The sequence below is a fragment of the Spermophilus citellus genome (assembly GCF_964194105.1).
Source record: "Spermophilus citellus genome assembly, chromosome: 16".
Lineage (NCBI taxonomy): Eukaryota > Metazoa > Chordata > Mammalia > Rodentia > Sciuridae > Spermophilus > Spermophilus citellus.
In genome coordinates this window covers 17,704,145-17,848,323 of record NC_138196.1, presented here as the reverse complement: position 1 = coordinate 17,848,323, position 144,179 = coordinate 17,704,145, and positions in this window count along the sequence as shown.

The following is a 144,179-nucleotide window of genomic DNA, read 5'->3' as shown; positions in this document are numbered from 1 at the left end:
CCAAGTCACGTTAGTGTAATGATCATTACCTGAAAGGATCATTCAGATTGGGAGAAAAAATATTTGCTGAGATTTCTGGAGATTCGTAATTTTGGGAAGCCTGGCAACCCTTTCCATGAAAGTGTTTCTCGCCAGTCACTGCTTAGGGCTACATCAAGAGGAAACAAAACATAGAGATAGAACGTGAAACTACTTTATTGTGTCAAGTTACAAGAAGCTAGCAGAAACCGTGTTGGATTTAGAGTTCCAAATACATCTATCAATATAGGAGAAAACAGAGTGAAAACCTAAAAATTCAAACTGTTACTGGAAACGAACGCTTCAACATAGAAGAACGAAATTTGGGGAACCAAGTCACCTTAGTGTACTGATCATTACCTGAAAGTATCATCCTTTTTGGGTGAAAAAATATTTGCTGAGATTTCTGGAGATTCGTAATTTTGGGAAACTTGGCAACCCCTTTCCATGCAACTGTTTCTCGCCAGTCACTGCTTAGAGCTACATCAAGAGGAAACAAAACATAGAGATAGAACGTGAAACTACTTTATTGTGTCAAACTTCAAGAAGCTATCACAAACCGTGTTGGATTTAGAGTTCCAAATACATCTATCAATATAGGAGAAAACAGAGTGAAACCTAAAAATTCAATCTGTTACTGGAAACGAACGCTTCAACATAGAAGAACAAAATTTGGGGAACCAAGTCGCCTTAGTGTACTGATCAATACCTGAAAGTATCATCCAGTTTGAGTGAAAATATATTTGCTGATATTTCTGGAGATTCGTAATTTTGGGAAGCCTGGCAACCCCTTTCCATGAAAGTGTTTCTCGCCAGTCACTGCATAGGGCTACATCAAGAGGAAAGAAAACATAGAGATAGAACGTGAAACTACGTTATTGTGTCAAGTTTCAAGAAGCTAGCACAAACCTTGTTGGATTTAGAGTTCCAAATACGTCTATCAATATAGGAGAAAACAGAGTGAAAGCTAAAAATTCAAACTGTTACTGGAAAGGAACGCTTCAACATAGAAAAACGAAATATGGGGGAACCAAGTCGCCTTAGTGTACTGATCATTACCTGAAAGTATCATCCAGTTTGGGTGAAAAAATATTTGCTGTGATTTCTGGAGATTCGTAATTTTGGGAAGCCTGGCAACCCCTTTCCATGAAAGTGTTTCTCGCCAGTCACTGCTTAGGGCTACATCAAGAGGAAACAAAACATAGAGATAGAACGGGAAACTACTTTATTGTGTCAAGTTTCAAGAAGCTAGCACAAACCGTGTTGGATTTAGAGTTCCAAATACATCTATCAATATAGGAGAAAACAGAGTGAAACCTAAAAATTCAAACTGTTACTGGAAACGAACGCTTCAACATAGAAGAACGAAATTTGGGGAACCAAGTCACGTTAGTGTAATGATCATTACCTGAAAGGATCATTCAGATTGGGTGAAAATATATTTGCTGAGATTTCTGGAGATTCGTAATTTTGGGAAGCCTGGCAACCCCTTTCCATGAAAGTGTTTCTCGCCAGTCACTGCTTAGGGCTACATCAAGAGGAAACAAAACATAGAGATAGAACGTGAAACAACTTTATTGTGTCAAGATCAAAGAAGCTAGCAGAAACCGTGTTGGAATTAGAGTTCCAAATACATCTATCAATATAGGAGAAAACAGAGTGAAACCTAAAAATTCAAACTGTTACTGGAAACGAACGCTTCAACATAGAAGAATAAATTTGGGGAACCAAGTCACGTTAGTGTAATGATCATTAACTGAAAGTATCATCCAGATTGGGTGAAAAAATATTTGCTGAGATTTCTGGAGATTCGTAATTTTGGTAAGCCTGGCAACCACTTTCCATGAAAGTGTTTCTCGCCAGTCACTGCTTAGGGCTACATCAAGAGGAAAGAAAACATAGAGATAGAATGTGAAACTACTTTATTGTGTCAAGTTCAAAGAATCTAGCAGAAACCGTGTTGGATTTAGAGTTCCAAATACGTCTATCAATATAGGAGAAAACAGAGTGAAAGCTAAAAATTCAAACTGTTACTGGAAAGGAACGCTACAACATAGAAAAACGAAATTTGGGGAACCAAGTCGCCTTAGTGTACTGATCATTACCTGAAAGTATCATCCAGTTTGGGTGAAAAAAATATTTGCTGAGATTTCTGGAGATTCGTAATTTTGGGAAGCCTGGCAACCCCTTTCCATGAAAGTGTTTCTCGCCAGACACTGCTTAGGGCTACATCAAGAGGAAACAAAAAATAGAGATAGTACGGGAAAAGACTTTATTGTGTCAAGTTTCAAGAAGGTAGCACAAACCGTGTTGGATTTAGAGTTCCAAATACATCTATCAATATAGGAGAAAACAGAGTGAAACCTAAAAATTCAAACTGTTACTGGAAACGAACGCTTCAACATAGAAGAACGAAATTTGGGGAACCAAATCACGTTAGTGTAATGATCATTACCTGAAAGTATCATTCAGATTGGGTGAAAAAATATTTGCTGAGATTTCTTGAGATTCGTAATTTTGGGAAGCCTGGCAACCCCTTTCCATGAAAGTGTTTCTCGCCAGTCACTGCTTAGGGCTACATCAAGAGGAAACAAAACATAGAGATAGAACGTGAATCTACTTTATTGTGTCAAGTTACAAGAAGCTAGCACAAACCGTGTTGGATTTAGAGTTCCAAATACATCTATCAATATAGGAGAAAACAGAGTGAAACCTAAAAATTCAAACTGTTACTGGAAACGAACGCTTCAACATAGAAGAACGAAATTTGGGGAACCAAGTAGCCTTAGTGTACTGATCATTACCTGAAAGTATCATCCAGTTTGGGTGAAAAAATATTTGCTGAGATTTCTGGAGATTCGTAATTTTGGGAAGCCTGGCAACCCCTTTCCATGAAATTGTTTTTCGCCAGTCACTGCTTAGGGCTACATCAAGAGGAAACAAAACATAGAGAGAGAATGTGAAACTACTTTATTGTGTCAAGTTTCAAGAAGCTAGCACAAACCGTGTTGGATTTAGAGTTCCAAATACATCTATCAATATAGGAGAAAACAGAGTGAAAGCTAAAAATTCAAACTGTTACTGGAAACGAACGCTTCAACATAGAAGAACGAAATTTGGGGAACCAAGTCGCCATAGTGTACTGATCATTACCTGAAAGTATCATCCAGTTTGGGTGAAAAAATATTTGCTTAGATTTCTGGAGTTTCGTAATTTTTGGAAGCTTGGCAACCCCTTTTCATGAAAGTGTTTCTCGCCAGTCACTGCTTAGGGCTACATCAAGAGGAAACACAACAGAGATAGAACGTGAAACTACTTTATTGTGTCAAGTTCAAAGAAGCTAGCAGAAACCGTGTTGGATTTAGAGTTCCAAATACATCTATCAATATAGGAGAAAACAGAGTGAAACCTAAAAATTCAAACTGTTACTGCAAACGAACGCTTCAACATAGAAGAACGAAATTTGGGGAACCAAGTCGCCTTAGTGTACTGATCATTACCTGAAAGTATCAACCAGTTTGGGTGAAAAAATATTTGCTGAGATTTCTGGAGATTCGTAATTTTGGGAAGCCTGGCAACCCCTTTCCATGAAAGTGTTTCTCGCCAGACACTGCTTAGGGCTACATCAAGAGGAAACAAAACATAGAGATAGAACGGGAAACTACTTTATTGTGTCAAGTTTCAAGAAGCTAGCACAAACCGTGTTGGATTTAGAGTTCCTAATACATCTATCAATATAGGAGAAAACAGAGTGAAACCTAAAAATTCAAACTGTTACTGGAAACGAACGCTTCAACATAGAAGAAAGAAATTTGGGGAACCAAGTCACGTTATTGTAATGATCATTACCTGAAAGTATCATCCATTTTGGGTGAAAAAATATTTGCTGAGATTTCTGGAGATTCGTAATTTTGGGAATCCTGGCAACCCCTTTCCATGAAAGTGTTTCTCGCCAGACACTGCTTAGGGCTACATCAAGAGGAAACAAAACATAGAGATAGAACGGGAAACTACTTTATTGTGTCAAGTTTCAAGAAGCTAGCACAAACCATGTTGGATTTAGAGTTCCAAATACATCTATCAATATAGGAGAAAACAGAGTGAAACCTAAAAATTCAAACTGTTACTGCAAACGAACGCTTCAACATAGAAGAACGAAATTTGGGGAACCAAGTCAGGTTAGCTTACTGATCATTACTTGAAAGTATCATCCAGATTGGGTGAAAAAATATTTGCTGAGATTTCTGGAGATTCGTAATGTTGGGAAGCCTGGCAACCCCTTTCCATGAAAGTGTTTCTCGCCAGTCACTGCTTAGTGCTACTTCAAGAGGAAACAAAACATAGAGATAGAACGTGAAACTACTTTATTGTGTCAAGTTACAAGAAGCTAGCAGAAACCGTGTTGGATTTAGAGTTCCAAATACATCTATCAATATAGGAGAAAACAGAGTGAAACCTAAAAATTCAAACTGTTACTGGAAACGAACGCTTCTACATAGAAGAACGAAATTTGGGGAACCAAGTAGCCTTAGTGTACTGATCATTACCTGAAAGTATCATCCAGTTTGGGTGAAAAAATATTTGCTGAGATTTCTGGAGATTCGTAATTTTGGTAAGCCTGGCAACCACTTTCCATGAAAGTGTTTCTCGCCAGTCACTGCTTAGGGCTACATCAAGAGGAAAGAAAACATAGAGATAGAATGTGAAACTACTTTATTGTGTCAAGTTCAAAGAAGCTAGCAGAAACCGTGTTGGATTTAGAGTTCCAAATACGTCTATCAATATAGGAGAAAACAGAGTGAAAGCTAAAAATTCAAACTGTTACTGGAAAGGAACGCTACAACATAGAAAAACGAAATTTGGGGAACCAAGTCGCCTTAGTGTACTGATCATTACCTGAAAGTATCATCCAGTTTGGGTGAAAAAAATATTTGCTGAGATTTCTGGAGATTCGTAATTTTGGGAAGCCTGGCAACCCCTTTCCATGAAAGTGTTTCTCGCCAGACACTGCTTAGGGCTACATCAAGAGGAAACAAAAAATAGAGATAGAACGGGAAAAGACTTTATTGTGTCAAGTTTCAAGAAGGTAGCACAAACCGTGTTGGATTTAGAGTTCCAAATACATCTATCAATATAGGAGAAAACAGAGTGAAACCTAAAAATTCAAACTGTTACTGGAAACGAACGCTTCAACATAGAAGAACGAAATTTGGGGAACCAAATCACGTTAGTGTAATGATCATTACCTGAAAGTATCATTCAGATTGGGTGAAAAAATATTTGCTGAGATTTCTGGAGATTCGTAATTTTGGGAAGCCTGGCAACCCCTTTCCATGAAAGTGTTTCTCGCCAGTCACTGCTTAGGGCTACATCAAGAGGAAACAAAACATAGAGATAGAACGTGAATCTACTTTATTGTGTCAAGTTACAAGAAGCTAGCACAAACCGTGTTGGATTTAGAGTTCCAAATACATCTATCAATATAGGAGAAAACAGAGTGAAACCTAAAAATTCAAACTGTTACTGGAAACGAACGCTTCAACATAGAAGAACGAAATTTGGGGAACCAAGTAGCCTTAGTGTACTGATCATTACCTGAAAGTATCATCCAGTTTGGGTGAAAAAATATTTGCTGAGATTTCTGGAGATTCGTAATTTTGGGAAGCCTGGCAACCCCTTTCCATGAAATTGTTTTTCGCCAGTCACTGCTTAGGGCTACATCAAGAGGAAACAAAACATAGAGAGAGAATGTGAAACTACTTTATTGTGTCAAGTTTCAAGAAGCTAGCACAAACCGTGTTGGATTTAGAGTTCCAAATACATCTATCAATATAGGAGAAAACAGAGTGAAAGCTAAAAATTCAAACTGTTACTGGAAACGAACGCTTCAACATAGAAGAACGAAATTTGGGGAACCAAGTCGCCATAGTGTACTGATCATTACCTGAAAGTATCATCCAGTTTGGGTGAAAAAATATTTGCTTAGATTTCTGGAGTTTCGTAATTTTTGGAAGCTTGGCAACCCCTTTCCATGAAAGTGTTTCTCGCCAGTCACTGCTTAGGGCTACATCAAGAGGAAACACAACAGAGATAGAACGTGAAACTACTTTATTGTGTCAAGTTCAAAGAAGCTAGCAGAAACCGTGTTGGATTTAGAGTTCCAAATACATCTATCAATATAGGAGAAAACAGAGTGAAACCTAAAAATTCAAACTGTTACTGCAAACGAACGCTTCAACATAGAAGAACGAAATTTGGGGAACCAAGTCGCCTTAGTGTACTGATCATTACCTGAAAGTATCAACCAGTTTGGGTGAAAAAATATTTGCTGAGATTTCTGGAGATTCGTAATTTTGGGAAGCCTGGCAACCCCTTTCCATGAAAGTGTTTCTCGCCAGACACTGCTTAGGGCTACATCAAGAGGAAACAAAACATAGAGATAGAACGGGAAACTACTTTATTGTGTCAAGTTTCAAGAAGCTAGCACAAACCGTGTTGGATTTAGAGTTCCTAATACATCTATCAATATAGGAGAAAACAGAGTGAAACCTAAAAATTCAAACTGTTACTGCAAACGAACGCTTCAACATAGAAGAACGAAATTTGGGGAACCAAGTCAGGTTAGCTTACTGATCATTACTTGAAAGTATCATCCAGATTGGGTGAAAAAATATTTGCTGAGATTTCTGGAGATTCGTAATGTTGGGAAGCCTGGCAACCCCTTTCCATGAAAGTGTTTCTCGCCAGTCACTGCTTAGTGCTACATCAAGAGGAAACAAAACATAGAGATAGAACGTGAAACTACTTTATTGTGTCAAGTTACAAGAAGCTAGCAGAAACCGTGTTGGATTTAGAGTTCCAAATACATCTATCAATATAGGAGAAAACAGAGTGAAACCTAAAAATTCAAACTGTTACTGGAAACGAACGCTTCTACATAGAAGAACGAAATTTGGGGAACCAAGTAGCCTTAGTGTACTGATCATTACCTGAAAGTATCATCCAGTTTGGGTGAAAAAATATTTGCTGAGATTTCTGGAGATTCGTAATTTTGGGAAGCCTGGCAACCCCTTTCCATGAAAGTGTTTCTCGCGAGTCACTGCTTAGGGCTACATCAAGAGGAAACAAAACATAGAGATAGAACCTGAAACTACTTTATTGTGTCAAGTTTCAAGAAGCTAGCACAAACCGTGTTGGATTTAAAGTTCCAAATACTTCTATCAATATAGGAGAAAACAGAGTGAAAGCTAAAAATTCAAACTGTTAATGGAAAGGAACGCTTCAACATATAAGAACGAAATTTGGGGAACCAAGTCGCCTCAGTGTACTGATCATTACCTGAAAGTATCATCCAGTTTGGGTGAAAAAATATTTGCTGAGATTTCTGGAGATTCGTAATATTGGGAAACTTGGCAACCCCTTTCCATGAAAGTGTTTCTCGCCTGACACTGCTTAGGGCTACATCAAGAGGAAACAAAACATAGAGATAGAACGGGAAACTACTTTATTGTGTCAAGTTTCAAGAAGCTAGCTCAAACCGTGTTGGATTTCAGTTCCAAATACATCTATCATTATAGGAGAAAACAGAGTGAAACCTAAAAATTCAAACTGTTACTGGAAACCAACGCTTCAACATAGAAGAACAAAATTTGGGGAACCAAGTCACGTTAGTGTAATGATCATTAACTGAAAGTATCATCCAGATTGGGTGAAAAAATATTTGCTGTGATTTCTGGAGATTCGTAATTTTGGGAAGCCTGGCAACCCCTTTCCATGAAAGTGTTTCTCGCCAGTCACTGCTTAGAGCTACATCAAGAGGAAACAAAACACAGAGATAGAACATGAAACTACTTTATTGTGTCAAGTTCAAAGAAGCTAGCAGAAACCGTGTTGGATTTAGAGTTCCAAATACATCTATCAATATAGGAGAAAACAGAGTGAAACCTAAAAATTCAAACTGTTACTGGAAACGAACGCTTCAACGTAGAAGAACGAAATTTGGGGAACCAAGTCACCTTAGTGTACTGATCATTACCTGAAAGTATCATCCTTTTTGTGTGAAAAAATATTTGCTGAGATTTCTGGAGATTCGTAATTTTGGGAAACTTGGCAACCCCTTTCCATGCAAGTGTTTCTCGCCAGTCACTGCTTAGAGCTACATCAAGAGGAAACAAAACATAGAGATAGAACGTGAAACTACTTTATTGTGTCAAACTTCAAGAAGCTATCAAAAACCGTATTGGATTTAGAGTTCCAAATACATCTATCAATATAGGAGAAAACAGAGTGAAACCTAAAAATTCAAACTGTTACTGGAAACGAACGCTTCAACAAAGAAGAACGAAATTTTGGGAACCGAGTCACCTTAGTGTACTGATCATTAACTGAAAGTATCATCCAGATTGGGTGAAAAGATATTTGCTGAGATTTCTGGAGATTCGTAATTTTGGTAAGCCTGGCAACCACTTTCCATGAAAGTGTTTCTCGCCAATCACTGCTTAGGGCTACATCAAGAGGAAACAAAACATAGATATAGAATGTGAAACTACTTTATTGTGTCAAGTTTCAAAAAGCTAGCACAAACCGTGTTGGATTTAGAGTTCCAAATACATCTATCAATATAAGAGAAAACAGAGTGAAACCTAAAATTTCAAACTGTTACTGGAAACGAACGCTTCAACATAGAAGAACAAAATTTGGGGAACCAAGTCAGGTTAGTGTACTGATCATTACTTGAAAGTATCATCCAGATTGGGTGAAAAAATATTTGCTGAGATTTCTGGAGATTCGTAATTTTGGGAAGCCTTGCAACCACTTTCCATGAAAGTGTTTTTCGCCAGTCACTGCTTAGGGCTACATCAAGAGGAAACAAAACATAGAGATAGAATGTGAAACTACTTTATTGTGTCAAGTTCAAAGAAGCTAGCAGAAACCGTGTTGGATTTAGAGTTCCAAATATATCTATCAATACAGGAGAAAACAGAGTGAAACCTAAAAATTCAAACTGTTACTGGAAACGAATGCTTCAACATAGAAGAACGAAATTTGGGGAAACAAGTCACCTTAGTGTACTGATCATTACCTGAAAGTATCATCCAGTTTGGGTGAAAAAATATTTGCTGAGATTTCTGGAGATTCGTAATTTTGGGAAACTTGGCAACCCCTTTCCATGCAAGTGTTTCTCGCCAGTCACTGCTTAGAGCTACATCAAGAGGAAACAAAACATAGAGATAGAACGTGAAACTACTTTATTGTGTCAAACTTCAAGAAGCTATCACAAACCGTGTTGGATTTAGAGTTCCAAATACATCTATCAATATAGGAGAAAACAGAGTGAAACCTAAAAATTCAAACTGTTACTGGAAACGAACGCTTCAACATAGAAGAACGAAATTTGGGGAACCAAGTAGCCTTAGTGTACTGATCATTACCTGAAAGTATCATCCAGTTTGGGTGAAAAAATATTTGCTGAGATTTCTGGAGATTCGTAATTTTGGGAAGCCTGGCAACCCCTTTCCATGAAAGTGTTTCTCGCCAGTCACTGCTTAGGGCTACATCAAGAGGAAACAAAACATAGAGATAGAACGTGAAACTACTTTATTGTGTCAAGTTACAAGAAGCTAGCAGAAACCGTGTTGGATTTAGAGTTCCAAATACATCTATCAATATAGGAGAAAACAGAGTGAAACCTAAAAATTCAAACTGTTACTGGAAACGAACGCTTCAACATAGAAGAACGAAATTTGGGGAACCAAGTCACCTTAGTGTACTGATCATTACCTGAAAGTATCATCCTTTTTGGGTGAAAAAATATTTGCTGAGATTTCTGGAGATTCGTAATTTTGGGAAACTTGGCAACCCCTTTCCATGCAACTGTTTCTCGCCAGTCACTGCTTAGAGCTACATCAAGAGGAAACAAAACATAGAGATAGAACGTGAAACTACTTTATTGTGTCAAACTTCAAGAAGCTATCACAAACCGTGTTGGATTTAGAGTTCCAAATACATCTATCAATATAGGAGAAAACAGAGTGAAACCTAAAAATTCAATCTGTTACTGGAAACGAACGCTTCAACATAGAAGAACAAAATTTGGGGAACCAAGTCGCCTTAGTGTACTGATCATTACCTGAAAGTATCATCCAGTTTGAGTGAAAATATATTTGCTGATATTTCTGGAGATTCGTAATTTTGGGAAGCCTGGCAACCCCTTTCCATGAAAGTGTTTCTCGCCAGTCACTGCATAGGGCTACATCAAGAGGAAAGAAAACATAGAGATAGAACGTGAAACTACGTTATTGTGTCAAGTTTCAAGAAGCTAGCACAAACCGTGTTGGATTTAGAGTTCCAAATACGTCTATCAATATAGGAGAAAACAGAGTGAAAGCTAAAAATTCAAACTGTTACTGGAAAGGAACGCTTCAACATAGAAAAACGAAATTTGGGGAACCAAGTCGCCTTAGTGTACTGATCATTACCTGAAAGTATCATCCAGTTTGGGTGAAAAAATATTTGCTGTGATTTCTGGAGATTCGTAATTTTGGGAAGCCTGGCAACCCCTTTCCATGAAAGTGTTTCTCGCCAGTCACTGCTTAGGGCTACATCAAGAGGAAACAAAACATAGAGATAGAACGGGAAACTACTTTATTGTGTCAAGTTTCAAGAAGCTAGCACAAACCGTGTTGGATTTAGAGTTCCAAATACATCTATCAATATAGGAGAAAACAGAGTGAAACCTAAAAATTCAAACTGTTACTGGAAACGAACGCTTCAACATAGAAGAACGAAATTTGGGGAACCAAGTCACGTTAGTGTAATGATCATTACCTGAAAGGATCATTCAGATTGGGTGAAAATATATTTGCTGAGATTTCTGGAGATTCGTAATTTTGGGAAGCCTGGCAACCCCTTTCCATGAAAGTGTTTCTCGCCAGTCACTGCTTAGGGCTACATCAAGAGGAAACAAAACATAGAGATAGAACGTGAAACAACTTTATTGTGTCAAGATCAAAGAAGCTAGCAGAAACCGTGTTGGAATTAGAGTTCCAAATACATCTATCAATATAGGAGAAAACAGAGTGAAACCTAAAAATTCAAACTGTTACTGGAAACGAACGCTTCAACATAGAAGAACAAAATTTGGGGAACCAAGTCACGTTAGTGTAATGATCATTAACTGAAAGTATCATCCAGATTGGGTGAAAAAATATTTGCTGAGATTTCTGGAGATTCGTAATTTTGGTAAGCCTGGCAACCACTTTCCATGAAAGTGTTTCTCGCCAGTCACTGCTTAGGGCTACATCAAGAGGAAAGAAAACATAGAGATAGAATGTGAAACTACTTTATTGTGTCAAGTTCAAAGAATCTAGCAGAAACCGTGTTGGATTTAGAGTTCCAAATACGTCTATCAATATAGGAGAAAACAGAGTGAAAGCTAAAAATTCAAACTGTTACTGGAAAGGAACGCTACAACATAGAAAAACGAAATTTGGGGAACCAAGTCGCCTTAGTGTACTGATCATTACCTGAAAGTATCATCCAGTTTGGGTGAAAAAAATATTTGCTGAGATTTCTGGAGATTCGTAATTTTGGGAAGCCTGGCAACCCCTTTCCATGAAAGTGTTTCTCGCCAGACACTGCTTAGGGCTACATCAAGAGGAAACAAAAAATAGAGATAGAACGGGAAAAGACTTTATTGTGTCAAGTTTCAAGAAGGTAGCACAAACCGTGTTGGATTTAGAGTTCCAAATACATCTATCAATATAGGAGAAAACAGAGTGAAACCTAAAAATTCAAACTGTTACTGGAAACGAACGCTTCAACATAGAAGAACGAAATTTGGGGAACCAAATCACGTTAGTGTAATGATCATTACCTGAAAGTATCATTCAGATTGGGTGAAAAAATATTTGCTGAGATTTCTTGAGATTCGTAATTTTGGGAAGCCTGGCAACCCCTTTCCATGAAAGTGTTTCTCGCCAGTCACTGCTTAGGGCTACATCAAGAGGAAACAAAACATAGAGATAGAACGTGAATCTACTTTATTGTGTCAAGTTACAAGAAGCTAGCACAAACCGTGTTGGATTTAGAGTTCCAAATACATCTATCAATATAGGAGAAAACAGAGTGAAACCTAAAAATTCAAACTGTTACTGGAAACGAACGCTTCAACATAGAAGAACGAAATTTGGGGAACCAAGTAGCCTTAGTGTACTGATCATTACCTGAAAGTATCATCCAGTTTGGGTGAAAAAATATTTGCTGAGATTTCTGGAGATTCGTAATTTTGGGAAGCCTGGCAACCCCTTTCCATGAAATTGTTTTTCGCCAGTCACTGCTTAGGGCTACATCAAGAGGAAACAAAACATAGAGAGAGAATGTGAAACTACTTTATTGTGTCAAGTTTCAAGAAGCTAGCACAAACCGTGTTGGATTTAGAGTTCCAAATACATCTATCAATATAGGAGAAAACAGAGTGAAAGCTAAAAATTCAAACTGTTACTGGAAACGAACGCTTCAACATAGAAGAACGAAATTTGGGGAACCAAGTCGCCATAGTGTACTGATCATTACCTGAAAGTATCATCCAGTTTGGGTGAAAAAATATTTGCTTAGATTTCTGGAGTTTCGTAATTTTTGGAAGCTTGGCAACCCCTTTCCATGAAAGTGTTTCTCGCCAGTCACTGCTTAGGGCTACATCAAGAGGAAACACAACAGAGATAGAACGTGAAACTACTTTATTGTGTCAAGTTCAAAGAAGCTAGCAGAAACCGTGTTGGATTTAGAGTTCCAAATACATCTATCAATATAGGAGAAAACAGAGTGAAACCTAAAAATTCAAACTGTTACTGCAAACGAACGCTTCAACATAGAAGAACGAAATTTGGGGAACCAAGTCGCCTTAGTGTACTGATCATTACCTGAAAGTATCAACCAGTTTGGGTGAAAAAATATTTGCTGAGATTTCTGGAGATTCGTAATTTTGGGAAGCCTGGCAACCCCTTTCCATGAAAGTGTTTCTCGCCAGACACTGCTTAGGGCTACATCAAGAGGAAACAAAACATAGAGATAGAACGGGAAACTACTTTATTGTGTCAAGTTTCAAGAAGCTAGCACAAACCGTGTTGGATTTAGAGTTCCTAATACATCTATCAATATAGGAGAAAACAGAGTGAAACCTAAAAATTCAAACTGTTACTGGAAACGAACGCTTCAACATAGAAGAAAGAAATTTGGGGAACCAAGTCACGTTATTGTAATGATCATTACCTGAAAGTATCATCCATTTTGGGTGAAAAAATATTTGCTGAGATTTCTGGAGATTCGTAATTTTGGGAATCCTGGCAACCCCTTTCCATGAAAGTGTTTCTCGCCAGACACTGCTTAGGGCTACATCAAGAGGAAACAAAACATAGAGATAGAACGGGAAACTACTTTATTGTGTCAAGTTTCAAGAAGCTAGCACAAACCATGTTGGATTTAGAGTTCCAAATACATCTATCAATATAGGAGAAAACAGAGTGAAACCTAAAAATTCAAACTGTTACTGCAAACGAACGCTTCAACATAGAAGAACGAAATTTGGGGAACCAAGTCAGGTTAGCTTACTGATCATTACTTGAAAGTATCATCCAGATTGGGTGAAAAAATATTTGCTGAGATTTCTGGAGATTCGTAATGTTGGGAAGCCTGGCAACCCCTTTCCATGAAAGTGTTTCTCGCCAGTCACTGCTTAGTGCTACATCAAGAGGAAACAAAACATAGAGATAGAACGTGAAACTACTTTATTGTGTCAAGTTACAAGAAGCTAGCAGAAACCGTGTTGGATTTAGAGTTCCAAATACATCTATCAATATAGGAGAAAACAGAGTGAAACCTAAAAATTCAAACTGTTACTGGAAACGAACGCTTCTACATAGAAGAACGAAATTTGGGGAACCAAGTAGCCTTAGTGTACTGATCATTACCTGAAAGTATCATCCAGATTGGGTGAAAAAATATTTGCTGAGATTTCTGGAGATTCGTAATTTTGGTAAGCCTGGCAACCACTTTCCATGAAAGTGTTTCTCGCCAGTCACTGCTTAGGGCTACATCAAGAGGAAAGAAAACATAGAGATAGAATGTGAAACTACTTTATTGTGTCAAGTTCAAAGAAGCTAGCAGAAACCGTGTTGGATTTAGAGTTCCAAATACGTCTATCAATATAGGAGAAAACAGAGTGAAAGCTAAAAATTCAAACTGTTACTGGAAAGGAACGCTACAACATAGAAAAACGAAATTTGGGGAACCAAGTCGCCTTAGTGTACTGATCATTACCTGAAAGTATCATCCAGTTTGGGTGAAAAAAATATTTGCTGAGATTTCTGGAGATTCGTAATTTTGGGAAGCCTGGCAACCCCTTTCCATGAAAGTGTTTCTCGCCAGACACTGCTTAGGGCTACATCAAGAGGAAACAAAAAATAGAGATAGAACGGGAAAAGACTTTATTGTGTCAAGTTTCAAGAAGGTAGCACAAACCGTGTTGGATTTAGAGTTCCAAATACATCTATCAATATAGGAGAAAACAGAGTGAAACCTAAAAATTCAAACTGTTACTGGAAACGAACGCTTCAACATAGAAGAACGAAATTTGGGGAACCAAATCACGTTAGTGTAATGATCATTACCTGAAAGTATCATTCAGATTGGGTGAAAAAATATTTGCTGAGATTTCTGGAGATTCGTAATTTTGGGAAGCCTGGCAACCCCTTTCCATGAAAGTGTTTCTCGCCAGTCACTGCTTAGGGCTACATCAAGAGGAAACAAAACATAGAGATAGAACGTGAATCTACTTTATTGTGTCAAGTTACAAGAAGCTAGCACAAACCGTGTTGGATTTAGAGTTCCAAATACATCTATCAATATAGGAGAAAACAGAGTGAAACCTAAAAATTCAAACTGTTACTGGAAACGAACGCTTCAACATAGAAGAACGACATTTGGGGAACCAAGTCGCCTTAGTGTACTGATCATTACCTGAAAGTATCATCCAGTTTGGGTGAAAAAATATTTGCTGAGATTTCTGGAGATTCGTAATTTTGGGAAGCCTGGCAACCCCTTTCCATGAAATTGTTTTTCGCCAGTCACTGCTTAGGGCTACATCAAGAGGAAACAAAACATAGAGAGAGAATGTGAAACTACTTTATTGTGTCAAGTTTCAAGAAGCTAGCACAAACCGTGTTGGATTTAGAGTTCCAAATACATCTATCAATATAGGAGAAAACAGAGTGAAAGCTAAAAATTCAAACTGTTACTGGAAACGAACGCTTCAACATAGAAGAACGAAATTTGGGGAACCAAGTCGCCATAGTGTACTGATCATTACCTGAAAGTATCACCCAGTTTGGGTGAAAAAATATTTGCTTAGATTTCTGGAGTTTCGTAATTTTTGGAAGCTTGGCAACCCCTTTCCATGAAAGTGTTTCTCGCCAGTCACTGCTTAGGGCTACATCAAGAGGAAACACAACAGAGATAGAACGTGAAACTACTTTATTGTGTCAAGTTCAAAGAAGCTAGCAGAAACCGTGTTGGATTTAGAGTTCCAAATACATCTATCAATATAGGAGAAAACAGAGTGAAACCTAAAAATTCAAACTGTTACTGCAAACGAACGCTTCAACATAGAAGAACGAAATTTGGGGAACCAAGTCGCCTTAGTGTACTGATCATTACCTGAAAGTATCAACCAGTTTGGGTGAAAAAATATTTGCTGAGATTTCTGGAGATTCGTAATTTTGGGAAGCCTGGCAACCCCTTTCCATGAAAGTGTTTCTCGCCAGACACTGCTTAGGGCTACATCAAGAGGAAACAAAACATAGAGATAGAACGGGAAACTACTTTATTGTGTCAAGTTTCAAGAAGCTAGCACAAACCGTGTTGGATTTAGAGTTCCTAATACATCTATCAATATAGGAGAAAACAGAGTGAAACCTAAAAATTCAAACTGTTACTGCAAACGAACGCTTCAACATAGAAGAACGAAATTTGGGGAACCAAGTCAGGTTAGCTTACTGATCATTACTTGAAAGTATCATCCAGATTGGGTGAAAAAATATTTGCTGAGATTTCTGGAGATTCGTAATGTTGGGAAGCCTGGCAACCCCTTTCCATGAAAGTGTTTCTCGCCAGTCACTGCTTAGTGCTACATCAAGAGGAAACAAAACATAGAGATAGAACGTGAAACTACTTTATTGTGTCAAGTTACAAGAAGCTAGCAGAAACCGTGTTGGATTTAGAGTTCCAAATACATCTATCAATATAGGAGAAAACAGAGTGAAACCTAAAAATTCAAACTGTTACTGGAAACGAACGCTTCTACATAGAAGAACGAAATTTGGGGAACCAAGTAGCCTTAGTGTACTGATCATTACCTGAAAGTATCATCCAGTTTGGGTGAAAAAATATTTGCTGAGATTTCTGGAGATTCGTAATTTTGGGAAGCCTGGCAACCCCTTTCCATGAAAGTGTTTCTCGCGAGTCACTGCTTAGGGCTACATCAAGAGGAAACAAAACATAGAGATAGAACCTGAAACTACTTTATTGTGTCAAGTTTCAAGAAGCTAGCACAAACCGTGTTGGATTTAAAGTTCCAAATACTTCTATCAATATAGGAGAAAACAGAGTGAAAGCTAAAAATTCAAACTGTTAATGGAAAGGAACGCTTCAACATATAAGAACGAAATTTGGGGAACCAAGTCGCCTCAGTGTACTGATCATTACCTGAAAGTATCATCCAGTTTGGGTGAAAAAATATTTGCTGAGATTTCTGGAGATTCGTAATATTGGGAAACTTGGCAACCCCTTTCCATGAAAGTGTTTCTCGCCTGACACTGCTTAGGGCTACATCAAGAGGAAACAAAACATAGAGATAGAACGGGAAACTACTTTATTGTGTCAAGTTTCAAGAAGCTAGCTCAAACCGTGTTGGATTTCAGTTCCAAATACATCTATCATTATAGGAGAAAACAGAGTGAAACCTAAAAATTCAAACTGTTACTGGAAACCAACGCTTCAACATAGAAGAACAAAATTTGGGGAACCAAGTCACGTTAGTGTAATGATCATTAACTGAAAGTATCATCCAGATTGGGTGAAAAAATATTTGCTGTGATTTCTGGAGATTCGTAATTTTGGGAAGCCTGGCAACCCCTTTCCATGAAAGTGTTTCTCGCCAGTCACTGCTTAGAGCTACATCAAGAGGAAACAAAACACAGAGATAGAACATGAAACTACTTTATTGTGTCAAGTTCAAAGAAGCTAGCAGAAACCGTGTTGGATTTAGAGTTCCAAATACATCTATCAATATAGGAGAAAACAGAGTGAAACCTAAAAATTCAAACTGTTACTGGAAACGAACGCTTCAACGTAGAAGAACGAAATTTGGGGAACCAAGTCACCTTAGTGTACTGATCATTACCTGAAAGTATCATCCTTTTTGTGTGAAAAAATATTTGCTGAGATTTCTGGAGATTCGTAATTTTGGGAAACTTGGCAACCCCTTTCCATGCAAGTGTTTCTCGCCAGTCACTGCTTAGAGCTACATCAAGAGGAAACAAAACATAGAGATAGAACGTGAAACTACTTTATTGTGTCAAACTTCAAGAAGCTATCAAAAACCGTATTGGATTTAGAGTTCCAAATACATCTATCAATATAGGAGAAAACAGAGTGAAACCTAAAAATTCAAACTGTTACTGGAAACGAACGCTTCAACAAAGAAGAACGAAATTTTGGGAACCGAGTCACCTTAGTGTACTGATCATTAACTGAAAGTATCATCCAGATTGGGTGAAAAGATATTTGCTGAGATTTCTGGAGATTCGTAATTTTGGTAAGCCTGGCAACCACTTTCCATGAAAGTGTTTCTCGCCAATCACTGCTTAGGGCTACATCAAGAGGAAACAAAACATAGATATAGAATGTGAAACTACTTTATTGTGTCAAGTTTCAAGAAGCTAGCACAAACCGTGTTGGATTTAGAGTTCCAAATACATCTATCAATATAAGAGAAAACAGAGTGAAACCTAAAATTTCAAACTGTTACTGGAAACGAACGCTTCAACATAGAAGAACAAAATTTGGGGAACCAAGTCAGGTTAGTGTACTGATCATTACTTGAAAGTATCATCCAGATTGGGTGAAAAAATATTTGCTGAGATTTCTGGAGATTCGTAATTTTGGGAAGCCTTGCAACCACTTTCCATGAAAGTGTTTTTCGCCAGTCACTGCTTAGGGCTACATCAAGAGGAAACAAAACATAGAGATAGAATGTGAAACTACTTTATTGTGTCAAGTTCAAAGAAGCTAGCAGAAACCGTGTTGGATTTAGAGTTCCAAATATATCTATCAATACAGGAGAAAACAGAGTGAAACCTAAAAATTCAAACTGTTACTGGAAACGAATGCTTCAACATAGAAGAACGAAATTTGGGGAAACAAGTCACCTTAGTGTACTGATCATTACCTGAAAGTATCATCCAGTTTGGGTGAAAAAATATTTGCTGAGATTTCTGGAGATTCGTAATTTTGGGAAACTTGGCAACCCCTTTCCATGCAAGTGTTTCTCGCCAGTCACTGCTTAGAGCTACATCAAGAGGAAACAAAACATAGAGATAGAACGTGAAACTACTTTATTGTGTCAAACTTCAAGAAGCTATCACAAACCGTGTTGGATTTAGAGTTCCAAATACATCTATCAATATAGGAGAAAACAGAGTGAAACCTAAAAATTCAAACTGTTACTGGAAACGAACGCTTCAACATAGAAGAACGAAATTTGGGGAACCAAGTAGCCTTAGTGTACTGATCATTACCTGAAAGTATCATCCAGTTTGGGTGAAAAAATATTTGCTGAGATTTCTGGAGATTCGTAATTTTGGGAAGCCTGGCAACCCCTTTCCATGAAAGTGTTTTTCGCCAGTCACTGCTTAGGGCTACATCAAGAGGAAACAAAACATAGAGAGAGAATGTGAAACTACTTTATTGTGTCATGTTTCAAGAAGCTAGCACAAACCGTGTTGGATTTAGAGTTCCAAATACATCTATCAATATAGGAGAAAACAGAGTGAAAGCTAAAAATTCAAACTGTTACTGGAAACGAACGCTTCAACATAGAAGAACGAAATTTGGGGAACCAAGTCGCCATAGTGTACTGATCATTACCTGAAAGTATCAACCAGTTTGGGTGAAAAAATATTTGCTGAGATTTCTGGAGTTTCGTAATTTTTGGAAGCTTGGCAACCCCTTTCCATGAAAGTGTTTCTCGCCAGTCACTGCTTAGGGCTACATCAAGAGGATACAAAACATAGAGATAGAACGTGAAACTACTTTATTGTGTCAAGTTCAAAGAAGCTAGCAGAAACCGTGTAGGATTTAGAGATCCAAATACATCTATCAATATAGGAGAAAACAGAGTGAAAGCTAAAAATTCAAACTGTTACTGGAAACGAACGCTTCAACATAGAAGAACGAAATTTGGGGAACCAAGTCACCTTAGTGTACTGATCATTACCTGAAAGTATCATCTATTTTGGTTGAAAAAATTATTGCTGAGATTCCTGGAGATTCGTAATTTTGGGAAGGCTGGCAACCCCTTTCCATGAAAGTGTTTCTCGCCAGTCACTGCTTAGGGCTACATCAAGAGGAAACAAAACATAGAGATAGAACGTGAAACTACTTTATTGTGTCAAGTTCAAAGAAGCTAGCAGAAACCGTGTTGGATTTAGGGTTCCAAATACATCTATCAATATAGGAGAAAACAGAGTAAAACTTAAAAATTCAAACTGTTACTGGAAATGAACGCTTCAACATAGAAGAACGAAATTTGGGGAACCAAGTCGCCTTAGTGTACTGATCATTACCTGAAAGTATCATCCAGTTTGGGTGAAAAAATATTTGCTGAGATTTCTGGAGATTCGTAATTTTGGGAAGCTTGGCAACCCCTTTCCATGAAAGTGTTTTTCGCCAGTCACTGCTTAGGGCTACATCAAGAGGAAACAAAACATAGAGATAGAATGTGAAACTACTTTATTGTGTCAAGTTTCAAGAAGCTAGCACAAACCGTGTTGGATTTAGAGTTCCAAATACATCTATCAATATAGGAGAAAACAGAGTGAAAGCTAAAAATTCAAACTGTTACTGGAAACGAACGCTTCAACATAGAAGAACGAAATTTGGGGAACCAAGTCGCCATAGTGTACTGATCATTACCTGAAAGTATCATCCAGTTTGGGTGAAAAAATATTTTCTGAGATTTCTGGAGTTTCGTAATTTTTGGAAGCTTGGCAACCCCTTTCCATGAAAGTGTTTCTCACCAGTCACTGCTTAGGGCTACATCAAGAGGAAACAAAACATAGAGATAGAACGTGAAACTACTTAATTGTGTCAAGTTCAAAGAAGCTAGCAGAAACCGTGTTGGATTTAGAGTTCCAAATACATCTATCAATATAGGAGAAAACAGAGTAAAACTTAAAAATTCAAACTGTTACTGGAAACGAACGCTTCAACATAGAAGAACGAAATTTGGGGAACCAAGTCGCCTTAGTTTACTGATCATTACCAGAAAGTATCATCCAGTTTGCGTGAAAAAATATTTGCAGAGATTTCTGGAGATTCATAATTTTGAACCTTGTCAACCCCTTTCCATGAAAGTGTTTCTCGACAGACACTGCTTAGGGCTACATCAAGAGGAAACAAAACATAGAGATAGAATGGGAAACTACTTTATTGTGTCAAGTTTCAAGAAGCTAGCACAAACCGTGTTGGATTTAGAGTTCCAAATACATCTATCAATATAGGAGAAAACAGAGTGAAACCTAAAAATTCAAACTGTTACTGCAAACGAACGCTTCAACATAGAAGAAGAAAATTTGGGGAACCAAGTCAGGTTAGTGTACTGATCATTACTTGAAAGTATCATCCAGATTGGGTGAAAAAATATGTGCTGAGATTTCTGGAGATTCGTAATTTTGGGAAGCCTTGCAACCCCTTTCCATGAAAGTGTTTCTCGCCAGTCACTGCTTAGGGCTACATCAAGAGGAAACAAAACATAGAGATAGAACGTGAAACTACTTTATTGTGTCAAGGTACAAGAAGCTAGCACAAACCGTGTTGGATTTAGAGTTCCAAATACATCTATCAATATAGGAGAAAACAGAGTGAAACCTAAAAATTCAAACTGTTACTGGAAACGAACGCTTCAACATAGAAGAACAAAATTTGGGGAACCAAGTCTCCTTAGTGTACTGATCATTACCTGAAAGTATCATCCAGTTTGGGTGAAAAAATATTTGCTGAGATTTCTGGAGATTCGTAATTTTGGGAAACTAGGCAACCCCTTTCCATGAAAGTGTTTCTCGCCTGACGCTGCTTAGGGCTACATCAAGAGGAAACAAAACATAGAGATAGAACGGGAAACTACTTTATTGTGTCAAGTTTCAAGAAGCTAGCTCAAACCGTGTTGGATTTACAGTTCCAAATACATCTATCATTATAGGAGAAAACAGAGTGAAACCTAAAAATTCAAACTGTTACTGGAAACGAACGCTTCAACATAGAAGAACAAAATTTGGGGAACCAAGTCACGTTAGTGTAATGATCATTAACTGAAAGTATCATCCAGATTGGGTGAAAAAATATTTGCTGAGATTTCTGGAGATTCGTAATTTTGGGAAGCCTGGCAACCCCTTTCCATGAAAGGGTTTCTCGCCAGTCACTGCTTAGGGCTACATCAAGAGGGAACAAAACATAGAGATAGAACATGAAACTACTTTATTGTGTCAAGTTCAAAGAAGCTAGCAGAAACCGTGTTGGATTTAGAGTTCCAAATACATCTATCAATATAGGAGAAAACAGAGTGAAACCTAAAAATTCAAAGTGTTACTGGAAACGAACGCTTCAACATAGAAGAACGAAATTTGGGGAACCAAGTCACCTTAGTGTACTGATCATTACCTGAAAGTATCATCCAGTTTGGGTGGAAAAATATTTGCTGAGATTTCTGGAGATTCGTAATTTTGGGAAACTTGGCAACCCCTTTCCATGCAAGTGTTTCTCGCCAGTCACTGCATAGGGCTACATCAAGAGGAAAGAAAACATAGAGATAGAACGTGAAACTACTTTATTGTGTCAAGATTCAAGAAGCTAGCCCAAACCGTGTTGGATTTAGAGTTCCAAATACGTCTATCAATATAGGAGAAAACAGAGTGAAACCTAAAAATTCAAACTGTTACTGGAAAGGAACGCTTCAACATAGAAAAACGAAATTTGGGGAACCAAGTCGCCTTAGTGTACTGATCATTACCTGAAAGTATCATCCAGTTTGGGTGAAAAAATTTTTGCTGAGATTTCTGGAGATTCGTAATTTTGGGAAGCCTGGCAACCCCTTTCCATGAAAGTGTTTCTCGCCAGACACTGCTTAGGGCTACATCAAGAGGAAACAAAACATAGAGATAGAACGGGAATCTACTTTATTGTGTCAAGTTTCAAGAAGCTAGCACAAACCGTGTTGGATTTAGAGTTCCAAATACATCTATCAATATAGGAGAAAACAGAGTGAAACCTAAAAATTCAAACTGTTACTGGAAACGAACGCTTGAACAAAGAAGAACGAAATTTTGGGAACCAAGTCACCTTAGTGTACTGATCATTACCTGAAAGTATCATCCAGATTGGGTGAAAAAATATTTGCTGAGATTTCTGGAGATTCGTAATTTTTGGAAGCCTGGCAAAACCTTTCCATTAAAGTGTTTCTCGACAGACACTGCTTAGGGCTACATCAAGAGGAAACAAAACATAGAGATAGAATGGGAAACTACTTTATTGTGTCAAGTTTCAAGAAGCTAGCACAAACCGTGTTGGATTTAGAGTTCTTAATACATCTATCAATATAGGAGAAAACAGAGTGAAACCTAAAAATTCAAACTGTTACTGGAAACGAACGCTTCAACATAGAAGAACGACATTTGGGGAACCAAGTAGACTTAGTGTACTGATCATTACCTGAAAGTATCATCTAGTTTGGGTGAAAAAATATTTGCTGAGATTTCTGGAGATTCGTAAATTTGGGAAGCCTGGCAACACCTTTCCATGAAAGGGTTTTTCGCCAGTCACTGCTTAGGGCTACATCAAGAGGAAACAAAACATAGAGATAGAATGTGAAACTACTTTATTGTGTCAAGTTTCAAGAAGCTAGCACAAACCGTGTTGGATTTAGAGTTCCAAATACATCTATCAATATAGGAGAAAACAGAGTGAAAGCTAAAAATTCAAACTGTTACTGGAAACGAACGCTTCAACATAGAAGAACGAAATTTGGGGAAGCAAGTCACGTTAGTGTAATGATCATTACCTGAAAGTATCATTCAGATTGGGTGAAAAAATATTTGCTGAGATTTCTGGGGATTCGTAATTTTGGGAAGCCTGGCAACCCCTTTCCATGAAAGTGTTTCTCGCCAGTCACTGCTTAGGGCTACATCAAGAGGAAACAAAACATAGAAATAGAACCTGAAACTACTTTATTGTGTCAAGTTCAAAGAAGCTAGCAGAAACCGTGTTGGATTTACAGTTCCAAATACATCTATCAATATAGGAGAAAACAGAGTGAAACCTAAAAATTCAAACTGTTACTGGAAACGAACGCTTCAACAAAGAAGAACGAAATTTTGGGAACCAAGTCACCTTAGTGTACTGATCATTACCTGAAAGTATCATCCAGATTGGGTGAAAAAATATTTGCTGAGATTTCTGGAGATTCGTAATTTTGGGAAGCCTGGCAACACCTTTCCATCAAAGTGTTTCTCGACAGACACTGCTTAGGGCTACATCAAGAGGAAACAAAACATAGAGATAGAACGGGAAACTACTTTATTGTGTCAAGTTTCAAGAAGCTAGCACAAACCGTGTTGGATTTAGAGTTCCTAATACATCTATCAATATAGGAGAAAACAGAGTGAAAGCTAAAAATTCAAACTGTTACTGGAAACGAACGCTTCAACATAGAAGAACGAAATTTGGGGAACCCAGTCGCCATAGTGTACTGATCATTACCTGAAAGTATCATCCAGTTTGGGTGAAAAAATATTTGCTGAGATTTCTGGATTTTCGTAATTTTTGGAAGCTTGGCAACCCCTTTCCATGAATGTGTTTCTCGCCAGTCACTGCTTAGGGCTACATCAAGAGGAAACAAAACATAGAGATAGAACGTGAAACTACTTTATTGTGTCAAGTTCAAAGAAGCTAGCACAAACCGTGTTGGGTTTAGAGTTCCAAATACATCTATCAATATAGGAGAAAACAGAGTGAAACCTAAAAATTCAAACTGTTACTGGAAACGAACGCTTCAACATAGAAGAACGAAATTTGGGGAACCAAGTCGCCTTACTGTACTGATCATTACCTGAAAGTATCATCCAGTTTGGGTGAAAAAGTATTTGCTGAGATTTCGGGAGATTCGTAATTTTGGGAAGCCTGGCAACCCCTTTCCATGAAAGTGTTTCTCGCCAGTCACTGCTTAGGGCTACATCAAGAGGAAACAAAACATAGAGATAGAACGTGAAACTACTTTATTGTGTCACGTTTCAAGAAGCTAGCACAAACCGTGTTGGATTTAGAGTTCCAAATACATCTATCAATATAGGAGAAAACAGATTGAAACCTAAAAATTCAAACTGTTACTGGAAACGAATGCTTCAACATAGAAGAACGAAATTTGGGGAACCAAGTCGCCTTAGTGTACTGATCATTACCTGAAAGTATCATCCAGATTGGGTGAAAAAATATTTGCTGAGATTTCTGGAGATTCGTAATTTTGGGAAGCCTGGCAACCCCTTTCATGAAAGTGTTTCTCGCCAGTCACTGCTTAGGGCTACATCAAGAGAAAAAAAAAACATAGAGATAGAACGTGATACTACTTTATTATGTCAAGTTACAAGAAGCTAGCACAAACCGTGTTGGGTTTAGAGTTCCAAATACATCTATCAATATAGGAGAAAACAGAGTGAAACCTAAAAATTCAAACTGTTACTGGAAACGAACGCTTCAACATAGAAGAAAGAAATTTGGGGAACCAGGTCGCCTTAGTGTACTGATCATTACCTGAAAGTATCATCCAGATTGGGTGAAAAAATATTTGCTGAGATTTTTGGAGATTCGTAATTTTGGGAAGCCTGGCAACCCCTTTCCATGAAAGTGTTTCTTGCCAGTCACTGCTTAGGGCTACATCAAGAGGAAACAAAACATAGAGATAGAACGTGAAACTACTTTATTGTGTCAAGTTTCAAGAAGCTAGCACAAACCGTGTTGGATTTAGAGTTCCAAATACATCTATCAATATAGGAGAAAACAGAGTGAAACCTAAAAATTCAAACTGTTACTGGAAACGAACGCTTCAACATAGAAGAACGAAATTCGGGGAACCAAGTCGCCTTAGTGTACTGATAATTACCTGAAAGTATGATCCAGTTTGGGTGAAAAAATATTTGCTGAGATTTCAGGAGATTCGTAATTTTTGGAAGCTTGGCAACCCCTTTCCATGAAAGTGTTTCTCGCCAGTCACTGCTTAGGGCTACATCAAGAGGAAACAAAACATAGAGATAGAACGTGAAACTACTTTATTGTGTCAAGTTTCAAGAAGCTAGCACAAACCGTGTTGGATTTAGAGTTCCAAATACATCTATCAATATAGGAGAAAACAGAGTGAAACCTAAAAATTCAAACTGTTACTGGAAACGAATGCTTCAACATAGAAGAACGAAATTTGGGGAACCAAGTCGCCTTAGTGTACTGATCATTACCTGAAAGTATCATCCAGATTGGGTGAAAAAATATTTGCTGAGATTTCTGGAGATTCGTAATTTTGGGAAGCCTGGCAACCCCTTTCCATGAAAGTGTTTCTCACCAGTCACTGCTTAGGGCTACATCAAGAAGAAACAAAACATAGAGATAGAACGTGAAAGTACTTTATTATGTCAAGCTACAAGAAGCTAGCACAAACCGTGGTGGATTTAGAGTTCCAAATACATCTATCAATATAGGAGAAAACAGAGTGAAACCTAAAAATTCAAACTGTTACTGGAAACGAACGCTTCAACATAGAAGAACGAAATTTGGGGAACCAAGTCGCCTTAGTGTACTGATCATTACCTGAAAGTATCATCCAGTTTGGGTGAAAAAATATTTGCTGAGATTTCTGGAGATTCGTAATTTTGGGAAGCCTGGCAACCCCTTTCCATGAAAGTGTTTCTCGCCAGTCACTGCTTAGGGCTACATCAAGAGGAAACAAAACATAGAGATAGAACGGGAATCTACTTTATTGTGTCAAGTTTCAAGAAGCTAGCACAAACCGTGTTGGATTTAGAGTTCCAAATACATCTATCAATGTAGGAGAAAACAGAGTGAAACCTAAAAATTCAAACTGTTACTGGAAACGAACGCTTCTACATAGAAGAACAAAATTTGGGGAACCAAGTCACGTTAGTGTAATGATCTTTAACTGAAAGTATCATCCAGATTGGGTGAAAAAATATTTGCTGAGATTTCTGGAGATTCGTAATTTTGGGAAGCCTGGCAACCCCTTTCCATGAAAGTGTTTCTCGCCAGTCACTGCTTAGGGCTACATCAAGAGGAAACAAAACATAGAGATAGAACATGAAACTACTTTATTGTGTCAAGTTCAAAGAAGCTAGCAGAAAACGTGTTGGATTTAGAGTTCCAAATACATCTATCAATATAGGAGAAAACAGAGTGAAACCTAAAAATTCAAAGTGTTACTGGAAACGAACGCTTCAACATAGAAGAACGAAATTTGGGGAACCAAGTCACCTTAGTGTACTGATCATTGCCTGAAAGTATCATCCAGTTTGGGTGAAAAAATATTTGCTGAGATTTCTGGAGATTCGTAATTTTGGGAAGCCTGGCAACCCCTTTCCATGAAAGTGTTTCTCGCCAGTCACTGCATAGGGCTACATCAAGAGGAAAGAAAACATAGAGATAGAACGTGAAACTACTTTATTGTGTCAAGTTTCAAGAAGCTAGCACAAACCGTTTAGGATTTAGAGTTCCAAATACGTCTATCAATATAGGAGAAAACAGAGTGAAAGCTAAAAATTCAAACTGTTACTGGAAAGGAACGCTTCAACATAGAAAAACGAAATTTGGGGAACCAAGTCGCCTTAGTGTACTGATCATTACCTGAAAGTATCATCCAGTTTGGGTGAAAAAATATTTGCTGAGATTTCTGGAGATTCATAATTTTGGGAAGCCTGAAACCCCTTTCCATGAAAGTGCTTCTCGACAGACACTGCTTAGGGCTACATCAAGAGGAAACACAACATAGGGATAGAACGTGAAACTACTTTATTGTGTCAAGTTTCAAGAAGCTAGCACAAACCGTGTTGGATTTAGAGTTCCTAATACATCTATCAATATAGGAGAAAACAGAGTGAAACCTAAAAATTCAAACTGTTACTGGAAACGAACGCTTCAACATAGAAGAAAGAAATTTGGGGAACCAAGTCACGTTATTGTAATGATCATTACCTGAAAGTATCATCCAGTTTGGGTGAAAAAATATTTGCTGAGATTTCTGGAGATTCGTAATTTTGGGGATCCTGGCAACCCCTTTCCATGAAAGTGTTTCTCGCCAGACACTGCTTAGGGCTACATCAAGAGGAAACAAAACATAGAGATAGAACGGGAAACTACTTTATTGTGTCAAGTTTGAAGAAGCTAGCACAAACCGTGTTGGATTTAGAGTTCCAAATACATTATCAATATAGGAGAAAACAGAGTGAAACCTAAAAATTCAAAATGTTACTGCAAACGAACGCTTCAACATAGAAGAACGAAATTTGGGGAACCAAGTCAGGTTAGTGTACTGATCATTACTTGAAAGTATCATCCAGATTGGGTGAAAAAAATATTTGCTGAGATTTCTGGAGATTCGTAATTTTGGGAAGCCTGGCAACCCCTTTTCATGAAAGTGTTTCTCGCCAGTCACTGCTTAGGGCTACATCAAGAGGAAACAAAACATAGAGATAGAACGTGAAACTACTTTATTGTGTCAAGTTACAAGAAGCTAGCACAAACCGTGTTGGATTTAGAGTTCCAAATATATCTATCAATATAGGAGAAAACAGAGTGAAACCTAAAAATTCAAACTGTTACTGGAAACGAACGCTTCAACATAGAAGAACGAAATTTGGGGAACCAAGTAGCCTTAGTGTACTGATCATTACCTGAAAGTATCATCCAGATTGGGTGAAAAAATATTTGCTGAGATTTCTGGAGAATCGTAATTTTGGGAAGCCTAGCAACACCTTTCCATGAAAGTGTTTTTCGCCAGTCACTGCTTAGGGCTACATCAAGAGGAAACAAAACATAGAGGTAGAATGTGAAACTACTTTATTGTGTCAAGTTTCAAGAAGCTAGCACAAACCGTGTTGAATTTAGAGTTCCAAATACATCTATCAATATAGGAGAAAACAGAGTGAAAGCTAAAAATTCAAACTGTTACTGGAAACGAACGCTTCAACATAGAAGAACGAAATTTGGGGAACCAAGTCGCCATAGTGTACTGATCATTACCTGAAAATATCATCCAGTTTGGGTGAAAAAATATTTGCTGAGATTTCTGGAGTTTCGTAATTTTTGGAAGCTTGGCAACCCCTTTCCATGAAAGTGTTTCTCGCCAGTCACTGCTTAGGGCTACATCAAGAGGAAACAAAACATAGAGATAGAACATGAAACTACTTTATTGTGTCAAGTTCAAAGAAGCTAGCAGAAACCGTGTTGGATTTACAGTTCCAAATACATCTATTAATATAGGAGAAAACAGAGTAAAACTTAAAAATTCAAACTGTTACTGGAAACGAACGCATCAATATAGAAGAACGAAATTTGGGGAACCAAGTCGCCTTAGTGTACTGATCATTACCTGAAAGTATCATCCAGTTTGGGTGAAAAAATATTTGCTGAGATTTCTGGAGATTCGTAATTTTGGGAAACTTGGCAACCCCTTTCCATGAAAGTGTTTCTGGCCAGACACTACTTAGGGCTACATCAAGAGGAAACAAAACATAGAGATAGAACGTGAAACTACTTTATTGTGTCAAGTTTCAAGAAGCTAGCACAAACCGTGTAGGATTCAGAGATCCCAATACATCTATCAATATAGGAGAAAACAGAGTGAAAGCTAAAAATTTAAACTGTTACTGGAAACGAACGCTTCAACATAGAAGAACGAAATTTGGGGAACCAAGTCACCTTAGTGTACTGATCATTACCTGAAAGTATCATCTAGTTTGGTTGAAAAAATATTTGCTGAGATTTCTGGGGATTCGTAATTTTTGGAAGCTTGGCAACCCCTTTCCATGCAAGTGTTTCTCGCCAGTCACTGCTTAGGGCTACATCAAGAGGAAACAAAACATAGAGATAGAACGTGAAACTACTTTATTGTGTCAAGTTCAAAGAAGCTAGCAGAAACCGTGTTGGATTTAGAGTTCCAAATACATCTATCAATATAGGAGAAAACAGAGTGAAACTTAAAAATTCAAACTGTTACTGGAAACGAACGCTTCAACATAGAAGAACGAAATTTGGGGAACCAAGTCACCTTAGTGTACTGATCATTACCTGAAAGTATGATCCAGTTTGGGTGAAAAAATATTTGCTGAGATTTCTGGAGATTCGTAATTTTGGGAAGCCTGGCAACCCCTTTCTATGAAAGTGTTTTTCGTCAGTCACTGCTTAGGGCTACATCAAGAGGAAACAAAACATAGAGATAGAACGTGAAACTACTTTATTGTGTCAAGTTTGAAGAAGCTAGCACAAACAGTGTTGGATTTAGAGTTCCAAATACATCTATCAATATAGGAGAAAACAGAGTGAAACCTAAAAATTCAAACTGTTACTGGAAACGAATGCTTCAACATAGAAGAACGAAATTTGGGGAACCAAGTCGCCTTAGTGTACTGATCAATACCTGAAAGTATCATCCAGTTTGAGTGAAAAAATATTTGCTGAGATTTCTGGAGATTCGTAATTTTTGGAAGCTTGGCAACCCCATTCCATGAAAGTGTTTCTCGCCAGTCACTGCTTAGGGCTACATCAAGAAGAAACAAAACATAGAGATAGAACGTGAAACTACTTTATTGTGTCAAGTTCAAAGAAGCTAGCACAAACCGTGTTGGGTTTAGAGTTCCAAATACATCTATCAATATAGGAGAAAACAGAGTGAAACCTAAAAATTCAAACTGTTACTGGAAACGAACGCTTCAACATAGAAGAACGAAATTTGGGGAACCAAGTCGCCTTAGTGTACTGATCATTACGTGAAAGTATCATCCAGTTTGGGTGAAAAAGTATTTGCTGAGATTTCTGGAGATTCGTAATTTTGGGAAGCCTGGCAACCCCTTTCCATGAAAGTGTTTTTCGCCAGTCACTGCTTAGGGCTACATCAAGAGGAAACAAAACATAGAGATAGAACGTGAAACTACTTTATTGTGTCAAGTTTGAAGAAGCTAGCACAAACCGTGTTGGATTTAGAGTTCCAAATACATCTATCAATATAGGAGAAAACAGAGTGAAACCTAAAAATTCAAACTGTTACTGGAAACGAATGCTTCAACATAGAAGAACGAAATTTGGGGAACCAAGTCGCCTTAGTGTACTGATCAATACCTGAAAGTATCATCCAGTTTGAGTGAAAAAATATTTGCTGAGATTTCTGGAGATTCGTAATTTTTGGAAGCTTGGCAACCCCATTCCATGAAAGTGTTTCTCGCCAGTCACTGCTTAGGGCTACATCAAGAAGAAACAAAACATAGAGATAGAACGTGAAACTACTTTATTGTGTCAAGTTCAAAGAAGCTAGCACAAACCGTGTTGGGTTTAGAGTTCCAAATACATCTATCAATATAGGAGAAAACAGAGTGAAAGCTAAAAATTCAAACTGTTACTGGAAACGAACGCTTCAACATAGAAGAACGAAATTTGGGGAACCAAGTCGCCTTAGTGTACTGATCATTACGTGAAAGTATCATCCAGTTTGGGTGAAAAAGTATTTGCTGAGATTTCGGGAGATTCGTAATTTTGGGAAGCCTGGCAACCCCTTTCCATGAAAGTGTTTCTCGCCAGTCACTGCTTAGGGCTACATCAAGATGAAACAAAACATAGAGATAGAACGTGAAACTACTTTATTGTGTCACGTTTCAAGAAGCTAGCACAAACCGTGTTGGATTTAGAGTTCCAAAAACATCTATCAATATAGGAGAAAACAGATTGAAAAATAAAAATTCAAACTGTTACTGGAAACGAATGCTTCAACATAGAAGAACGAAATTCGGGGAACCAAGTCGCCTTAGTGTACTGATAATTACCTGAAAGTATGATCCAGTTTGGGTGAAAAAATATTTGCTGAGATTTCTGGAGATTCGTAATTTTTGGAAGCTTGGCAACCCCTTTCCATGAAAGTGTTTCTCGCCAGTCACTGCTTAGGGCTACATCAAGAGGAAACAAAACATAGAGATAGAACGTGAAACTACTTTATTGTGTCAAGTTTCAAGAAGCTAGCACAAACCTTGTTGGATTTAGAGTTCCAAATACGTCTATCAATATAGGAGAAAACAGAGTGAAAGCTAAAAATTCAAACTGTTACTGGAAACGAACGCTTCAACATAGAAGAACGAAATTTGGGGAACCAAGTCGCCTTAGTGTACTGATCATTACTTGAAAGTATCATCCAGTTTGGGTGAAAAAGTATTTGCTGAGATTTCTGGAGATTCGTAATTTTGGGAAGCCTGGCAACCCCTTTCCATGAAAGTGTTTCTGGCCAGACACTGCTTAGGCTACATCAAGAGGAAACAAAACATAGAGATAGAACGTGAAACTACTTTATTGTGTCACGTTTCAAGAAGCTAGCACAAACCGTGTTGAATTTAGAGTTCCAAATACATCTATCAATATAGGAGAAAACAGATTGAAACCTAAAAATTCAAACTGTTAATGGAAACGAATGCTTCAACATAGAAGAACGAAATTTGGGGAACCAAGTCGCCTTAGTGTACTGATCATTACCTGAAAGTATCATCCAGATTGGATGAAAAAATATTTGCTGAGATTTCTGGAGATTCGTAATTTTGGGAAGCCTGGCAACCCCTTTCATGAAAGTGTTTCTCGCCAGTCACTGCTTAGGGCTACATCAAGAGAAAAAAAAACATAGAGATAGAACGTGATACTACTTTATTATGTCAAGTTACAAGAAGCTAGCACAAACCGTGTTGGGTTTAGAGTTCCAAATACATCTATCAATATAGGAGAAAACAGAGTGAAACCTAAAAATTCAAACTGTTACTGGAAACGAACGCTTCAACATAGAAGAACGAAATTTGGGGAACCAAGTAGCCTTAGTGTACTGATCATTACCTGAAAGTATCATCCAGATTGGGTGAAAAAATATTTGCTGAGATTTCTGGAGAATCGTAATTTTGGGAAGCCTAGCAACACCTTTCCATGAAAGTGTTTTTCGCCAGTCACTGCTTAGGGCTACATCAAGAGGAAACAAAACATAGAGATAGAATGTGAAACTACTTTATTGTGTCAAGTTTCAAGAAGCTAGCACAAACCGTGTTGAATTTAGAGTTCCAAATACATCTATCAATATAGGAGAAAACAGAGTGAAAGCTAAAAATTCAAACTGTTACTGGAAACGAACGCTTCAACATAGAAGAACGAAATTTGGGGAAACAAGTCGCCATAGTGTGCTGATCATTACCTGAAAATATCATCCAGTTTGGGTGAAAAAATATTTGCTGAGATTTCTGAAGTTTCGTAATTTTTGGAAGCTTGGCAACCCCTTTCCATGAAAGTGTTTCTCGCCAGTCACTGCTTAGGGCTACATCAAGAGGAAACAAAACATAGAGATAGAACATGAAACTTCTTTATTGTGTCAAGTTCAAAGAAGCTAGCAGAAACCGTGTTGGATTTACAGTTCCAAATACATCTATCAATATAGGAGAAAACAGAGTAAAACTTAAAAATTCAAACTGTTACTGGAAACGAACGCATCAATATAGAAGAACGAAATTTGGGGAACCAAGTCGCCTTAGTGTACTGATCATTACCTGAAAGTATCATCCAGTTTGGGTGAAAAAATATTTGCTGAGATTTCTGGAGATTCGTAATTTTGGGAAACTTGGCAACCCCTTTCCATGAAAGTGTTTCTGGCCAGACACTACTTAGGGCTACATCAAGAGGAAACAAAACATAGAGATAGAACGTGAAACTACTTTATTGTGTCAAGTTTCAAGAAGCTAGCACCAACCGTGTAGGATTTAGAGATCCCAATACATCTATCAATATAGGAGAAAACAGAGTGAAAGCTAAAAATTCAAACTGTTACTGGAAACGAACGCTTCAACATAGAAGAACGAAATTTGGGGAACCAAGTCACCTTATTGTACTGATCATTACCTGAAAGTATCATCTAGTTTGGTTGAAAAAATATTTGCTGAGATTTCTGGAGATTCGTAATTTTTGGAAGCTTGGCAACCCCTTTCCATGCAAGTGTTTCTCGCCAGTCACTGCTTAGGGCTACATCAAGAGGAAACAAAACATAGAGATAGAACGTGAAACTACTTTATTGTGTCAAGTTCAAAGAAGCTAGCAGAAACCGTGTTGGATTTAGAGTTCCAAATACATCTATCAATATAGGGGAAAACAGAGTAAAACTTAAAAATTCAAACTGTTACTGGAAACGAACGCTTCAACATAGAAGAACGAAATTTGGGGAACCAAGTCGCCTTAGTGTACTGATCATTACCTGAAAGTATGATCCAGTTTGGGTGAAAAAATATTTGCTGAGATTTCTGGAGATTCGTAATTTTGGGAAGCCTGGCAACCCCTTTCTATGAAAGTGTTTTTCGCCAGTCACTGCTTAGGGCTACATCAAGAGGAAACAAAACATAGAGATAGAACGTGAAACTACTTTATTGTGTCAAGTTTGAAGAAGCTAGCACAAACCGTGTTGGATTTAGAGTTCCAAATACATCTATCAATATAGGAGAAAACAGAGTGAAACCTAAAAATTCAAACTGTTACTGGAAACGAATGCTTCAACATAGAAGAACGAAATTTGGGGAACCAAGTCGCCTTAGTGTACTGATCAATACCTGAAAGTATCATCCAGTTTGAGTGAAAAAATATTTGCTGAGATTTCTGGAGATTCGTAATTTTTGGAAGCTTGGCAACCCCATTCCATGAAAGTGTTTCTCGCCAGTCACTGCTTAGGGCTACATCAAGAAGAAACAAAACATAGAGATAGAACGTGAAACTACTTTATTGTGTCAAGTTCAAAGAAGCTAGCACAAACCGTGTTGGGTTTAGAGTTCCAAATACATCTATCAATATAGGAGAAAACAGAGTGAAACCTAAAAATTCAAACTGTTACTGGAAACGAACGCTTCAACATAGAAGAACGAAATTTGGGGAACCAAGTCGCCTTAGTGTACTGATCATTACCTGAAAGTATCATCCAGATTGATTGAAAAAGTATTTGCTGAGATTTCGGGAGATTCGTAATTTTGGGAAGCCTGGCAAACCCTTTCCATGAAAGTGTTTCTCGCCAGTCACTGCTTAGGGCTACATCAAGAGGAAACAAAACATAGAGATAGAACGTGAAACTACTTTATTGTGTCACGTTTCAAGAAGCTAGCACAAACCGTGTTGGATTTAGAGTTCCAAATACATCTATCAATATAGGAGAAAACAGATTGAAACCTAAAAATTCAAACTGTTACTGGAAACGAATGCTTCAACATAGAAGAACGAAATTTGGGGAACCAAGTCGCCTTAGTGTACTGATCATTACCTGAAAGTATCATCCAGTTTGGGTGAAAAAATATTTGCTGAGATTTCTGGAGATTCGTAATTTTGGGAAGCCTGGCAACCCCTTTCATGAAAGTGTTTCTCGCCAGTCACTGCTTAGGGCTACATCAAGAGAAAAAAAAACATAGAGATAGAACGTGATACTACTTTATTATGTCAAGTTACAAGAAGCTAGCACAAACCGTGTTGGGTTTAGAGTTCCAAATACATCTATCAATATAGGAGAAAACAGAGTGAAACCTAAAAATTCAAACTGTTACTGGAAACGAACGCTTCAACATAGAAGAAAGAAATTTGGGGAACCAGGTCGCCTTAGTGTACTGATCATTACCTGAAAGTATCATCCAAATTGGGTGAAAAAATATTTGCTGAGATTTCTGGAGATTCGTAATTTTGGGAAGCCTGGCAACCCCTTTCCATGAAAGTGTTTCTCGCCAGTCACTGCTTAGGGCTACATCAAGAGGAAACAAAACATAGAGATAGAACGTGAAACTACTTTATTGTTTCAAGTTTCAAGAAGCTAGCACAAACCGTGTTGGATTTAGAGTTCCAAATACATCTATCAATATAGGAGAAAACAGAGTGAAACCTAAAAATTCAAACTGTTACTGGAAACGAACGCTTCAACATAGAAGAACGAAATTCGAGGAACCAAGTCGCCTTAGTGTACTGATAATTACCTGAAAGTATGATCCAGTTTGGGTGAAAAAATATTTGCTGAGATTTCTGGAGATTCGTAATTTTTGGAAGCTTGGCAACCCCTTTCCATGAAAGTGTTTCTCGCCAGTCACTGCTTAGGGCTACATCAAGAGGAAACAAAACATAGAGATAGAACGTGAAACTACTTTATTGTGTCAAGTTTCAAGAAGCTAGCACAAACCGTGTTGGATTTAGAGTTCCAAATACGTCTATCAATATAGGAGAAAACAGAGTGAAAGCTAAAAATTCAAACTGTTACTGGAAACGAACGCTTCAACATAGAAGAACGAAATTTGGGGAACCAAGTCGCCTTAGTGTACTGATCATTACTTGAAAGTATCATCCAGTTTGGGTGAAAAAGTATTTGCTGAGATTTCTGGAGATTCGTAATTTTGGGAAGCCTGGCAACCCCTTTCCATGAAAGTGTTTCTGGCCAGACACTGCTTAGGCTACATCAAGAGGAAACAAAACATAGAGATAGAACGTGAAACTACTTTATTGTGTCACGTTTCAAGAAGCTAGCACAAACCGTGTTGGATTTAGAGTTCCAAATACATCTATCAATATAGGAGAAAACAGATTGAAACCTAAAAATTCAAACTGTTACTGGAAACGAATGCTTCAACATAGAAGAACGAAATTTGGGGAACCAAGTCGCCTTAGTGTACTGATCATTACCTGAAAGTATCATCCAGATTGGGTGAAAAAATATTTGCTGAGATTTCTGGAGATTCGTAATTTTGGGAAGCCTGGCAACCCCTTTCCATGAAAGTGTTTCTCGCCAGTCACTGCTTAGGGCTACATCAAGAGGAAACAAAACATAGAGATAGAACCTGAAAGTACTTTATTGTGTCAAGTTCAAAGAAGCTAGCAGAAACCGTGTTGGATTTAGAGTTCCAAATACATCTATCAATATAGGAGAAAACAGAGTGAAACCTAAAAATTCAAACTGTTACTGGAAACGAACGCTTCAACAAAGAAGAACGAAATTTTGGGAACCAAGTCACCTTAGTGTACTGATCATTACCTGAAAGTATCATCAAGATTGGGTGAAAAAATATTTGCTGAGATTTCTGGAGATTCGTAATTTTGGTAAGCCTGGCAACCACTTTGCATGAAAGTGTTTCTCGCCAGTCACTGCTTAGGGCTACATCAAGAGGAAACAAAACATAGAGATAGAATGTGAAACTACTTTATTGTGTCAAGTTTCAAGAAGCTAGCACAAACCGTGTTGGATTTAGAGTTCCAAATACATCTATCAATATAGGAGAAAACAGAGTGAAACCTAAAAATTCAAACTGTTACTGGAAACGAACGCTTCAACATAGAAGAACAAAATTTGGGGAACCAAGTCACGTTAGTGTAATGATCATTAACTGAAAGTATCATCCAGATTGGGTGAAAAAATATTTGCTGAGATTTCTGGAGATTCGTAATTTTGGGAAGCCTGGCAACCCCTTTCCATGAAAGGGTTTCTCGCCAGTCACTGCTTAGGGCTACATCAAGAGGAAACAAAACATAGAGATAGAACATGAAACTACTTTATTGTGTCAAGTTCAAAGAAGCTAGCAGAAACCGTGTTGGATTTAGAGTTCCAAATACATCTATCAATATAGGAGAAAACAGAGTGAAACCTAAAAATTCAAACTGTTACTGGAAACGAACGCTTCAACAAAGAAGAACGAAATTTTGGGAACCAAGTCACCTTAGTGTACTGATCATTACCTGAAAGTATCATCAAGATTGGGTGAAAAAATATTTGCTGAGATTTCTGGAGATTTGTAATTTTGGTAAGCCTGGCAACCACTTTGCATGAAAGTGTTTCTCGCCAGTCACTGCTTAGGGCTACATCAAGAGGAAACAAAACATAGAGATAGAATGTGAAACTACTTTATTGTGTCAAGTTTCAAGAAGCTAGCACAAACCGTGTTGGATTTAGAGTTCCAAATACATCTATCAATATAGGAGAAAACAGAGTGAAACCTAAAAATTCAAACTGTTACTGGAAACGAACGCTTCAACATAGAAGAACAAAATTTGGGGAACCAAGTCACGTTAGTGTAATGATCATTAACTGAAAGTATCATCCAGATTGGGTGAAAAAATATTTGCTGTGATTTCTGGAGATTCGTAATTTTGGGAAGCCTGGCAACCCCTTTCCATGAAAGGGTTTCTCGCCAGTCACTGCTTAGGGCTACATCAAGAGGAAACAAAACATAGAGATAGAACATGAAACTACTTTATTGTGTCAAGTTCAAAGAAGCTAGCAGAAACCGTGTTGGATTTAGAGTTCCAAATACATCTATCAATATAGGAGAAAACAGAGTGAAACCTAAAAATTCAAACTGTTACTGGAAACGAACGCTTCAACATAGAAGAACGGAATTTGGGGAACCAAGTCACCTTAGTGTACTGATCATTACCTGAAAGTATCATCCAGTTTGGGTGAAAAAATATTTGCTGAGATTTCTGGAGATTCGTAATTTTGGGAAACTTGGCAACCCCTTTCCATGCAAGTGTTTCTCGCCAGTCACTGCTTAGAGCTACATCAAGAGGAAACAAAACATAGAGATAGAACGTGAAATTACTTTATTGTGTCAAACTTCAAGAAGCTATCAAAAACCGTGTTGGATTTAGAGTTCCAAATACATCTATCAATATAGGAGAAAACAGAGTGAAACCTAAAAATTCAAACTGTTACTGGAAACGAACGCTTCAACATAGAAGAACATAATTTGGGGAACATAGTCGCCTTAGTGTACTGATCAATACCTGAAAGTATCATCCAGTTTGAGTGAAAAAATATTTGCTGATATTTCTGGAGATTCGTAATTTTGGGAAGCCTGGCAACCCCTTTCCATGAAAGTGTTTCTCGCCAGTCACTGCATAGGGCTACATCAAGAGGAAAGAAAACATAGAGATAGAACGTGAAACTACTTTATTGTGTCAAGTTTCAAGAAGCTAGCACAAACCGTGTTGGATTTAGAGTTCCAAATACATCTATCAATATAGGAGAAAACAGAGTGAAAGCTAAAAATTCAAACTGTTACTGGAAAGGAACGCTTCAACATAGAAAAACGAAATTTGGGGAACCAAGTCGCCTTAGTGTACTGATCATTACCTGAAAGTATCATCCAGTTTGGGTGAAAAAATATTTGCTGAGATTTCTGGAGATTCGTAATTTTGGGAAGCCTGGCAACCCCTTTCCATGAAAGTGTTTCTCGCCAGTCACTGCTTAGGGCTACATCAAGAGGAAACAAAACATAGTTATAGAACCTGAAACTACTTTATTGTGTCAAGTTCAAAGAAGCTAGCAGAAACCGTGTTGGATTTAGAGTTCCAAATACATCTATCAATATAGGAGAAAACAGAGTGAAACCTAAAAATTCAAACTGTTACTGGAAACGAACGCTTCAACAAAGAAGAACGAAATTTTGGAAACCAAGTCACCTTAGTGTACTGATCATTACCTGAAAGTATCATCCAGATTGGGTGAAAAAATATTTGCTGAGATTTCTGGAGATTCGTAATTTTGGTAAGCCTGGCAACCACTTTCCATGAAAGTGTTTCTCGCCAGTCACTGCTTAGGGCTACATCAAGAGGAAACAAAACATAGAGATAGAATGTGAAACTACTTTATTGTGTCAAGTTTCAAGAAGCTAGCACAAACCGTGTTGGATTTAGAGTTCCAAATACATCTATCAATATAGGAGAAAACAGAGTGAAACCTAAAAATTCAAACTGTTACTGGAAACGAACGCTTCAACATAGAAGAACAAAATTTGGGGAACCAAGTCACGTTAGTGTAATGATCATTAACTGAAAGTATCATCCAGATTGGGTGAAAAAATATTTGCTGAGATTTCTGGAGATTCGTAATTTTGGGAAGCCTGGCAACCCCTTTCCATGAAAGGGTTTCTCGCCAGTCACTGCTTAGGGCTACATCAAGAGGAAACAAAACATAGAGATAGAACGTGAAATTACTTTATTGTGTCAAACTTCAAGAAGCTATCAAAAACCGTGTTGGATTTAGAGTTCCAAATACATCTATCAATATAGGAGAAAACAGAGTGAAACCTAAAAATTCAAACTGTTACTGGAAACGAACGCTTCAACATAGAAGAACATAATTTGGGGAACATAGTCGCCTTAGTGTACTGATCAATACCTGAAAGTATCATCCAGTTTGAGTGAAAAAATATTTGCTGATATTTCTGGAGATTCGTAATTTTGGGAAGCCTGGCAACCCCTTTCCATGAAAGTGTTTCTCGCCAGTCACTGCATAGGGCTACATCAAGAGGAAAGAAAACATAGAGATAGAACGTGAAACTACTTTATTGTGTCAAGTTTCAAGAAGCTAGCACAAACCGTGTTGGATTTAGAGTTCCAAATACGTCTATCAATATAGGAGAAAACAGAGTGAAAGCTAAAAATTCAAACTGTTACTGGAAAGGAACGCTTCAACATAGAAAAACGAAATTTGGGGAACCAAGTCGCCTTAGTGTACTGATCATTACCTGAAAGTATCATCCAGTTTGGGTGAAAAAATATTTGCTGAGATTTCTGGAGATTCGTAATTTTGGGAAGCCTGGCAACCCCTTTCCATGAAAGTGTTTCTCGCCAGTCACTGCTTAGGGCTACATCAAGAGGAAACAAAACATAGTTATAGAACCTGAAACTACTTTATTGTGTCAAGTTCAAAGAAGCTAGCAGAAACCGTGTTGGATTTAGAGTTCCAAATACATCTATCAATATAGGAGAAAACAGAGTGAAACCTAAAAATTCAAACTGTTACTGGAAACGAACGCTTCAACAAAGAAGAACGAAATTTTGGAAACCAAGTCACCTTAGTGTACTGATCATTACCTGAAAGTATCATCCAGATTGGGTGAAAAAATATTTGCTGAGATTTCTGGAGATTCGTAATTTTGGTAAGCCTGGCAACCACTTTCCATGAAAGTGTTTCTCGCCAGTCACTGCTTAGGGCTACATCAAGAGGAAACAAAACATAGAGATAGAATGTGAAACTACTTTATTGTGTCAAGTTTCAAGAAGCTAGCACAAACCGTGTTGGATTTAGAGTTCCAAATACATCTATCAATATAGGAGAAAACAGAGTGAAACCTAAAAATTCAAACTGTTACTGGAAACGAACGCTTCAACATAGAAGAACAAAATTTGGGGAACCAAGTCACGTTAGTGTAATGATCATTAACTGAAAGTATCATCCAGATTGGGTGAAAAAATATTTGCTGAGATTTCTGGAGATTCGTAATTTTGGGAAGCCTGGCAACCCCTTTCCATGAAAGGGTTTCTCGCCAGTCACTGCTTAGGGCTACATCAAGAGGAAACAAAACATAGAGATAGAACATGAAACTACTTTATTGTGTCAAGTTCAAAGAAGCTAGCAGAAACCGTGTTGGATTTAGAGTTCCAAATACATCTATCAATATAGGAGAAAACAGAGTGAAACCTAAAAATTCAAACTGTTACTGGAAACGAACGCTTCAACATAGAAGAACATAATTTGGGGAACATAGTCGCCTTAGTGTACTGATCAATACCTGAAAGTATCATCCAGTTTGAGTGAAAAAATATTTGCTGATATTTCTGGAGATTCGTAATTTTGGGAAGCCTGGCAACCCCTTTCCATGAAAGTGTTTCTCGCCAGTCACTGCATAGGGCTACATCAAGAGGAAAGAAAACATAGAGATAGAACGTGAAACTACTTTATTGTGTCAAGTTTCAAGAAGCTAGCACAAACCGTGTTGGATATAGAGTTCCAAATACGTCTATCAATATAGGAGAAAACAGAGTGAAAGCTAAAAATTCAAACTGTTACTGGAAAGGAACGCTTCAACATAGAAAAACGAAATTTGGGGAACCAAGTCGCCTTAGTGTACTGATCATTACCTGAAAGTATCATCCAGTTTGGGTGAAAAAATATTTGCTGAGATTTCTGGAGATTCGTAATTTTGGGAAGCCTGGCAACCCCTTTCCATGAAAGTGTTTCTCGCCAGACACTGCTTAGGGCTACATCAAGAGGAAACAAAACATAGAGATAGAATGTGAAACTACTTTATTTTGTCAAGTTTCAAGAAGCTAGCACAAACCGTGTTGGATTTAGAGTTCCAAATACATCTATCAATATATTAGAAAACAGAGTGAAACCTAAAAATTCAAACTGTTACTGGAAACGAACGCTTCAACATAGAAGAACAAAATTTGGGGAACCAAGTCACGTTAGTGTAATGATCATTAACTGAAAGTATCATCCAGATTGGGTGAAAAAATATTTGCTGAGATTTCTGGAGATTCGTAATTTTGGGAAGCCTGGCAACCCCTTTCCATGAAAGTGTTTCTCGCCAGTCACTGCTTAGGGCTACATCAAGAGGAAACAAAACATAGAGATAGAACATGAAACTACTTTATTGTGTCAAGTTCAAAGAAGCTAGCAGAAACCGTGTTGGATTTAGAGTTCCAAATACATCTATCAATATAGGAGCAAACAGAGTGAAACCTAAAAATTCAAACTGTTACTGGAAACGAACGCTTCAACATAGAAGAACGAAATTTGGGGAACCAAGTCACCTTAGTGTACTGATCATTACCTGAAAGTATCATCCAGTTTGGGTGAAAAAAATATTTGCTGAGATTTCTGGAGATTCGTAATTTTGGGAAGCCTGGCAACCCCTTTCCATGAAAGTGTTTCTCGCCAGTCACTGCATAGGGCTACATCAAGAGGAAAGAAAACATAGAGATAGAACGTGAATCTACTTTATTTTGTCAAGTTTCAAGAAGCTAGCACAATCCGTGTTGGATTTAGAGTTCCAAATACGTCTATCAATATAGGAGAAAACAGAGTGAAAGCTAAAAATTCAAACTGTTACTGGAAAGGAACGCTTCAACATAGAAAAACGAAATTTGGGAAACCAAGTCGCCTTAGTGTACTGATCATTACCTGAAAGTATCATCCAGTTTGGGTGAAAAAATATTTGCTGAGATTTCTGGAGATTCGTAATTTTGGGAAGCCTGGCAACCCCTTTCCATGAAAGTGTTTCTCTACAGACACTGCTTAGGGCTACATCAAGAGGAAACACAACATAGAGATAGAACGTGAAACTACTTTATTGTGTCAAGTTTCAAGAAGCTAGCACAAACTGTGTTGGATTTAGAGTTCCTAATACATCTATCAATATAGGAGAAAACAGAGTGAAACCTAAAAATTCAAACTGTTACTGGAAACGAACGCTTCAACATAGAAGAACGAAATTTGGGGAACCAAGTCGCCTTAGTGTACTGATCATTACCTGAAAGTATCATCCAGTTTGGGTGAAAAAGTATTTGCTGAGATTTCTGGAGATTCGTAATTTTGGGAAGCCTGGCAACCCCTTTCCATGAAAGTGTTTCTCGCCAGTCACTGCTTAGGGCTACATCAAGAGGAAACAAAACATAGAGATAGAACGTGAAACTACTTTATTGTGTCAAGTTTCAAGAAGCTAGCACAAACCGTGTTGGATTTAGAGTTCCAAATACATCTATCAATATAGGAGAAAACAGAGTGAAACCTAAAAATTCAAACTGTTACTGGAAACGAACGCTTCAACATAGAAGAACGAAATTCGGGGAACCAAGTCGCCTTAGTGTACTGATAATTACCTGAAAGTATGATCCAGTTTGGGTGAAAAAATATTTGCTGAGATTTCTGGAGATTCGTAATTTTTGGAAGCTTGGCAACCCCTTTCCATGAAAGTGTTTCTCGCCAGTCACTGCTTAGGGCTACATCAAGAGGAAACAAAACATAGAGATAGAACGTGAAACTACTTTATTGTGTCAAGTTTCAAGAAGCTAGCACAAACCGTGTTGGATTTAGAGTTCCAAATACATCTATCAATATAGGAGAAAACAGAGTGAAACCTAAAAATTCAAACTGTTACTGGAAACGAACGCTTCAACATAGAAGAACGAAATTTGGGGAACCAAGTCGCCTTAGTGTACTGATCATTACCTGAAAGTATCATCCAGTTTGGGTGAAAAAGTATTTGCTGAGATTTCTGGAGATTCGTAATTTTGGGAAGCCTGGCAACCCCTTTCCATGAAAGTGTTTCTCGCCAGACACTGCTTAGGGCTACATCAAGAGGAAACAAAACATAGAGATAGAACGTGAAACTACTTTATTGTGTCACGTTTCAAGAAGCTAGCACAAACCGTGTTGGATTTAGAGTTCCAAATACATCTATCAATATAGGAGAAAACAGAGTGAAACCTAAAAATTCAAACTGTTACTGGAAACGAACGCTTCAACATAGAAGAAAGAAATTTGGGGAACCAGGTCGCCTTAGTGTACTGATCATTACCTGAAAGTATCATCCAGATTGGGTGAAAAAATATTTGCTGAGATTTTTGGAGATTCGTAATTTTGGGAAGCCTGGCAACCCCTTTCCATGAAAGTGTTTCTCGCCAGTCACTGCTTAGGGCTACATCAAGAGGAAACAAAACATAGAGATAGAACGTGAAACTACTTTATTGTGTCAAGTTTCAAGAAGCTAGCACAAACCGTGTTGGATTTAGAGTTCCAAATACATCTATCAATATAGGAGATAACAGAGTGAAACCTAAAAATTCAAACTGTTACTGGAAACGAACGCTTCAACATAGAAGAACGAAATTCGGGGAACCAAGTCGCCTTAGTGTACTGATAATTACCTGAAAGTATCATCCAGTTTGGGTGAAAAAATATTTGCTGAGATTTCTGGAGATTCGTAATTTTTGGAAGCTTGGCAACCACTTTCAATGAAAGTGTTTCTCGCCAGTCACTGCTTAGGGCTACATCAAGAGGAAACAAAACATAGAGATAGAACGGGAAACTACTTTATTGTGTCAAGTTTCAAGAAGCTAGCACAAACCGTGTTGGATTTAGAGTTCCAAATACATCTATCAATATAGGAGAAAACAGAGTGAAACCTAAAAATTCAAACTGTTACTGGAAACGAATGCTTCAACATAGAAGAACGAAATTTGGGGAACCAAGTCGCCTTAGTGTACTGATCATTACCTGAAAGTATCATCCAGATTGGGTGAAAAATATTTGCTGAGATTTCTGGAGATTCGTAATTTTGGGAAGCCTGGCAACCCCTTTCCATGAAAGTGTTTCTCACCAGTCACTGCTTAGGGCTACATCAAGAAGAAACAAAACATAGAGATAGAACGTGAAACTACTTTATTATGTCAAGCTACAAGAAGCTAGCACAAACCGTGGTGGATTTAGAGTTCCAAATACATCTATCAATATAGGAGAAAACAGAGTGAAACCTAAAAATTCAAACTGTTACTGGAAACGAACGCTTCAACATAGAAGAACGAAATTTGGGGAACCAAGTCGCCTTAGTGTACTGATCATTACCTGAAAGTATCATCCAGTTTGGGTGAAAAAATATTTGCTGAGATTTCTGGAGATTCGTAATTTTGGGAAGCCTGGCAACCCCTTTCCATGAAAGTGTTTCTCGCCAGTCACTGCTTAGGGCTACATCAAGAGGAAACAAAACATAGAGATAGAACGGGAATCTAATTTATTGTGTCAAGTTTCAAGAAGCTAGCACAAACCGTGTTGGATTTATAGTTCCAAATACGTCTATCAATGTAGGAGAAAACAGAGTGAAAGCTAAAAATTCAAACTGTTACTGGAAAGGAACGCTTCAACATAGAAAAACGAAATTTGGGGAACCAAGTCGCCTTAGTGTACTGATCATTACCTGAAAGTATCATCCAGTTTGGGTGAAAAAATATTTGCTGAGATTTCTGGAGATTCGTAATTTTTGGAAGCTTGGCAACCCCTTTCCATGAAAGTGTTTCTCACCAGTCACTGCTTAGGGCTACATCAAGAAGAAACAAAACATAGAGATAGAACGTGAAACTACTTTATTATGTCAAGCTACAAGAAGCTAGCACAAACCGTGGTGGATTTAGAGTTCCAAATACATCTATCAATATAGGAGAAAACAGAGTGAAACCTAAAAATTCAAACTGTTACTGGAAACGAACGCTTCAACATAGAAGAACGAAATTTGGGGAACCAAGTCGCCTTAGTGTACTGATCATTACCTAAAAGTATCGTCCAGTTTGGGTGAAAAAATATTTGCTGAGATTTCTGGAGATTCGTAATTTTGGGAAGCCTGGCAACCCCTTTCCATGAAAGTGTTTCTCGCCAGTCACTGCTTAGGGCTACATCAAGAGGAAACAAAACATAGAGATAGAACGGGAATCTACTTTATTGTGTCAAGTTTCAAGAAGCTAGCACAAACCGTGTTGGATTTAGAGTTCCAAATACATCTATCAATGTAGGAGAAAACAGAGTGAAACCTAAAAATTCAAACTGTTACTGGAAACGAACGCTTCAACATAGAAGAACAAAATTTGGGGAACCAAGTCGCCTTAGTGTACTGATCAATACCTGAAAGTATCATCCAGTTTGAGTGAAAAAATATTTGCTGATATTTCTGGAGATTCATAATTTTGGGAAGCCTGGCAACCCCTTTCCATGAAAGTGTTTCTCGCCAGTCACTGCATAGGGCTACATCAAGAGGAAAGAAAACATAGAGATAGAACGTGAAACTTCTTTATTGTGTCAAGTTTCAAGAAGCTAGCACAAACCGTGTTGGATTTATAGTTCCAAATACGTCTATCAATATAGGAGAAAACAGAGTGAAAGCTAAAAATTCAAACTGTTACTGGAAAGGAACACTTCAACATAGAAGAACGAAAATTGGGGAACCAAGTCGCCTTAGTGTACTGATCATTACCTGAAAGTATCATCCAGATTGGGTGAAAAAATATTTGCTGAGATTTCTGGAGATTCGTAATTTTGGGAAGCCTGGCAACCCCTTTCATGAAAGTGTTTCTCTCCAGTCACTGCTTAGGGCTACATCAAGAGAAAAAAAAACATAGAGATAGAACGTGATACTACTTTATTATGTCAAGTTACAAGAAGCTAGCACAAACCGTGTTGGGTTTAGAGTTCCAAATACATCTATCAATATAGGAGAAAACAGAGTGAAACCTAAAAATTCAAACTGTTACTGGAAACGAACGCTTCAACATAGAAGAAAGAAATTTGGGGAACCAGGTCGCCTTAGTGTACTGATCATTACCTGAAAGTATCATCCAGATTGGGTGAAAAAATATTTGCTGAGATTTTTGGAGATTCGTAATTTTGGGAAGCCTGGCAACCCCTTTCCATGAAAGTGTTTCTCGCCAGTCACTGCTTAGGGCTACATCAAGAGGAAACAAAACATAGAGATAGAACGTGAAACTACTTTATTGTGTCAAGTTTCAAGAAGCTAGCACAAACCGTGTTGGATTTAGAGTTCCAAATACGTCTATCAATATAGGAGAAAACAGAGTGAAAGCTAAAAATTCAAACTGTTACTGGAAAGGAACGCTTCTACATAGAAAAACGAAATTTTGGGAACCAAGTCGCCTTAGTGTACTGATCATTACCTGAAAGTATCATCCAGTTTGGGTGAAAAAATATTTGCTGAGATTTCTGGAGATTCGTAATTTTGGGAAGCCTGGCAACCCCTTTCCATGAAAGTGTTTCTCGCCAGACACTGCTTAGGGTTACATCAAGAGGAAACAAAACATAGAGATAGAACGGGAATCTACTTTATTGTGTCAATTTTCAAGAAGCTAGCACAAACCGTGTTGGATTTAGAGTTCCAAATACATCTATCAATATAGGAGAAAACAGAGTGAAACCTAAAAATTCAAACTGTTACTGGAAACGAACGCTTCAACATAGAAGAACGAAATTTGGGGAACCAACTCACGTTAGTGTAATGATCATTACCTGAAAGTATCATTCAGATTGGGTGAAAAAATATTTGCTGAGATTTCTGGAGATTCGTAATTTTGGGAAGCCTGGCAACCCCTTTCCATGAAAGTGTTTCTCGCCAGTCACTGCTTAGGGCTACATCAAGAGGAAACAAAACATAGTTATAGAACCTGAAACTACTTTATTGTGTCAAGTTCAAAGAAGCTAGCAGAAACCGTGTTGGATTTAGAGTTCCAAATACATCTATCAATATAGGAGAAAACAGAGTGAAACCTAAAAATTCAAACTGTTACTGAAACGAACGCTTCAACAAGAAGAACGAAATTTTGGGAACCAAGTCACCTTAGTGTACTGATCATTACCTGAAAGTATCATCCAGATTGGGTGAAAAAATATTTGCTGAGATTTCTGGAGATTCGTAATTTTGGTAAGCCTGGCAACCACTTTCCATGAAAGTGTTTCTCGCCAGTCACTGCTTAGGGCTACATCAATAGGAAACAAAACATAGAGATAGAATGTGAAACTACTTTATTGTGTCAAGTTTCAAGAAGCTAGCACAAACCGTGTTGGATTTAGAGTTCCAAATACATCTATCAATATAGGAGAAAACAGAGTGAAACCTAAAAATTCAAACTGTTACTGGAAATGAACGCATCAAAATAGAAGAACAAAATTTGGGGAACCAAGTCACGTTAGTGTAATGATCATTAACTGAAAGTATCATCCAGATTGGGTGAAAAAATATTTGCTGAGATTTCTGGAGATTCGTAATTTTGGGAAGCCTGGCAACCCCTTTCCATGAAAGTGTTTCTCGCCAGTCACTGCTTAGGGCTACATCAAGAGGAAACAAAACATAGAGATAGAACATGAAACTACTTTATTGTGTCAAGTTCAAAGAAGCTAGCAGAAACCGTGTTGGATTTAGAGTTCCAAATACATCTATCAATATAGGAGCAAACAGAGTGAAACCTAAAAATTCAAACTGTTACTGGAAACGAACGCTTCAACATAGAAGAACGAAATTTGGGGAACCAAGTCACCTTAGTGTACTGATCATTACCTGAAATTATCATCCAGTTTGGGTGAAAAAATATTTGCTGAGATTTCTGGAGATTCGTAATTTTGGGAAGCCTGGCAACCCCTTTCCATGAAAGTGTTTCTCGCCAGTCACTGCATAGGGCTACATCAAGAGGAAAGAAAACATAGAGATAGAACGTGAAACTATTTTATTGTGTCAAGTTACAAGAAGCTAGCACAAACCGTGTTGGATTTAGAGTTCCAAATACGTCTATCAATATAGGAGAAAACAGAGTGAAAGCTAAAAATTCAAACTGTTACTGGAAAGGAACGCTTCAACATAGAAAAACGAAATTTGGGGAACCAAGTCGCCTTAGTGTACTGATCATTACCTGAAAGTATCATCCAGTTTGGGTGAAAAAATATTTGCTGAGATTTCTGGAGATTCGTAATTTTGGGAAGCCTGGCAACCCCTTTCCATGAAAGTGTTTCTCGCCAGACACTGCTTAGGGCTACATCAAGAGGAAACAAAACATAGAGATAGAATGTGAAACTACTTTATTGTGTCAAGTTTCAAGAAGCTAGCACAAACCGTGTTGGATTTAGAGTTCCAAATACATCTATCAATATATTAGAAAACAGAGTGAAACCTAAAAATTCAAACTGTTACTGGAAACGAACGCTTCAACATAGAAGAACAAAATTTGGGGAACCAAGTCACGTTAGTGTAATGATCATTAACTGAAAGTATCATCCAGATTGGGTGAAAAAATATTTGCTGAGATTTCTGGAGATTCGTAATTTTGGGAAGCCTGGCAACCCCTTTACATGAAAGTGTTTCTCGCCAGTCACTGCTTAGGGCTACATCAAGAGGAAACAAAACATAGAGATAGAACATGAAACTACTTTATTGTGTCAAGTTCAAAGAAGCTAGCAGAAACCGTGTTGGATTTAGAGTTCCAAATACATCTATCAATATAGGAGCAAACAGAGTGAAACCTAAAAATTCAAACTGTTACTGGAAACGAACGCTTCAACATAGAAGAACGAAATTTGGGGAACAAAGTCACCTTAGTGTACTGATCATTACCTGAAAGTATCATCCAGTTTGGGTGAAAAAAATATTTGCTGAGATTTCTGGAGATTCGTAATTTTGGGAAGCCTGGCAACCCCTTTCCATGAAAGTGTTTCTCGCCAGTCACTGCATAGGGCTACATCAAGAGGAAAGAAAACATAGAGATAGAACATGAAACTACTTTATTGTGTCAAGTTCAAAGAAGCTAGCACAAACCGTGTTGGATTTAGAGTTCCAAATACGTCTATCAATATAGGAGAAAACAGAGTGAAAGCTAAAAATTCAAACTGTTACTGGAAAGGAACGCTTCAACATAGAAAAACGAAATTTGGGAAACCAAGTCGCCTTAGTGTACTGATCATTACCTGAAAGTATCATCCAGTTTGGGTGAAAAAATATTTGCTGAGATTTCTGGAGATTCGTAATTTTGGGAAGCCTGGCAACCCCTTTCCATGAAAGTGTTTCTCGACAGACACTGCTTAGGGCTACATCAAGTGGAAACACAACATAGAGATAGAACGTGAAACTACTTTATTGTGTCAAGTTTCAAGAAGCTAGCACAAACTGTGTTGGATTTAGAGTTCCTAATACATCTATCAATATAGGAGAAAACAGAGTGAAACCTAAAAATTCAAACTGTTACTGGAAACGAACGCTTCAACATAGAAGAACGAAATTTGGGGAACCAAGTCGCCTTAGTGTACTGATCATTACCTGAAAGTATCATCCAGTTTGGGTGAAAAAGTATTTGCTGAGATTTCTGGAGATTCGTAATTTTGGGAAGCCTGGCAACCCCTTTCCATGAAAGTGTTTCTCGACAGACACTGCTTAGGGCTACATCAAGAGGAAACACAACATAGAGATAGAACATGAAACTACTTTATTGTGTCAAGTTCAAAGAAGCTAGCAGAAACCGTGTTGGATTTAGAGTTCCAAATACATCTATCAATATAGGAGCAAACAGAGTGAAACCTAAAAATTCAAACTGTTACTGGAAACGAACGCTTCAACATAGAAGAACGAAATTTGGGGAACAAAGTCACCTTAGTGTACTGATCATTACCTGAAAGTATCATCCAGTTTGGGTGAAAAAAATATTTGCTGAGATTTCTGGAGATTCGTAATTTTGGGAAGCCTGGCAACCCCTTTCCATGAAAGTGTTTCTCGCCAGTCACTGCATAGGGCTACATCAAGAGGAAAGAAAACATAGAGATAGAACGTGAAACTACTTTATTGTGTCAAGTTTCAAGAAGCTAGCACAAACCGTGTTGGATTTAGAGTTCCAAATACGTCTATCAATATAGGAGAAAACAGAGTGAAAGCTAAAAATTCAAACTGTTACTGGAAAGGAACGCTTCAACATAGAAAAACGAAATTTGGGAAACCAAGTCGCCTTAGTGTACTGATCATTACCTGAAAGTATCATCCAGTTTGGGTGAAAAAATATTTGCTGAGATTTCTGGAGATTCGTAATTTTGGGAAGCCTGGCAACCCCTTTCCATGAAAGTGTTTCTCGACAGACACTGCTTAGGGCTACATCAAGAGGAAACACAACATAGAGATAGAACGTGAAACTACTTTATTGTGTCAAGTTTCAAGAAGCTAGCACAAACTGTGTTGGATTTAGAGTTCCTAATACATCTATCAATATAGGAGAAAACAGAGTGAAACCTAAAAATTCAAACTGTTACTGGAAACGAACGCTTCAACATAGAAGAACGAAATTTGGGGAACCAAGTCGCCTTAGTGTACTGATCATTACCTGAAAGTATCATCCAGTTTGGGTGAAAAAGTATTTGCTGAGATTTCTGGAGATTCGTAATTTTGGGAAGCCTGGCAACCCCTTTCCATGAAAGTGTTTCTCGCCAGACACTGCTTAGGGCTACATCAAGAGGAAACAAAACATAGAGATAGAACGTGAAACTACTTTATTGTGTCACGTTTCAAGAAGCTAGCACAAACCGTGTTGGATTTAGAGTTCCAAATACATCTATCAATATAGGAGAAAACAGAGTGAAACCTAAAAATTCAAACTGTTACTGGAAACGAACGCTTCAACATAGAAGAAAGAAATTTGGGGAACCAGGTCGCCATAGTGTACTGATCATTACCTGAAAGTATCATCCAGATTGGGTGAAAAAATATTTGCTGAGATTTTTGGAGATTCGTAATTTTGGGAAGCCTGGCAACCCCTTTCCATGAAAGTGTTTCTCGCCAATCACTGCTTAGGGCTACATCAAGAGGAAACAAAACATAGAGATAGAACGTGAAACTACTTTATTGTGTCAAGTTTCAAGAAGCTAGCACAAACCGTGTTGGATTTAGAGTTCCAAATACATCTATCAATATAGGAGAAAACAGAGTGAAACCTAAAAATTCAAACTGTTACTGGAAACGAACGCTTCAACATAGAAGAACGAAATTCGGGGAACCAAGTCGCCTTAGTGTACTGATAATTACCTGAAAGTATGATCCAGTTTGGGTGAAAAAATATTTGCTGAGATTTCTGGAGATTCGTAATTTTTGGAAGCTTGGCAACCCCTTTCCATGAAAGTGTTTCTCGCCAGTCACTGCTTAGGGCTACATCAAGAGGAAACAAAACATAGAGATAGAACGTGAAACTACTTTATTGTGTCAAGTTTCAAGAAGCTAGCACAAACCGTGTTGGATTTAGAGTTCCAAATACATCTATCAATATAGGAGCAAACAGAGTGAAACCTAAAAATTCAAACTGTTACTGGAAACGAACGCTTCAACATAGAAGAACGAAATTTGGGGAACAAAGTCACCTTAGTGTACTGATCATTACCTGAAAGTATCATCCAGTTTGGGTGAAAAAAATATTTGCTGAGATTTCTGGAGATTCGTAATTTTGGGAAGCCTGGCAACCCCTTTCCATGAAAGTGTTTCTCGCCAGTCACTGCATAGGGCTACATCAAGAGGAAAGAAAACATAGAGATAGAACGTGAAACTACTTTATTGTGTCAAGTTTCAAGAAGCTAGCACAAACCGTGTTGGATTTAGAGTTCCAAATACGTCTATCAATATAGGAGAAAACAGAGTGAAAGCTAAAAATTCAAACTGTTACTGGAAAGGAACGCTTCAACATAGAAAAACGAAATTTGGGAAACCAAGTCGCCTTAGTGTACTGATCATTACCTGAAAGTATCATCCAGTTTGGGTGAAAAAATATTTGCTGAGATTTCTGGAGATTCGTAATTTTGGGAAGCCTGGCAACCCCTTTCCATGAAAGTGTTTCTCGACAGACACTGCTTAGGGCTACATCAAGAGGAAACACAACATAGAGATAGAACGTGAAACTACTTTATTGTGTCAAGTTTCAAGAAGCTAGCACAAACTGTGTTGGATTTAGAGTTCCTAATACATCTATCAATATAGGAGAAAACAGAGTGAAACCTAAAAATTCAAACTGTTACTGGAAACGAACGCTTCAACATAGAAGAACGAAATTTGGGGAAACAAGTCGCCTTAGTGTACTGATCATTACCTGAAAGTATCATCCAGTTTGGGTGAAAAAGTATTTGCTGAGATTTCTGGAGATTCGTAATTTTGGGAAGCCTGGCAACCCCTTTCCATGAAAGTGTTTCTCGCCAGACACTGCTTAGGGCTACATCAAGAGGAAACAAAACATAGAGATAGAACGTGAAACTACTTTATTGTGTCACGTTTCAAGAAGCTAGCACAAACCGTGTTGGATTTAGAGTTCCAAATACATCTATCAATATAGGAGAAAACAGAGTGAAACCTAAAAATTCAAACTGTTACTGGAAACGAACGCTTCAACATAGAAGAAAGAAATTTGGGGAACCAGGTCGCCTTAGTGTACTGATCATTACCTGAAAGTATCATCCAGATTGGGTGAAAAAATATTTGCTGAGATTTTTGGAGATTCGTAATTTTGGGAAGCCTGGCAACCCCTTTCCATGAAAGTGTTTCTCGCCAGTCACTGCTTAGGGCTACATCAAGAGGAAACAAAACATAGAGATAGAACGTGAAACTACTTTATTGTGTCAAGTTTCAAGAAGCTAGCACAAACCGTGTTGGATTTAGAGTTCCAAATACATCTATCAATATAGGAGAAAACAGAGTGAAACCTAAAAATTCAAACTGTTACTGGAAACGAACGCTTCAACATAGAAGAACGAAATTCGGGGAACCAAGTCGCCTTAGTGTACTGATAATTACCTGAAAGTATGATCCAGTTTGGGTGAAAAAATATTTGCTGAGATTTCTGGAGATTCGTAATTTTTGGAAGCTTGGCAACCCCTTTCCATGAAAGTGTTTCTCGCCAGTCACTGCTTAGGGCTACATCAAGAGGAAACAAAACATAGAGATAGAACGTGAAACTACTTTATTGTGTCAAGTTTCAAGAAGCTAGCACAAACCGTGTTGGATTTAGAGTTCCAAATACATCTATCAATATAGGAGAAAACAGAGTGAAACCTAAAAATTCAAACTGTTACTGGAAACGAACGCTTCAACATAGAAGAACGAAATTTGGGGAACCAAGTCGCCTTAGTGTACTGATCATTACCTGAAAGTATCATCCAGTTTGGGTGAAAAAGTATTTGCTGAGATTTCTGGAGATTCGTATTTTTGGGAAGCCTGGCAACCCCTTTCCATGAAAGTGTTTCTCGCCAGACACTGCTTAGGGCTACATCAAGAGGAAACAAAACATAGAGATAGAACGTGAAACTACTTTATTGTGTAACGTTTCAAGAAGCTAGCACAAACCGTGTTGGATTTAGAGTTCCAAATACATCTATCAATATAGGAGAAAACAGAGTGAAACCTAAAAATTCAAACTGTTACTGGAAACGAACGCTTCAACATAGAAGAAAGAAATTTGGGGAACCAGGTCGCCTTAGTGTACTGATCATTACCTGAAAGTATCATCCAGATTGGGTGAAAAAATATTTGCTGAGATTTTTGGAGATTCGTAATTTTGGGAAGCCTGGCAACCCCTTTCCATGAAAGTGTTTCTCGCCAGTCACTGCTTAGGGCTACATCAAGAGGAAACAAAACATAGAGATAGAACGTGAAACTACTTTATTGTGTCAAGTTTCAAGAAGCTAGCAGAAACCGTGTTGGATTTAGAGTTCCAAATACATCTATCAATATAGGAGAAAACAGAGTGAAACCTAAAAATTCAAACTGTTACTGGAAACGAACGCTTCAACATAGAAGAACGAAATTCGGGGAACCAAGTCGCCTTAGTGTACTGATAATTACCTGAAAGTATGATCCAGTTTGGGTGAAAAAATATTTGCTGAGATTTCTGGAGATTCGTAATTTTGGGAAGCTTGGCAACCCCTTTCCATGAAAGTGTTTCTCGCCAGTCACTGCTTAGGGCTACATCAAGAGGAAACAAAACATAGAGATAGAACGTGAAACTACTTTATTATGTCAAGCTACAAGAAGCTAGCACAAACCGTGTTGGATTTAGAGTTCCAAATACATCTATCAATATAGGAGAAAACAGAGTGAAACCTAAAAATTCAAACTGTTACTGGAAACGAACGCTTCAACATAGAAGAACGAAATTTGGGGAACCAAGTCGCCTTAGTGTACTGATCATTACCTGAAAGTATCATCCAGTTTGGGTGAAAAAATATTTGCTGAGATTTCTGGAGATTCGTAATTTTGGGAAGCCTGGCAACCCTTTTCCATGAAAGTGTTTCTCGCCAGTCACTGCTTAGGGCTACATCAAGAGGAAACAAAACATAGAGATAGAACGGGAATCTAATTTATTGTGTCAAGTTTCAAGAAGCTAGCACAAACCGTGTTGGATTTAGAGTTCCAAATATATCTATCAATGTAGGAGAAAACAGAGTGAAACCTAAAAATTCAAACTGTTACTGGAAACGAACGCTTCAACATAGAAGAACAAAATTTGGGGAACCAAGTCGCCTTAGTGTACTGATCAATACCTGAAAGTATCATCCAGTTTGAGTGAAAAAATATTTGCTGATATTTCTGGAGATTCGTAATTTTGGGAAGCCTGGCAACCCCTTTCCATGAAAGTGTTTCTCGCCAGTCACTGCATAGGGGTACATCAAGAGGAAAGAAAACATAGAGATAGAACGTAAAACTACTTTATTGTGTCAAGTTTCAAGAAGCTAGCACAAACCGTGTTGAATTTATAGTTCCAAATACGTCTATCAATATAGGAGAAAACAGAGTGAAAGCTAAAAATTCAAACTGTTACTGGAAAGGAACGCTTCAACATAGAAAAACGAAATTTGGGGAACCAAGTCGCCTTAGTGTACTGATCATTACCTGAAAGTATCATCCAGTTTGGGTGAAAAAATATTTGCTGAGATTTCTGGAGATTCGTAATTTTTGGAAGCTTGGCAACCCCTTTCCATGAAAGTGTTTCTCACCAGTCACTGCTTAGGGCTACATCAAGAAGAAACAAAACATAGAGATAGAACGTGAAATTACTTTATTATGTCAAGCTACAAGAAGCTAGCACAAACCGTGGTGGATTTAGAGTTCCAAATACATCTATCAATATAGGAGAAAACAGAGTGAAACCTAAAAATTCAAACTGTTACTGGAAACGAACGCTTCAACATAGAAGAACGAAATTTGGGGAACCAAGTCCTCTTAGTGTACTGATCATTACCTAAAAGTATCGTCCAGTTTGGGTGAAAAAATATTTGCTGAGATTTCTGGAGATTCGTAATTTTGGGAAGCCTGGCAACCCCTTTCCTTGAAAGTGTTTCTCGCCAGTCACTGCTTAGGGCTACATCAAGAGGAAACAAAACATAGAGATAGAACGGGAATCTACTTTATTGTGTCAAGTTTCAAGAAGCTAGCACAAACCGTGTTGGATTTAGAGTTCCAAATACATCTATCAATGTAGAAGAAAACAGAGTGAAACCTAAAAATTCAAACTGTTACTGGAAACGAACGCTTCAACATAGAAGAACAAAATTTGGGGAACCAAGTCGCCTTAGTGTACTGATCAATACCTGAAAGTATCATCCAGTTTGAGTGAAAAAATATTTGCTGATATTTCTGGAGATTCATAATTTTGGGAAGCCTGGCAACCCCTTTCCATGAAAGTGTTTCTCGCCAGTCACTGCATAGGGCTACATCAAGAGGAAAGAAAACATAGAGATAGAACGTGAAACTACTTTATTGTGTCAAGTTTCAAGAAGCTAGCACAAACCGTGTTGGATTTATAGTTCCAAATACGTCTATCAATATAGGAGAAAACAGAGTGAAAGCTAAAAATTCAAACTGTTACTGGAAAGGAACGCTTCAACATAAAAGAACGAAATTTGGGGAACCAAGTCGCCTTAGTGTACTGATCATTACCTGAAAGTATCATCCAGATTGGGTGAAAAAATATTTGCTGAGATTTCTGGAGATTCGTAATTTTGGGAAGCCTGGCAACCCCTTTCATGAAAGTGTTTCTCGCCAGTCACTGCTTAGGGCTACATCAAGAGAAAAAAAAACATAGAGATAGAACGTGATACTACTTTATTATGTCAAGTTACAAGAAGCTAGCACAAACCGTGTTGGGTTTAGAGTTCCAAATACATCTATCAATACAGGAGAAAACAGAGTGAAACCTAAAAATTCAAACTGTTACTGGAAACGAACGCTTCAACATAGAAGAAAGAAATTTGGGGAACCAGGTCGCCTTAGTGTACTGATCATTACCTGAAAGTATCATCCAGATTGGGTGAAAAAATATTTGCTGAGATTTTTGGAGATTCGTAATTTTGGGAAGCCTGGCAACCCCTTTCCATGAAAGTGTTTCTCGCCAGTCACTGCTTAGGGCTACATCAAGAGGAAACAAAACATAGAGATAGAACGTGAAACTACTTTATTGTGTCAAGTTTCAAGAAGCTAGCAGAAACCGTGTTGGATTTAGAGTTCCAAATACATCTATCAATATAGGAGAAAACAGAGTGAAACCTAAAAATTCAAACTGTTACTGGAAACGAACGCTTCAACATAGAAGAACGAAATTCGGGGAACCAAGTCGCCTTAGTGTACTGATAATTACCTGAAAGTATGATCCAGTTTGGGTGAAAAAATATTTGCTGAGATTTCTGGAGATTCGTAATTTTGGGATGCCTGGTAACCCCTTTCCATGAAAGTGTTTCTCGCCAGACACTGCTTAGGGCTACATCAAGAGGAAACAAAACATAGAGATAGAACGGGAATCTACTTTATTGTGTCAAGTTTCAAGAAGCTAGCACAAACCGTGTTGGATTTAGAGTTCCAAATACATCTATCAATATAGGAGAAAACAGAGTGAAACCTAAAAATTCAAACTGTTACTGGAAACGAACGCTTCAACATAGAAGAACGAAATTTGGGCAACCAACTCACGTTAGTGTAATGATCATTACCTGAAAGTATCATTCAGATTGGGTGAAAAAATATTTGCTGAGATTTCTGGAGATTCGTAATTTTGGGAAGCCTGGCAACCCCTTTCCATGAAAGTGTTTCTCGCCAGTCACTGCTTAGGGCTACATCAAGAGGAAACAAAACATAGAGATAGAACCTGAAAGTACTTTATTGTGTCAAGTTCAAAGAAGCTAGCAGAAACCGTGTTGGATTTAGAGTTCCAAATACATCTATCAATATAGGAGAAAACAGAGTGAAACCTAAAAATTCAAACTGTTACTGGAAACGAACGCTTCAACAAAGAAGAACGAAATTTTGGGAACCAAGTCACCTTAGTGTACTGATCATTACCTGAAAGTATCATCAAGATTGGGTGAAAAAATATTTGCTGAGATTTCTGGAGATTCGTAATTTTGGGAAGCCTGGCAACCCCATTCCATTAAAGTGTTTCTCGACAGTCACTGCTTAGGGCTACATCAAGAGGAAACAAAACATAGAGATAGAATGTGAAACTACTTTATTGTGTCAAGTTTCAAGAAGCTAGCACAAACCGTGTTGGATTTAGAGTTCCAAATACATCTATCAATATAGGAGAAAACAGAGTGAAACCTAAAAATTCAAACTGTTACTGGAAACGAACGCTTCAACATAGAAGAACAAAATTTGGGGAACCAAGTCACGTTAGTGTAATGATCATTAACTGAAAGTATCATCCAGATTGGGTGAAAAAATATTTGCTGAGATTTCTGGAGATTCGTAATTTTGGGAAGCCTGGCAACCCCTTTCCATGAAAGGGTTTCTCGCCAGTCACTGCTTAGGGCTACATCAAGAGAAAACAAAACATAGAGATAGAACATGAAACTACTTTATTGTGTCAAGTTCAAAGAAGCTAGCAGAAACCGTGTTGGATTTAGAGTTCCAAATACATCTATCAATATAGGAGAAAACAGAGTGAAACCTAAAAATTCAAACTGTTACTGGAAACGAACGCTTCAACATAGAAGAACGGAATTTGGGGAACCAAGTCACCTTAGTGTACTGATCATTACCTGAAAGTATCATCCAGTTTGGGTGAAAAAATATTTGCTGAGATTTCTGGAGATTCGTAATTTTGGGAAACTTGGCAACCCCTTTCCATGCAAGTGTTTCTCGCCAGTCACTGCTTAGAGCTACATCAAGAGGAAACAAAACATAGAGATAGAACGTGAAACTACTTTATTGTGTCAAACTTCAAGAAGCTATCAAAAACCGTGTTGGATTTAGAGTTCCAAATACATCTATCAATATAGGAGAAAACAGAGTGAAACCTAAAAATTCAAACTGTTACTGGAAACGAACGCTTCAACATAGAAGAACGAAATTCGGGGAACCAAGTCGCCTTAGTGTACTGATAATTACCTGAAAGTATGATCCAGTTTGGGTGAAAAAATATTTGCTGAGATTTCTGGAGATTCGTAATTTTTGGAAGCTTGGAAACCCCTTTCCATGAAAGTGTTTCTCGCCAGTCACTGCTTAGGGCTACATCAAGAGGAAACAAAACATAGAGATAGAACGTGAAACTACTTTATTGTGTCAAGTTTCAAGAAGCTAGCACAAACCGTGTTGGATTTAGAGTTCCAAATACATCTATCAATATAGGAGAAAACAGAGTGAAACCTAAAAATTCAAACTGTTACTGGAAACGAACGCTTCAACATAGAAGAACGAAATTTGGGGAACCAAGTCGCCTTAGTGTACTGATCATTACCTGAAAGTATCATCCAGTTTGGGTGAAAAAGTATTTGCTGAGATTTCTGGAGATTCGTATTTTTGGGAAGCCTGGCAACCCCTTTCCATGAAAGTGTTTCTCGCCAGACACTGCTTAGGGCTACAACAAGAGGAAACAAAACATAGAGATAGAACGTGAAACTACTTTATTGTGTAACGTTTCAAGAAGCTAGCACAAACCGTGTTGGATTTAGAGTTCCAAATACATCTATCAATATAGGAGAAAACAGAGTGAAACCTAAAAATTCAAACTGTTACTGGAAACGAACGCTTCAACATAGAAGAAAGAAATTTGGGGAACCAGGTCGCCTTAGTGTACTGATCATTACCTGAAAGTATCATCCAGATTGGGTGAAAAAATATTTGCTGAGATTTTTGGAGATTCGTAATTTTGGGAAGCCTGGCAACCCCTTTCCATGAAAGTGTTTCTCGCCAGTCACTGCTTAGGGCTACATCAAGAGGAAACAAAACATAGAGATAGAACGTGAAACTACTTTATTGTGTCAAGTTTCAAGAAGCTAGCACAAACCGTGTTGGATTTAGAGTTCCAAATACATCTATCAATATAGGAGATAACAGAGTGAAACCTAAAAATTCAAACTGTTACTGGAAACGAACGCTTCAACATAGAAGAACGAAATTCGGGGAACCAAGTCGCCTTAGTGTACTGATAATTACCTGAAAGTATGATCCAGTTTGGGTGAAAAAATATTTGCTGAGATTTCTGGAGATTCGTAATTTTGGGAAGCTTGGCAACCCCTTTCCATGAAAGTGTTTCTCGCCAGTCACTGCTTAGGGCTACATCAAGAGGAAACAAAACATAGAGATAGAACGTGAAACTACTTTATTATGTCAAGCTACAAGAAGCTAGCACAAACCGTGTTGGATTTAGAGTTCCAAATACATCTATCAATATAGGAGAAAACAGAGTGAAACCTAAAAATTCAAACTGTTACTGGAAACGAACGCTTCAACATAGAAGAACGAAATTTGGGGAACCAAGTCGCCTTAGTGTACTGATCATTACCTGAAAGTATCATCCAGTTTGGGTGAAAAAATATTTGCTGAGATTTCTGGAGATTCGTAATTTTGGGAAGCCTGGCAACCCTTTTCCATGAAAGTGTTTCTCGCCAGTCACTGCTTAGGGCTACATCAAGAGGAAACAAAACATAGAGATAGAACGGGAATCTAATTTATTGTGTCAAGTTTCAAGAAGCTAGCACAAACCGTGTTGGATTTAGAGTTCCAAATATATCTATCAATGTAGGAGAAAACAGAGTGAAACCTAAAAATTCAAACTGTTACTGGAAACGAACGCTTCAACATAGAAGAACAAAATTTGGGGAACCAAGTCGCCTTAGTGTACTGATCAATACCTGAAAGTATCATCCAGTTTGAGTGAAAAAATATTTGCTGATATTTCTGGAGATTCGTAATTTTGGGAAGCCTGGCAACCCCTTTCCATGAAAGTGTTTCTCGCCAGTCACTGCATAGGGCTACATCAAGAGGAAAGAAAACATAGAGATAGAACGTAAAACTACTTTATTGTGTCAAGTTTCAAGAAGCTAGCACAAACCGTGTTGAATTTATAGTTCCAAATACGTCTATCAATATAGGAGAAAACAGAGTGAAAGCTAAAAATTCAAACTGTTACTGGAAAGGAACGCTTCAACATAGAAAAACGAAATTTGGGGAACCAAGTCGCCTTAGTGTACTGATCATTACCTGAAAGTATCATCCAGTTTGGGTGAAAAAATATTTGCTGAGATTTCTGGAGATTCGTAATTTTTGGAAGCTTGGCAAACCCTTTCCATGAAAGTGTTTCTCACCAGTCACTGCTTAGGGCTACATCAAGAAGAAACAAAACATAGAGATAGAACGTGAAATTACTTTATTATGTCAAGCTACAAGAAGCTAGCACAAACCGTGGTGGATTTAGAGTTCCAAATACATCTATCAATATAGGAGAAAACAGAGTGAAACCTAAAAATTCAAACTGTTACTGGAAACGAACGCTTCAACATAGAAGAACGAAATTTGGGGAACCAAGTCGCCTTAGTGTACTGATCATTACCTAAAAGTATCGTCCAGTTTGGGTGAAAAAATATTTGCTGAGATTTCTGGAGATTCGTAATTTTGGGAAGCCTGGCAACCCCTTTCCTTGAAAGTGTTTCTCGCCAGTCACTGCTTAGGGCTACATCAAGAGGAAACAAAACATAGAGATAGAACGGGAATCTACTTTATTGTGTCAAGTTTCAAGAAGCTAGCACAAACCGTGTTGGATTTAGAGTTCCAAATACATCTATCAATGTAGGAGAAAACAGAGTGAAACCTAAAAATTCAAACTGTTACTGGAAACGAACGCTTCAACATAGAAGAACAAAATTTGGGGAACCAAGTCGCCTTAGTGTACTGATCAATACCTGAAAGTATCATCCAGTTTGAGTGAAAAAATATTTGCTGATATTTCTGGAGATTCATAATTTTGGGAAGCCTGGCAACCCCTTTCCATGAAAGTGTTTCTCGCCAGTCACTGCATAGGGCTACATCAAGAGGAAAGAAAACATAGAGATAGAACGTGAAACTACTTTATTGTGTCAAGTTTCAAGAAGCTAGCACAAACCGTGTTGGATTTATAGTTCCAAATACGTCTATCAATATAGGAGAAAACAGAGTGAAAGCTAAAAATTCAAACTGTTACTGGAAAGGAACGCTTCAACATAAAAGAACGAAATTTGGGGAACCAAGTCGCCTTAGTGTACTGATCATTACCTGAAAGTATCATCCAGATTGGGTGAAAAAATATTTGCTGAGATTTCTGGAGATTCGTAATTTTGGGAAGCCTGGCAACCCCTTTCATGAAAGTGTTTCTCGCCAGTCACTGCTTAGGGCTACATCAAGAGAAAAAAAAAACATAGAGATAGAACGTGATACTACTTTATTATGTCAAGTTACAAGAAGCTAGCACAAACCGTGTTGGGTTTAGAGTTCCAAATACATCTATCAATACAGGAGAAAACAGAGTGAAACCTAAAAATTCAAACTGTTACTGGAAACGAACGCTTCAACATAGAAGAAAGAAATTTGGGGAACCAGGTCGCCTTAGTGTACTGATCATTACCTGAAAGTATCATCCAGATTGGGTGAAAAAATATTTGCTGAGATTTTTGGAGATTCGTAATTTTGGGAAGCCTGGCAACCCCTTTCCATTAAAGTGTTTCTCGCCAGTCACTGCTTAGGGCTACATCAAGAGGAAACAAAACATAGAGATAGAACGTGAAACTACTTTATTGTGTCAAGTTTCAAGAAGCTAGCAGAAACCGTGTTGGATTTAGAGTTCCAAATACATCTATCAATATAGGAGAAAACAGAGTGAAACCTAAAAATTCAAACTGTTACTGGAAACGAACGCTTCAACATAGAAGAACGAAATTCGGGGAACCAAGTCGCCTTAGTGTACTGATAATTACCTGAAAGTATGATCCAGTTTGGGTGAAAAAATATTTGCTGAGATTTCTGGAGATTCGTAATTTTGGGATGCCTGGTAACCCCTTTCCATGAAAGTGTTTCTCGCCAGACACTGCTTAGGGCTACATCAAGAGGAAACAAAACATAGAGATAGAACGGGAATCTACTTTATTGTGTCAAGTTTCAAGAAGCTAGCACAAACCGTGTTGGATTTAGAGTTCCAAATACATCTATCAATATAGGAGAAAACAGAGTGAAACCTAAAAATTCAAACTGTTACTGGAAACGAACGCTTCAACATAGAAGAACGAAATTTGGGCAACCAACTCACGTTAGTGTAATGATCATTACCTGAAAGTATCATTCAGATTGGGTGAAAAAATATTTGCTGAGATTTCTGGAGATTCGTAATTTTGGGAAGCCTGGCAACCCCTTTCCATGAAAGTGTTTCTCGCCAGTCACTGCTTAGGGCTACATCAAGAGGAAACAAAACATAGAGATAGAACCTGAAAGTACTTTATTGTGTCAAGTTCAAAGAAGCTAGCAGAAACCGTGTTGGATTTAGAGTTCCAAATACATCTATCAATATAGGAGAAAACAGAGTGAAACCTAAAAATTCAAACTGTTACTGGAAACGAACGCTTCAACAAAGAAGAACGAAATTTTGGGAACCAAGTCACCTTAGTGTACTGATCATTACCTGAAAGTATCATCAAGATTGGGTGAAAAAATATTTGCTGAGATTTCTGGAGATTCGTAATTTTGGGAAGCCTGGCAACCCCATTCCATTAAAGTGTTTCTCGACAGTCACTGCTTAGGGCTACATCAAGAGGAAACAAAACATAGAGATAGAATGTGAAACTACTTTATTGTGTCAAGTTTCAAGAAGCTAGCACAAACCGTGTTGGATTTAGAGTTCCAAATACATCTATCAATATAGGAGAAAACAGAGTGAAACCTAAAAATTCAAACTGTTACTGGAAACGAACGCTTCAACATAGAAGAACAAAATTTGGGGAACCAAGTCACGTTAGTGTAATGATCATTAACTGAAAGTATCATCCAGATTGGGTGAAAAAATATTTGCTGAGATTTCTGGAGATTCGTAATTTTGGGAAGCCTGGCAACCCCTTTCCATGAAAGGGTTTCTCGCCAGTCACTGCTTAGGGCTACATCAAGAGGAAACAAAACATAGAGATAGAACATGAAACTACTTTATTGTGTCAAGTTCAAAGAAGCTAGCAGAAACCGTGTTGGATTTAGAGTTCCAAATACATCTATCAATATAGGAGAAAACAGAGTGAAACCTAAAAATTCAAACTGTTACTGGAAACGAACGCTTCAACATAGAAGAACGGAATTTGGGGAACCAAGTCACCTTAGTGTACTGATCATTACCTGAAAGTATCATCCAGTTTGGGTGAAAAAATATTTGCTGAGATTTCTGGAGATTCGTAATTTTGGGAAACTTGGCAACCCCTTTCCATGCAAGTGTTTCTCGCCAGTCACTGCTTAGAGCTACATCAAGAGGAAACAAAACATAGAGATAGAACGTGAAACTACTTTATTGTGTCAAGTTTCAAGAAGCTAGCACAAACCGTGTTGGATTTAGAGTTCCAAATACATCTATCAATATAGGAGAAAACAGAGTGAAACCTAAAAATTCAAACTGTTACTGGAAACGAACGCTTCAACATAGAAGAACAAAATTTGGGGAACATAGTCGCCTTAGTGTACTGATCAATACCTGAAAGTATCATCCAGTTTGAGTGAAAAAATATTTGCTGATATTTCTGGAGATTCGTAATTTTGGGAAGCCTGGCAACCCCTTTTCATGAAAGTGTTTCTCGCCAGTCACTGCATAGGGCTACATCAAGAGGAAAGAAAACATAGAGATAGAACGTGAAACTACTTTATTGTGTCAAGTTTCAAGAAGCTAGCACAAACCGTGTTGGATTTAGAGTTCCAAATATGTCTATCAATATAGGAGAAAACAGAGTGAAAGCTAAAAATTCAAACTGTTACTGGAAAGGAACGCTTCAACATAGAAAAACGAAATTTGGGGAACCAAGTCGCCTTAGTGTACTGATCATTACCTGAAAGTATCATCCAGTTTGGGTGAAAAAATATTTGCTGAGATTTCTGGAGATTCGTAATTTTGGGAAGCCTGGCAACCCCTTTCCATGAAAGTGTTTCTCGCCAGACACTGCTTAGGGCTACATCAAGAGGAAACAAAACATAGAGATAGAACGGGAATCTACTTTATTGTGTCAAGTTTCAAGAAGCTAGCACAAACCGTGTTGGATTTAGAGTTCCAAATACATCTATCAATATAGGAGAAAACAGAGTGAAACCTAAAAATTCAAACTGTTACTGGAAACGAACGCTTCAACATAGAAGAACGAAATTTGGGGAACCAACTCACGTTAGTGTAATGATCATTACCTGAAAGTATCATTCAGATTAGGTGAAAAAATATTTGCTGAGATTTCTGGAGATTCGTAATTTTGGGAAGCCTGGCAACCCCTTTCCATGAAAGTGTTTCTCGCCAGTCACTGCTTAGGGCTACATCAAGAGGAAACAAAACATAGTTATAGAACCTGAAACTACTTTATTGTGTCAAGTTCAAAGAAGCTAGCAGAAACCATGTTGGATTTAGACTTCCAAATACATCTATCAATATAGGAGAAAACAGAGTGAAACCTAAAAATTCAAACTGTTACTGGAAACGAACGCTTCAACAAAGAAGAACGAAATTTTGGGAACCAAGTCACCTTAGTGTACTGATCATTACCTGAAAGTATCATCCAGATTGGGTGAAAAAATATTTGCTGAGATTTCTGGAGATTCGTAATTTTGGTAAGCCTGGCAACCACTTTCCATGAAAGTGTTTCTCGCCAGTCACTGCTTAGGGCTACATCAAGAGGAAAGAAAACGTAGAGATAGAACGTAAAACTACTTTATTGTGTCAAGTTTCAAGAAGCTAGCACAAACCGTGTTGGATTTAGAGTTCCAAATACGTCTATCAATATAGGAGAAAACAGAGTGAAAGCTAAAAATTCAAACTGTTACTGGAAAGGAACGCTTCAACATAGAAAAACGAAATTTGGGGAACCAAGTCGCCTTAGTGTACTGATCATTACCTGAAAGTATCATCCAGTTTGGGTGAAAAAATATTTGCTGAGATTTCTGGAGATTCGTAATTTTGGGAAGCCTGGCAACCCCTTTCCATGAAAGTGTTTCTCGCCAGACACTGCTTAGGGCTACATCAAGAGGAAACAAAACATAGAGATAGAATGTGAAACTACTTTATTGTGTCAAGTTTCAAGAAGCTAGCACAAACCGTTTTGGATTTAGAGTTCCAAATACATCTATCAATATATTAGAAAACAGAGTGAAACCTAAAAATTCAAACTGTTACTGGAAACGAACGAATCAACATAGAAGAACAAAATTTGGGGAACCAAGTCACGTTAGTGTAATGATCATTAACTGAAAGTATCATCCAGATTGGGTGAAAAAATATTTGCTGAGATTTCTGGAGATTCGTAATTTTGGGAAGCCTGGCAACCCCTTTACATGAAAGTGTTTCTCGCCAGTCACTGCTTAGGGCTACATCAAGAGGAAACAAAACATAGAGATAGAACATGAAACTACTTTATTGTGTCAAGTTCAAAGAAGCTAGCAGAAACCGTGTTGGATTTAGAGTTCCAAATACATCTATCAATATAGGAGCAAACAGAGTGAAACCTAAAAATTCAAACTGTTACTGGAAACGAACGCTTCAACATAGAAGAACGAAATTTGGGGAACCAAGTCACCTTAGTGTACTGATCATTACCTGAAAGTATCATCCAGTTTGGGTGAAAAAAATATTTGCTGAGATTTCTGGAGATTCGTAATTTTGGGAAGCCTGGCAACCCCTTTCCATGAAAGTGTTTCTCGCCAGTCACTGCATAGGGCTACATCAAGAGGAAAGAAAACATAGAGATAGAACGTGAAACTACTTTATTGTGTCAAGTTTCAAGAAGCTAGCACAAACTGTGTTGGATTTAGAGTTCCTAATACATCTATCAATATAGGAGAAAACAGAGTGAAACCTAAAAATTCAAACTGTTACTGGAAACGAATGCTTCAACATAGAAGAAAGAAATTTGGGGAACCAGGTCGCCTTAGTGTACTGATCATTACCTGAAAGTATCATCCAGATTGGGTGAAAAAATATTTGCTGAGATTTCTGGAGATTCGTAATTTTGGGAAGCCTGGCAACCCCTTTCCATGAAAGTGTTTCTCGCCAGTCACTGCTTAGGGCTACATCAAGAGGAAACAAAACATAGAGATAGAACGTGAAACTACTTTATTGTGTCAAGTTTCAAGAAGCTAGCACAAACCGTGTTGGATTTAGAGTTCCAAATACATCTATCAATATAGGAGAAAACAGAGTGAAACCTAAAAATTCAAACTGTTACTGGAAACGAACGCTTCAACATAGAAGAACGAAATTTGGGGAACCAAGTCACCTTAGTGTACTGATCATTACCTGAAAGTATGATCCAGTTTGGGTGAAAAAATATTTGCTGAGACTTCTGGAGATTCGTAATTTTTGGAAGCTTGGCAACCCCTTTCCATGAAAGTGTTTCTCACCAGTCACTGCTTAGGGCTACATCAAGAAGAAACAAAACATAGAGATGGAACGTGAAACTACTTTATTATATCAAGCTACAAGAAGCTAGCACAAACCGTGGTGGATTTAGAGTTCCAAATACATCTATCAATATAGGAGAAAACAGAGTGAAACCTAAAAATTCAAACTGTTACTGGAAACGAACGCTTCAACATAGAAGAACGAAATTTGGGGAACCAAGTCGCCTTAGTGTACTGATCATTACCTGAAATTATCAACCAGTTTGGGTGAAAAAAATATTTGCTGAGATTTCTGGAGATTCGTAATTTTGGGAAGGCTGGCAACCCCTTTCCATGAAAGTGTTTCTCGCCAGACACTGCTTAGGGCTACATCAAGAGGAAACAAAACATAGAGATAGAACGTGAAACTATTTTATTATGTCAAGTTTCAAGAAGCTAGCACAAACCGTGTGGGATTTAGAGATCCAAATATATCTATCAATATAGGAGAAAACAGATTAAAGCTAAATATTCAAACTGTTACTGGAAACGAACGCTTCAACATAGAAGAACGAAATTTGGAGAACCAAGTCGCGTTAGTGTACTGATCATTACCTGAAAGTATCATCCAGTTTGGGTGAAAAAATATTTGCTGAGATTTCTGGAGATTCGTAATTTTTGGAAGCCTGGCAACCCCTTTCCATGAAAGTGTTTCTCGCCAGTCACTGCTTAGGGCTACATCAAGAGGAAACAAAACATAGAGATAGAACGTGAAACTACTTTATTGTGTCACGTTTCAAGAAGCTAGCACAAACCGTGTTGGATTTAGAGATCCCAATACATCTATCAATATAGGAGAAAACAGAGTGAAAGCTAAAAATTCAAACTGTTACTGGAAACGAACGCTTCAACATAGAAGAACGAAATTTGGGGAAGCAAGTCGCCTTAGTGTACTGATCATTACCTGAAATTATCATCCAGTTTGGGTGAAAAAGTATTTGCTGAGATTTCTGGAGATTCGTAATTTTGGGAAGCCTGGCAACCCCTTTCCATGAAAGTGTTTCTGGCCAGACACTGCTTAGGGCTACATCAAGAGGAAACAAAACATAGAGATAGAACGTGAAACTACTTTATTGTGTCACGTTTCAAGAAGCTAGCACAAACCGTGTTGGATTTAGAGTTCCAAATACATCTATCAATATAGGAGAAAACAGAGTTAAACCTAAAAATTCAAACTGTTACTGGAAACGAATGCTTCAACATAGAAGAACGAAATTTGGGGAAGCAAGTCGCCTTAGTGTACTGATCATTACCTGAAAGTATCATCCAGATTCGGTGAAAAAATATTTGCTGTGTTTCTGGAGATTCGTAATTTTGGGAAGCCTGGCAACCCCTTTCCATGAAATTGTTTCTCACCAGTTACTGCTTAGGGCTACATCAAGAAGAAACAAAACATAGAGATGGAACGTGAAACTACTTTATTATGTCAAGCTACAAGAAGCTAGCAAAAACCGTGGTGGAATTAGAGTTCCAAATACATCTATCAATATAGGAGAAAACAGAGTGAAACCTAAAAATTCAAACTGTTACTGGAAATGAACGCTTCAACATAGAAGAACGAAATTTGGGGAACCAAGTTGCCTTAGTGTACTGATCATTACCTGAAAGTATCAACCAGTTTGGGTGAAAAAAATATTTGCTGAGATTTCTGGAGATTCATAATTTTGGGAAGGCTGGCAACCCCTTTCCATGAAAGCGTTTCTCGCCAGACACTGCTTAGGGCTACATCAAGAGGAAACAAAACATAGAGATAGAACGTGAAACTACTTTATTATGTCAAGTTTCAAGAAGCTAGCACAAACTCTGTAGGATTTAGAGATCCAAATATATCTATCAATATAGGAGAAAACAGAGTGAAAGCTAAATATTCAAACTGTTACTGGAAACGAACGCTTCAACATAGAAGAACGAAATTTGGAGAACCAAGTCGCGTTAGTGTACTGATCATTACCTGAAAGTATCATCCAGTTTGGGTGAAAAAATATTTGCTGAGATTTCTGGAGATTCGTAATTTTTGGAAGCCTGGCAACCCCTTTCCATGAAAGTGTTTCTCGCCAGTCACTGCTTAGGGCTACATCAAGAGGAAACAAAACATAGAGATAGAACGTGAAACTACTTTATTGTGTCACGTTTCAAGAAGCTAGCACAAACCGTGTTGGATTTAGAGTTCCAAATACATCTATCAATATAGGAGAAAACAGATTGTAACCTAAAAATTCAAACTGTTACTGGAAACGAACGCTTCAACATAGAAGAACGAAATTTGGGGAAGCAAGTCGCCTTAGTGTACTGATCATTACCTGAAAGTATCATCCAGTTTGGGTGAAAAAATATTTGCTGAGATTTCTGGAGATTCGTAATTTTTGGAAGCTTGGCAACCCCTTTCCATGAAAGTGTTTCTCGCCAGTCACTGCTTAGGGCTACATCAAGAGGAAACAAAACATAGAGATAGAACGTGAAACTACTTTATTGTGTCAAATTCAAAGAAGCTAGCAGAAACCGTGTTGGATTTAGAGTTCCAAATACATCTATCAATATAGGAGAAAACAGAGTGAAACCTAAATTTCAAACTGTTACTGGAAACGAACGCTTCAACATAGAAGAACAAAATTTGGGGAACCAAGTCGCCTTAGTGAACTGATCATTACCTGAAAGTATCATCCAGTTTGGGTGAAAAAATATTTGCTGAGATTTCTGGAGATTCGTAATTTTGGGAAGGCTGGCAACCCCTTTCCATGAAAGTGTTTCTCGCCAGACACTGCTTAGGGCTACATCAAGAGGAAACAAAACATAGAGATAGAACGTGAAACTACTTTATTGTGTCAAACTTCAAGAAGCTAGCACAAACCGTGTTGGATTTAGAGTTCCAAATACATCTATCAATATAGGAGAAAACAGAGTGAAACCTAAAAATTCAAACTGTTACTGGAAACAAACGCTTCAACATAGAAGAACGAAATTTGGAGAAGCAAGTCGCCTTAGTGTACTGATCATTACCTGAAAGTATCATCCAGTTTGGGTGAAAAAAAATTTGCTGAGATATCTGGAGATTCGTAATTTTTGGAAGCTTGGCAACCCCTTTCCATGAAAGGGTTTCTCGCCAGTCACTGTTTAGGGCTACATCAAGAGGAAACAAAACATAGAGATAGAACGTGAAACTTCTTTATTGTGTCAAGTTTCAAGAAGCTAGCAGAAACCGTGTTGGATTTAGAGTTCCAAATACATCTATCAATATAGGAGAAAACAGAGTGAAACCTAAAAATTCAAACTGTTACTGGAAATGAACGCTTCAACATAGAAGAACGAAATTTGGGGAAGCAAGTCGCCTTAGTGTACTGATCATTACCTGAAAGTATCATCCAGTTTGGGTGAAAAAATATTTGCTGAGATTTCTGGAGATTCGTAATTTTTGGAAGCTTGGCAACACCTTTCCATGAAAGTGTTTCTCGCCAGTCACTGCTTAGGGCTACATCAAGAGGAAACAAAACATAGAGATAGAACGTGAAACTACTTTATTGTGTCAAGTATCAAGAAGCTAGCACAAACCGTGTAGGATTTAGAGATCCAAATACATCTATCAATATAGGAGAAAACAGAGTGAAAGCTAAAAATTCAAACTGTTACAGGAAACGAACGCTTCAACATAGAAGAATGAAATTTGGAGAACCAGGTCGCGTTAGTGTACTGATCATTACCTGAAAGTATCATCCAGTTTGGGTGAAAAAATATTTGCTGAGATTTCTGGAGATTCGTAATTTTTGGAAGCTTGGCAACCCCTTTCCATGAAAGTGTTTCTCGCCAGTCACTGCTTAGTTCTACATCAAGAGGAAACAAAAAATAGAGATAGAACGTGAAACTACTTTATTGTGTCAAATTCAAAGAAGCTAGCAGAAACAGTGTTGGATTTACAGTTTCAAATACATCTATCAATATAGGAGAAAACAGAGTGAAACCTGAATTTCAAACTGTTACTGGAAACGAACGCTTCAACATAGAAGAACGAAATTTGGGGAACCAAGTCGCCTTAGTGAACTGATCATTACCTGAAACTATCATCCAGTTTGGGTGAAAAAATATTTGCTTAGATTTCTGGAGATTCGTAATTTTGGGAAGCCTGGCAACCCCTTTCCATGAAAGTGTTTCTCACCCATCACTGCTTAGGGCTACAACAAGAGGAAACAAAACATAGTGATAGAACGTGAAACTACTTTATTGTGTCAAACTTCAAGGAGCTAGCACAAACCGTGTTGGATTTAGAGTTCCAAATACATCTATCAATATAGGAGAAAACAGAGTGAAACCTAAAAATTCAAACTGTTACTGGAAACGAATGCTTCAACATAGAAGAACGAAATTTGGCGAACCAAGTCGCCTTAGTGTACTGATCATTACCTGAAAGTATCATCCAGATTGGGTGAAAAAATATTTGCTGAGATTTCTGGAGATTCGTAATTTTGGGAAGCCTGGCAACCCCTTTCCATGAAAGTGTTTCTCACCAGTCACTGCTTAGGGCTACATCAAGAAGAAACAAAACATAGAGATAGAACGTGAAACTACTTTATTATGTCAAGCTACAAGAAGCTAGCACAAACCGTGTTGGGTTTAGTGTTCCAAATACATCTATCAATATAGGAGAAAACAGAGTGAAACCTAAAAATTCAAACTGTTACTGGAAACGAACGCTTCAACATAGAAGAAAGAAATTTGGGGAACCAAGTCACCTTAGTGTACTGATCATTACCTGAAAGTATCATCCATTTTGGGTGAAAAAATATTTGCTGAGATTTCTGGAGATTCGTAATTTTGGGAAGCCTGGCAACCCCTTTCCATGAAAGTGTTTCTCGCCCGTCACTGCTTAGGGCTACATCAAGAGGAAACAAAACATAGAGATAGAACGTGAAACTACTTTATTGTGTCACGTTTCAAGAAGCTAGCACAAACCGTGTTGGATTTAGAGTTCCAAATACATCTATCAATATAGGAGAAAACAGATTGAAACCTAAAAATTCAAACTGTTACTGGAAACGAACGCTTCAACATAGAAGAACGAAATTTGGGAAGCAAGTCGCCTTAGTGTACTGATCATTACCTGAAAGTATCATCCAGTTTGGGTGAAAAAAAATTTGCTGAGATTTCTGGAGATTCGTAATTTTTGGAAGCTTGGCAACCCCTTTCCATGAAAGTTTTTCTCGCCAGTCACTGCTTAGGGCTACATCAAGAGGAAACAAAACATAGAGATAGAACGTGAAACTTCTTTATTGTGTCAAGTTTCAAGAAGCTAGCACAAACCGTGTTGGATTTAGAGTTCCAAATACATCTATCAATATAGGAGAAAACAGAGTGAAACCTAAAAATTCAAACTGTTACTGGAAACGAACGCTTCAACATAGAAGAAAGAAATTTGGGGAACCAAGTCACCTTAGTGTACTGATCATTACCTGAAAGTATCATCTATTTTGGTTGAAAAAATATTTGCTGAGATTTCTGGAGATTCGTAATTTTGGGAAGGCTGGCAACCCCTTTCCATGAAAGTGTTTCTCGCCAGTCACTGCTTAGGGCTACATCAAGAGGAAACAAAACATAGAGATAGAACGTGAAACTACTTTATTGTGTCAAATTCAAAGAAGCTAGCAGAAACCGTGTTGGATTTAGAGTTCCAAATACATCTATCAATATAGGAGAAAACAGAGTGAAACCTAAATTTCAAACTGTTACTGGAAACGAACGCTTCAACATAGAAGAACAAAATTTAGGGAACCAAGTCGCCTTAGTGCACTGATCATTACCTGAAAGTATCATCCAGTTTGGGTGAAAAAATATTTGCTGAGATTTCTGGAGATTCGTAATTTTGGGAAGGCTGGCAACCCCTTTCCATGAAAGTGTTTCTCGCCAGACACTGCTTAGGGCTACATCAAGAGGAAACAAAACATAGAGATAGAACGTGAAACTACTTTATTGTGTCAAGTTTCAAGAAGCTAGCACAAACCGTGTAGGATTTAGAGATCCAAATACATCTATCAATATAGGAGAAAACAGAGTGAAAGCTAAAAATTCAAACTGTTACTGGAAATGAACGCTTCAACATAGAAGAACGAAATTTGGAGAACCAAGTCGCGTTAGTGTACTCATCATTACCTGAAAGTATCATCCAGTTTGGGTGAAAAAATATTTGCTGAGATTTCTGGAGATTCGTAATTTTTGGAAGCTTGGCAACCCCTTTCCATGAAAGTGTTTCTCGCCAGTCACTGCTTAGGGCTACATCAAGAGGAAACAAAACATAGAGATAGAACGTGAAACTACTTTATTGTGTCAAGCTCAAAGAAGCAAGCAGAAACCGTGTTGGATTTAGAGTTCCAAATACATCTATCAATATAGGAGAAAACAGAGTGAAACCTAAAAATTCAAACTGTTACTGGAAACGAACGCTTCAACATAGAAGAACGAAATTCGGGGAACCAAGTCGCCTTAGGGTACTGATCATTACCTGAAAGTATGATCCAGTTTGGGTGAAAAAATATTTGCTGAGATTTCTGGAGATTCGTAATTTTTGGAAGCTTGGCAACCCCTTTCCATGAAAGTGTTTCTCGCCAGTCACTGCTTAGGGCTACATCAAGAGTAAACAAAACATAGAGATAGAACGTGAAACTACTTTATTGTGTCAAGTTTCAAGAAGCTAGCACAAACCGTGTTGGATTTAGAGTTCCAAATACATCTATCAATATAGGAGAAAACAGAGTGAAACCTAAAAATTCAAACTGTTACTGGAAACGAATGCTTCAACATAGAAGAACGAAATTTGGCGAACCAAGTCGCCTTAGTGTACTGATCATTACCTGAAAGTATCATCCAGATTGGGTGAAAAAATATTTGCTGAGATTTCTGGAGATTCGTAATTTTGGGAAGCCTGGCAACCCCTTTCCATGAAAGTGTTTCTCACCAGTCACTGCTTAGGGCTACATCAAGAAGAAACAAAACATAGAGATTGAACGTGAAACTACTTTATTATGTCAAGCTACAAGAAGCTAGCACAAACCGTGTTGGGTTTAGTGTTCCAAATACATCTATCAATATAGGAGAAAACAGAGTGAAACCTAAAAATTCAAACTGTTACTGGAAACGAACGCTTCAACATAGAAGAAAGAAATTTGGGGAACCAAGTCACCTTAGTGTACTGATCATTACCTGAAAGTATCATCCATTTTGGGTGAAAAAATATTTGCTGAGATTTCTGGAAATTCGTAATTTTGGGAAGCCTGGCAACCCCTTTCCATGAAAGTGTTTCTCGCCCGTCACTGCTTAGGGCTACATCAAGAGGAAACAAAACATAGAGATAGAACGTGAAACTACTTTATTGTGTCACGTTTCAAGAAGCTAGCACAAACCGTGTTGGATTTAGAGTTCCAAATACATCTATCAATATAGGAGAAAACAGATTGAAACCTAAAAATTCAAACTGTTACTGGAAACGAACGCTTCAACATAGAAGAACGAAATTTGGGAAGCAAGTCGCCTTAGTGTACTGATCATTACCTGAAAGTATCATCCAGTTTGGGTGAAAAAAAATTTGCTGAGATTTCTGGAGATTCGTAATTTTTGGAAACTTGGCAACCCCTTTCCATGAAAGTGTTTCTCGCCAGTCACTGCTTAGGGCTACATCAAGAGGAAACAAAACATAGAGATAGAACGTGAAACTACTTTATTGTGTCAAGTTTCAAGGAGCTAGCACAAACCGTGTTGGATTTAGAGTTCCAAATACATCTATCAATATAGGAGAAAACAGAGTGAAACCTAAAAATTCAAACTGTTACTGGAAATGAATGCTTCAACATAGAAGAACGAAATTTGGCGAACCAAGTCGCCTTAGTGTACTGATCATTACCTGAAAGTATCATCCAGATTGGGTGAAAAAATATTTGCTGAGATTTCTGGAGATTCGTAATTTTGGGAAGCCTGGCAACCCCTTTCCATGAAAGTGTTTCTCACCAGTCACTGCTTAGGGCTACATCAAGAAGAAACAAAACATAGAGATAGAACGTGAAACTACTTTATTATGTCAAGCTACAAGAAGCTAGCACAAACCGTGTTGGGTTTAGTGTTCCAAATACATCTATCAATATAGGAGAAAACAGAGTGAAACCTAAAAATTCAAACTGTTACTGGAAACGAACGCTTCAACATAGAAGAAAGAAATTTGGGGAACCAAGTCACCTTAGTGTACTGATCATTACCTGAAAGTATCATCCATTTGGGGTGAAAAAATATTTGCTGAGATTTCTGGAGATTCGTAATTTTGGGAAGCCTGGCAACCCCTTTCCATGAAAGTGTTTCTCGCCCGTCACTGCTTAGGGCTACATCAAGAGGAAACAAAACATAGAGATAGAACGTGAAACTACTTTATTGTGTCACGTTTCAAGAAGCTAGCACAAACCGTGTTGGATTTAGAGTTCCAAATACATCTATCAATATAGGAGAAAACAGATTGAAACCTAAAAATTCAAACTGTTACTGGAAACGAACGCTTCAACATAGAAGAACGAAATTTGGGAAGCAAGTCGCCTTAGTGTACTGATCATTACCTGAAAGTATCATCCAGTTTGGGTGAAAAAAAATTTGCTGAGATTTCTGGAGATTCGTAATTTTTGGAAGCTTGGCAACCCCTTTCCATGAAAGTGTTTCTCGCCAGTCACTGCTTAGGGCTACATCAAGAGGAAACAAAACATAGAGATAGAACGTGAAACTTCTTTATTGTGTCAAGTTTCAAGAAGCTAGCAGAAACCGTGTTGGATTTAGAGTTCCAAATACATCTATCAATGTAGGAGAAAACAGAGTGAAACCTAAAAATTCAAACTGTTACTGGAAATGAACGCTTCAACATAGAAGAATGAAATTTGGGGAAGCAAGTCGCCTTAGTGTACTGATCATTACCTGAAAGTATCATCCAGTTTGGGTGAAAAAATATTTGCTGAGATATCTGGAGATTCGTAATTTTGGGAAGCCTGGCAACCCCTTTCCATGAAAGTGTTTCTCGACAGTCACTGCTTAGGGCTACATCAAGAGGAAACAAAACATAGAGATAGAACGTGAAACGACTTTATTGTGTCAAGTTTAAAGAAGCTAGCACAAACCGTGTTGGATTTAGAGTTCCAAATACATCTATCAATATAGGAGAAAACTGAGTGAAACCTAAAAATTCAAACTGTTACTGGAAACGAACGCTTCAACATAGAAGAACGAAATTTGGGGAACCAAGTCACCTTAGTGTACTGATCATTACCTGAAAGTATCATCTATTTTGGTTGAAAAAATATTTGCTGAGATTCCTGGAGATTCGTAATTTTGGGAAGGCTGGCAACCCCTTTCCATGAAAGTGTTTCTCGCCAGTCACTGCTTAGGGCTTCATCAAGAGGAAACAAAACATAGAGATAGAACGTGAAACTACTTTATTGTGTCAAGTTTCAAGAAGCTAGCACAAACCGTGTTGGATTTAGAGTTCCAAATACATCTATCAATATAGGAGAAAACAGAGTGAAAGCTAAAAATTCAAACTGTTACTGGAAAAAAACGCTTCAACACAGAAGAACGAAATTTGGGGAAGCAAGTCGCCTTAGTGTACTGATCATTACCTGAAAGTATCATCCAGTTTGGGTGAAAAAAAATTTGCTGAGATTTCTGGAGATTCGTAATTTTTGGAAGCTTGGCAACCCCTTTCCATTAAAGTGTTTCTCGCCCGTCACTGCTTAGGGCTACATCAAGAGGAAACAAAACATAGAGATAGAACGTGAAACTACTTTATTGTGTCAAGTTTCAAGAAGCTAGGCGAAACCGTGTTGGATTTAGAGTTCCAAATACATCTATCAATATAGGAGAAAACAGAGTGAAACCTAAAAATTCAAACTGTTACTGGAAACGAACGCTTCAACATAGAAGAACGAAATTTGGGGAAGCAAGTCGCCTTAGTGTACTGATCATTACCTGATAGTATCATCCAGATTGGGTGAAAAAATATTTGCTGAGATTTCTGGAGATTCGTAATTTTGGGAAGCCTGGCAACCCCTTTCCATGAAAGTGTTTCTCGACAGTCACTGCTTAGGGCTACATCAAGAGGAAACAAAACATAGAGATAGAACGTGAAACTAATTTATTGTGTCAAGTTTCAAGAAGCTAGCACAAACCGTGTTGGATTTAGAGTTCCAAATACATCTATCAATATAGGAGAAAACAGAGTGAAACCTAAAAATTCAAACTGTTACTGGAAATGAACGCTTCAACATAGAAGAACGAAATTTGGGGAAGCAAGTCGCCTTAGTGTACTGATCATTACCTGAAAGTATCATCCAGTTTGGGTGAAAAAATATTTGCTGAGATTTCTGGAGATTCGTAATTTTTGGAAGCTTGGCAACACCTTTCCATGAAAGTGTTTCTCGCCAGTCACTGCTTAGGGCTACATCAAGAGGAAACAAAACATAGAGATAGAACGTGAAACTACTTTATTGTGTCAAGTATCAAGAAGCTAGCACAAACCGTGTAGGATTTAGAGATCCAAATACATCTATCAATATAGGAGAAAACAGAGTGAAAGCTAAAAATTCAAACTGTTACAGGAAACGAACGCTTCAACATAGAAGAATGAAATTTGGAGAACCAGGTCGCGTTAGTGTACTGATCATTACCTGAAAGTATCATCCAGTTTGGGTGAAAAAATATTTGCTGAGATTTCTGGAGATTCGTAATTTTTGGAAGCTTGGCAACCCCTTTCCATGAAAGTGTTTCTCGCCAGTCACTGCTTAGTTCTACATCAAGAGGAAACAAAACATAGAGATAGAACGTGAAACTACTTTATTGTGTCAAATTCAAAGAAGCTAGCAGAAACCGTGTTGGATTTACAGTTTCAAATACATCTATCAATATAGGAGAAAACAGAGTGAAACCTGAATTTCAAACTGTTACTGGAAACGAACGCTTCAACATAGAAGAACGAAATTTGGGGAACCAAGTCGCCTTAGTGAACTGATCATTACCTGAAACTATCATCCAGTTTGGGTGAAAAAATATTTGCTTAGATTTCTGGAGATTCGTAATTTTGGGAAGCCTGGCAACCCCTTTCCATGAAAGTGTTTCTCACCCATCACTGCTTAGGGCTACAACAAGAGGAAACAAAACATAGTGATAGAACGTGAAACTACTTTATTGTGTCAAACTTCAAGGAGCTAGCACAAACCGTGTTGGATTTAGAGTTCCAAATACATCTATCAATATAGGAGAAAACAGAGTGAAACCTAAAAATTCAAACTGTTACTGGAAACGAATGCTTCAACATAGAAGAACGAAATTTGGCGAACCAAGTCGCCTTAGTGTACTGATCATTACCTGAAAGTATCATCCAGATTGGGTGAAAAAATATTTGCTGAGATTTCTGGAGATTCGTAATTTTGGGAAGCCTGGCAACCCCTTTCCATGAAAGTGTTTCTCACCAGTCACTGCTTAGGGCTACATCAAGAAGAAACAAAACATAGAGATAGAACGTGAAACTACTTTATTATGTCAAGCTACAAGAAGCTAGCACAAACCGTGTTGGGTTTAGTGTTCCAAATACATCTATCAATATAGGAGAAAACAGAGTGAAACCTAAAAATTCAAACTGTTACTGGAAACGAACGCTTCAACATAGAAGAAAGAAATTTGGGGAACCAAGTCACCTTAGTGTACTGATCATTACCTGAAAGTATCATCCATTTTGGGTGAAAAAATATTTGCTGAGATTTCTGGAGATTCGTAATTTTGGGAAGCCTGGCAACCCCTTTCCATGAAAGTGTTTCTCGCCCGTCACTGCTTAGGGCTACATCAAGAGGAAACAAAACATAGAGATAGAACGTGAAACTACTTTATTGTGTCACGTTTCAAGAAGCTAGCACAAACCGTGTTGGATTTAGAGTTCCAAATACATCTATCAATATAGGAGAAAACAGATTGAAACCTAAAAATTCAAACTGTTACTGGAAACGAACGCTTCAACATAGAGGAACGAAATTTGGGAAGCAAGTCGCCTTAGTGTACTGATCATTACCTGAAAGTATCATCCAGTTTGGGTGAAAAAAAATTTGCTGAGATTTCTGGAGATTCGTAATTTTTGGAAGCTTGGCAACCCCTTTCCATGAAAGTTTTTCTCGCCAGTCACTGCTTAGGGCTACATCAAGAGGAAACAAAACATAGAGATAGAACGTGAAACTTCTTTATTGTGTCAAGTTTCAAGAAGCTAGCACAAACCGTGTTGGATTTAGAGTTCCAAATACATCTATCAATATAGGAGAAAACAGAGTGAAACCTAAAAATTCAAACTGTTACTGGAAACGAACGCTTCAACATAGAAGAAAGAAATTTGGGGAACCAAGTCACCTTAGTGTACTGATCATTACCTGAAAGTATCATCTATTTTGGTTGAAAAAATATTTGCTGAGATTTCTGGAGATTCGTAATTTTGGGAAGGCTGGCAACCCCTTTCCATGAAAGTGTTTCTCGCCAGTCACTGCTTAGGGCTACATCAAGAGGAAACAAAACATAGAGATAGAACGTGAAACTACTTTATTGTGTCAAATTCAAAGAAGCTAGCAGAAACCGTGTTGGATTTAGAGTTCCAAATACATCTATCAATATAGGAGAAAACAGAGTGAAACCTAAATTTCAAACTGTTACTGGAAACGAACGCTTCAACATAGAAGAACAAAATTTAGGGAACCAAGTCGCCTTAGTGCACTGATCATTACCTGAAAGTATCATCCAGTTTGGGTGAAAAAATATTTGCTGAGATTTCTGGAGATTCGTAATTTTGGGAAGGCTGGCAACCCATTTCCATGAAAGTGTTTCTCGCCAGACACTGCTTAGGGCTACATCAAGAGGAAACAAAACATAGAGATAGAACGTGAAACTACTTTATTGTGTCAAGTTTCAAGAAGCTAGCACAAACCGTGTAGGATTTAGAGATCCAAATACATCTATCAATATAGGAGAAAACAGAGTGAAAGCTAAAAATTCAAACTGTTACTGGAAATGAACGCTTCAACATAGAAGAACGAAATTTGGAGAACCAAGTCGCGTTAGTGTACTGATCATTACCTGAAAGTATCATCCAGTTTGGGTGAAAAAATATTTGCTGAGATTTCTGGAGATTCGTAATTTTTGGAAGCTTGGCAACCCCTTTCCATGAAAGTGTTTCTCGCCAGTCACTGCTTAGGGCTACATCAAGAGGAAACAAAACATAGAGATAGAACGTGAAACTACTTTATTGTGTCAAGCTCAAAGAAGCAAGCAGAAACCGTGTTGGATTTAGAGTTCCAAATACATCTATCAATATAGGAGAAAACAGAGTGAAACCTAAAAATTCAAACTGTTACTGGAAACGAACGCTTCAACATAGAAGAACGAAATTCGGGGAACCAAGTCGCCTTAGGGTACTGATCATTACCTGAAAGTATGATCCAGTTTGGGTGAAAAAATATTTGCTGAGATTTCTGGAGATTCGTAATTTTTGGAAGCTTGGCAACCCCTTTCCATGAAAGTGTTTCTCGCCAGTCACTGCTTAGGGCTACATCAAGAGTAAACAAAACATAGAGATAGAACGTGAAACTACTTTATTGTGTCAAGTTTCAAGAAGCTAGCACAAACCGTGTTGGATTTAGAGTTCCAAATACATCTATCAATATAGGAGAAAACAGAGTGAAACCTAAAAATTCAAACTGTTACTGGAAACGAATGCTTCAACATAGAAGAACGAAATTTGGCGAACCAAGTCGCCTTAGTGTACTGATCATTACCTGAAAGTATCATCCAGATTGGGTGAAAAAATATTTGCTGAGATTTCTGGAGATTCGTAATTTTGGGAAGCCTGGCAACCCCTTTCCATGAAAGTGTTTCTCACCAGTCACTGCTTAGGGCTACATCAAGAAGAAACAAAACATAGAGATTGAACGTGAAACTACTTTATTATGTCAAGCTACAAGAAGCTAGCACAAACCGTGTTGGGTTTAGTGTTCCAAATACATCTATCAATATAGGAGAAAACAGAGTGAAACCTAAAAATTCAAACTGTTACTGGAAACGAACGCTTCAACATAGAAGAAAGAAATTTGGGGAACCAAGTCACCTTAGTGTACTGATCATTACCTGAAAGTATCATCCATTTTGGGTGAAAAAATATTTGCTGAGATTTCTGGAAATTCGTAATTTTGGGAAGCCTGGCAACCCCTTTCCATGAAAGTGTTTCTCGCCCGTCACTGCTTAGGGCTACATCAAGAGGAAACAAAACATAGAGATAGAACGTGAAACTACTTTATTGTGTCACGTTTCAAGAAGCTAGCACAAACCGTGTTGGATTTAGAGTTCCAAATACATCTATCAATATAGGAGAAAACAGATTGAAACCTAAAAATTCAAACTGTTACTGGAAACGAACGCTTCAACATAGAAGAACGAAATTTGGGAAGCAAGTCGCCTTAGTGTACTGATCATTACCTGAAAGTATCATCCAGTTTGGGTGAAAAAAAATTTGCTGAGATTTCTGGAGATTCGTAATTTTTGGAAGCTTGGCAACCCCTTTCCATGAAAGTGTTTCTCGCCAGTCACTGCTTAGGGCTACATCAAGAGGAAACAAAACATAGAGATAGAACGTGAAACTACTTTATTGTGTCAAGTTTCAAGGAGCTAGCACAAACCGTGTTGGATTTAGAGTTCCAAATACATCTATCAATATAGGAGAAAACAGAGTGAAACCTAAAAATTCAAACTGTTACTGGAAACGAATGCTTCAACATAGAAGAACGAAATTTGGCGAACCAAGTCGCCTTAGTGTACTGATCATTACCTGAAAGTATCATCCAGATTGGGTGAAAAAATATTTGCTGAGATTTCTGGAGATTCGTAATTTTGGGAAGCCTGGCAACCCCTTTCCATGAAAGTGTTTCTCACCAGTCACTGCTTAGGGCTACATCAAGAAGAAACAAAACATAGAGATAGAACGTGAAACTACTTTATTATGTCAAGCTACAAGAAGCTAGCACAAACCGTGTTGGGTTTAGTGTTCCAAATACATCTATCAATATAGGAGAAAACAGAGTGAAACCTAAAAATTCAAACTGTTACTGGAAACGAACGCTTCAACATAGAAGAAAGAAATTTGGGGAACCAAGTCACCTTAGTGTACTGATCATTACCTGAAAGTATCATCCATTTGGGGTGAAAAAATATTTGCTGAGATTTCTGGAGATTCGTAATTTTGGGAAGCCTGGCAACCCCTTTCCATGAAAGTGTTTCTCGCCCGTCACTGCTTAGGGCTACATCAAGAGGAAACAAAACATAGAGATAGAACGTGAAACTACTTTATTGTGTCACGTTTCAAGAAGCTAGCACAAACCGTGTTGGATTTAGAGTTCCAAATACATCTATCAATATAGGAGAAAACAGATTGAAACCTAAAAATTCAAACTGTTACTGGAAACGAACGCTTCAACATAGAAGAACGAAATTTGGGAAGCAAGTCGCCTTAGTGTACTGATCATTACCTGAAAGTATCATCCAGTTTGGGTGAAAAAAAATTTGCTGAGATTTCTGGAGATTCGTAATTTTTGGAAGCTTGGCAACCCCTTTCCATGAAAGTGTTTCTCGCCAGTCACTGCTTAGGGCTACATCAAGAGGAAACAAAACATAGAGATAGAACGTGAAACTTCTTTATTGTGTCAAGTTTCAAGAAGCTAGCAGAAACCGTGTTGGATTTAGAGTTCCAAATACATCTATCAATGTAGGAGAAAACAGAGTGAAACCTAAAAATTCAAACTGTTACTGGAAATGAACGCTTCAACATAGAAGAATGAAATTTGGGGAAGCAAGTCGCCTTAGTGTACTGATCATTACCTGAAAGTATCATCCAGTTTGGGTGAAAAAATATTTGCTGAGATATCTGGAGATTCGTAATTTTGGGAAGCCTGGCAACCCCTTTCCATGAAAGTGTTTCTCGACAGTCACTGCTTAGGGCTACATCAAGAGGAAACAAAACATAGAGATAGAACGTGAAACGACTTTATTGTGTCAAGTTTAAAGAAGCTAGCACAAACCGTGTTGGATTTAGAGTTCCAAATACATCTATCAATATAGGAGAAAACTGAGTGAAACCTAAAAATTCAAACTGTTACTGGAAACGAACGCTTCAACATAGAAGAACGAAATTTGGGGAACCAAGTCACCTTAGTGTACTGATCATTACCTGAAAGTATCATCTATTTTGGTTGAAAAAATATTTGCTGAGATTCCTGGAGATTCGTAATTTTGGGAAGGCTGGCAACCCCTTTCCATGAAAGTGTTTCTCGCCAGTCACTGCTTAGGGCTTCATCAAGAGGAAACAAAACATAGAGATAGAACGTGAAACTACTTTATTGTGTCAAGTTTCAAGAAGCTAGCACAAACCGTGTTGGATTTAGAGTTCCAAATACATCTATCAATATAGGAGAAAACAGAGTGAAAGCTAAAAATTCAAACTGTTACTGGAAAAAAACGCTTCAACACAGAAGAACGAAATTTGGGGAAGCAAGTCGCCTTAGTGTACTGATCATTACCTGAAAGTATCATCCAGTTTGGGTGAAAAAAAATTTGCTGAGATTTCTGGAGATTCGTAATTTTTGGAAGCTTGGCAACCCCTTTCCATTAAAGTGTTTCTCGCCCGTCACTGCTTAGGGCTACATCAAGAGGAAACAAAACATAGAGATAGAACGTGAAACTACTTTATTGTGTCAAGTTTCAAGAAGCTAGGCGAAACCGTGTTGGATTTAGAGTTCCAAATACATCTATCAATATAGGAGAAAACAGAGTGAAACCTAAAAATTCAAACTGTTACTGGAAACGAACGCTTCAACATAGAAGAACGAAATTTGGGGAAGCAAGTCGCCTTAGTGTACTGATCATTACCTGATAGTATCATCCAGATTGGGTGAAAAAATATTTGCTGAGATTTCTGGAGATTCGTAATTTTGGGAAGCCTGGCAACCCCTTTCCATGAAAGTGTTTCTCGACAGTCACTGCTTAGGGCTACATCAAGAGGAAACAAAACATAGAGATAGAACGTGAAACTAATTTATTGTGTCAAGTTTCAAGAAGCTAGCACAAACCGTGTTGGATTTAGAGTTCCAAATACATCTATCAATATAGGAGAAAACAGAGTGAAACCTAAAAATTCAAACTGTTACTGGAAATGAACGCTTCAACATAGAAGAACGAAATTTGGGGAACCAAGTCACCTTAGTGTACTGATCATTACCTGAAAGTATCATCTATTTTGGTTGAAAAAATATTTGCTGAGATTCCTGGAGATTCGTAATTTTGGGAAGGCTGGCAACCCCTTTCCATGAAAGTGTTTCTCGCCAGTCACTGCTTAGTGCTACATCAAGAGGAAACAAAACATAGTGATAGAACGTGAAACTACTTTATTGTGTCAAATTCAAAGAAGCTAGCAGAAACCGTGTTGGATTTAGAGTTCCAAATACATCTATCAATATAGGAGAAAACAGAGTGAAACCTAAATTTCAAACTGTTACTGGAAACGAACGCTTCAACATAGAAGAACAAAATTTGGGGAACCAAGTCGCCTTAGTGCACTGATAATTACCTGAAAGTATCATCCAGTTTGGGTGAAAAAATATTTGCTGAGATTTCTGGAGATTCGTAATTTTGGGAAGGCTGGCAACCCCTTTCCATGAAAGTGTTTCTCGCCAGACACTGCTTAGGGCTACATCAAGAGGAAACAAAACATAGAGATAGAACGTGAAACTACTTTATTGTGTCAAGTTTCAAGAAGCTAGCACAAACCGTGTAGGATTTAGAGATCCAAATACATCTATCAATATAGGAGAAAACAGAGTGAAAGCTAAAAATTCAAACTGTTACTGGAAACGAACGCTTCAACATAGAAGAACGAAATTTGGAGAACCAAGTCGCGTTAGTGTACTGATCATTACCTGAAAGTATCATCCAGTTTGGGTGAAAAAATATTTGCTGAGATTTCTGGAGATTCGTAATTTTTGGAAGCTTGGCAACCCCTTTCCATGAAAGTGTTTCTCGCCAGTCACTGCTTAGGGCTACATCAAGAGGAAACAAAACATAGAGATAGAACGTGAAACTACTTTATTGTGTCAAGTTTCAAGAAGCTAGCACAAACCGTGTTGGATTTAGAGTTCCAAATACATCTATCAATATAGGAGAAAACAGAGTGAAACCTAAAAATTCAAAGTGTTACTGGAAACGAATGCTTCAACATAGAAGAACGAAATTTGGGGAACCAAGTCGCCTTAGTGTACTGATCATTACCTGAAAGTATCATCCAGATTGGGTGAAAAAATAGTTGCTGAGATTTCTGGAGATTCGTAATTTTGGGAAGCCTGGCAACCCCTTTCCATGAAAGTGTTTCTCACCACTCACTGCTTAGGGCTTCATCAAGAAGAAACAAAACATAGAGATAGAACGTGAAACTACTTTATTATGTCAAGCTACAAGAGCTAGCACAAACCGTGTTGGGTTTAGAGTTCCAAATACATCTATCAATATAGGAGAGAACAGAGTGAAACCTAAAAATTCAAACTGTTACTGGAAACGAACGCGTCAACATAGAAGAAAGAAATTTGGGGAACCAAGTCACCTTAGTGTACTGATCATTACCTGAAAGTATCATCCAGTTTGGGTGAAAAAATATTTGCTGAGATTTCTGGAGATTCGTAATTTTGGGAAGCCTGGCAACCCCTTTCCATGAAAGTGTTTCTCGCCAGTCACTGCTTAGGGCTACATCAAGAGGAAACAAAACATAGAGATAGAACGTGAAACTACTTTATTGTGTCACGTTTCAAGAAGCTAGCACAAACCGTGTTGGATTTAGAGTTCCAAATACATCTATCAATATAGGAGAAAACAGATTAAAACCTAAAAATTCAAACTTTTACTGGAAACGAATGCTTCAACATAGAAGAACGAAATTTGGGGAACCAAGTCGCCTTAGTGTACTGATCATTACCTGAAAGTATCATCCAGATTGATTGAAAAAATATTTGCTGAGATTTCTTTAGATTCGTAATTTTGGGAAGCCTGGCAACCCCTTTCCATGAAAGTGTTTCTCACCAGTCACTGCTTAGGGCTACATCAAGAGGAAACAAAACATAGAGATAGAACGTGAAACTTCTTTATTGTGTCAAGTTTCAAGAAGCTAGCACAAACCGTGTTGGATTTACAGTTCCAAATACATCTATCAATGTAGGAGAAAACAGAGTGAAACCTAAAAATTCAAACTGTTACTGGAAATGAACGCTTCAACATAGAAGAATGAAATTTGGGGAAGCAAGTCGCCTTAGTGTACTGATCATTACCTGAAAGTATCATCCAGTTTGGGTGAAAAAATATTTGCTGAGATATCTGGAGATTCGTAATTTTGGGAAGCCTGGCAACCCCTTTCCATGAAAGTGTTTCTCGACAGTCACTGCTTAGGGCTACATCAAGAGGAAACAAAACATAGAGATAGAACGTGAAACTACTTTATTGTGTCAAGTTTCAAGAAGCTAGCAGAAACCGTGTTGGATTTAGAGTTCCAAATACATCTATCAATATAGGAGAAAACAGAGTGAAACCTAAAAATTCAAACTGTTACTGGAAACGAACGCTTCAACATAGAAGAACGAAATTTGGGGAAGCAAGTCGCCTTAGTGTACTGATCATTACCTGATAGTATCATCCAGTTTGGGTGAAAAAATATTTGCTGAGATTTCTGGAGATTCGTAATTTTTGGAAGCTTGGCAACCCCTTTCCATGAAAGTGTTTCTCACCAGTCACTGCTTAGGGCTACATCAAGAGGAAACAAAACATAGAGATAGAACGTGAAACTACTTTATTGTGTCAAGTTTCAAGAAGCTAGCACAAACCGTGTTGGATTTAGAGTTCCAAATACATCTATCAATATAGGAGAAAACAGAGTGAAACCTAAAAATTCAAACTGTTACTGGAAACGAATGCTTCAACATAGAAGAACGAAATTTGGGGAACCAAGTCGCCTTAGTGTACTGATCATTACCTGAAAGTATCAACCAGTTTGGGTGAAAAAATATTTGCTGAGATTTCTGGAGATTCGTAATTTTGGGAAGCCTGGCAACCCCTTTCCATGAAAGTGTTTCTCACCACTCACTGCTTAGGGCTACATCAAGAAGAAACAAAACATAGAGATAGAACGTGAAACTACTTTATTATGTCAAGCTACAAGAGCTAGCACAAACCGTGTTGGGTTTAGAGTTCCAAATACATCTATCAATATATGAGAAAACAGAGTGAAACCTAAAAATTCAAACTGTTACTGGAAACGAACGCGTCAACATAGAAGAAAGAAATTTGGGGAACCAAGTCACCTTAGTGTACTGATCATTACCTGAAAGTATCATCCAGTTTGGGTGAAAAAATATTTGCTGAGATTTCTGGAGATTCGTAATTTTGGGAAGCCTGGCAACCCCTTTCCATGAAAGTGTTTCTCGCCAGTCACTGCTTAGGGCTACATCAAGAGGAAACAAAACATAGAGATAGAACGTGAAACTACTTTATTGTGTCACGTTTCAAGAAGCTAGCACAAACCGTGTTGGATTTAGAGTTCCAAATACATCTATCAATATAGGAGAAAACAGATTAAAACCTAAAAATTCAAACTGTTACTGGAAACGAATGCTTCAACATAGAAGAACGAAATTTGGGGAACCAAGTCGCCTTAGTGTACTGATCATTACCTGAAAGTATCATCCAGATTGATTGAAAAAATATTTGCTGAGATTTCTGGAGATTCGTAATTTTGGGAAGCCTGGCAACCCCTTTCCATGAAAGTGTTTCTCACCAGTCACTGCTTAGGGCTACATCAAGAGGAAACAAAACATAGAGATAGAACGTGAAACTTCTTTATTGTGTCAAGTTTCAAGAAGATAGCACAAACCGTGTTGGATTTACAGTTCCACATACATCTATCAATGTAGGAGAAAACAGAGTGAAACCTAAAAATTCAAACTGTTACTGGAAATGAACGCTTCAACATAGAAGAATGAAATTTGGGGAAGCAAGTCGCCTTAGTGTACTGATCATTACCTGAAAGTATCATCCAGTTTGGGTGAAAAAATATTTGCTGAGATATCTGGAGATTCGTAATTTTGGGAAGCCTGGCAACCCCTTTCCATGAAAGTGTTTCTCGACAGTCACTGCTTAGGGCTACATCAAGAGGAAACAAAACATAGAGATAGAACGTGAAACTACTTTATTGTGTCAAGTTTAAAGAAGCTAGCACAAACCGTGTTGGATTTAGAGTTCCAAATACATCTATCAATATAGGAGAAAACTGAGTGAAACCTAAAAATTCAAACTGTTACTGGAAACGAATGCTTCAACATAGAAGAACGAAATTTGGGGAACCAAGTCGCCTTAGTGTACTGATCATTACCTGAAAGTATCAACCAGTTTGGGTGAAAAAATATTTGCTGAGATTTCTGGAGATTCGTAATTTTGGGAAGCCTGGCAACCCCTTTCCATGAAAGTGTTTCTCACCACTCACTGCTTAGGGCTACATCAAGAAGAAACAAAACATAGAGATAGAACGTGAAACTACTTTATTATGTCAAGCTACAAGAGCTAGCACAAACCGTGTTGGGTTTAGAGTTCCAAATACATCTATCAATATATGAGAAAACAGAGTGAAACCTAAAAATTCAAACTGTTACTGGAAACGAACGCGTCAACATAGAAGAAAGAAATTTGGGGAACCAAGTCACCTTAGTGTACTGATCATTACCTGAAAGTATCATCCAGTTTGGGTGAAAAAATATTTGCTGAGATTTCTGGAGATTCGTAATTTTGGGAAGCCTGGCAACCCCTTTCCATGAAAGTGTTTCTCGCCAGTCACTGCTTAGGGCTACATCAAGAGGAAACAAAACATAGAGATAGAACGTGAAACTACTTTATTGTGTCACGTTTCAAGAAGCTAGCACAAACCGTGTTGGATTTAGAGTTCCAAATACATCTATCAATATAGGAGAAAACAGATTAAAACCTAAAAATTCAAACTGTTACTGGAAACGAATGCTTCAACATAGAAGAACGAAATTTGGGGAACCAAGTCGCCTTAGTGTACTGATCATTACCTGAAAGTATCATCCAGATTGATTGAAAAAATATTTGCTGAGATTTCTGGAGATTCGTAATTTTGGGAAGCCTGGCAACCCCTTTCCATGAAAGTGTTTCTCACCACTCACTGCTTAGGGCTACATCAAGAGGAAACAAAACATAGAGATAGAACGTGAAACTTCTTTATTGTGTCAAGTTTCAAGAAGATAGCACAAACCGTGTTGGATTTACAGTTCCACATACATCTATCAATGTAGGAGAAAACAGAGTGAAACCTAAAAATTCAAACTGTTACTGGAAATGAACGCTTCAACATAGAAGAATGAAATTTGGGGAAGCAAGTCGCCTTAGTGTACTGATCATTACCTGAAAGTATCATCCAGTTTGGGTGAAAAAATATTTGCTGAGATATCTGGAGATTCGTAATTTTGGGAAGCCTGGCAACCCCTTTCCATGAAAGTGTTTCTCGACAGTCACTGCTTAGGGCTACATCAAGAGGAAACAAAACATAGAGATAGAACGTGAAACTACTTTATTGTGTCAAGTTTAAAGAAGCTAGCACAAACCGTGTTGGATTTAGAGTTCCAAATACATCTATCAATATAGGAGAAAACAGATTGAAACCTAAAAATTCAAACTGTTACTGGAAACGAACGCTTCAACATAGAAGAACGAAATTTGGGAAGCAAGTCGCCTTAGTGTACTGATCATTACCTGAAAGTATCATCCAGTTTGGGTGAAAAAAAATTTGCTGAGATTTCTGGAGATTCGTAATTTTTGGAAGCTTGGCAACCCCTTTCCATGAAAGTGTTTCTCGCCAGTCACTGCTTAGGGCTACATCAAGAGGAAACAAAACATAGAGATAGAACGTGAAACTTCTTTATTGTGTCAAGTTTCAAGAAGCTAGCAGAAACCGTGTTGGATTTAGAGTTCCAAATACATCTATCAATGTAGGAGAAAACAGAGTGAAACCTAAAAATTCAAACTGTTACTGGAAATGAACGCTTCAACATAGAAGAATGAAATTTGGGGAAGCAAGTCGCCTTAGTGTACTGATCATTACCTGAAAGTATCATCCAGTTTGGGTGAAAAAATATTTGCTGAGATATCTGGAGATTCGTAATTTTGGGAAGCCTGGCAACCCCTTTCCATGAAAGTGTTTCTCGACAGTCACTGCTTAGGGCTACATCAAGAGGAAACAAAACATAGAGATAGAACGTGAAACGACTTTATTGTGTCAAGTTTAAAGAAGCTAGCACAAACCGTGTTGGATTTAGAGTTCCAAATACATCTATCAATATAGGAGAAAACTGAGTGAAACCTAAAAATTCAAACTGTTACTGGAAACGAACGCTTCAACATAGAAGAACGAAATTTGGGGAACCAAGTCACCTTAGTGTACTGATCATTACCTGAAAGTATCATCTATTTTGGTTGAAAAAATATTTGCTGAGATTCCTGGAGATTCGTAATTTTGGGAAGGCTGGCAACCCCTTTCCATGAAAGTGTTTCTCGCCAGTCACTGCTTAGGGCTTCATCAAGAGGAAACAAAACATAGAGATAGAACGTGAAACTACTTTATTGTGTCAAGTTTCAAGAAGCTAGCACAAACCGTGTTGGATTTAGAGTTCCAAATACATCTATCAATATAGGAGAAAACAGAGTGAAAGCTAAAAATTCAAACTGTTACTGGAAAAAAACGCTTCAACACAGAAGAACGAAATTTGGGGAAGCAAGTCGCCTTAGTGTACTGATCATTACCTGAAAGTATCATCCAGTTTGGGTGAAAAAAAATTTGCTGAGATTTCTGGAGATTCGTAATTTTTGGAAGCTTGGCAACCCCTTTCCATTAAAGTGTTTCTCGCCCGTCACTGCTTAGGGCTACATCAAGAGGAAACAAAACATAGAGATAGAACGTGAAACTACTTTATTGTGTCAAGTTTCAAGAAGCTAGGCGAAACCGTGTTGGATTTAGAGTTCCAAATACATCTATCAATATAGGAGAAAACAGAGTGAAACCTAAAAATTCAAACTGTTACTGGAAACGAACGCTTCAACATAGAAGAACGAAATTTGGGGAAGCAAGTCGCCTTAGTGTACTGATCATTACCTGATAGTATCATCCAGATTGGGTGAAAAAATATTTGCTGAGATTTCTGGAGATTCGTAATTTTGGGAAGCCTGGCAACCCCTTTCCATGAAAGTGTTTCTCGACAGTCACTGCTTAGGGCTACATCAAGAGGAAACAAAACATAGAGATAGAACGTGAAACTAATTTATTGTGTCAAGTTTCAAGAAGCTAGCACAAACCGTGTTGGATTTAGAGTTCCAAATACATCTATCAATATAGGAGAAAACAGAGTGAAACCTAAAAATTCAAACTGTTACTGGAAATGAACGCTTCAACATAGAAGAACGAAATTTGGGGAACCAAGTCACCTTAGTGTACTGATCATTACCTGAAAGTATCATCTATTTTGGTTGAAAAAATATTTGCTGAGATTCCTGGAGATTCGTAATTTTGGGAAGGCTGGCAACCCCTTTCCATGAAAGTGTTTCTCGCCAGTCACTGCTTAGTGCTACATCAAGAGGAAACAAAACATAGTGATAGAACGTGAAACTACTTTATTGTGTCAAATTCAAAGAAGCTAGCAGAAACCGTGTTGGATTTAGAGTTCCAAATACATCTATCAATATAGGAGAAAACAGAGTGAAACCTAAATTTCAAACTGTTACTGGAAACGAACGCTTCAACATAGAAGAACAAAATTTGGGGAACCAAGTCGCCTTAGTGCACTGATAATTACCTGAAAGTATCATCCAGTTTGGGTGAAAAAATATTTGCTGAGATTTCTGGAGATTCGTAATTTTGGGAAGGCTGGCAACCCCTTTCCATGAAAGTGTTTCTCGCCAGACACTGCTTAGGGCTACATCAAGAGGAAACAAAACATAGAGATAGAACGTGAAACTACTTTATTGTGTCAAGTTTCAAGAAGCTAGCACAAACCGTGTAGGATTTAGAGATCCAAATACATCTATCAATATAGGAGAAAACAGAGTGAAAGCTAAAAATTCAAACTGTTACTGGAAACGAACGCTTCAACATAGAAGAACGAAATTTGGAGAACCAAGTCGCGTTAGTGTACTGATCATTACCTGAAAGTATCATCCAGTTTGGGTGAAAAAATATTTGCTGAGATTTCTGGAGATTCGTAATTTTTGGAAGCTTGGCAACCCCTTTCCATGAAAGTGTTTCTCGCCAGTCACTGCTTAGGGCTACATCAAGAGGAAACAAAACATAGAGATAGAACGTGAAACTACTTTATTGTGTCAAGTTTCAAGAAGCTAGCACAAACCGTGTTGGATTTAGAGTTCCAAATACATCTATCAATATAGGAGAAAACAGAGTGAAACCTAAAAATTCAAAGTGTTACTGGAAACGAATGCTTCAACATAGAAGAACGAAATTTGGGGAACCAAGTCGCCTTAGTGTACTGATCATTACCTGAAAGTATCATCCAGATTGGGTGAAAAAATAGTTGCTGAGATTTCTGGAGATTCGTAATTTTGGGAAGCCTGGCAACCCCTTTCCATGAAAGTGTTTCTCACCACTCACTGCTTAGGGCTTCATCAAGAAGAAACAAAACATAGAGATAGAACGTGAAACTACTTTATTATGTCAAGCTACAAGAGCTAGCACAAACCGTGTTGGGTTTAGAGTTCCAAATACATCTATCAATATAGGAGAGAACAGAGTGAAACCTAAAAATTCAAACTGTTACTGGAAACGAACGCGTCAACATAGAAGAAAGAAATTTGGGGAACCAAGTCACCTTAGTGTACTGATCATTACCTGAAAGTATCATCCAGTTTGGGTGAAAAAATATTTGCTGAGATTTCTGGAGATTCGTAATTTTGGGAAGCCTGGCAACCCCTTTCCATGAAAGTGTTTCTCGCCAGTCACTGCTTAGGGCTACATCAAGAGGAAACAAAACATAGAGATAGAACGTGAAACTACTTTATTGTGTCACGTTTCAAGAAGCTAGCACAAACCGTGTTGGATTTAGAGTTCCAAATACATCTATCAATATAGGAGAAAACAGATTAAAACCTAAAAATTCAAACTTTTACTGGAAACGAATGCTTCAACATAGAAGAACGAAATTTGGGGAACCAAGTCGCCTTAGTGTACTGATCATTACCTGAAAGTATCATCCAGATTGATTGAAAAAATATTTGCTGAGATTTCTTTAGATTCGTAATTTTGGGAAGCCTGGCAACCCCTTTCCATGAAAGTGTTTCTCACCAGTCACTGCTTAGGGCTACATCAAGAGGAAACAAAACATAGAGATAGAACGTGAAACTTCTTTATTGTGTCAAGTTTCAAGAAGCTAGCACAAACCGTGTTGGATTTACAGTTCCAAATACATCTATCAATGTAGGAGAAAACAGAGTGAAACCTAAAAATTCAAACTGTTACTGGAAATGAACGCTTCAACATAGAAGAATGAAATTTGGGGAAGCAAGTCGCCTTAGTGTACTGATCATTACCTGAAAGTATCATCCAGTTTGGGTGAAAAAATATTTGCTGAGATATCTGGAGATTCGTAATTTTGGGAAGCCTGGCAACCCCTTTCCATGAAAGTGTTTCTCGACAGTCACTGCTTAGGGCTACATCAAGAGGAAACAAAACATAGAGATAGAACGTGAAACTACTTTATTGTGTCAAGTTTCAAGAAGCTAGCAGAAACCGTGTTGGATTTAGAGTTCCAAATACATCTATCAATATAGGAGAAAACAGAGTGAAACCTAAAAATTCAAACTGTTACTGGAAACGAACGCTTCAACATAGAAGAACGAAATTTGGGGAAGCAAGTCGCCTTAGTGTACTGATCATTACCTGATAGTATCATCCAGTTTGGGTGAAAAAATATTTGCTGAGATTTCTGGAGATTCGTAATTTTTGGAAGCTTGGCAACCCCTTTCCATGAAAGTGTTTCTCACCAGTCACTGCTTAGGGCTACATCAAGAGGAAACAAAACATAGAGATAGAACGTGAAACTACTTTATTGTGTCAAGTTTCAAGAAGCTAGCACAAACCGTGTTGGATTTAGAGTTCCAAATACATCTATCAATATAGGAGAAAACAGAGTGAAACCTAAAAATTCAAACTGTTACTGGAAACGAATGCTTCAACATAGAAGAACGAAATTTGGGGAACCAAGTCGCCTTAGTGTACTGATCATTACCTGAAAGTATCAACCAGTTTGGGTGAAAAAATATTTGCTGAGATTTCTGGAGATTCGTAATTTTGGGAAGCCTGGCAACCCCTTTCCATGAAAGTGTTTCTCACCACTCACTGCTTAGGGCTACATCAAGAAGAAACAAAACATAGAGATAGAACGTGAAACTACTTTATTATGTCAAGCTACAAGAGCTAGCACAAACCGTGTTGGGTTTAGAGTTCCAAATACATCTATCAATATATGAGAAAACAGAGTGAAACCTAAAAATTCAAACTGTTACTGGAAACGAACGCGTCAACATAGAAGAAAGAAATTTGGGGAACCAAGTCACCTTAGTGTACTGATCATTACCTGAAAGTATCATCCAGTTTGGGTGAAAAAATATTTGCTGAGATTTCTGGAGATTCGTAATTTTGGGAAGCCTGGCAACCCCTTTCCATGAAAGTGTTTCTCGCCAGTCACTGCTTAGGGCTACATCAAGAGGAAACAAAACATAGAGATAGAACGTGAAACTACTTTATTGTGTCACGTTTCAAGAAGCTAGCACAAACCGTGTTGGATTTAGAGTTCCAAATACATCTATCAATATAGGAGAAAACAGATTAAAACCTAAAAATTCAAACTGTTACTGGAAACGAATGCTTCAACATAGAAGAACGAAATTTGGGGAACCAAGTCGCCTTAGTGTACTGATCATTACCTGAAAGTATCATCCAGATTGATTGAAAAAATATTTGCTGAGATTTCTGGAGATTCGTAATTTTGGGAAGCCTGGCAACCCCTTTCCATGAAAGTGTTTCTCACCAGTCACTGCTTAGGGCTACATCAAGAGGAAACAAAACATAGAGATAGAACGTGAAACTTCTTTATTGTGTCAAGTTTCAAGAAGATAGCACAAACCGTGTTGGATTTACAGTTCCACATACATCTATCAATGTAGGAGAAAACAGAGTGAAACCTAAAAATTCAAACTGTTACTGGAAATGAACGCTTCAACATAGAAGAATGAAATTTGGGGAAGCAAGTCGCCTTAGTGTACTGATCATTACCTGAAAGTATCATCCAGTTTGGGTGAAAAAATATTTGCTGAGATATCTGGAGATTCGTAATTTTGGGAAGCCTGGCAACCCCTTTCCATGAAAGTGTTTCTCGACAGTCACTGCTTAGGGCTACATCAAGAGGAAACAAAACATAGAGATAGAACGTGAAACTACTTTATTGTGTCAAGTTTAAAGAAGCTAGCACAAACCGTGTTGGATTTAGAGTTCCAAATACATCTATCAATATAGGAGAAAACTGAGTGAAACCTAAAAATTCAAACTGTTACTGGAAACGAATGCTTCAACATAGAAGAACGAAATTTGGGGAACCAAGTCGCCTTAGTGTACTGATCATTACCTGAAAGTATCAACCAGTTTGGGTGAAAAAATATTTGCTGAGATTTCTGGAGATTCGTAATTTTGGGAAGCCTGGCAACCCCTTTCCATGAAAGTGTTTCTCACCACTCACTGCTTAGGGCTACATCAAGAAGAAACAAAACATAGAGATAGAACGTGAAACTACTTTATTATGTCAAGCTACAAGAGCTAGCACAAACCGTGTTGGGTTTAGAGTTCCAAATACATCTATCAATATATGAGAAAACAGAGTGAAACCTAAAAATTCAAACTGTTACTGGAAACGAACGCGTCAACATAGAAGAAAGAAATTTGGGGAACCAAGTCACCTTAGTGTACTGATCATTACCTGAAAGTATCATCCAGTTTGGGTGAAAAAATATTTGCTGAGATTTCTGGAGATTCGTAATTTTGGGAAGCCTGGCAACCCCTTTCCATGAAAGTGTTTCTCGCCAGTCACTGCTTAGGGCTACATCAAGAGGAAACAAAACATAGAGATAGAACGTGAAACTACTTTATTGTGTCACGTTTCAAGAAGCTAGCACAAACCGTGTTGGATTTAGAGTTCCAAATACATCTATCAATATAGGAGAAAACAGATTAAAACCTAAAAATTCAAACTGTTACTGGAAACGAATGCTTCAACATAGAAGAACGAAATTTGGGGAACCAAGTCGCCTTAGTGTACTGATCATTACCTGAAAGTATCATCCAGATTGATTGAAAAAATATTTGCTGAGATTTCTGGAGATTCGTAATTTTGGGAAGCCTGGCAACCCCTTTCCATGAAAGTGTTTCTCACCACTCACTGCTTAGGGCTACATCAAGAGGAAACAAAACATAGAGATAGAACGTGAAACTTCTTTATTGTGTCAAGTTTCAAGAAGATAGCACAAACCGTGTTGGATTTACAGTTCCACATACATCTATCAATGTAGGAGAAAACAGAGTGAAACCTAAAAATTCAAACTGTTACTGGAAATGAACGCTTCAACATAGAAGAATGAAATTTGGGGAAGCAAGTCGCCTTAGTGTACTGATCATTACCTGAAAGTATCATCCAGTTTGGGTGAAAAAATATTTGCTGAGATATCTGGAGATTCGTAATTTTGGGAAGCCTGGCAACCCCTTTCCATGAAAGTGTTTCTCGACAGTCACTGCTTAGGGCTACATCAAGAGGAAACAAAACATAGAGATAGAACGTGAAACTACTTTATTGTGTCAAGTTTAAAGAAGCTAGCACAAACCGTGTTGGATTTAGAGTTCCAAATACATCTATCAATATAGGAGAAAACTGAGTGAAACCTAAAAATTCAAACTGTTACTGGAAACAAACGCTTCAACACAGAAGAACGAAATTTGGGGAAGCAAGTCGCCTTAGTGTACTGATCATTACCTGAAAGTATCATCCAGTTTGGGTGAAAAAAAATTTGCTGAGATTTCTGGAGATTCGTAATTTTTGGAAGCTTGGCAACCCCTTTCCATGAAAGTGTTTCTCGCCCGTCACTGCTTAGGGCTACATCAAGAGGAAACAAAACATAGAGATAGAACGTGAAACTACTTTATTGTGTCACGTTTCAAGAAGCTAGCACAAACCGTGTTGGATTTAGAGTTCCAAATACATCTATCAATATAGGAGAAAACAGATTGAAACCTAAAAATTCAAACTGTTACTGGAAACGAACGCTTCAACATAGAAGAACGAAATTTGGGGAAGCAAGTCGCCTTAGTGTACTGATCATTACCTGATAGTATCATCCAGATTGGGTGAAAAAATATTTGCTGAGATTTCTGGAGATTCGTAATTTTGGGAAGCCTGACAACCCCTTTCCATGAAAGTGTTTCTCGACAGTCACTGCTTAGGGCTACATCAAGAGGAAACAAAACATAGAGATAGAACGTGAAACTACTTTATTGTGTCAAGTTTCAAGAAGCTAGCACAAACCGTGTTGGATTTAGAGTTCCAAATACATCTATCAATATAGGAGAAAACAGAGTGAAACCTAAAAATTCAAACTGTTACTGGAAATGAACGCTTCAACATAGAAGAACGAAATTTGGGGAACCAAGTCACCTTAGTGTACTGATCATTACCTGAAAGTATCATCTATTTTGGTTGAAAAAATATTTGCTGAGATTCCTGGAGATTCGTAATTTTGGGAAGGCTGGCAACCCCTTTCCATGAAAGTGTTTCTCGCCAGTCACTGCTTAGTGCTACATCAAGAGGAAACAAAACATAGTGATAGAACGTGAAACTACTTTATTGTGTCAAATTCAAAGAAGCTAGCAGAAACCGTGTTGGATTTAGAGTTCCAAATACATCTATCAATATAGGAGAAAACAGAGTGAAACCTAAATTTCAAACTGTTACTGGAAACGAACGCTTCAACATACAAGAACAAAATTTGGGGAACCAAGTCGCCTTAGTGCACTGATCATTACCTGAAAGTATCATCCAGTTTGGGTGAAAAAATATTTGCTGAGATTTCTGGAGATTCGTAATTTTGGGAAGGCTGGCAACCCCTTTCCATGAATGTGTTTCTCGCCAGACACTGCTTAGGGCTACATCAAGAGGAAACAAAACATAGAGATAGAACGTGAAACTACTTTATTGTGTCAAGTTTCAAGAAGCTAGCACAAACCGTGTAGGATTTAGAGATCCAAATACATCTATCAATATAGGAGAAAACAGAGTGAAAGCTAAAAATTCAAACTGTTACTGGAAACGAACGCTTCAACATAGAAGAACGAAATTTGGAGAACCAAGTCGCGTTAGTGTACTGATCATTACCTGAAAGTATCATCCAGTTTGGGTGAAAAAATATTTGCTGAGATTTCTGGAGATTCGTAATTTTTGGAAGCTTGGCAACCCCTTTCCATGAAAGTGTTTCTCGCCAGTCACTGCTTAGGGCTACATCAAGAGGAAACAAAACATAGAGATAGAACGTGAAACTACTTTATTGTGTCAAGTTCAAAGAAGCTAGCAGAAACCGTGTTGGATTTAGAGTTCCAAATACATCTATCAATATAGGAGAAAACAGAGTGAAACCTAAAAATTCAAACTTTTACTGGAAACGAACGCTTCAACATAGAAGAACGAAATTCGGGGAACCAAGTCGCCTTAGTGTACTGATCATTACCTGAAAGTATGATCCAGTTTGGGTGAAAAAATATTTGCTGAGATTTCTGGAGATTCGTAATTTTTGGAAGCTTGGCAACCCCTTTCCATGAAAGTGTTTCTCGCCAGTCACTGCTTAGGGCTACATCAAGAGGAAACAAAACATAGAGATAGAACGTGAAACTACTTTATTGTGTCAAGTTCAAAGAAGCTAGCAGAAACCGTGTTGGATTTAGAGTTCCAAATACATCTATCAATATAGGAGAAAACAGAGTGAAACCTAAAAATTCAAACTTTTACTGGAAACGAACGCTTCAACATAGAAGAACGAAATTCGGGGAACCAAGTCACCTTAGTGTACTGATCATTACCTGAAAGTATGATCCAGTTTGGGTGAAAAAATATTTGCTGAGATTTCTGGAGATTCGTAATTTTGGGAAGCCTGGCAACCCCTTTCCATGAAAGTGTTTCTCGCCAGTCACTGCTTAGGGCTACATCAAGAGGAAACAAAACATAGAGATAGAACGTGAAACTACTTTATTGTGTCACGTTTCAAGAAGCTAGCACAAACCGTGTTGGATTTAGAGTTCCAAATACATCTATCAATATAGGAGAAAACAGATTAAAACCTAAAAATTCAAACTGTTACTGGAAACGAATGCTTCAACATAGAAGAACGAAATTTGGGGAACCAAGTCGCCTTAGTGTACTGATCATTACCTGAAAGTATCATCCAGATTGATTGAAAAAATATTTGCTGAGATTTCTGGAGATTCGTAATTTTGGGAAGCCTGGCAACCCCTTTCCATGAAAGTGTTTCTCACCACTCACTGCTTAGGGCTACATCAAGAGGAAACAAAACATAGAGATAGAACGTGAAACTTCTTTATTGTGTCAAGTTTCAAGAAGATAGCACAAACCGTGTTGGATTTACAGTTCCACATACATCTATCAATGTAGGAGAAAACAGAGTGAAACCTAAAAATTCAAACTGTTACTGGAAATGAACGCTTCAACATAGAAGAATGAAATTTGGGGAAGCAAGTCGCCTTAGTGTACTGATCATTACCTGAAAGTATCATCCAGTTTGGGTGAAAAAATATTTGCTGAGATATCTGGAGATTCGTAATTTTGGGAAGCCTGGCAACCCCTTTCCATGAAAGTGTTTCTCGACAGTCACTGCTTAGGGCTACATCAAGAGGAAACAAAACATAGAGATAGAACGTGAAACTACTTTATTGTGTCAAGTTTAAAGAAGCTAGCACAAACCGTGTTGGATTTAGAGTTCCAAATACATCTATCAATATAGGAGAAAACTGAGTGAAACCTAAAAATTCAAACTGTTACTGGAAACAAACGCTTCAACACAGAAGAACGAAATTTGGGGAAGCAAGTCGCCTTAGTGTACTGATCATTACCTGAAAGTATCATCCAGTTTGGGTGAAAAAAAATTTGCTGAGATTTCTGGAGATTCGTAATTTTGGGAAGCTTGGCAACCCCTTTCCATGAAAGTGTTTCTCGCCCGTCACTGCTTAGGGCTACATCAAGAGGAAACAAAACATAGAGATAGAACGTGAAACTACTTTATTGTGTCACGTTTCAAGAAGCTAGCACAAACCGTGTTGGATTTAGAGTTCCAAATACATCTATCAATATAGGAGAAAACAGATTGAAACCTAAAAATTCAAACTGTTACTGGAAACGAACGCTTCAACATAGAAGAACGAAATTTGGGGAAGCAAGTCGCCTTAGTGTACTGATCATTACCTGATAGTATCATCCAGATTGGGTGAAAAAATATTTGCTGAGATTTCTGGAGATTCGTAATTTTGGGAAGCCTGACAACCCCTTTCCATGAAAGTGTTTCTCGACAGTCACTGCTTAGGGCTACATCAAGAGGAAACAAAACATAGAGATAGAACGTGAAACTACTTTATTGTGTCAAGTTTCAAGAAGCTAGCACAAACCGTGTTGGATTTAGAGTTCCAAATACATCTATCAATATAGGAGAAAACAGAGTGAAACCTAAAAATTCAAACTGTTACTGGAAATGAACGCTTCAACATAGAAGAACGAAATTTGGGGAACCAAGTCACCTTAGTGTACTGATCATTACCTGAAAGTATCATCTATTTTGGTTGAAAAAATATTTGCTGAGATTCCTGGAGATTCGTAATTTTGGGAAGGCTGGCAACCCCTTTCCATGAAAGTGTTTCTCGCCAGTCACTGCTTAGTGCTACATCAAGAGGAAACAAAACATAGTGATAGAACGTGAAACTACTTTATTGTGTCAAATTCAAAGAAGCTAGCAGAAACCGTGTTGGATTTAGAGTTCCAAATACATCTATCAATATAGGAGAAAACAGAGTGAAACCTAAATTTCAAACTGTTACTGGAAACGAACGCTTCAACATAGAAGAACAAAATTTGGGGAACCAAGTCGCCTTAGTGCACTGATCATTACCTGAAAGTATCATCCAGTTTGGGTGAAAAAATATTTGCTGAGATTTCTGGAGATTCGTAATTTTGGGAAGGCTGGCAACCCCTTTCCATGAATGTGTTTCTCGCCAGACACTGCTTAGGGCTACATCAAGAGGAAACAAAACATAGAGATAGAACGTGAAACTACTTTATTGTGTCAAGTTTCAAGAAGCTAGCACAAACCGTGTAGGATTTAGAGATCCAAATACATCTATCAATATAGGAGAAAACAGAGTGAAAGCTAAAAATTCAAACTGTTACTGGAAACGAACGCTTCAACATAGAAGAACGAAATTTGGAGAACCAAGTCGCGTTAGTGTACTGATCATTACCTGAAAGTATCATCCAGTTTGGGTGAAAAAATATTTGCTGAGATTTCTGGAGATTCGTAATTTTTGGAAGCTTGGCAACCCCTTTCCATGAAAGTGTTTCTCGCCAGTCACTGCTTAGGGCTACATCAAGAGGAAACAAAACATAGAGATAGAACGTGAAACTACTTTATTGTGTCAAGTTCAAAGAAGCTAGCAGAAACCGTGTTGGATTTAGAGTTCCAAATACATCTATCAATATAGGAGAAAACAGAGTGAAACCTAAAAATTCAAACTTTTACTGGAAACGAACGCTTCAACATAGAAGAACGAAATTCGGGGAACCAAGTCGCCTTAGTGTACTGATCATTACCTGAAAGTATGATCCAGTTTGGGTGAAAAAATATTTGCTGAGATTTCTGGAGATTCGTAATTTTTGGAAGCTTGGCAACCCCTTTCCATGAAAGTGTTTCTCGCCAGTCACTGCTTAGGGCTACATCAAGAGGAAACAAAACATAGAGATAGAACGTGAAACTACTTTATTGTGTCAAGTTCAAAGAAGCTAGCAGAAACCGTGTTGGATTTAGAGTTCCAAATACATCTATCAATATAGGAGAAAACAGAGTGAAACCTAAAAATTCAAACTTTTACTGGAAACGAACGCTTCAACATAGAAGAACGAAATTCGGGGAACCAAGTCACCTTAGTGTACTGATCATTACCTGAAAGTATGATCCAGTTTGGGTGAAAAAATATTTGCTGAGATTTCTGGAGATTCGTAATTTTTGGAAGCTTGGCAACCCCTTTCCATGAAAGTGTTTCTCGCCAGTCACTGCTTAGGGCTACATCAAGAGGAAACAAAACATAGAGATAGAACGTGAAACTATTTTATTGTGTCAAGTTTCAAGAAGCTAGCACAAACCGTGTTGGATTTAGAGTTCCAAATACATCTATCAATATAGGAGAAAACAGAGTGAAACCTAAAAATTCAAACTGTTACTGGAAACGAATGCTTCAACATAGAAGAACGAAATTTGGGGAACCAAGTCGCCTTAGTGTACTGATCATTACCTGAAAGTATCATCCAGATTGGGTGAAAAAATAGTTGCTGAGATTTCTGGAGATTCGTAATTTTGGGAAGCCTGGCAACCCCTTTCCATGAAAGTGTTTCTCACCACTCACTGCTTAGGGCTACATCAAGAAGAAACAAAACATAGAGATAGAACGTGAAACTACTTTATTATGTCAAGCTACAAGAGCTAGCACAAACCGTGTTGGGTTTAGAGTTCCAAATACATCTATCAATATAGGAGAAAACTGAGTGAAACCTAAAAATTCAAACTGTTACTGGAAACAAACGCTTCAACACAGAAGAACGAAATTTGGGGAAGCAAGTCGCCTTAGTGTACTGATCATTACCTGAAAGTATCATCCAGTTTGGGTGAAAAAAAATTTGCTGAGATTTCTGGAGATTCGTAATTTTTGGAAGCTTGGCAACCCCTTTCCATGAAAGTGTTTCTCGCCCGTCACTGCTTAGGGCTACATCAAGAGGAAACAAAACATAGAGATAGAACGTGAAACTACTTTATTGTGTCAAGTTTCAAGAAGCTAGCAGAAACCGTGTTGGATTTAGAGTTCCAAATACATCTATCAATATAGGAGAAAACAGAGTGAAACCTAAAAATTCAAACTGTTACTGGAAACGAACGCTTCAACATAGAAGAACGAAATTTGGGGAAGCAAGTCACCTTAGTGTACTGATCATTACCTGATAGTATCATCCAGTTTGGGTGAAAAAATATTTGCTGAGATTTCTGGAGATTCGTAATTTTTGGAAGCTTGGCAACCCCTTTCCATGAAAGTGTTTCTCGCCAGTCACTGCTTAGGGCTACATCAAGAGGAAACAAAACATAGAGATAGAACGTGAAACTACTTTATTGTGTCAAGTTTCAAGAAGCTAGCACAAACCGTGTTGGATTTAGAGTTCCAAATACATCTATCAATATAGGAGAAAACAGAGTGAAACCTAAAAATTCAAACTGTTACTGGAAACGAATGCTTCAACATAGAAGAACGAAATTTGGGGAACCAAGTCGCCTTAGTGTACTGATCATTACCTGAAAGTATCATCCAGATTGGGTGAAAAAATAGTTGCTGAGATTTCTGGAGATTCGTAATTTTGGGAAGCCTGGCAACCCCTTTCCATGAAAGTGTTTCTCACCACTCACTGCTTAGGGCTACATCAAGAAGAAACAAAACATAGAGATAGAACGTGAAACTACTTTATTATGTCAAGCTACAAGAGCTAGCACAAACCGTGTTGGGTTTAGAGTTCCAAATACATCTATCAATATAGGAGAAAACAGAGTGAAACCTAAAAATTCAAACTGTTACTGGAAACGAACGCGTCAACATAGAAGAAAGAAATTTGGGGAACCAAGTCACCTTAGTGTACTGATCATTACCTGAAAGTATCATCCAGTTTGGGTGAAAAAATATTTGCTGAGATTTCTGGAGATTCGTAATTTTGGGAAGCCTGGCAACCCCTTTCCATGAAAGTGTTTCTCGCCAGTCACTGCTTAGGGCTACATCAAGAGGAAACAAAACATAGAGATAGAACGTGAAACTACTTTATTGTGTCACGTTTCAAGAAGCTAGCACAAACCGTGTTGGATTTAGAGTTCCAAATACATCTATCAATATAGGAGAAAACAGATTAAAACCTAAAAATTCAAACTGTTACTGGAAACGAATGCTTCAACATAGAAGAACGAAATTTGGGGAACCAAGTCGCCTTAGTGTACTGATCATTAGTTGAAAGTATCATCCAGATTGATTGAAAAAATATTTGCTGAGATTTCTGGAGATTCGTAATTTTGGGAAGCCTGGCAACCCCTTTCCATGAAAGTGTTTCTCACCAGTCACTGCTTAGGGCTACATCAAGAGGAAACAAAACATAGAGATAGAACGTGAAACTTCTTTATTGTGTCAAGTTTCAAGAAGCTAGCACAAACCGTGTTGGATTTACAGTTCCAAATACATCTATCAATGTAGGAGAAAACAGAGTGAAACCTAAAAATTCAAACTGTTACTGGAAATGAACGCTTCAACATAGAAGAATGAAATTTGGGGAAGCAAGTCGCCTTAGTGTACTGATCATTACCTGAAAGTATCATCCAGTTTGGGTGAAAAAATATTTGCTGAGATATCTGGAGATTCGTAATTTTGGGAAGCCTGGCAACCCCTTTCCATGAAAGTGTTTCTCGACAGTCACTGCTTAGGGCTACATCAAGAGGAAACAAAACATAGAGATAGAACGTGAAACTACTTTATTGTGTCAAGTTTAAAGAAGCTAGCACAAACCGTGTTGGATTTAGAGTTCCAAATACATCTATCAATATAGGAGAAAACTGAGTGAAACCTAAAAATTCAAACTGTTACTGGAAACAAACGCTTCAACACAGAAGAACGAAATTTGGGGAAGCAAGTCGCCTTAGTGTACTGATCATTACCTGAAAGTATCATCCAGTTTGGGTGAAAAAAAATTTGCTGAGATTTCTGGAGATTCGTAATTTTTGGAAGCTTGGCAACCCCTTTCCATGAAAGTGTTTCTCGCCCGTCACTGCTTAGGGCTACATCAAGAGGAAACAAAACATAGAGATAGAACGTGAAACTACTTTATTGTGTCAAGTTTCAAGAAGCTAGCAGAAACCGTGTTGGATTTAGAGTTCCAAATACATCTATCAATATAGGAGAAAACAGAGTGAAACCTAAAAATTCAAACTGTTACTGGAAACGAACGCTTCAACATAGAAGAACGAAATTTGGGGAAGCAAGTCGCCTTAGTGTACTGATCATTACCTGATAGTATCATCCAGATTGGGTGAAAAAATATTTGCTGAGATTTCTGGAGATTCGTAATTTTGGGAAGCCTGGCAACCCCTTTCCATGAAAGTGTTTCTCGACAGTCACTGCTTAGGGCTACATCAAGAGGAAACAAAACATAGAGATAGAACGTGAAACTACTTTATTGTGTCAAGTTTCAAGAAGCTAGCACAAACCGTGTTGGATTTAGAGTTCCAAATACATCTATCAATATAGGAGAAAACAGAGTGAAACCTAAAAATTCAAACTGTTACTGGAAATGAACGCTTCAACATAGAAGAACGAAATTTGGGGAACCAAGTCACCTTAGTGTACTGATCATTACCTGAAAGTATCATCTATTTTGGTTGAAAAAATATTTGCTGAGATTCCTGGAGATTCGTAATTTTGGGAAGGCTGGCAACCCCTTTCCATGAAAGTGTTTCTCGCCAGTCACTGCTTAGTGCTACATCAAGAGGAAACAAAACATAGTGATAGAACGTGAAACTACTTTATTGTGTCAAATTCAAAGAAGCTAGCAGAAACCGTGTTGGATTTAGAGTTCCAAATACATCTATCAATATAGGAGAAAACAGAGTGAAACCTAAATTTCAAACTGTTACTGGAAACGAACGCTTCAACATAGAAGAACAAAATTTGGGGAACCAAGTCGCCTTAGTGCACTGATCATTACCTGAAAGTATCATCCAGTTTGGGTGAAAAAATATTTGCTGAGATTTCTGGAGATTCGTAATTTTGGGAAGGCTGGCAACCCCTTTCCATGAATGTGTTTCTCGCCAGACACTGCTTAGGGCTACATCAAGAGGAAACAAAACATAGAGATAGAACGTGAAACTACTTTATTGTGTCAAGTTTCAAGAAGCTAGCACAAACCGTGTAGGATTTAGAGATCCAAATACATCTATCAATATAGGAGAAAACAGAGTGAAAGCTAAAAATTCAAACTGTTACTGGAAACGAACGCTTCAACATAGAAGAACGAAATTTGGAGAACCAAGTCGCGTTAGTGTACTGATCATTACCTGAAAGTATCATCCAGTTTGGGTGAAAAAATATTTGCTGAGATTTCTGGAGATTCGTAATTTTTGGAAGCTTGGCAACCCCTTTCCATGAAAGTGTTTCTCGCCAGTCACTGCTTAGGGCTACATCAAGAGGAAACAAAACATAGAGATAGAACGTGAAACTACTTTATTGTGTCAAGTTCAAAGAAGCTAGCAGAAACCGTGTTGGATTTAGAGTTCCAAATACATCTATCAATATAGGAGAAAACAGAGTGAAACCTAAAAATTCAAACTTTTACTGGAAACGAACGCTTCAACATAGAAGAACGAAATTCGGGGAACCAAGTCGCCTTAGTGTACTGATCATTACCTGAAAGTATCATCCAGTTTGGGTGAAAAAATATTTGCTGACATTTCTGGAGATTCGTAATTTTTGGAAGCTTGGCAACCCCTTTCCATGAAAGTGTTTCTCGCCAGTCACTGCTTAGGGCTACATAAAGAGGAAACAAAACATAGAGATAGAACGTGAAACTACTTTATTGTGTCACGTTTCAAGAAGCTAGCACAAACCGTGTTGGATTTAGAGTTCCAAATACATCTATCAATATAGGAGAAAACAGAGTGAAACCTAAAAATTCAAACTGTTACTGGAAACGAATGCTTCAACATAGAAGAACGAAATTTGGGGAACCAAGTCGCCTTAGTGTACTGATCATTACCTGAAAGTATCATCCAGATTGGGTGAAAAAATAGTTGCTGAGATTTCTGGAGATTCGTAATTTTGGGAAGCCTGGCAACCCCTTTCCATGAAAGTGTTTCTCACCACTCACTGCTTAGGGCTACATCAAGAAGAAACAAAACATAGAGATAGAACGTGAAACTACTTTATTATGTCAAGCTACAAGAAGCTAGCACAAACCGTGTTGGGTTTAGAGTTCCAAATACATCTATCAATATAGGAGAAAACAGAGTGAAACCTAAAAATTCAAACTGTTATTGGAAACGAACGCGTCAACATAGAAGAAAGAAATTTGGGGAACCAAGTCACCTTAGTGTACTGATCATTACCTGAAAGTATCATCCAGTTTGGGTGAAAAAATATTTGCTGACATTTCTGGAGATTCGTAATTTTGGGAAGCCTGGCAACCCCTTTCCATGAAAGTGTTTCTCGCCAGTCACTGCTTAGGGCTACATCAAGAGGAAACAAAACATAGAGATAGAACGTGAAACTACATTATTGTGTCACGTTTCAAGAAGCTAGCACAAACCGTGTTGGATTTAGAGTTACAAATACATCTATCAATATACGAGAAAACAGATTAAAACCTAAAAATTCAAACTGTTACTGGAAACGAATGCTTCAACATAGAAGAACAAAATTTGGGGAACCAAGTCGACTTAGTGTACTGATCATTACCTGAAAGTATCATCCAGATTGATTGAAAAAATATTTGCTGAGATTTCTGGAGACTCGTAATTTTGGGAAGCCTGGCAACCCCTTTCCATGAAAGTGTTTCTCACCAGTCACTGCTTAGGGCTACATCAAGAGGAAACAAAACATAGAGATAGAACGTGAAACTTCTTTATTGTGTCAAGTTTCAAGAAGCTAGCACAAACCGTGTTGGATTTAGAGTTCCAAATACATCTATCAATATAGGAGAAAACAGAGTGAAAGCTAAAAATTCAAACTGTTACTGGAAACAAACGCTTCAACATAGAAGAACGAAATTTGGGGAAGCAAGTCGTCTTAGTGTACTGATCATTACCTGAAAGTATCATCCAGTTTGGGTGAAAAAATATTTGCTGAGATTTCTGGAGATTCGTAATTTTTGGAAGCTTGGCAACCCCTTTTCATGAAAGTGTTTCTCGCCAGTCACTGCTTAGGGCTACATCAAGAGGAAACAAAACATAGAAATAGAACGTGAAATTACTTTATTGTGTCAAGTTTCAAGAAGCTAGCAGAAACCGTGTTGGATTTAGAGTTCCAAAAACATCTATCAATATAGAGGAAAACAGAGTGAAACCTAAAAATTCAAACTGGTACTGGAAACGAACGCTTCAACATAGAAGAACGAAATTTGGGGAAGCAAGTCACCTTAGTGTACTGATCATTACCTGATAGTATCATCCAGTTTGGGTGAAAAAATATTTGCTGAGATATCTGGAGATTCGTAATTTTGGGAAGCCTGGCAACCCCTTTCCATGAAAGTGTTTCTCGACAGTCACTGCTTAGGGCTACATCAAGAGGAAACAAAACATAGAGATAGAACATGAAACTACTTTATTGTGTCAAGTTTAAAGAAGCTAGCACAAATCGTGTTGGATTTAGAGTTCCAAATACATCTATCAATATAGGAGAAAACAGAGTGAAACCTAAAAATTCAAACTGTTACTGGAAACGAACGCTTCAACATAGAAGAACGAAATTTGGGGAACCAAGTCACCTTAGTGTACTGATCATTACCTGAAAGTATCATCTATTTTGGTTGAAAAAATATTCGCTGAGATTCCTGGAGATTCGTAATTTTGGGAAGGCTGGCAACCCCTTTCCATGAAAGTGTTTCTCGCCAGTCACTGCTTAGGGCTACATCAAGAGGAAACAAAACATAGAGCTAGAACGTGAAACTACTTTATTGTGTCAAGTTTCAAGAAGCTAGCAGAAACCGTGTTGGATTTAGAGTTCCAAATACATCTATCAATATAGGAGAAAACAGAGTGAAAGCTAAAAATTCAAACTATTACTGGAAACAAACGCTTCAACAAAGAAGAACGAAATTTGGGGAAGCAAGTCGACTTAGTGTACTGATCATTACCTGAAAGTATCATCCAGTTTGGGTGAAAAAAAATTTGCTGAGATTTCTGGAGATTCGTAATTTTTGGAAGTTTGGCAACCCCTTTCCATGAAAGTGTTTCTCGCCAGTCACTGCTTAGGACTACATCAAGAGGAAACAATACATAAAGATAGAAAGTGAAACTACTTTATTGTGTCAAGTTTCAAGAAGCTAGCACAAACCGTGTTGGATTTAGAGTTCCAAATACATCTATCAATATAGGAGAAAACAGAGTGAAACCTAAAAATTCAAACTGTTACTGGAAACGAACGCTTCAACATAGAAGAAGGAAATTTGGGAAAGCAAGTCGCCTTAGTGTACTGATCATTACCTGATAGTATCATCTAGTTTGGGTGAAAAAATATTTGCTGAGATTTCTGGAGATTCGTAATTTTGGGAAGCCTGGCAACCCCTTTCCATGAAAGTGTTTCTCGACAGTCACTGCTTAGGGCTACATCAAGAGGAAACAAAACATAGAGATAGAACGTGAAACTACTTTATTGTGTCAAGTTTCAAGAAGCTAGCACAAACCGTGTTGGATTTAGAGTTCCAAATACATCTATCAATATAGGAGAAAACAGAGTGAAACCTAAAAATTCAAACTGTTACTGGAAACGAACGCTTCAACATAGAAGAACGAAATTTGGGGAACCAAGTCACCTTAGTGTACTGATCATTACCTGAAAGTATCATCTATTTTGGTTGAAAAAATATTTGCTGAGATTCCTAAAGATTCGTAATTTTGGGAAGGCTGGCAACCCCTTTCCATGAAAGTGTTTCTCGCCAGTCACTGCTTAGGGCTACATCAAGAGGAAACAAAACATAGAGATAGAACGTGAAACTACTTTATTGTGTCAAATTCAAAGAAGCTAGCAGAAACCGTGTTGGATTTAGAGTTCCAAATACATCTATCAATATAGGAGAAAACAGAGTGAAACCTAAAATTCAAACTGTTACTGGAAACGAACGCTTCAACATAGAAGAACAAAATTTGGGGAACCAAGTCGCCTTAGTGCACTGATCATTACCTGAAAGTATCATCCAGTTTGGGTGAAAAAATATTTGCTGAGATTTCTGGAGATTCGTAATTTTGGGAAGGCTGGCAACCCCTTTCCATGAAAGTGTTTCTCGCCAGACACTGCTTAGGGCTACATCAAGAGGAAACAATACATAGAGATAGAACGTGAAACTACTATATTGTGTCAAGTTTCAAGAAGCTAGCACAAACCGTGTAGGATTTAGAGATCCAAATACATCTATCAATATAGGAGAAAACAGAGTGAAAGCTAAAAATTCAAACTGTTACTGGAAACGAACGCTTCAACATAGAAGAACGAAATTTGGAGAACCAAGTCGCGTTAGTGTACTGATCATTACCTGAAAGTATCATCCAGTTTGGGTGAAAAAATATTTGCTGAGATTTCTGGAGATTCGTAATTTTTGGAAGCTTGGCAACCCCTTTCCATGAAAGTGTTTCTCGCCAGTCACTGCTTAGGGCTACATCAAGAGGAAACAAAACATAGAGATAGAACGTGAAACTACTTTATTGTGTCAAGTTCAAAGAAGCTAGCAGAAACCGTGTTGGATTTAGAGTTCCAAATACATCTATCAATATAGGAGAAAACAGAGTGAAACCTAAAAATTCAAACTGTTACTGGAAACGAACGCTTCAACATAGAAGAACGAAATTCGGGGAACCAAGTCAGCTTAGTGTACTGATCATTACCTGAAAGTATGATCCAGTTTGGGTGAAAAAATATTTGCTGAGATTTCTGGAGATTCGTAATTTTTGGAAGCTTGGCAACCCCTTTCCATGAAAGTGTTTCTCGCCAGTCACTGCTTAGGGCTACATCAAGAGGAAACAAAACATAGAGATAGAACTTGAAACTACTTTATTGTGTCAAGTTTCAAGAAGCTAGCAGAAACCGTGTTGGATTTAGATTTCCAAATACATCTATCAATATAGGAGAAAACAGAGTGAAACCTAAAAATTCAAACTGTTACTGGAAACGAACGCTTCAACATAGAAGAACAAAATTTGGGGAACCAAGTCACGTTAGTGTAATGATCATTAACTGAAAGTATCATCCAGATTGGGTGAAAAAATATTTGCTGAGATTTCTGGAGATTCGTAATTTTGGGAAGCCTGGCAACCCCTTTCCATGAAAGGGTTTCTCGCCAGTCACTGCTTAGGGCTACATCAAGAGGAAACAAAACATAGAGATAGAACATGAAACTACTTTATTGTGTCAAGTTCAAAGAAGCTAGCAGAAACCGTGTTGGATTTAGAGTTCCAAATACATCTATCAATATAGGAGAAAACAGAGTGAAACCTAAAAATTCAAACTGTTACTGGAAACGAACGCTTCAACATAGAAGAACAGAATTTGGGGAACCAAGTCACCTTAGTGTACTGATCATTACCTGAAAGTATCATCCAGTTTGGGTGAAAAAATATTTGCTGAGATTTCTGGAGATTCGTAATTTTGGGAAGCCTGGCAACCCCTTTCCATGAAAGTGTTTCTCGACAGACACTGCTTAGGGCTACATCAAGAGGAAACACAACATAGAGATAGAACGTGAAACTACTTTATTGTGTCAAGTTTCAAGAAGCTAGCACAAACTGTGTTGGATTTAGAGTTCCTAATACATCTATCAATATAGGAGAAAACAGAGTGAAACCTAAAAATTCAAACTGTTACTGGAAACGAACGCTTCAACATAGAAGAACGAAATTTGGGGAACCAAGTCGCCTTAGTGTACTGATCATTACCTGAAAGTATCATCCAGTTTGGGTGAAAAAGTATTTGCTGAGATTTCTGGAGATTCGTAATTTTGGGAAGCCTGGCAACCCCTTTCCATGAAAGTGTTTCTCGCCAGACACTGCTTAGGGCTACATCAAGAGGAAACAAAACATAGAGATAGAACGTGAAACTACTTTATTGTGTCACGTTTCAAGAAGCTAGCACAAACCGTGTTGGATTTAGAGTTCCAAATACATCTATCAATATAGGAGAAAACAGAGTGAAACCTAAAAATTCAAACTGTTACTGGAAACGAACGCTTCAACATAGAAGAAAGAAATTTGGGGAACCAGGTCGCCTTAGTGTACTGATCATTACCTGAAAGTATCATCCAGATTGGGTGAAAAAATATTTGCTGAGATTTTTGGAGATTCGTAATTTTGGGAAGCCTGGCAACCCCTTTCCATGAAAGTGTTTCTCGCCAGTCACTGCTTAGGGCTACATCAAGAGGAAACAAAACATAGAGATAGAACGTGAAACTACTTTATTGTGTCAAGTTTCAAGAAGCTAGCACAAACCGTGTTGGATTTAGAGTTCCAAATACATCTATCAATATAGGAGAAAACAGAGTGAAACCTAAAAATTCAAACTGTTACTGGAAACGAACGCTTCAACATAGAAGAACGAAATTCGGGGAACCAAGTCGCCTTAGTGTACTGATAATTACCTGAAAGTATGATCCAGTTTGGGTGAAAAAATATTTGCTGAGATTTCTGGAGATTCGTAATTTTTGGAAGCTTGGCAACCCCTTTCCATGAAAGTGTTTCTCGCCAGTCACTGCTTAGGGCTACATCAAGAGGAAACAAAACATAGAGATAGAACGTGAAACTACTTTATTGTGTCAAGTTTCAAGAAGCTAGCACAAACCGTGTTGGATTTAGAGTTCCAAATACATCTATCAATATAGGAGAAAACAGAGTGAAACCTAAAAATTCAAACTGTTACTGGAAACGAACGCTTCAACATAGAAGAACGAAATTTGGGGAACCAAGTCGCCTTAGTGTACTGATCATTACCTGAAAGTATCATCCAGTTTGGGTGAAAAAGTATTTGCTGAGATTTCTGGAGATTCGTAATTTTGGGAAGCCTGGCAACCCCTTTCCATGAAAGTGTTTCTCGCCAGACACTGCTTAGGGCTACATCAAGAGGAAACAAAACATAGAGATAGAACGTGAAACTACTTTATTGTGTCACGTTTCAAGAAGCTAGCACAAACCGTGTTGGATTTAGAGTTCCAAATACATCTATCAATATAGGAGAAAACAGAGTGAAACCTAAAAATTCAAACTGTTACTGGAAACGAACGCTTCAACATAGAAGAAAGAAATTTGGGGAACCAGGTCGCCTTAGTGTACTGATCATTACCTGAAAGTATCATCCAGATTGGTGAAAAAATATTTGCTGAGATTTTTGGAGATTCGTAATTTTGGGAAGCCTGGCAACCCCTTTCCATGAAAGTGTTTCTCGCCAGTCACTGCTTAGGGCTACATCAAGAGGAAACAAAACATAGAGAGAGAACGTGAAACTACTTTATTGTGTCAAGTTTCAAGAAGCTAGCACAAACCGTGTTGGATTTAGAGTTCCAAATACATCTATCAATATAGGAGATAACAGAGTGAAACCTAAAAATTCAAACTGTTACTGGAAACGAACGCTTCAACATAGAAGAACGAAATTCGGGGAACCAAGTCGCCTTAGTGTACTGATAATTACCTGAAAGTATGATCCAGTTTGGGTGAAAAAATATTTGCTGAGATTTCTGGAGATTCGTAATTTTTGGAAGCTTGGCAACCCCTTTCAATGAAAGTGTTTCTCGCCAGTCACTGCTTAGGGCTACATCAAGAGGAAACAAAACATAGAGATAGAACGGGAAACTACTTTATTGTGTCAAGTTTCAAGAAGCTAGCACAAACCGTGTTGGATTTAGAGTTCCTAATACATCTATCAATATAGGAGAAAACAGAGTGAAACCTAAAAATTCAAACTGTTACTGGAAACGAATGCTTCAACATAGAAGAATGAAATTTGGGGAACCAAGTCGCCTTAGTGTACTGATCATTACCTGAAAGTATCATCCAGATTGGGTGAAAAAATATTTGCTGAGATTTCTGGAGATTCGTAATTTTGGGAAGCCTGGCAACCCCTTTCCATGAAAGTGTTTCTCACCAGTCACTGCTTAGGGCTACATCAAGAAGAAACAAAACATAGAGATAGAACGTGAAACTACTTTATTATGTCAAGCTACAAGAAGCTAGCACAAACCGTGGTGGATTTAGAGTTCCAAATACATCTATCAATATAGGAGAAAACAGAGTGAAACCTAAAAATTCAAACTGTTACTGGAAACGAACGCTTCAACATAGAAGAACGAAATTTGGGGAACCAAGTCGCCTTAGTGTACTGATCATTACCTGAAAGTATCATCCAGTTTGGGTGAAAAAATATTTGCTGATATTTCTGGAGATTCGTAATTTTGGGAAGCCTGGCAACCCCTTTCCATGAAAGTGTTTCTCGCCAGTCACTGCTTAGGGCTACATCAAGAGGAAACAAAACATAGAGATAGAACGGGAATCTAATTTATTGTGTCAAGTTTCAAGAAGCTAGCACAAACCGTGTTGGATTTAGAGTTCCAAATACATCTATCAATGTAGGAGAAAACAGAGTGAAACCTAAAAATTCAAACTGTTACTGGAAACGAACGCTTCAACATAGAAGAACAAAATTTGGGGAACCAAGTCGCCTTAGTGTACTGATAAATACCTGAAAGTATCATCCAGTTTGAGTGAAAAAATATTTGCTGATATTTCTGGAGATTCGTAATTTTGGGAAGCCTGGCAACCCCTTTCCATGAAAGTGTTTCTCGCCAGTCACTGCATAGGGCTACATCAAGAGGAAAGAAAACATAGAGATAGAACGTGGAACTACTTTATTGTGTCAAGTTTCAAGAAGCTAGCACAAACCGTGTTGGATTTAGAGTTCCAAATACCTCTATCAATATAGGAGAAAACAGAGTGAAAGCTAAAAATTCAAACTGTTACTGGAAAGGAACGCTTCAACATAGAAAAACGAAATTTGGGGAACCAAGTCGCCTTAGTGTACTGATCATTACCTGAAAGTATCATCCAGTTTGGGTGAAAAAATATTTGCTGAGATTTCTGGAGATTCGTAATTTTTGGAAGCTTGGCAACCCCTTTCCATGAAAGTGTTTCTCGCCAGTCACTGCTTAGGGCTACATCAAGAGAAAAAAAAACATAGAGATAGAACGTGATACTACTTTATTATGTCAAGTTACAAGAAGCTAGCACAAACCGTGTTGGGTTTAGAGTTCCAAATACATCTATCAATATAGGAGAAAACAGAGTGAAACCTAAAAATTCAAACTGTTACTGGAAACGAACGCTTCAACATAGAAGAAAGAAATTTGGGGAACCAGGTCGCCTTAGTGTACTGATCATTACCTGAAAGTATCATCCAGATTGGGTGAAAAAATATTTGCTGAGATTTTTGGAGATTCGTAATTTTGGGAAGCCTGGCAACCCCTTTCCATGAAAGTGTTTCTCGCCAGTCACTGCTTAGGGCTACATCAAGAGGAAACAAAACATAGAGATAGAACGTGAAACTACTTTATTGTGTCAAGTTTCAAGAAGCTAGCACAAACCGTGTTGGATTTAGAGTTCCAAATACGTCTATCAATATAGGAGAAAACAGAGTGAAAGCTAAAAATTCAAACTGTTACTGGAAAGGAACGCTTCAACATAGAAAAACGAAATTTGGGGAACCAAGTCGCCTTAGTGTACTGATCATTACCTGAAAGTATCATCCAGTTTGGGTGAAAAAATATTTGCTGAGATTTCTGGAGATTCGTAATTTTGGGAAGCCTGGCAACCCCTTTCCATGAAAGTGTTTCTCGCCAGACACTGCTTAGGGTTACATCAAGAGGAAACAAAACATAGAGATAGAACGGGAATCTACTTTATTGTGTCAAGTTTCAAGAAGCTAGCACAAACCGTGTTGGATTTAGAGTTCCAAATACATCTATCAATATAGGAGAAAACAGAGTGAAACCTAAAAATTCAAACTGTTACTGGAAACGAACGCTTCAACATAGAAGAACGAAATTTGGGGAACCAACTCACGTTAGTGTAATGATCATTACCTGAAAGTATCATTCAGATTGGGTGAAAAAATATTTGCTGAGATTTCTGGAGATTCGTAATTTTGGGAAGCCTGGCAACCCCTTTCCATGAAAGTGTTTCTCGCCAGTCACTGCTTAGGGCTACATCAAGAGGAAACAAAACATAGTTATAGAACCTGAAACTACTTTATTGTGTCAAGTTCAAAGAAGCTAGCAGAAACCGTGTTGGATTTAGAGTTCCAAATACATCTATCAATATAGGAGATAACAGAGTGAAACCTAAAAATTCAAACTGTTACTTGAAACGAACGCTTCAACAAAGAAGAACGAAATTTTGGGAACCAAGTCACCTTAGTGTACTGATCATTACCTGAAAGTATCATCCAGATTGGGTGAAAAAATATTTGCTGAGATTTCTGGAGATTCGTAATTTTGGTAAGCCTGGCAACCACTTTCCATGAAAGTGTTTCTCGCCAGTCACTGCTTAGGGCTACATCAATAGGAAAAAAAACATAGAGATAGAATGTGAAACTACTTTATTGTGTCAAGTTTCAAGAAGCTAGCACAAACCGTGTTGGATTTAGAGTTCCAAATACATCTATCAATATAGGAGAAAACAGAGTGAAACCTAAAAATTCAAACTGTTACTGGAAACGAACGCTTCAACATAGAAGAACAAAATTTGGGGAACCAAGTCACGTTAGTGTAGTGATCATTAACTGAAAGTATCATCCAGATTGGGTGAAAAAATATTTGCTGAGATTTCTGGAGATTCGTAATTTTGGGAAGCCTGGCAACCCCTTTCCATGAAAGTGTTTCTCGCCAGTCACTGCTTAGGGCTACATCAAGAGGAAACAAAACATAGAGATAGAACATGAAACTACTTTATTGTGTCAAGTTCAAAGAAGCTAGCAGAAACCGTGTTGGATTTAGAGTTCCAAATACATCTATCAATATAGGAGCAAACAGAGTGAAACCTAAAAATTCAAACTGTTACTGGAAACGAACGCTTCAACATAGAAGAACGAAATTTGGGGAACAAAGTCACCTTAGTGTACTGATCATTACCTGAAAGTATCATCCAGTTTGGGTGAAAAAAATATTTGCTGAGATTTCTGGAGATTCGTAATTTTCTGAAGCCTGGCAACCCCTTTCCATGAAAGTGTTTCTCGCCAGTCACTGCATAGGGCTACATCAAGAGGAAAGAAAACATAGAGATAGAACGTGAAACTACTTTATTGTGTGAAGTTTCAAGAAGCTAGCACAAACCGTGTTGGATTTAGAGTTCCAAATACGTCTATCAATATAGGAGAAAACAGAGTGAAAGCTAAAAATTCAAACTGTTACTGGAAAGGAACGCTTCAACATAGAAAAACGAAATTTGGGAAACCAAGTCGCCTTAGTGTACTGATCATTACCTGAAAGTATCATCCAGTTTGGGTGAAAAAAAATTTGCTGAGATTTCTGGAGATTCGTAATTTTGGGAAGCCTGGCAACCCCTTTCCATGAAAGTGTTTCTCGACAGACACTGCTTAGGGCTACATCAAGTGGAAACACAACATAGAGATAGAACGTGAAACTACTTTATTGTGTCAAGTTTCAAGAAGCTAGCACAAACTGTGTTGGATTTAGAGTTCCTAATACATCTATCAATATAGGAGAAAACAGAGTGAAACCTAAAAATTCAAACTGTTACTGGAAACGAACGCTTCAACATAGAAGAACGAAATTTGGGGAACCAAGTCGCCTTAGTGTACTGATCATTACCTGAAAGTATCATCCAGTTTGGGTGAAAAAGTATTTGCTGAGATTTCTGGAGATTCGTAATTTTGGGAAGCCTGGCAACCCCTTTCCATGAAAGTGTTTCTCGACAGACACTGCTTAGGGCTACATCAAGAGGAAACACAACATAGAGATAGAACATGAAACTACTTTATTGTGTCAAGTTCAAAGAAGCTAGCAGAAACCGTGTTGGATTTAGAGTTCCAAATACATCTATCAATATAGGAGCAAACAGAGTGAAACCTAAAAATTCAAACTGTTACTGGAAACGAACGCTTCAACATAGAAGAACGAAATTTGGGGAACCAAGTCACCTTAGTGTACTGATCATTACCTGAAAGTATCATCCAGTTTGGGTGAAAAAAATATTTGCTGAGATTTCTGGAGATTCGTAATTTTGGGAAGCCTGGCAACCCCTTTCCATGAAAGTGTTTCTCGCCAGTCACTGCATAGGGCTACATCAAGAGGAAAGAAAACATAGAGATAGAACGTGAAACTACTTTATTGTGTCAAGTTTCAAGAAGCTAGCACAAACCGTGTTGGATTTAGAGTTCCAAATACGTCTATCAATATAGGAGAAAACAGAGTGAAAGCTAAAAATTCAAACTGTTACTGGAAAGGAACGCTTCAACATAGAAAAACGAAATTTGGGAAACCAAGTCGCCTTAGTGTACTGATCATTACCTGAAAGTATCATCCAGTTTGGGTGAAAAAATATTTGCTGAGATTTCTGGAGATTCGTAATTTTGGGAAGCCTGGCAACCCCTTTCCATGAAAGTGTTTCTCGACAGACACTGCTTAGGGCTACATCAAGAGGAAACACAACATAGAGATAGAACGTGAAACTACTTTATTGTGTCACGTTTCAAGAAGCTAGCACAAACTGTGTTGGATTTAGAGTTCCTAATACATCTATCAATATAGGAGAAAACAGAGTGAAACCTAAAAATTCAAACTGTTACTGGAAACGAACGCTTCAACATAGAAGAACGAAATTTGGGGAACCAAGTCGCCTTAGTGTACTGATCATTACCTGAAAGTATCATCCAGTTTGGGTGAAAAAGTATTTGCTGAGATTTCTGGAGATTCGTAATTTTGGGAAGCCTGGCAACCCCTTTCCATGAAAGTGTTTCTCGCCAGACACTGCTTAGGGCTACATCAAGAGGAAACAAAACATAGAGATAGAACGTGAAACTACTTTATTGTGTCACGTTTCAAGAAGCTAGCACAAACCGTGTTGGATTTAGAGTTCCAAATACATCTATCAATATAGGAGAAAACAGAGTGAAACCTAAAAATTCAAACTGTTACTGGAAACGAACGCTTCAACATAGAAGAAAGAAATTTGGGGAACCAGGTCGCCTTAGTGTACTGATCATTACCTGAAAGTATCATCCAGATTGGGTGAAAAAATATTTGCTGAGATTTTTGGAGATTCGTAATTTTGGGAAGCCTGGCAACCCCTTTCCATGAAAGTGTTTCTCGCCAGTCACTGCTTAGGGCTACATCAAGAGGAAACAAAACATAGAGATAGAACGTGAAACTACTTTATTGTGTCAAGTTTCAAGAAGCTAGCACAAACCGTGTTGGATTTAGAGTTCCAAATACATCTATCAATATAGGAGATAACAGAGTGAAACCTAAAAATTCAAACTGTTACTGGAAACGAACGCTTCAACATAGAAGAACGAAATTCAGGGAACCAAGTCGCCTTAGTGTACTGATAATTACCTGAAAGTATGATCCAGTTTGGGTGAAAAAATATTTGCTGAGATTTCTGGAGATTCGTAATTTTTGGAAGCTTGGCAACCCCTTTCAATGAAAGTGTTTCTCGCCAGTCACTGCTTAGGGCTACATCAAGAGGAAACAAAACATAGAGATAGAACGGGAAACTACTTTATTGTGTCAAGTTTCAAGAAGCTAGCACAAACCGTGTTGGATTTAGAGTTCCTAATACATCTATCAATATAGGAGAAAACAGAGTGAAACCTAAAAATTCAAACTGTTACTGGAAACGAATGCTTCAACATAGAAGAATGAAATTTGGGGAACCAAGTCGCCTTAGTGTACTGATCATTACCTGAAAGTATCATCCAGATTGGGTGAAAAAATATTTGCTGAGATTTCTGGAGATTCGTAATTTTGGGAAGCCTGGCAACCCCTTTCCATGAAAGTGTTTCTCACCAGTCACTGCTTAGGGCTACATCAAGAAGAAACAAAACATAGAGATAGAACGTGAAACTACTTTATTATGTCAAGCTACAAGAAGCTAGCACAAACCGTGGTGGATTTAGAGTTCCAAATACATCTATCAATATAGGAGAAAACAGAGTGAAACCTAAAAATTCAAACTGTTACTGGAAACGAACGCTTCAACATAGAAGAACGAAATTTGGGGAACCAAGTCGCCTTAGTGTACTGATCATTACCTGAAAGTATCATCCAGTTTGGGTGAAAAAATATTTGCTGAGATTTCTGGAGATTCGTAATTTTGGGAAGCCTGGCAACCCCTTTCCATGAAAGTGTTTCTCGCCAGTCACTGCTTAGGGCTACATCAAGAGGAAACAAAACATAGAGATAGAACGGGAATCTAATTTATTGTGTCAAGTTGCAAGAAGCTAGCACAAACCGTGTTGGATTTAGAGTTCCAAATACATCTATCAATGTAGGAGAAAACAGAGTGAAACCTAAAAATTCAAACTGTTACTGGAAACGAACGCTTCAACATAGAAGAACAAAATTTGGGGAACCAAGTCGCCTTAGTGTACTGATAAATACCTGAAAGTATCATCCAGTTTGAGTGAAAAAATATTTGCTGATATTTCTGGAGATTCGTAATTTTGGGAAGCCTGGCAACCCCTTTCCATGAAAGTGTTTCTCGCCAGTCACTGCATAGGGCTACATCAAGAGGAAAGAAAACATAGAGATAGAACGTGGAACTACTTTATTGTGTCAAGTTTCAAGAAGCTAGCACAAACCGTGTTGGATTTAGAGTTCCAAATACCTCTATCAATATAGGAGAAAACAGAGTGAAAGCTAAAAATTCAAACTGTTACTGGAAAGGAACGCTTCAACATAGAAAAACGAAATTTGGGGAACCAAGTCGCCTTAGTGTACTGATCATTACCTGAAAGTATCATCCAGTTTGGGTGAAAAAATATTTGCTGAGATTTCTGGAGATTCGTAATTTTTGGAAGCTTGGCAACCCCTTTCCATGAAAGTGTTTCTCACCAGTCACTGCTTAGGGCTACATCAAGAAGAAACAAAACATAGAGATAGAACGTGAAACTACTTTATTATGTCAAGCTACAAGAAGCTAGCACAAACCGTGGTGGATTTAGAGTTACAAATACATCTATCAATATAGGAGAAAACAGAGTGAAACCTAAAAATTCAAACTGTTACTGGAAACGAACGCTTCAACATAGAAGAACGAAATTTGGGGAACCAAGTCGCCTTAGTGTACTGATCATTACCTAAAAGTATCGTCCAGTTTGGGTGAAAAAATATTTGCTGAGATTTCTGGAGATTCGTAATTTTGGGAAGCCTGGCAACCCCTTTCCATGAAAGTGTTTCTCGCCAGTCACTGCTTAGGGCTACATCAAGAGGAAACAAAACATAGAGATAGAACGGGAATCTACTTTATTGTGTCAAGTTTCAAGAAGCTAGCACAAACCGTGTTGGATTTAGAGTTCCAAATACATCTATCAATATAGGAGAAAACAGAGTGAAACCTAAAAATTCAAACTGTTACTGGAAACGAACGCTTCAACATAGAAGAAAGAAATTTGGGGAACCAGGTCGCCTTAGTGTACTGATCATTACCTGAAAGTATCATCCAGATTGGGTGAAAAAATATTTGCTGAGATTTTTGGAGATTCGTAATTTTGGGAAGCCTGGCAACCCCTTTCCATGAAAGTGTTTCTCGCCAGTCACTGCTTAGGGCTACATCAAGAGGAAACAAAACATAGAGATAGAACGTGAAACTACTTTATTGTGTCAAGTTTCAAGAAGCTAGCACAAACCGTGTTGGATTTAGAGTTCCAAATACGTCTATCAATATAGGAGAAAACAGAGTGAAAGCTAAAAATTCAAACTGTTACTGGAAAGGAACGCTTCAACATAGAAAAACGAAATTTGGGGAACCAAGTCGCCTTAGTGTACTGATCATTACCTGAAAGTATCATCCAGTTTGGGTGAAAAAATATTTGCTGATATTTCTGGAGATTCGTAATTTTGGGAAGCCTGGCAACCCCTTTCCATGAAAGTGTTTCTCGCCAGACACTGCTTAGGGTTACATCAAGAGGAAACAAAACATAGAGATAGAACGGGAATCTACTTTATTGTGTCAAGTTTCAAGAAGCTAGCACAAACCGTGTTGGATTTAGAGTTCCAAATACATCTATCAATATAGGAGAAAACAGAGTGAAACCTAAAAATTCAAACTGTTACTGGAAACGAACGCTTCAACATAGAAGAACGAAATTTGGGGAACCAACTCACGTTAGTGTAATGATCATTACCTGAAAGTATCATTCAGATTGGGTGAAAAAATATTTGCTGAGATTTCTGGAGATTCGTAATTTTGGGAAGCCTGGCAACCCCTTTCCATGAAAGTGTTTCTCGCCAGTCACTGCTTAGGGCTACATCAAGAGGAAACAAAACATAGTTATAGAACCTGAAACTACTTTATTGTGTCAAGTTCAAAGAAGCTAGCAGAAACCGTGTTGGATTTAGAGTTCCAAATACATCTATCAATATAGGAGATAACAGAGTGAAACCTAAAAATTCAAACTGTTACTTGAAACGAACGCTTCAACAAAGAAGAACGAAATTTTGGGAACCAAGTCACCTTAGTGTACTGATCATTACCTGAAAGTATCATCCAGATTGGGTGAAAAAATATTTGCTGAGATTTCTGGAGATTCGTAATTTTGGTAAGCCTGGCAACCACTTTCCATGTAAGTGTTTCTCGCCAGTCACTGCTTAGGGCTACATCAATAGGAAACAAAACATAGAGATAGAATGTGAAACTACTTTATTGTGTCAAGTTTCAAGAAGCTAGCACAAACCGTGTTGGATTTAGAGTTCCAAATACATCTATCAATATAGGAGAAAACAGAGTGAAACCTAAAAATTCAAACTGTTACTGGAAACGAACGCTTCAACATAGAAGAACAAAATTTGGGGAACCAAGTCACGTTAGTGTAGTGATCATTAACTGAAAGTATCATCCAGATTGGGTGAAAAAATATTTGCTGAGATTTCTGGAGATTCGTAATTTTGGGAAGCCTGGCAACCCCTTTCCATGAAAGTGTTTCTCGCCAGTCACTGCTTAGGGCTACATCAAGAGGAAACAAAACATAGAGATAGAACATGAAACTACTTTATTGTGTCAAGTTCAAAGAAGCTAGCAGAAACCGTGTTGGATTTAGAGTTCCAAATACATCTATCAATATAGGAGAAAACAGAGTGAAACCTAAAAATTCAAACTGTTACTGGAAACGAACGCTTCAACATAGAAGAACGAAATTTGGGGAACAAAGTCACCTTAGTGTACTGATCATTACCTGAAAGTATCATCCAGTTTGGGTGAAAAAAATATTTGCTGAGATTTCTGGAGATTCGTAATTTTGGGAAGCCTGGCAACCCCTTTCCATGAAAGTGTTTCTCGCCAGTCACTGCATAGGGCTACATCAAGAGGAAAGAAAACATAGAGGTAGAACGTGAAACTACTTTATTGTGTCAAGTTTCAAGAAGCTAGCACAAACCGTGTTGGATTTAGAGTTCCAAATACGTCTATCAATATAGGAGAAAACAGAGTGAAAGCTAAAAATTCAAACTGTTACTGGAAAGGAACGCTTCAACATAGAAAAACGAAATTTGGGAAACCAAGTCGCCTTAGTGTACTGATCATTACCTGAAAGTATCATCCAGTTTGGGTGAAAAAAAATTTGCTGAGATTTCTGGAGATTCGTAATTTTGGGAAGCCTGGCAACCCCTTTCCATGAAAGTGTTTCTCGACAGACACTGCTTAGGGCTACATCAAGTGGAAACACAACATAGAGATAGAACGTGAAACTACTTTATTGTGTCAAGTTTCAAGAAGCTAGCACAAACTGTGTTGGATTTAGAGTTCCTAATACATCTATCAATATAGGAGAAAACAGAGTGAAACCTAAAAATTCAAACTGTTACTGGAAACGAACGCTTCAACATAGAAGAACGAAATTTGGGGAACCAAGTCGCCTTAGTGTACTGATCATTACCTGAAAGTATCATCCAGTTTGGGTGAAAAAGTATTTGCTGAGATTTCTGGAGATTCGTAATTTTGGGAAGCCTGGCAACCCCTTTCCATGAAAGTGTTTCTCGACAGACACTGCTTAGGGCTACATCAAGAGGAAACACAACATAGAGATAGAACATGAAACTACTTTATTGTGTCAAGTTCAAAGAAGCTAGCAGAAACCATGTTGGATTTAGAGTTCCAAATACATCTATCAATATAGGAGCAAACAGAGTGAAACCTAAAAATTCAAACTGTTACTGGAAACGAACGCTTCAACATAGAAGAACGAAATTTGGGGAACCAAGTCACCTTAGTGTACTGATCATTACCTGAAAGTATCATCCAGTTTGGGTGAAAAAAATATTTGCTGAGATTTCTGGAGATTCGTAATTTTGGGAAGCCTGGCAACCCCTTTCCATGAAAGTGTTTCTCGCCAGTCACTGCATAGGGCTACATCAAGAGGAAAGAAAACATAGAGATAGAACGTGAAACTACTTTATTGTGTCAAGTTTCAAGAAGCTAGCACAAACCGTGTTGGATTTAGAGTTCCAAATACGTCTATCAATATAGGAGAAAACAGAGTGAAAGCTAAAAATTCAAACTGTTACTGGAAAGGAACGCTTCAACATAGAAAAACGAAATTTGGGAAACCAAGTCGCCTTAGTGTACTGATCATTACCTGAAAGTATCATCCAGTTTGGGTGAAAAAATATTTGCTGAGATTTCTGGAGATTCGTAATTTTGGGAAGCCTGGCAACCCCTCTCCATGAAAGTGTTTCTCGACAGACACTGCTTAGGGCTACATCAAGAGGAAACACAACATAGAGATAGAACGTGAAACTACTTTATTGTGTCACGTTTCAAGAAGCTAGCACAAACTGTGTTGGATTTAGAGTTCCTAATACATCTATCAATATAGGAGAAAACAGAGTGAAACCTAAAAATTCAAACTGTTACTGGAAACGAACGCTTCAACATAGAAGAACGAAATTTGGGGAACCAAGTCGCCTTAGTGTACTGATCATTACCTGAAAGTATCATCCAGTTTGGGTGAAAAAGTATTTGCTGAGATTTCTGGAGATTCGTAATTTTGGGAAGCCTGGCAACCCCTTTCCATGAAAGTGTTTCTCGCCAGACACTGCTTAGGGCTACATCAAGAGGAAACAAAACATAGAGATAGAACGTGAAACTACTTTATTGTGTCACGTTTCAAGAAGCTAGCACAAACCGTGTTGGATTTAGAGTTCCAAATACATCTATCAATATAGGAGAAAACAGAGTGAAACCTAAAAATTCAAACTGTTACTGGAAACGAACGCTTCAACATAGAAGAAAGAAATTTGGGGAACCAGGTCGCCTTAGTGTACTGATCATTACCTGAAAGTATCATCCAGATTGGGTGAAAAAATATTTGCTGAGATTTTTGGAGATTCGTAATTTTGGGAAGCCTGGCAACCCCTTTCCATGAAAGTGTTTCTCGCCAGTCACTGCTTAGGGCTACATCAAGAGGAAACAAAACATAGAGATAGAACGTGAAACTACTTTATTGTGTCAAGTTTCAAGAAGCTAGCACAAACCGTGTTGGATTTAGAGTTCCAAATACATCTATCAATATAGGAGAAAACAGAGTGAAACCTAAAAATTCAAACTGTTACTGGAAACGAACGCTTCAACATAGAAGAACGAAATTCGGGGAACCAAGTCGCCTTAGTGTACTGATAATTACCTGAAAGTATGATCCAGTTTGGGTGAAAAAATATTTGCTGAGATTTCTGGAGATTCGTAATTTTTGGAAGCTTGGCAACCCCTTTCCATGAAAGTGTTTCTCGCCAGTCACTGCTTAGGGCTACATCAAGAGGAAACAAAACATAGAGATAGAACGTGAAACTACTTTATTGTGTCAAGTTTCAAGAAGCTAGCACAAACCGTGTTGGATTTAGAGTTCCAAATACATCTATCAATATAGGAGAAAACAGAGTGAAACCTAAAATTCAAACTGTTACTGGAAACGAACGCTTCAACATAGAAGAACGAAATTTGGGGAACCAAGTCGCCTTAGTGTACTGATCATTACCTGAAAGTATCATCCAGTTTGGGTGAAAAAGTATTTGCTGAGATTTCTGGAGATTCGTATTTGTGGGAAGCCTGGCAACCCCTTTCCATGAAAGTATTTCTCGCCAGACACTGCTTAGGGCTACATCAAGAGGAAACAAAACATAGAGATAGAACGTGAAACTACTTTATTGTGTAACGTTTCAAGAAGCTAGCACAAACCGTGTTGGATTTAGAGTTCCAAATACATCTATCAATATAGGAGAAAACAGAGTGAAACCTAAAAATTCAAACTGTTACTGGAAACGAACGCTTCAACATAGAAGAAAGAAATTTGGGGAACCAGGTCGCCTTAGTGTACTGATCATTACCTGAAAGTATCATCCAGATTGGGTGAAAAAATATTTGCTGAGATTTTTGGAGATTCGTAATTTTGGGAAGCCTGGCAACCCCTTTCCATGAAAGTGTTTCTCGCCAGTCACTGCTTAGGGCTACATCAAGAGGAAACAAAACACAGAGATAGAACGTGAAACTACTTTATTGTGTCAAGTTTCAAGAAGCTAGCACAAACCGTGTTGGATTTAGAGTTCCAAATACATCTATCAATATAGGAGATAACAGAGTGAAACCTAAAAATTCAAACTGTTACTGGAAACGAACGCTTCAACATAGAAGAACGAAATTCGGGGAACCAAGTCGCCTTAGTGTACTGATAATTACCTGAAAGTATGATCCAGTTTGGGTGAAAAAATATTTGCTGAGATTTCTGGAGATTCGTAATTTTTGGAAGCTTGGCAACCCCTTTCCATGAAAGTGTTTCTCGCCAGTCACTGCTTAGGGCTACATCAAGAGGAAACAAAACATAGAGATAGAACGGGAAACTACTTTATTGTGTCAAGTTTCAAGAAGCTAGCACAAACCGTGTTGGATTTAGAATTCCAAATACATCTATCAATATAGGAGAAAACAGAGTGAAACCTAAAAATTCAAACTGTTACTGGAAACGAATGCTTCAACATAGAAGAACGAAATTTGGGGAACCAAGTCGCCTTAGTGTACTGATCATTACCTGAAAGTATCATCCAGATTGGGTGAAAAAATATTTGCTGAGATTTCTGGAGATTCGTAATTTTGGGAAGCCTGGCAACCCCTTTCCATGAAAGTGTTTCTCACCAGTCACTGCTTAGGGCTACATCAAGAAGAAACAAAACATAGAGATAGAACGTGAAACTACTTTATTATGTCAAGCTACAAGAAGCTAGCACAAACTGTGTTGGATTTAGAGTTCCAAATACATCTATCAATATAGGAGAAAACAGAGTGAAACCTAAAAATTCAAACTGTTACTGGAAACGAACGCTTCAACATAGAAGAACGAAATTTGGGGAACCAAGTCGCCTTAGTGTACTGATCATTACCTGAAAGTATCATCCAGTTTGGGTGAAAAAATATTTGCTGAGATTTCTGGAGATTCGTAATTTTGGGAAGCCTGGCAACCCCTTTCCATGAAAGTGTTTCTCGCCAGTCACTGCTTAGGGCTACATCAAGAGGAAACAAAACATAGAGATAGAACGGGAATCTAATTTATTGTGTCAAGTTTCAAGAAGCTAGCACAAACCGTGTTGGATTTAGAGTTCCAAATACATCTATCAATGTAGGAGAAAACAGAGTGAAACCTAAAAATTCAAACTGTTACTGGAAACGAACGCTTCAACATAGAAGAACAAAATTTGGGGAACCAAGTCGCCTTAGTGTACTGATCAATACCTGAAAGTATCATCCAGTTTGAGTGAAAAAATATTTGCTGATATTTCTGGAGATTCGTAATTTTGGGAAGCCTGGCAACCCCTTTCCATGAAAGTGTTTCTCGCCAGTCACTGCATAGGGCTACATCAAGAGGAAAGAAAACATAGAGATAGAACGTGAAACTACTTTATTGTGTCAAGTTTCAAGAAGCTAGCACAAACCGTGTTGAATTTATAGTTCCAAATACGTCTATCAATATAGGAGAAAACAGAGTGAAAGCTAAAAATTCAAACTGTTACTGGAAAGGAACGCTTCAACATAGAAAAACGAAATTTGGGGAACCAAGTCGCCTTAGTGTACTGATCATTACCTGAAAGTATCATCCAGTTTGGGTGAAAAAATATTTGCTGAGATTTCTGGAGATTCGTAATTTTTGGAAGCTTGGCAACCCCTTTCCATGAAAGTGTTTCTCACCAGTCACTGCTTAGGGCTACATCAAGAAGAAACAAAACATAGAGATAGAACGTGAAATTAATTTATTATGTCAAGCTACAAGAAGCTAGCACAAACCGTGGTGGATTTAGAGTTCCAAATACATCTATCAATATAGGAGAAAACAGAGTGAAACCTAAAAATTCAAACTGTTACTGGAAACGAACGGTTCAACATAGAAGAACGAAATTTGGGGAACCAAGTCGCCTTAGTGTACTGATCATTACCTAAAAGTATCGTCCAGTTTGGGTGAAAAAATATTTGCTGAGATTTCTGGAGATTCGTAATTTTGGGAAGCCTGGCAACCCCTTTCCTTGAAAGTGTTTCTCGCCAGTCACTGCTTAGGGCTACATCAAGAGGAAACAAAACATAGAGATAGAACGGGAATCTACTTTATTGTGTCAAGTTTCAAGAAGCTAGCAGAAACCGTGTTGGATTTAGAGTTCCAAATACATCTATCAATGTAGGAGAAAACAGAGTGAAACCTAAAAATTCAAACTGTTACTGGAAACGAACGCTTCAACATAGAAGAACAAAATTTGGGGAACCAAGTCGCCTTAGTGTACTGATCAATACCTGAAAGTATCATCCAGTTTGAGTGAAAAAATATTGGCTGATATTTCTGGAGATTCATAATTTTGGGAAGCCTGGCAACCCCTTTCCATGAAAGTGTTTCTCGCCAGTCACTGCATAGGGCTACATCAAGAGGAAAGAAAACATAGAGATAGAACGTGAAACTACTTTATTGTGTCAAGTTTCAAGAAGCTAGCACAAACCGTGTTGGATTTATAGTTCCAAATACGTCTATCAATATAGGAGAAAACAGAGTGAAAGCTAAAAATTCAAACTGTTACTGGAAAGGAACGCTTCAACATAAAAGAACGAAATTTGGGGAACCAAGTCGCCTTAGTGTACTGATCATTACCTGAAAGTATCAACCAGATTGGGTGAAAAAATATTTGCTGAGATTTCTGGAGATTCGTAATTTTGGGAAGCCTGGCAACCCCTTTCATGAAAGTGTTTCTCGCCAGTCACTGCTTAGGGCTACATCAAGAGAAAAAAAAACATAGAGATAGAACGTGATACTACTTTATTATGTCAAGTTACAAGAAGCTAGCACAAACCGTGTTGGGTTTAGAGTTCCAAATACATCTATCAATATAGGAGAAAACAGAGTGAAACCTAAAAATTCAAACTGTTACTGGAAACGAACTCTTCAACATAGAAGAAAGAAATTTGGGGAACCAGGTCACCTTAGTGTACTGATCATTACCTGAAAGTATCATCAAGATTGGGTGAAAAAATATTTGCTGAGATTTCTGGAGATTCGTAATTTTGGGAAGCCTGGCAACCCCATTCCATTAAAGTGTTTCTCGACAGTCACTGCTTAGGGCTACATCAAGAGGAAACAAAACATAGAGATAGAACGTGAAACTACTTTATTGTGTCAAGTTTCAAGAAGCTAGCAGAAACCCTGTTGGATTTAGAGTTCCAAATACATCTATCAATATAGGAGAAAACAGAGTGAAACCTAAAAATTCAAACTGTTACTGAAAACGAACGCTTCAACATAGAAGAACGAAATTCGGGGAACCAAGTCGCCTTAGTGTACTGATAATTACCTGAAAGTATGATCCAGTTTGGGTGAAAAAATATTTGCTGAGATTTCTGGAGATTCGTAATTTTGGGATGCCTGGTAACCCCTTTCCATGAAAGTGTTTCTCGCCAGACACTGCTTAGGGCTACATCAAGAGGAAACAAAACATAGAGATAGAACGGGAATCTACTTTATTGTGTCAAGTTTCAAGAAGCTAGCACAAACCGTGTTGGATTTAGAGTTCCAAATACATCTATCAATATAGGAGAAAACAGAGTGAAACCTAAAAATTCAAACTGTTACTGGAAACGAACGCTTCAACATAGAAGAACGAAATTTGGGGAACCAACTCACGTTAGTGTAATGATCATTACCTGAAAGTATCATTCAGATTGGGTGAAAAAATATTTGCTGAGATTTCTGGAGATTCGTAATTTTGGGAAGCCTGGCAACCCCTTTCCATGAAAGTGTTTCTCGCCAGTCACTGCTTAGGGCTACATCAAGAGGAAACAAAACATAGAGATAGAACCTGAAAGTACTTTATTGTGTCAAGTTCAAAGAAGCTAGCAGAAACCGTGTTGGATTTAGAGTTCCAAATACATCTATCAATATAGGAGAAAACAGAGTGAAACCTAAAAATTCAAACTGTTACTGGAAACGAACGCTTCAACAAAGAAGAACGAAATTTTGGGAACCAAGTCACCTTAGTGTACTGATCATTACCTGAAAGTATCATCAAGATTGGGTGAAAAAATATTTGCTGAGATTTCTGGAGATTCGTAATTTTGGGAAGCCTGGCAACCCCATTCCATTAAAGTGTTTCTCGACAGTCACTGCTTAGGGCTACATCAAGAGGAAACAAAACATAGAGATAGAATGTGAAACTACTTTATTGTGTCAAGTTTCAAGAAGCTAGCACAAACCGTGTTGGATTTAGAATTCCAAATACATCTATCAATATAGGAGAAAACAGAGTGAAACCTAAAAATTCAAACTGTTACTGGAAACGAACGCTTCAACATAGAAGAACAAAATTTGGGGAACCAAGTCACGTTAGTGTAATGATCATTAACTGAAAGTATCATCCAGATTGGGTGAAAAAATATTTGCTGAGATTTCTGGAGATTCGTAATTTTGGGAAGCCTGGCAACCCCTTTCCATGAAAGGGTTTCTCGCCAGTCACTGCTTAGGGCTACATCAAGAGGAAACAAAACATAGAGATAGAACATGAAACTACTTTATTGTGTCAAGTTCAAAGAAGCTAGCAGAAACCGTGTTGGATTTAGAGTTCCAAATACATCTATCAATATAGGAGAAAACAGAGTGAAACCTAAAAATTCAAACTGTTACTGGAAACGAACGCTTCAACATAGAAGAACGGAATTTGGGGAACCAAGTCACCTTAGTGTACTGATCATTACCTGAAAGTATCATCCAGTTTGGGTGAAAAAATATTTGCTGAGATTTCTGGAGATTCGTAATTTTGGGAAACTTGGCAACCCCTTTCCATGCAAGTGTTTCTCGCCAGTCACTGCTTAGAGCTACATCAAGAGGAAACAAAACACAGAGATAGAACGTGAAACTACTTTATTGTGTCAAACTTCAAGAAGCTATCAAAAACCGTGTTGGATTTAGAGTTCCAAATACATCTATCAATATAGGAGAAAACAGAGTGAAACCTAAAAATTCAAACTGTTACTGGAAACGAACGCTTCAACATAGAAGAACGAAATTTGGGGAACATAGTCGCCTTAGTGTACTGATCAATACCTGAAAGTATCATCCAGTTTGAGTGAAAAAATATTTGCTGATATTTCTGGAGATTCGTAATTTTGGGAAGCCTGGCAACCCCTTTCCATGAAAGTGTTTCTCGCCAGTCACTGCATAGGGCTACATCAAGAGGAAAGAAAACATAGAGATAGAACGTGAAACTACTTTATTGTGTCAAGTTTCAAGAAGCTAGCACAAACCGTGTTGGATTTAGAGTTCCAAATATGTCTATCAATATAGGAGAAAACAGAGTGAAAGCTAAAAATTCAAACTGTTACTGGAAAGGAACGCTTCAACATAGAAAAACGAAATTTGGGGAACCAAGTCGCCTTAGTGTACTGATCATTACCTGAAAGTATCATCCAGTTTGGGTGAAAAAATATTTGCTGAGATTTCTGGAGATTCGTAATTTTGGGAAGCCTGGCAACCCCTTTCCATGAAAGTGTTTCTCGCCAGACACTGCTTAGGGCTACATCAAGAGGAAACAAAACATAGAGATAGAACGGGAATCTACTTTATTGTGTCAAGTTTCAAGAAGCTAGCACAAACCGTGTTGGATTTAGAGTTCCAAATACATCTATCAATATAGGAGAAAACAGAGTGAAACCTAAAAATTCAAACTGTTACTGGAAACGAACGCTTCAACATAGAAGAACGAAATTTGGGGAACCAACTCACGTTAGTGTAATGATCATTACCTGAAAGTATCATTCAGATTGGGTGAAAAAATATTTGCTGAGATTTCTGGAGATTCGTAATTTTGGGAAGCCTGGCAACCCCTTTCCATGAAAGTGTTTCTCGCCAGTCACTGCTTAGGGCTACATCAAGAGGAAACAAAACATAGTTATAGAACCTGAAACTACTTTATTGTGTCAAGTTCAAAGAAGCTAGCAGAAACCATGTTGGATTTAGAGTTCCAAATACATCTATCAATATAGGAGAAAACAGAGTGAAACCTAAAAATTCAAACTGTTACTGGAAACGAACGCTTCAACAAAGAAGAACGAAATTTTGGGAACCAAGTCACCTTAGTGTACTGATCATTACCTGAAAGTATCATCCAGATTGGGTGAAAAAATATTTGCTGAGATTTCTGGAGATTCGTAATTTTGGTAAGCCTGGCAACCACTTTCCATGAAAGTGTTTCTCGCCAGTCACTGCTTAGGGCTACATCAAGAGGAAACAAAACATAGAGATAGAATGTGAAACTACTTTATTGTGTCAAGTTTCAAGAAGCTAGCACAAACCGTGTTGGATTTAGAGTTCCAAATACATCTATCAATATAGGAGAAAACAGAGTGAAACCTAAAAATTCAAACTGTTACTGGAAACGAACGCTTCAACATAGAAGAACAAAATTTGGGGAACCAAGTCACGTTAGTGTAATGATCATTAACTGAAAGTATCATCCAGATTGGGTGAAAAAATATTTGCTGAGATTTCTGGAGATTCGTAATTTTGGGAAGCCTGGCAACCCCTTTCCATGAAAGTGTTTCTCACCAGTCACTGCTTAGGGCTACATCAAGAGGAAACAAAACATAGAGATAGAACATGAAACTACTTTATTGTGTCAAGTTCAAAGAAGCTAGCAGAAACCGTGTTGGATTTAGAGTTCCAAATACATCTATCAATATAGGAGCAAACAGAGTGAAACCTAAAAATTCAAACTGTTACTGGAAACGAACGCTTCAACATAGAAGAACGAAATCTGGGGAACCAAGTCACCTTAGTGTACTGATCATTACCTGAAATTATCATCCAGTTTGGGTGAAAAAATATTTGCTGAGATTTCTGGAGATTCGTAATTTTGGGAAGCCTGGCAACCCCTTTCCATGAAAGTGTTTCTCGCCAGTCACTGCATAGGGCTACATCAAGAGGAAAGAAAACATAGAGATAGAACGTGAAACTATTTTATTGTGTCAAGTTACAAGAAGCTAGCACAAACCGTGTTGGATTTAGAGTTCCAAATACGTCTATCAATATAGGAGAAAACAGAGTGAAAGCTAAAAATTCAAACTGTTACTGGAAAGGAACGCTTCAACATAGAAGAACAAAATTTGGGGAACCAAGTCGCCTTAGTGTACTGATCAATACCTGAAAGTATCATCCAGTTTGAGTGAAAAAATATTTGCTGATATTTCTGGAGATTCGTAATTTTGGGAAGCCTGGCAACCCCTTTCCATGAAAGTGTTTCTCGCCAGTCACTGCATAGGGCTACATCAAGAGGAAAGAAAACGTAGAGATAGAACGTGAAACTACTTTATTGTGTCAAGTTTCAAGAAGCTAGCACAAACTGTGTTGGATTTAGAGTTCCAAATACGTCTATCAATATAGGAGAAAACAGAGTGAAAGCTAAAAATTCAAACTGTTACTGGAAACGAACGCTTCAACATAGAAAAACGAAATTTGGGGAACCAAGTCGCCTTAGTGTACTGATCATTACCTGAAAGTATCATCCAGTTTGGGTGAAAAAATATTTGCTGAGATTTCTGGAGATTCGTAATTTTGGGAAGCCTGGCAACCCCTTTACATGAAAGTGTTTCTCGCCAGTCACTTCTTAGGGCTACATCAAGAGGAAACAAAACATAGAGATAGAACATGAAACTACTTTATTGTGTCAAGTTCAAAGAAGCTAGCAGAAACCGTGTTGGATTTAGAGTTCCAAATACATCTATCAATATAGGAGCAAACAGAGTGTAACCTAAAAATTCAAACTGTTACTGGAAAGGAACGCTTCAACATAGAAAAACGAAATTTGGGGAACCAAGTCGCCTTAGTGTACTGATCATTACCTGAAAGTATCATCCAGTTTGGGTGAAAAAATATTTGCTGAGATTTCTGGAGATTCGTAATTTTGGGAAGCCTGGCAACCCCTTTCCATGAAAGTGTTTCTCGACAGACACTGCTTAGGGCTACATCAAGTGGAAACACAACATAGAGATAGAACGTGAAACTACTTTATTGTGTCAAGTTTCAAGAAGCTAGCACAAACTGTGTTGGATTTAGAGTTCCTAATACATCTATCAATATAGGAGAAAACAGAGTGAAACCTAAAAATTCAAACTGTTACTGGAAACGAACGCTTCAACATAGAAGAAAGAAATTTGGGGAACCAGGTCGCCTTAGTGTACTGATCATTACCTGAAAGTATCATCCAGATTGGATGAAAAAATATTTGCTGAGATTTCTGGAGATTCGTAATTTTGGGAAGCCTGGCAACCCCTTTCCATGAAAGTGTTTCTCGCCAGTCACTGCTTAGGGCTACATCAAGAGGAAACAAAACATAGAGATAGAACGTGAAACTACTTTATTGTGTCAAGTTTCAAGAAGCTAGCACAAACCGTGTGGGATTTAGAGATCCAAATATATCTATCAATATAGGAGAAAACAGATTAAAGCTAAATATTCAAACTGTTACTGGAAACGAACGCTTCAACATAGAAGAACGAAATTTGGAGAACCAAGTCGCGTTAGTGTACTGATCATTACCTGAAAGTATCATCCAGTTTGGGTGAAAAAATATTTGCTGAGATTTCTGGAGATTCGTAATTTTTGGAAGCCTGGCAACCCCTTTCCATGAAAGTGTTTCTCGCCAGTCACTGCTTAGGGCTACATCAAGAGGAAACAAAACATAGAGATAGAACGTGAAACTACTTTATTGTGTCACGTTTCAAGAAGCTAGCACAAACCGTGTTGGATTTAGAGTTCCAAATACATCTATCAATAAGGAGAAAACAGATTGAAACCTAAAAATTCAAACTGTTACTGGAAACGAACGCTTCAACATAGAAGAACGAAATTTGGGGAAGCAAGTCGCCTTAGTGTACTGATCATTACCTGAAATTATCATCCAGTTTGGGTGAAAAAGTATTTGCTGAGATTTCTGGAGATTCGTAATTTTGGGAAGCCTGGCAACCCCTTTCCATGAAAGTGTTTCTGGCCAGACACTGCTTAGGGCTACATCAAGAGGAAACAAAACATAGAGATAGAATGTGAAACTACTTTATTGTGTCACGTTTCAAGAAGCTAGCACAAACCGTGTTGGATTTAAAGTTCCAAATACTTCTATCAATATAGGAGAAAACAGATTGAAACCTAAAAATTCAAACTGTTACTGGAAACAAATGCTTCAACATAGAAGAACGAAATTTGGGGAACCAAGTCGCCTTAGTGTACTGATCATTACCTGAAAGTATCATCCAGATTGGGTGAAAAAATATTTGCTGAGATTTCTGGAGATTCGTAATTTTGGGAAGCCTTGCAACCCCTTTCATGAAAGTGTTTCTCGCCAGTCACTGCTTAGGGCTACATCAAGAGAAAAAAAAACATAGAGATAGAACGTGATACTACTTTATTATGTCAAGTTACAAGAAGCTAGCACAAACCGTGTTGGGTTTAGAGTTCCAAATACATCTATCAATATAGGAGAAAACAGAGTGAAACCTAAAAATTCAAACTGTTACTGGAAACGAATGCTTCAACATAGAAGAACGAAATTTGGGGAAGCAAGTCGCCTTAGTGTACTGATCATTACCTGAAAGTATCATCCAGATTCGGTGAAAAAATATTTGCTGTGTTTCTGGAGATTCGTAATTTTGGGAAGCCTGGCAACCCCTTTCCATGAAATTGTTTCTCACCAGTTACTGCTTAGGGCTACATCAAGAAGAAACAAAACATAGAGATGGAACGTGAAACTACTTTATTATGTCAAGCTACAAGAAGCTAGCACAAACCGTGGTGGATTTAGAGTTCCAAATACATCTATCAATATAGGAGAAAACAGAGTGAAACCTAAAAATTCAAACTGTTACTGGAAACGAACGCTTCAACATAGAAGAACGAAATTTGGGGAACCAAGTCGCCTTAGTGTACTGATCATTACCTGAAAGTATCAACCAGTTTGGGTGAAAAAAATATTTGCTGAGATTTCTGGAGTTTCATAATTTTGGGAAGGCTGGCAACCCCTTTCCATGAAAGCGTTTCTCGCCAGACACTGCTTAGGGCTACATCAAGAGGAAAGAAAACATAGAGATAGAACGTGAAACTACTTTATTATGTCAAGTTTCAAGAAGCTAGCACAAACTGTGTAGGATTTAGAGATCCAAATATATCTATCAATATAGGAGAAAACAGAGTGAAAGCTAAATATTCAAACTGTTACTGGAAACGAACGCTTCAACATAGAAGAACGAAATTTGGAGAACCAAGTCGCGTTAGTGTACTGATCATTACCTGAAAGTATCATCCAGTTTGGGTGAAAAAATATTTGCTGAGATTTCTGGAGATTCGTAATTTTTGGAAGCCTGGCAACCCCTTTCCATGAAAGTGTTTCTCGCCAGTCACTGCTTAGGGCTACATCAAGAGGAAACAAAACATAGAGATAGAACGTGAAACTACTTTATTGTGTCACGTTTCAAGAAGCTAGCACAAACCGTTTTGGATTTAGAGTTCCAAATACATCTATCAATATAGGAGAAAACAGAGTGAAAGCTAAAAATTCAAACTGTTACTGGAAACGAACGCTTCAACATAGAAGAACGAAATTTGGGGAAGCAAGTCGCCTTAGTGTACTGATCATTACCTGAAAGTATCATTCAGTTTGGGTGAAAAAATATTTGCTGAGATTTCTGGAGATTCGTAATTTTTGGAAGCTTGGCAACCCCTTTCCATGAAAGTGTTTCTCGCCAGTCACTGCTTAGGGCTACATCAAGAGGAAACAAAACATAGAGATAGAACGTGAAACTACTTTATTGTGTCAAATTCAAAGAAGCTAGCAGAAACCGTGTTGGATTTAGAGTTCCAAATATATCTATCAATATAGGAGAAAACAGAGTGAAACCTAAATTTCAAACTGTTACTGGAAACGAACGCTTCAACATAGAAGAACAAAATTTGGGGAACCAAGTCGCCTTAGTGAACTGATCATTACCTGAAAGTATCATCCAGTTTGGGTGAAAAAATATTTGCTGAGATTTCTGGAGATTCGTAATTTTGGGAAGGCTGGCAACCCCTTTCCATGAAAGTGTTTCTCGCCAGACACTGCTTAGGGCTACATCAAGAGGAAACAAAACATAGAGATAGAACGTGAAACTACTTTATTGTGTCAAACTTCAAGAAGCTAGCACAAACCGTGTTGGATTTAGAGTTCCAAATACATCTATCAATATAGGAGAAAACAGAGTGAAACCTAAATTTCAAACTGTTACTGGAAACGAACGCTTCAACATAGAAGAACAAAATTTGGGGAACCAAGTCGCCTTAGTGAACTGATCATTACCTGAAAGTATCATCCAGTTTGGGTGAAAAAATATTTGCTGAGATTTCTGGAGATTCGTAATTTTGGGAAGGCTGGCAACCCCTTTCCATGAAAGTGTTTCTCGCCAGACACTGCTTAGGGCTACATCAAGAGGAAACAAAACATAGAGATAGAACGTGAAACTACTTTATTGTGTCAAACTTCAAGAAGATAGCACAAACCGTGTTGGATTTAGAGTTCCAAATACATCTATCAATATAGGAGAAAACAGAGTGAAACCTAAAAATTCAAACTGTTACTGGAAACAAACGCTTCAACATAGAAGAACGAAATTTGGGGAAGCAAGTCGCCTTAGTGTACTGATCATTACCTGAAAGTATCATCCAGTTTGGGTGAAAAAAAATTTGCTGAGATATCTGGAGATTCGTAATTTTTGGAAGCTTGGCAACCCCTTTCTATGAAAGGGTTTCTCGCCAGTCACTGTTTAGGGCTACATCAAGAGGAAACAAAACATAGAGATAGAACGTGAAACTTCTTTATTGTGTCAAGTTTCAAGAAGCTAGCAGAAACCGTGTTGGATTTAGAGTTCCAAATACATCTATCAATATAGGAGAAAACAGAGTGAAACCTAAAAATTCAAACTGTTACTGGAAATGAACGCTTCAACATAGAAGAACGAAATTTGGGGAAGCAAGTCGCCTTAGTGTACTGATCATTACCTGAAAGTATCATCCAGTTTGGGTGAAAAAATATTTGCTGAGATTTCTGGAGATTCGTAATTTTTGGAAGCTTGGCAACACCTTTCCATGAAAGTGTTTCTCGCCAGTCACTGCTTAGGGCTACATCAAGAGGAAACAAAACATAGAGATAGAACGTGAAACTACTTTATTGTGTCAAGTTTCAAGAAGCTAGCACAAACCGTGTAGGATTTAGAGATCCAAATACATCTATCAATATAGGAGAAAACAGAGTGAAAGCTAAAAATTCAAACTGTTACAGGAAACGAACCCTTCAACATAGAAGAATGAAATTTGGAGAATCAGGTCGCGTTAGTGTACTGATCATTACCTGAAAGTATCATCCAGTTTGGGTGAAAAAATATTTGCTGAGATTTATGGAGATTCGTAATTTTTGGAGGCTTGGCAACCCCTTTCCATGAAAGTGTTTCTCGCCAGTCACTGCTTAGGGCTACATAAGAGGAAACAAAACATAGAGATAGAACGTGAAACTACTTTATTGTGTCAAATTCAAAGAAGCTAGCAGAAACCGTGTTGGATTTACAGTTCCAAATACATCTATCAATATAGGAGAAAACAGAGTGAAACCTGAATTTCAAACTGTTACTGGAAACGAACGCTTCAACATAGAAGAACGAAATTTGGGGAACCAAGTCGCCTTAGTGTACTGATCATTACCTGAAAGTATCAACCAGTTTGGGTGAAAAAAATATTTGCTGAGATTTCTGGAGATCCGTAATTTTGGGAAGGCTGGCAACCCCTTTCCATGAAAGCGTTTCTCGCCAGACACTGCTTAGGGCTACATCAAGAGGAAACAAAACATAGATATAGAACGTGAAACTACTTTATTATGTCAAGTTTCAAGAAGCTAGCACAAACCGTGTAGGATTTAGAGATCCAAATATATCTATCAATATAGGAGAAAACAGAGTGAAAGCTAAATATTCAAACTGTTACTGGAAACGAACGCTTCAACATAGAAGAACGAAATTTGGAGAACCAAGTCGCGTTAGTGTACTGATCATTACCTGAAAGTATCATCCAGTTTGGGTGAAAAAAATATTTGCTGAGATTTCTGGAGATTCGTAATTTTTGGAAGCCTGGCATCCCCTTTCCATAAAAGTGTTTCTCGCCAGTCACTGCTTAGGGCTACATAAGAGGAAACAAAACATAGAGATAGAACGTGAAACTACTTTATTGTGTCACGTTTCAAGAAGCTAGCACAAACCGTGTTGGATTTAGAGTTCCAAATACAACTATCAATATAGGAGAAAACAGATTGAAACCTAAAAATTCAAACTGTTACTGGAAACGAACGCTTCAACATAGAAGAACGAAATTTGGGGAAGGAAGTCGCCTTAGTGTACTGATCATTACCTGAAAGTATCATCCAGTTTGGGTGAAAAAATATTTGCTGAGATTTCTGGAGATTCGTAATTTTTGGAAGCTTGGCAACCCCTTTCCATGAAAGTGTTTCTCGCCAGTCACTGCTTAGGGCTACATCAAGAGGAAACAAAACATAGAGATAGAACGTGAAACTACTTTATTGTGTCAAATTCAAAGAAGCTAGCAGAAACCGTGTTGGATTTAGAGTTCCAAATACATCTATCAATATAGGAGAAAACAGAGTGAAACCTAAATTTCAAACTGTTACTGGAAACGAACGCTTCAACATAGAAGAACAAAATTTGGGGAACCAAGTCGCCTTAGTGAACTGATCATTACCTGAAAGTATCATCCAGTTTGGGTGAAAAAATATTTGCTTAGATTTCTGGAGATTCGTAATTTTGGGAAGCCTGGCAACCCCTTTCCATGAAAGTGTTTCTCACCCATCACTGCTTAGGGCTACAACAAGAGGAAACAAAACATAGAGATAGAACGTGAAACTACTTTATTGTGTCAAACTTCAAGAAGCTAGCACAAACCGTGTTGGATTTAGCGTTCCAAATTCATCTATCAATATAGGAGAAAACAGAGTGAAACCTAAAAATTCAAACTGTTACTGGAAACAAACGCTTCAACATAGAAGAACGAAATTTGGGGAAGCAAGTCGCCTTAGTGTACTGATCATTACCTGAAAGTATCATCCAGTTTGGGTGAAAAACAATTTGCTGAGATATCTGGAGATTCGTAATTTTTGGAAGCTTGGCAACCCCTTTCTATGAAAGGGTTTCTCGCCAGTCACTGTTTAGGGCTACATCAAGAGGAAACAAAACATAGAGATAGAACGTGAAACTTCTTTATTGTGTCAAGTTTCAAGAAGCTAGCAGAAACCGTGTTGGATTTAGAGTTCCAAATACATCTATCAATATAGGAGAAAACAGAGTGAAACCTAAAAATTCAAACTGTTACTGGAAATGAACGCTTCAACATAGAAAAACGAAATTTGGGGAACCAAGTCGCCTTAGTGTACTGATCATTACCTGAAAGTATCATCCAGTTTGGGTGAAAAAATATTTGCTGAGATTTCTGGAGATTCGTAATTTTGGGAAGCCTGGCAACCCCTTTCCATGAAAGTGTTTCTCGACAGACACTGCTTAGGGCTACATCAAGTGGAAACACAACATAGAGATAGAACGTGAAACTACTTTATTGTGTCAAGTTTCAAGAAGCTAGCACAAACTGTGTTGGATTTAGAGTTCCTAATACATCTATCAATATAGGAGAAAACAGAGTGAAACCTAAAAATTCAAACTGTTACTGGAAACGAACGCTTCAACATAGAAGAAAGAAATTTGGGGAACCAGGTCGCCTTAGTGTACTGATCATTACCTGAAAGTATCATCCAGATTGGATGAAAAAATATTTGCTGAGATTTCTGGAGATTCGTAATTTTGGGAAGCCTGGCAACCCCTTTCCATGAAAGTGTTTCTCGCCAGTCACTGCTTAGGGCTACATCAAGAGGAAACAAAACATAGAGATAGAACGTGAAACTACTTTATTGTGTCAAGTTTCAAGAAGCTAGCACAAACCGTGTGGGATTTAGAGATCCAAATATATCTATCAATATAGGAGAAAACAGATTAAAGCTAAATATTCAAACTGTTACTGGAAACGAACGCTTCAACATAGAAGAACGAAATTTGGAGAACCAAGTCGCGTTAGTGTACTGATCATTACCTGAAAGTATCATCCAGTTTGGGTGAAAAAATATTTGCTGAGATTTCTGGAGATTCGTAATTTTTGGAAGCCTGGCAACCCCTTTCCATGAAAGTGTTTCTCGCCAGTCACTGCTTAGGGCTACATCAAGAGGAAACAAAACATAGAGATAGAACGTGAAACTACTTTATTGTGTCACGTTTCAAGAAGCTAGCACAAACCGTGTTGGATTTAGAGTTCCAAATACATCTATCAATAAGGAGAAAACAGATTGAAACCTAAAAATTCAAACTGTTACTGGAAACGAACGCTTCAACATAGAAGAACGAAATTTGGGGAAGCAAGTCGCCTTAGTGTACTGATCATTACCTGAAATTATCATCCAGTTTGGGTGAAAAAGTATTTGCTGAGATTTCTGGAGATTCGTAATTTTGGGAAGCCTGGCAACCCCTTTCCATGAAAGTGTTTCTGGCCAGACACTGCTTAGGGCTACATCAAGAGGAAACAAAACATAGAGATAGAACGTGAAACTACTTTATTGTGTCACGTTTCAAGAAGCTAGCACAAACCGTGTTGGATTTAAAGTTCCAAATACTTCTATCAATATAGGAGAAAACAGATTGAAACCTAAAAATTCAAACTGTTACTGGAAACGAATGCTTCAACATAGAAGAACGAAATTTGGGGAACCAAGTCGCCTTAGTGTACTGATCATTACCTGAAAGTATCATCCAGATTGGGTGAAAAAATATTTGCTGAGATTTCTGGAGATTCGTAATTTTGGGAAGCCTTGCAACCCCTTTCATGAAAGTGTTTCTCGCCAGTCACTGCTTAGGGCTACATCAAGAGAAAAAAAAACATAGAGATAGAACGTGATACTACTTTATTATGTCAAGTTACAAGAAGCTAGCACAAACCGTGTTGGGTTTAGAGTTCCAAATACATCTATCAATATAGGAGAAAACAGAGTGAAACCTAAAAATTCAAACTGTTACTGGAAACGAATGCTTCAACATAGAAGAACGAAATTTGGGGAAGCAAGTCGCCTTAGTGTACTGATCATTACCTGAAAGTATCATCCAGATTCGGTGAAAAAATATTTGCTGTGTTTCTGGAGATTCGTAATT